The sequence below is a fragment of the Onychomys torridus genome, chromosome 21 (assembly GCF_903995425.1).
Source record: "Onychomys torridus chromosome 21, mOncTor1.1, whole genome shotgun sequence".
NCBI classification, from domain to species: Eukaryota; Metazoa; Chordata; class Mammalia; order Rodentia; family Cricetidae; genus Onychomys; species Onychomys torridus.
In genome coordinates, this window is record NC_050463.1 from 4,577,521 (window position 1) to 4,721,699 (window position 144,179).

Sequence of the window (144,179 nt, forward strand, 5' to 3'; positions counted from 1 at the left end):
CTGCACAAAGGAGTAAATGGAAGCGTGAGAAAGAGGGCTTGTAAGCATGGTGAGCCTTGTGAGCAGCAATTGAGGGAGTTGGCATTGACAAGTTAATAGACACCACAGACATATGTAAATGGAGGGGTCCCAAGTTTCTCTTCTCAGAGACAAGGAGAATGGCTCCCTTTTTAGCAAGCAGAAACTTTCTCCAAACCTTTGTGGAAATGGAGGTTTTTGTTTAAATGACTGACCTTGAGTAAGGAACTTTCTTAAAGGACCAGACATTCCATCATAGAATATAGTTTAGTTTATCCAAATAAAAAAAAAAAAAAAAAAAAAAAAAAGCTTAATGGTAGCAAATACAATGCTAGACAAATATTAATGTGAACCTGACTAGACTTTAGGAATTCATAAATCTTGGTTGTCAAATGTATCTTAATCATCAAACAAATCTTATTTTTAAATACACCGTAATTATCAAGCATATGTTACTTATCTTGATTGTCAAATATATCTTACTCACCAAACATCTTATATTCAAATAAACCTTATTTGTCAAGCATATGATACTTGGCTAAATTTTCTACCAGAAGGGTGTTAACTTGTATGGGAGTAGGCAGAGTTATCATTATATATGGTTCCACAGTGGCAGTGATTTTTTCCAAAGAATTATTTTGTTTAAAGAGGCTCCCATTGTATATATCTTCATTCTCTGCTGAAGCCCACACATGTAGTTGGAGAGCTTCTCTCCAGGTGCCACCAAGCCCCCGTGGTCCCATAACCCACATATAAAATAATCATACGGACACTTATATTATTTAAACTGCTTGGTCATTAGCTCAGGCCTACCATTGTCTAGCTCTTACTCTTATATTTAGCCCATTTCTATTAATCTATACTTTGCCATGTGGCTTGTGGCTTACCAGTACTTTACATCTTGTCATGGCCGTGGCTGGCAGTCTATCCCCTCAGCCTTCCTGTTCCCAGCCTTCTCCTCTTCCTTGTCCCGCCTACCTTATCCTTCCTGCCTGGCTACTGGCCAATCAGTACTTTATTTATTTTAACCCATCAGAGCTACACATTTGACATACAGAACATCCCACAGCACTACACAGAATTTCCCAAAGGAACTCCCATAACACAAAGTGAGAATTATTATAAATAAAAGTAAAAAAGAGCTGTAGAATTATGATCCACAATGTTGAAATGCTGAAAATTTGTCAAACAGTAGGGTTGTCATGCAGTCTAGGCAACATTATTATCCCCCTTTTCATGGGCTGTAGATGTAACCATATTGTTAAATAAGAAACACAGAACCAAATACAGAATTAATAGCCAAGAGGTCAGAGCAATAGCTAAGAGCTGAAAACCTTACCCTTCACTGCTGCTGCTGTCTTTTCTCTCCACAAGAGGCCTACTTCTGTGTATTTTTCCTTTTTGTAGACTTTCTGTTCTGCCTTCTCTTTGGTTGTAAACCCAACCACATGACCTCCTCATCACTGCCTGTCTGTACAGACCTCCAGGTCTTCTATTGTTGGTATTGAGATTAAAGGCGTGTGTCGCCATGCTGGCTGTATCTTTGAACATACAGAGATCCGCCTAGCTCTGCCTCCCAAGTGCTGGGATTAAAGGCATGCACCACCACTGCCCAGCTTCTGACCCCAAGACAACTTTATTAACATACAAATAAAATCACATTTCAATACAAATAAAATATCACCATAATGGGCTCTCTTTGCTTTAGTTCCTATACATTCTAAAGTTTGTAGATTTGTAGATCTGAATATTTTGTCCCTCTGGATCTTAACAAATATTTCAAAACTGTACAAAATGCTTTATTGCAGATAACTGAGAAAAGCCCATATTTAGTCCCTCTCTTGCCCTTTAAGGTCACAACCCCTTATTAGTGAGAGGACTTGCTGTGGAATAATCTTCTTGTACACTCTAAAGATTTGTCACTCGAATTGGTTTAATAAAATCCTGATTGGCCAGGAGCCAGGCAGGAACTATAGTTGGGGTGACCAGACTAAATCTGATGGGAAGAATGATGGAGTCAATTGCTGGCAAAAGCAAAGGAGCAAGATGAGAATGTTGTTCTGAGAAAAGTTATCAAACCACATGGCTAAACATAGATAAATCAACATTGGTTAATTTAAGAGTAAAAGTAGCTAGTAGCAAGACTGAGCCATCATCTGAGCCTTGATAAATAATATTAAGCCTCTGTTTCAGTTATTTGAGAGCAAAAGGTCAGGACAGATAATGTCTGGTTATAAGGACCAGTAATTTCTATTTAAAGGAAATTCTTACCTTCTCAAAGGATCCTCTGCTCCACATTGGGTTCCAGTTGTGGTGGTCCCTACAGGATGAGAATGTAAATCGAAGCAGATTTACTTAGTCAACTTGGAATAGACTTCAGGGAGACAATTACCAAAAGGATCATTGTCAGTGTATTCAAAACAGCACAATTTGGGAAAAGATTTCCAGGCAACAATAAATACAGTTCCAGGTGCACAATAAAGCTTAAAGTGTGATGACATAAAGATATTAACAAAGTACATGTGACCATGAGAGTGGCTTCTATACCTAAAAGGCCTAGAGTCTAGTGTGATCTGTGACCGAGAGAGCATAGAGGTCAGCAGATCATAGAGTATATGTGACATCTTCTGTCATATGCTTAGTGGACTAGGGAAAGAAGACAATGATATAATCATTCTGGAAAATATTGATGAGGTCTGCCTCTGTAGCAAAAGATGGGTGAGGTCTGCTCCACAGATACCAAAAAAAAATTCACCAGGTCATTAACAAAATCCATTTTCAGCCTTTTGGATGGAATTCAGTTATTTGACTAGTATCTCCTCCACTGAGCAGATACCCCTGGGAGATTAAGATTCCTGGTCCTGTTTCTCCTTCTCTGTGAGTACAAGGACTTCTGTGCCTCCAACATGCAGCTATTCCATTATTATCATGTGCATGTGATTCCACCTGTTATTTTCCATTTTCAGGTACAAATGAGTAGCCCTGGGAAAGTACATTACCTGAGCCAGAAATCATGTAGTGAGCCAGACTGAACCTGTCAGTCAAGTGTTCTCATGGCTTTAAAGAATCCTCAGTGGAAGGCCTGCAGGCAGGACACAGGAGGAAATTCCTCCACAGAGCAGTGGAGCACAGCAGTAAAGCAGCTGGACAGGGATTCTTCATGCCATTGCCACTGCTGCTGGCTGCTGCTTCAGCACCGTCACAGGTTCCAGACAGGGTGTCCAAAAGTGGACAGTGGACTTGGGGGCAAAGGCCAGGGTGCCATAGTCCCACGTGGACTCCAGGACAAAGACTGACACTAAGGGTCCACATTGTTTGGGTCTAAGGGGCCCCACATGTTTGCCATTTGCTCTTAGAGACAGGGTCTCATGTACAACCCATGCTGGCCCCCATCTCACAGTGGTCTCCCTGCAACAGTGTCCTCAGTTCATAGTACATTGGTGTGCCATACCTAGCTTCCTTTTATTTCATTAGTAAATGTGAGGAAAAAGTACTAGCATTCAGGCAGCGTGGAGCAGGCCTTAAATCTTAGCACTCTGCATCATAGGCAAAATTTTCTTTATGTTTTTTAGGCTAGTCTAGTCTGCAGATCAAGTTCCTGTCCAGTCAGAACTGCGGAGTGAGACCCTGATAAAGAAAATGAAATAACAGAAGCATTATGTAAAAGTAAGCATTCTCAATTTGCTTTACTTATTTTCTCTAATGATGCAGAAGTAAGAGAAAACAACTCTGTAGACTGTAACACGAATCTTAAAAGGTCTTATTAATAAAAGCAAAGCTGGTGCTAAGTATTGGGGTGAATGAGGATAGATCAGAGAATCAGAACAAGCCACAAGCAACTTGCAAATTCCACAGCTGGTCTTGTTTCCTCAGACTGAAGGCCTCTGAGTCCTCACTCGAATGGATCTCAGCTGAAGTGCTGCGGAAAGCTAAAAGCTTAAAAAAGATTCTAATTTCTGGTCCTCACACTGTATACACCTTTCTGCTTCCTGCCATCACTTCCTGGGATTAAAGGCCTGTGTCACCATGCCTGGCTCTTTCCAGTGTGGCTTTGAACTCACAGAGATCTGGATGGATTTCTGCCTCTGGAATGCTAGGGTTAAAGGGGGTGTGCTATCATTTTCTTGTCTCTGTGTCTATCTAATGGCTGTTCTGTTTTCTGACCCCAGATAAGTTTATTAGGGTGCACAATATATTGGGTGTCATAATATCACCACAGTAGACTCCTTGTCAAATAGGTAAATATATATATATATATATATATATATATATATATATATATATATATATATATACAATTTAGTCATCAAGAGTATTGAGGCTCTCTAGGAAATATTGATATAAGTAAAAAGCTCACCCTGATCCAGTAGGGTTTACTTCCCTAAATCCTGTATTTACATTGATGGGCCTTTTCTACGAAATAACAGTTTAAGAGAGTGCATATTACTGCAAATTTTTGTTCTAAATCAAACTTTCTTTTTACATAAATGAAAATCATAGCATGTTTTCTACAGCACGCCTGAGGAATTGCTAGCCCAGAAAGTGGCAGGTTTCCTTTGTCCTTTCTCAGTTCATAGCAAAACCTAATTCCCCAGGAATAGAGTCTTGCTGAGTGCAGGAATAGTTCAGGAAAAACTTTGCAGTCCAGCCCCAAGTTCTGCATCAGTGTCAATCTCTGCAGGTCTGGGGCAGTTCTGTGCCTGGAGTGGAAGCCAGGGCTGCCAATCATTGGGCCCACTCACTTCACAGCACTGTCCCTAAGGGAGCTGTTTAGATCACTCAGTCCTCAGTAGCCAGTCAGGCCCTCCAGATTGATCGACACTTCACAATGGGGAGGGCACTTCCGGTCCGCCCTGCAGCATGGTCTGTGGCTCAGTGGTTACAGGTGGATCTCCAGTTCTGTGTGCTGGGCTGTGACAGGCTGGTAGAAGTGAGAAGAGCCTGTGATCTCGGAATCCACCATGGTGAGTCAGGGGCTGCTGTCCCTCGTGGGGAGAAGCGGCGGGAGCCAGAGTGGGGTCACACCGGAGCTGTGGACATGGCCTCAGGACGAACTGTCTGGAGTGATTCCCTCTTGTCCCCTGAGGTCCCTCAACTCCTAAGCAGAAGTGGGACCTCTGAGTGATTTATCGCTGGGGTTTGTGCCTTCAAAGAGCATCAAGGAGTGAGTCTTTGTGTGGAAATATCCTAGTCGACATGCAAGGCATGGTGATTATGATGATCATGTTTTCATTTCATTCAGTAAAAACTGTGGCCATGGATGGCAGATTTGCTAACTTGCAGAACCATGGCCAGTTTAGTGTCTTCTAAAAGTTCTGCACTTGGCATTGAACATTCAGATGTAGGATCCGTCTGCAGTTAATTCTGTGCAGGGTGTAAAGTCTGTGTCATTAACACGTTTGCATGTCGATGCCATGGTAATTCATTTACCTGTGTTATTAAGGCCACACTTACTGTGATTCCTGGCCTCCTGTGGTAAAATTGACTCTATATTTACTGTGTTTTTTATTTCCAAGTTTGCTCTCATGTTCTTGGATCTTTTTATTCTTTCTCAGTGCAGTGTTTTTGTTGTTGTTGTTGTTGTTTTAAGATTTATTTATTTATTTATTAAATATACAGATCTCATTACAGATGGTTGTGAGCCACCATGTGGGTGCTGGGAATTGAACTCAGGACCTCTGGAAGAGCAGTGGGTGCTCTTAACCTCTGAGCCATCTCTCCAGCCCCTGTTGTTGTTTTTAAGATAGGTTTTCTTAGTGTAGCCCTGGCTGTCCTGGAACTCACTCTGTAGACCAGGCTGGCCTCAAACAACCAAGTGCTGGGTTTAAAGGTTTGTGGGGCTGCCACCACCCAAGTTCAGTGCAGTCTTTATTACAATTTCATTCATAGTTCGAAGTCAGATGGTGTCACTGTGTGTACTATTTATTCAGTGATGTGTTGGTCAGTTTTTCATTCATGATGACATTTTTGTTTCTCATGCAATTTAGATTGTAGCATAAATTGTTAGACTTTAATTGGGCTTTTGCTGTACCTGTAGCTCAAATTCTACTTTGTTGTAATATTGACATAATAGACCCATGGTTGTTTTCTACTCAAGGTTAGTCCAGCTCCCTGTAAGAAAACCCATCCTCCATCAGGCACAGTTCCCAGTGGGATTCCAAACTCTGCATGTGTAAATGGGCAAGGTTACACCCTTTCCTTAAAAAGACTCTTCAATTATGTTTGCATGTGTATAGTTAACAGAGTTTGCATTGCTTCAGGGGATCTTTGCATTATGAGGATTAGGAGCACCTTCTCATTCTGAAATGCTCACTCACAAACAAAATCCTTGATGCCTCAGCTCAGATGTAACTAAAATGCTTGGCTTTTTTGCTTTTCCCAGTAAACAGTTTTCTGCCCTTTGGGGCTCTTTACCTGCTCTCTCTCAAGTGTTTCCATCAAGGGACTTTGACCCACAGTCTTTTACTAGCTTGAAGAGACAGAGCTTAGAAGAGGTTTTTAGGAACTTGTCCTCACCTCCTGCATTGCAGGGAGGATTTTTAAAGCTTGAAAGAGAAGTTAGAGAGTTTTGCTGTTTTAAGAGATTTGTTGATTTCCCTTGGAACTAATTACAGGTGATTCCCAAACTAATATCTTCAGGTGACCCTAATTTTTGTCTTTCTGAGAGAAAATTAAAGGCTTTAGTTTTTAAGTTTAAGAGAGCTTTTGAGAAAGATTAAAGCTTTTTAGAGAGAATATTCCCCCCAAATTTTGTAAGAAAAGATTTTAGTTTAATAGAAAGATTTTTCCCCCCCAAAATGCCAACTTTACCTAAAACTTCTGAACTTTAAGCTTTTTGGCTTTTTATACCCCCATTTTTGCCTCAGGGAGAAATCCCTTTCTCCTGCTGCTTGGACTCAGCATTTCAGGTGTCCCCAGGTCAAAAGCTTCCACAGGAAACTTCTGCTTCCCCATAAGCTCTGAGAAGAGCTTTTCACTACCTGTAAAGCTCAAAGAAAGAGTTTTTCCAGTTTGTGTTCATAGCCCCCAAAGTTAGAAAATTGAAGAGTATCTCTGTCTAGTTGCCTTTCTTATCTTAAATTTTTTCTACACCATCTTATACTTCTAAGTTTTTACTACACTGTATTACTATATTATAAGTTGTACTTATTTTTCACTAATAGTGAAAGGGCCATTGTAAGGGAAACAAAGCTCCCCCCCCCACTAGCTCTGCTAATTGCAGATTCAGTGGAAAATACTGCACTCTGCCCCCACGCCCCATACCAGAAAAGTTAGCCCATCATGCTATGCTAACAGGATGCTTGCAGGATGACCCCTGCGGTTGCGTTTGCAAGATAAATTGCTTGAGAAGTATGCTTGCCAAATAACCCCTTGCTAGATAAGCTTGGAATTCGTTTACCTACCCAAACTCTGAGAAAGACCGCAGAGACATCTGGCATCCAGGTGTCTGCACTGGGGGTGACCCCACTCCCCTGCCCTGGTAGAACTGCCTCATAAAAGGCCTGTGAGCCTCAAACTCGGGGTCACCAGCTACTCCTCTCGCTGGTGTCCCACGAGCTCGTGTTAAAGTAAAGCTTCATTTGTGACCCGATATCGGAGTGAAGCTCTCTGTTTTGAACCCCAACCCTAACAATAGAAATTGAGGAAGGGACAGAAGTTAGAAAATTTTGACAGAAGATTATTTTGTGCAGCAGCATCGGACATCCTTCCAGTCTGTTTTCCTTTTCTCTCGAGGATAAAAGCCCTGCCCCTCTAAATATACTATAACACTGGCATGCCACTTTCCACTCTCAGGGCTGATCATATTTTCACCAAAATCTCTGTAATTAAACTGTTATTTTCCTTTGTCTTTAGTCCCTATTACTTTGTCTTTAGTCCCTATTACCTTGTCTTTAGTCCCTGTTCATTTGTCTTTAGTTCCCCCACCATTTTTGTGTTTGGTCACCCACATTTTTTCTTTCTTTACTCCCTGTTCATGGCTCCATTCTGCGGGGTGATTTCCCACCAAACCCACATCTCCTCAGAGTTTTCTTGAGTGGTAGCAGCAGGAATTATTAGATAGAAGGATTTAGATTGTGGAGATGAACACATAGAAAATGAAGGATAGACTTGAGAGGGCCTAGAACCTTTTCCAATGGGCCCCAACTGTCTCTGCCCAGAGGGATTCAAAGAAATGCCTAAGGGTAGTACAAAACACTTCTCCCCAGCACAGCCAAGTACAGATTGTTTCAGATACCTCCACACAGGCCCAGGGTCCTAATCATCCAGTCTATGCAGATCTACGGACTAAAGCCACGAGGAACCTGAAAGTGGGCTTTCACCACACGCTATGTAAAAACATCTGCCTCAGTGTGGGCGCCCACTTTCTAGAGCTGAGGAGGTTGAATGCAACACTTGGTTAAATGGTTAAATGCAGCTCCTGGTTAAATGTCCAGGCTGCAGGATGCAGGCTCATTTCTCAAGGACTGAGAAGGGGGTATAGGGAAAAGGGGATGGCTGAAGAAAGCCACCCTGACCCTGGATCCCAGAACTAGTGAAAGATGGCTGAGATACGGGAACAAAGAAAAACAGTTTGACTGAGTCAGATCAGAGCCATCTCTGCCCCTGGCCAACTGACTTGTGAAACCAACCAATCACCGAGCAGGACAGTAGAACCCTGGGCCCCATGTCAATACCTGGTTGACTCCATCTCCAAGACATCCTGTGTAAATCGCCCTGCCTGGTCAGGCAGCTACTCTCCTGGACTCTTCTTCCCAAATAAATCTCTTTCTCAAAAGAGTTTTGGGTATGAAGATCTTCATTCACTGGCATAGAGAAGATCCTTGCTGAGACATCCCCCAGTGGACAGAGAAAGTGAGAACTGAAGGGTAACACTTTTCTCCAGAGCCAGAGAAGATTGCTACACTTATGCAGGGATTTCCCCTTTTGCAGAGTGAAGCAAAGAAGCAACATCCTAGGTCAGAGAAGCAGAGATCTACTAGGAAGTCCCCTTAAGTGAGGGCTGAGCCGAGCTCAGCTTTAGCGGCTCTCCAGGAGAGGAGCAGGATTGCTATATCCTGGGTGGAGCCTATCCCCCGTAACACCAGGTATATCTTGACTTTCCTGAACAGTCAGAATACCCTTCCCTGCTAAAGCAGTTCCAGGCCTGACTTTCCTGAGCAGTCAGAAAATTTCCCTTCCAGGGTTGGGCTGCTTCTTTGCAGTTCCGCTTTCAGAGCTGTGCTAAACAGCTCCAGGTGTCTGGGACACCTTCAGGGCAGAGCTGTTGTTCTGAGCAGCTCGAGGTGTCCAGGATTCCTCGCCCTCCAGGGATGAACTGTCTGTCTCCTTGAGTTCAGTCATCAGAGCTGTCCTAAGCAGCTCAAGGTGTTGCCTGACTCCCCAGGTAGTCAGGACCCCTCTCCCCAGAGTTGTTGCCGAAATTTACTTATATTCTTGGTGCAGAAACTTGGGACCAAACCCACAGAGTTGAAACCAGTTTATTTATTGGGGGTACGGCCAGGTACCAGAGCCAATGTGGAGATCCTAACTGTTACTTAGCAGGTTAAAGTTTGAGTCATGTGCTCAGAAAAGGGTGGAGATATGCAATAAAGACAGGTCCAGATGGAAAATAAACATCTAAACAGGTTACACTGTCTTTAAAAATGCCTGTAGGAGCCAAGCGGTGGTGGTGCATGCCTTTAATCCCAGCACTCAGGAGGCAGACACAGGAAGATCTCTGTGAGTAGAAGACCAGTCTGTGCTACCAAGTGAGTTCCAGGAAATGTGCAAAGTTTTACAGAGAAACTCTGTCTAAAAAAACAAAAAAACAAAAATGGGTGCAGGCTGAAGAAAGAAATGAAAAATATAGACAGTCATAGATAAAAATAGTTTAAAATATAATAAAGTTTTTAAAGAAAGAGTAAAGTAATATGAAAAAGAATAAACCACATAAAGATAAAAAATAACCAAGGAAAGCTGGTTGGTGGTCATGCACACCTTTAATACCAGCACTAGGGAGGCAGAGGCTGGTCCATCTTTGTGAGTTTGCGGTCAACCTGGGCTATCAATGAGTTTCAGGAAAGGCACAAAGCTACACAGAGAAACCTCATCTCGAAAAACCAAAGAAGGAAAGGAAGGAAGGAAGGAAGGAAGGAAGGAAGGAAGGAAGGAAAGAAGGAAGGAAGAAGGAAGAAATAAAGAAAGGAAAGGAAAGGAAAAAGGAAAGGAAAGGAAAAGAAAGGAAAAAAAATACACAGGGAATCTGGGGCATGAATGGTCGTATGTTGTTTTTGAACATTTTGAATCCTGATGAGTGAATGACAGCTGCTGAGAGACTTGGGATTGTAACAGGGGCTGCTGAATTAAACCAGCCCAGATACTTTAGGAATGCCTTAGCTTTAAAATGGAAGTCAGAACATGTATTTTGGGGAAGAGGTTATGCTTTTTTTCCATAGGAAACAAAAGGCTGTAGTTATGTTCAAGATTGATAGAGATCAGCTTTGACTGGTTGAGCCCCTCTGAAGATCCTGTTTACAGACATAAAAAAATAAACCTAGAACAACTATAAGACAAGTGACATATTTTACCTGCTCAAACATAAAACAAAAAGTCATTTTTGGCTGGCAAGTAGACAGTGCACAGTCCATGCTTGTGTTAATGCAGATAGGTATGTTACCTTTACAAGTTTGTGTGTTTTCAGAACAAGGGCACCAGAATGGAACTAGGGACCTCTGAAGAGCTGCCAGTGCTCTTAACCACAGAGCCATCTCTCTAGCTCCATGGACTGATTTCTTGAAAATACATTTAGTCTGTGGCAAGTTTATCTCTAGAAAATCTGTAATTTCTTTATTTTTAATCCTTAGAGATGTGTTGAGGTTCCACAAGTTTTTAAGGTCCCTGATGCGTCTGCTGTTAATATCCTGTTTTAATTTGTGGTGCTCTGATAGGATGCAGGGAGTTATTTCAATTTTCTTGTATCTGTTGAGACTTACTTTGTGTCTGAATATGTGGTCAATTATGGAGAAAGTTCTGTGATGTGCCTGTTGTGGGGTACTCACCAGAGAAGGCTGGTTAGATGTGGGTTTAAGCCAATAGAAAGTCTTTATTATCTGCCTGCAAGTACACTGGGTGTTCTGGATCCCAGTGTAGCCCTGAGCCTATTTCAGGATGAGCTTTTAAGCACAAAAAGCATGTTCTGGGTTGACAAACTTCAGTTAATGAGAACAGCTAGCCAAATGCAGAAGTAGTCTAAACAGCCAGGTTAGTACATTTACTTTCATTTATTTATTTGTTAGTTTGTTTTCAAGACAGGTCTCTCTGTGTAGCTTTGGAGTCTGTCCTGGAACTCACTTTGTATAGACCAGGCTGGCCTGAAACTCACGGAGATCTACACTGGGCTCTCTGCCTCTTGAGTGTTGGGATTAAAGTTGGGTACAAATACCTCCCGGTTACTCTTTCTTTAAAAACTATATTATTATTTTTAAAGTATATTTATCTGTCACTATCTATCTGCCTGCCTCTGCCTCCCTAGTGTTGTCATTAAATGTGTGTGTCACCACAGTCTGGCAAGGGTTAGTACATTTAGAGACTTCCAATTCCTATGCAGTTTGATGGATTAGACATTATTTATTCTTCTGGCATAGGGTTTGATTCTGCAAGAATTTTCTATTCCATAGGCCAGAATCTCTTTACTGATGTTTTCCAAGAAGCCTCAGTTTCACAAACCCAGTTTTGTAATGGAAATTCCCTTGTTTCTGGCAACCAGGGGGCCTAACCATGGAGTATGCATAGAATTGTAAACTTTGTTTCTCAATAGATAAACCCCAACATCTTTCCTTTCTCTAGACATTTGTCATGGGCATCAGTGAGCAGAGGTCAAATGAATATGGATTCCAGCTCTGTACTTAGATAGGTAACACCTTCCCTGCATCTGTCCTTCTTAGTTCCCAGGTCCAGGCCTAAGGCCCTGGGTGCTGCAGATGACCCTGCGTTCACACAAAAGTGAGACTCCAGAGGAGGGAGAGAGATGAGGAGGAGAACGGCTTTGGGATCAATGAAACAGAATTTTAATGGGTCCATAGTCCAGAGACAGTCCACGTGGCAGCATCTGGGGCTTCTGCTTTCTTGACCTGGGTGTAGTGGATCCGTGGTGTAATGCCAGCTACTTCACTGTCACATTAGTGGAGAGAATTACCTTTTTGGTCTTTCCAGGTTAGTTCCAGTGTTTCTTTGTCTACCTGCTTGACCCAGACAGTATCATTGGACTGGAGAAAGGATCCACTGGTGGTGGAGTCGGAGGTCAGCTGGGTGTCTAGGCTAGTGCAGTGAATAGCCTTTATGGAGGACTGCAGTGCCTGTAATGACCTGAGAAATTAATGGTTAGACTGCTTGCAAACAGCTGGTTTCTGAGCCTAGGAAGCAGTTGAGGTGGGAGGTAAGGGTGGATAGGATTTTTACCATAATCTCACGGGGGGCAGGGCGAATCCCTCCTTATGTGGGTTGGAGCTGTCAGAATCAAAGCAAAGGAAGGAGATCTATCCATTCTTTGGTAGACTCTTTTGAGAGTTTTGTTTGTTTATTTTTTTTTAATTCATGTCCTGTTTATTTCTTTATCTGGGTGGAATTCTGAGGTCTGTATGCACAATGAAGTTTTCAGTCTGTATATGAAGCTTTGGCCATTTATTGAGAGATTTTTGTCTATGAAAGCCTGGCCATTATTGGACCCCATTCTAGGGGGAGCCCAAGTCATGAGACCAGTTCCTGAAGGAGCTTTTCAAGCTGCTACTTTGAGTTGTTATGGTCTGGTTGGGGAAACACTTTTACTGACTAGGAAGGTGTATCTATCAAAACTAGCAAGTACCGTTATCCTTCCTGGGCAGGGTGGAATTTGGTGAAGTCATTTTTCCACAGTTTTTGGGCATCTTCCCCTGTCATTTGGATTCTTTCCTGGGTCAGGACTCTCTATTTTGGATTCACTTGAGCACAAACCTGAGACATCCAGCCGAGACATCCTTTGCTAGGCTATACTGTCTAGGTATAATATACCTTGTTCTGATTCAACTCTGAAAGTTTTGTGAACCCCTCATGAGTAGCCTTTGAGGTTAGTTACCAACAGTCCAGTCAGTTGTTTTTGGGAGAATGATCCTTCCCGCTGGTGTCCTCCATCATCCTGTGGTTTTGAACTGTTCATTTTATTTTACCATGGAGTGTCAGGCAGTAAAGGGTCATGTTATGTCATCAGAATGTCATTTCCCACCCCACTCCCATTCCAAAATATTTAAGTAGCCCCACTGAATTTGTAGGCAGCTAGGTCAGAAGCCTAGCAGTGGAGGACAGCAATTTGTAGGGGAAGCCAAATACCTTCTACGACAGCCAAGATTTTTTAAAAGTCCTTTCTGCATGTGGTGAAAAGCCCTCTTTCTCTATAGATCATGCAGTGGACATGCCCAACTGTAAAAGCATACTGACTGTCCATGTGTATGGTGAAGGAATTCCCCCACCCTCTCCTGAGACATTAGGTCAGATCTATCTGTTCTGCTCTCTGCACTGAGGTATCTGATGTGGGTCTAATTTTTTCAGTTAATGGAACTGCTATAGCTCCCATGTACCCGGGTTTATCTTTCATCTCTTGACAGTCATGGATGAGCACCTTTGTCAACACAGAAGAGGGTAGCTGAAACCATGGCGTGCTGTGCTCTGAGTCTAAGATCTTGATATAACCTTAACTTGTTTGTTTTGTTTAATGAAACTAGCATTAGCCTTGATATTTGTTAGACAGATGGACCAACCTGTAGCTACAGGGTCCTATCATTTGGACAGGCACGTCACAGGTCATTTTTATGGCCCAAAAGTTTGAATTAAAGCCCTTTTTATGTTTTGTTTCATGGACAAATATGGAAAAAGTTTTGAGACATCTGGATATTCTATGGCTGCAGTGGAAATCACGGGTCTATTTAAAGTCTTAAATGGCTTTTGTTCAGTCTAGGTCCTCATTATGGGCTCAGCACCCCCTTTGTGCTGGTGTATAAAGGCCTTGACAGTCTGGAAAGTCTGGTTCCAGAGGCATCAATATCCAGCTGCACCCAGGAACTCTTGAAGATGTCTCTTAGTCTTTGAGTTGGATCTGAAGGAGGGCAGCAATGCCATTCTAGTCAGGATTCTTTTCCTCCCCTCAGCTGGTAGTTAGGATGGGTAGGCCTCTACACATGGAGACTTTCTTAGCCCACAGGTTGTTAGCCCAAGTCTGTAACCCTTGTAGTTGTTCCTCAGTGGGCCCTTTACAATTTGTTTTCTTAGGACACCTGGAGGAAGGGCAGGATTTCTACATTTAATGTCTTTAACTTCTGGGGAACCTGGTCGAAGTATGTTGCCCATTATAACCACCCTTCTGGCTCTTTCTATATGAAAGCAAAAATGGCTGAATCCGCCAGGCGGTGGTGGTGCATGCCTTTTATCCCAGCACTGGGGAGGCAGAGCCAGGCGGGTCTCTGTGAGTTTGAGGCCATCCTGGGCTACCAAGTGAATTCCAGGAAAGGGGCAAAGATACATAGAGATACCCTGTCTCGAAAAACCAAAACCGAAACCAAACAACAACAACAACAAAATGGTTGAATCCCCACTACCAATGGGAGACTAAAGAATGCATCTTTCATGTCCAGGCAGTGCACACCTGTTTCTCTGGAAGAACCAGACTCATGAGAATTAGAGGTCCTGGGTTTCTTCACATGCAGGAGAGACATATTCCAGTGTGACTGGCAGGGCACCAGGATGCCTGTCTCATCAAGCCAGGCAATGTGAGCTTCATTTTCCCTGTTTGTTTCCAGGGTCATTTGTTATTGTTGATCTTTTGATAGGTGGCAGAACTTTCAGCTAGGAGATATTCTCTGATACCAAATTATTTCAGTGCATCTGTAGTCTGTGTCTCATTATCAGAGAAGGTGAAGGTGGCTTTCTGTAGCTGGAGAGCTTCTCTCCAAGTGCCACCAAGCCCCCGCGGTCCCACAACCCACGTGTGAAATAATCACTCAGAGGCTTATATTATGTATGAAATGTATGGCCATGTCAGGCTTCTTGTTGTCTACTTCTTCTATCTTAAATTAACCCATTTCTATTAATCTATAACTTGCCACGTGGTTCGTGGCTTACCTGTACCTTGTGGAGGCTGGCATCTCTCTCTACCTCAACCTTCCACTTCCCAGAATTCTCTTCTCTGCTTGTCCTGCCTATTCTTCCTGCCTGGCTACTGACCAATCAGCATTTTAATTATCCACAGAAATATCCACAGCAGCTTTCAGTTTGTACAGATGTTCTTGTCCAAATCAGTTTTTTCTTCTACACACACAGCTTTTGGACTATCTCCAGCAACTGGGACCTAGTTTTACCTTTAATTTTTAAAACACTTTTATAATATTTTTCTAATTCTCTGCTTGAATAGGTGACAAAGGCAATCTTTATAGCTGCTGTCTTTAATCTTTCTAAAAAGTACTTAGGGAAATTTCTTAAAGTGCCCTTGGTCAGTTGTGGACAGAAGGGAATATCTGTTCTTTCCTGGCTGCGTTGCCTGGCAGCAAATCCCTTGTCCTCCCAGGGGCAGTGTTTTCACTTTTTTCAGAGAAAAGGGTGGGTTTACACATCCCTGGTTGCAAAGAGACACAAATTATGGAAGAGAAAGTAGTGGAACTTTCTCCTTTTCTTAGAGCTCAGCCCAGGAGAACTTTTCCCTTTCCCTGGAACTATTTAGTGCAGGCACAAAGTGGAGGGAATGATCATCTGAGGAAATATTTCCCCTGACCTGTGTGCAGTCTGCTTAGATGGCCGTGGGTGTTGGGGCCTTTACTAGTGACCTGGTTGCATTTGTTAGAGCTCTGGAGGGATATGTATCCTGACTTCTTGGGAAGTCAGGCTATACCTACAAATGTTACATCCCTGGAGGGAAGGGTATCTGACATGTCAGGAAGTCAGGCTGTATCTACTGTTGTGAAGAGAAGGCATCATGGATACCTACATCTTTGAGGAGAAAGGCATCTTGATTTCTCTGAAAGTCAGGGCAATACTAGATCTAGGGACCTGTGAGTTATGGTCTCCCCTCAGGATGTGGCAATCCTGCTCCTCTCTGAGAGAAAGAAAGCCTTTACAGCTGAGCTCTGCTGTGCTCCTAAGGGAGCTTTCCCAGCAGAGGTAGACATAGAAAGACATGTAGAGACATATACACAGACAGACAGACATGCAATAAAAACCACCGGGGTGGCCATCACATATTCATACACCTGAACAGACAGAGCTATCCAATGATGAATGACCTGGTTCCCAGACACTGAGTCAGCATCCACATCTGACCTCTGCTCTGTGTCTACACAGAAGGCACTTCAACAATGCTTACCCCAGAAGTGACAGAACAGGTGACTTTCTCATTTGTTTCCTTTGAGATTGGAGGTGACAGATCTCTTCTGAAGCACTACGCTGTAATTGGTCAAAGGTAGTCCTGCAGGGTTTGAACAGGAATGGACCCATAGACTCATGTTTGAAGCTTGGCCTAAGGGAAGGGACACTATTAGGAGTTGTGGTCTTGTGGAATTCATGTGGCCTTGTTGGAGGAATTGTGTTGTGTGGCTGTGGGCTTTGGGATCTCAAATGCTCAAGCTAGGCCAAGTGTGCCTCAGTCTCCTTCTGCTGCCTCCTGATCAAGATGTAGAACTCTCAGCTTCTTCTCCAGCCTTACCTCTGCCTGCTGGCTGCCATGCTTCTTCCCACGATGATCACAGATTAAAACGTTATCATTAGATATTTGTTGTTTGCCCTGCATAGTTTTAGTCTTGCCTTGGTCCAATCTTTCCCTAATTCCTTGAAATGGAAATGTATATTTTGTGTCATAGTTTTTGCGTTGATATGAATTGTGTTTACATGAGGTCATAGTCAAAAGATTTCCTTGCGTGTCAGAAGAAACTGTGGACATTCAAACAGTATTGGGACTATCACATTATACGGGGATCTTTGAAATCAGACTAAATGCATTTTGCATCATGGTATGACTGTCAGCCTGTCATGTCCTGTGTCAAAATTTTGGGGGTTGAATGAAAACCTTCAAGGTGGTATGCTGAGTTTGAGCATTTGTCTTTGATGTGTGCCTTCATGGGTGACTAACAATCACAATTGTGACTTAGAGTCACAATTGGTGACTTCTCCTTAGGAGGAGGATCCTTTAGGAAGGAATATAGTCTCACCACATTTCTTTGTTTTGTTGAAAGGGAGCAGCCCCCTTCCTTCTCAAGTAGGCATGCCATCACCAACAGTTGAGACTCCATTCTTAAATAATGTAAGGTAAAGTAGAAACTATTGCTTTTCCTTGCCAATCCATATTTCTTGTGTGATATCTTTATGTTTATATTTTTGGCAGATTGAATCAGGCATTTCTACATGGCAGGCATTTGCTCTTGTGCTGAACTTTACCCATGTCATGACATTTGAACTTTGGCATTAGTTTCATTTTTTCAGAGCAAAACTACATGCATTCATGAAATTAATAGTGATCTCCTGAATCGCTGAATTGTCACTTTGTCATATTGTCTCTACCTTTGTGTATGTTTTTACACTTTTATATTGTTTTCAAATGTGTGATCTTATCTGTTGACCTATCTGTACATTCTCCCTCTCTTTTGGTGCTTTATTGTTTGAGGTTTAGCATTTACTTTACTAATGTTCTTGAGAACTCATTGGTCTCAGACAGCAACTTAATAAAAATGCTTTGCTTCCTGGGAATTATTAGCCTTACAGTTCAATAGGGGTCACTCCAGCTTCTGATAGACAAATATAGAACTTGTGTGAATGTTTAACTCTAGGGAGAAATTTTGAGTGAGGCCTGAGTGATTTCTTTTTTGTTGTTATTAGAGATAGGGTCTCACTATGTACCTTTGCCTGTCCTGGCAAACTCTTTACGGAGCAGGCAGGCTTGGAAAACACAGGGTTTCACCTGTCTCTGCAACCTGAGGGTTGGGATTAGAGGTGTGCACCACCACACCCTTATTGAAGTAAATAATTTTGATAAAATTCTGATGAAGTATACTATATAGTGTTACTCTGTTTGCATGTCTCTCTGTATATATTCCTAGGCATTTGTCCTGTTGTGCTGTATTCTGTTCTGTGGTCACAGGAATGGAAGGTGTCATTCTCTTTTGATGTTCCCTTTTAAAATGAGTTGGTGACTGCATTTGGTATTTACTGACCCCTGTCATAGCATGTATCAAGCACACAGAATTATGTAGATATATTCCAGTGGAGTGTACATTTACAATGCAGTCAGTCTCACCATTTCTATTATGTACATCTTTGGGATACTTTAGGATGCAGTGACCTATGAGGATGTGCATGTGAACTTCACTCATGAAGAGTGGGCTTTGCTGGATCCTTCCCAGAAGAGTCTCTATAAAGATGTAATGCTGGAAACCTACTGGAACCTCACTTGTATAGGTAAGAATGTGAACTTTCTGTCAGGTTTTAACTTAAGGGAAGAAGACTTTTTTTGTATGTGGGTACTCTCCTATAATTTTGAATGTTAAAGAAGAAAGATTCTGGTGAATATATCAGGCATTGTTCTAAGGTTCATGAAAACCAGAAATTCCAATTGTTCCTAAGTTCCCATAATATATCACATATTCTGGTACTGTGTTTTAGGATACAAATGGGAAGACAAAAATATTGAAGAACATTATCAAAATTCTACAAGACTTGGAAGGTAATTTTCACATGTAAGCTGATATATATGTATGTCTGTGATAAGTACTGGATTCCTGGTTGATGGATTCATCCATCACTGATGCAATAAGTTATGGACGAATTATGCAAATAAATAAATCCAGATGTAATAAACAGAGCATAGCAAAGCAGAGCACTCCAGGGAGCTCTCAGGAAGGCATGAGACAGATCAGGAGAGCACCAATGGCACATCTTTGGGCCAGGTCTTAAATAGCCAGTGGGCATGGGCATGGTCTCAGACATCTCTGTGGGAGGATTCGCCAATGGTGGGCTTTCTGAAATGATGCCCCCTCTGCTGGAGATTGTAAACATCTGAAAATTTTGGGGGGTATATATGGGTGCAGGTTCAATTCTGTTTACTTCCTGCTATCGTGGGACCATGTGGGGACAGGGAAGTTGGAGGTGAGGTGGGCCAATGTTCAGCAGGGGTATGGCTGGAGAAGATTTGGATAGCGGCCATCCAGGAGACCTCAGGCATCTGTTCTTGAGGAGGCAGAGCATGCAGTTTGGTAGGAGCAAAAAAATAGATTATCACTGGCACTCGGAATGGGGCTAGCATTGGTAGTAGCAAGACTGCCAGAAAGAATGGAAACTGAGAAGTGTCCTGGTTGTACAAAAGACTCTAGGGTGAATGAGTAAGGCATGAGGGCAGATATGCTCTTAATCGGGACATCTTGGAAAACAAGGTTTCAGTTGCTGGGTAGGTGACCACTTGTGCCTGGAGAGGTGGTATCAGCAGTGAAATCCCTGATGTTTGGGGATATGGCATGCTAAAACTACGGTTGATGTTTTCCAGGAGTACTGGAGCCATAGCATCTGCTGTTTTTCTGGAGGTTGGAAAAACATCCATTCTATAAATGTGTCAATATGAGTTAAGAGATATGGAGCATTGTTATGAGCAGGCATGTGGCTGAAATGAACCTGGTAGTATTTGTCCAGCTGACATCCTTGGTTGGTGGTTGGCACCCTCAGAGCTGATGCAGGAGCTGGTGTATGTGGAGGTCCCCCTGTGGGTTTGGCCTTGGCCCAGGCAGGAGGAGTGAACCTACAGAATATGCTCAAAATGGCTGGGGTCAAAAATAGGCTTTGGAAACTGATATTATTTTCCATCAGAACAGACTATCTACTGGAATTGATTTACATCTTGGTGTCATAGTACAGAGTTATGGCCTTGGGTTAAGGCATGAACAGTTTTAAGTCTAAATTCACTGAACAGTGGATGTTTGGTGAGTGAAGGCAGAGAGAGTTGAACATGCCTGCAGGGTTCTGTATCCTCTCTAATGCTAACCTGTCTCTAAAAGCTGAAAACAGTCAAATCCACAAAAATTTAAGGTCCCCTTAAAATTGTTTGTAATCAATGCTTTATCAGTTTGTCAAAACTGCATTTGTTAAAGCTAACACTTTGAACCTCTGAAGTTATATCTGAAACCAGTTGATCCTGTAGCATGGAGTCTGTGAATGAGGCACACCTGTCTCTATTTTTAACAGGAAATATACTAATGAGCTACTAAGGTGCTCGTACCCTTGGGATTGAGGGTGCTGTTAAACTGGGGAATCTATTAGTACCCTGGTCCTCAAACACCATCAGATCTGAGAAGGATATGTAAATGAGCAGGAGTGAGCCAGCTTTTCAGTTACCCAGGCAGTCCCAAGTCTCTCTGTGGTCACTGGGTGACAAGTCCCAGAGGTAGCACTTGTTCAGATGCCAAGTCCAGAGGATCTGACAGATTCTCTGTGGAGTAGAAATTTGGGGAGATTGGCCTTCCTGTCATGGCAGAGTGGCACAATTGTTACCCCACTGTGCCACTTATTCATAGTCTGGACATGATCTCAGCAGCAGTAAAAGGTGTGGAGCAGCTCCAGGTGGAGGATCTTCTATGGCCATCCACCTTCTTGGAGAAGATGCAGGATGCTTCCAGGAGTTGGCATGTCTTTCATAAAAAGCTTTTATATTAAATACTATATTCTCAGATCTCTGAGAGTGTTTGAGAATGGGGGAACCAAATCTGTTACGTTTATCTAAACTAGACAAAGGTTTTTTAGGTTTAACTTTGAGGGCATATGTAAGTTAAGTCTAAACATACAGTTTACCCAATTAGTTACAGCTGACCAATGTTAGTAAAACCCAGAAAATTCAGTCTGCAGTTTTCCGTGGTGATCCTGAGATATATCAGGCAAAACCAAGTTTTATCATTGCAAACAATTTAATTTCAATATCAGTTATCAAAACCAGCATTGTTTTAAATCCTGTTTAATAAACCTTGTGTTTAGGACAGGACAGAAATTATCAACAGAAATAGATCCTAACCCAAATTAAATTAGAGAGCTCATGTCTCCTTGGTAGGGCCAGTCAAGTGGTTACCTTTACTAAAGATAGTGGTGAAGTATTTTCTTAACCTCAGTTAAAATGGTGGCTGGTAATGTTCTCTTGAACAGTTTCGAAAGGAGTCATAAGCCATCCAGATTTTGAAACAAACCCAATTAGCAAGACACATTCAGGACACATAAACTCGGGCATTCAAAACTAGTCTGAAACTTACAAGTGTGGCCACACCATTCACACATTTCCACCATACATAAAAAGTAAACAGGATCATGAACAGAAACATTTTTTTTCATGAGGCTTCTAGCAGGTCGGGCAGCCTGATACCAGGATAAAAACAGAGTAGCAGCACATGCTGCCCAGTTGAGTAAGTCAGAGCGGCAAGTGGAGAATTTTGGAAAAAGAGATTTTTAGGAGGGTGGAAAGTGTAGCAAGTGTATTGAAGGAGAACAGGTGTAAGGGTGAAGTAGGCAGGTAGAATTTTAGGGGTAGGGAGTATGGGAGGAGGGACCCCATGGGCTGCAGCAACATGGTTGTAGTGGTGGAGGTAGTGGAGGTGGTGGACATGGTTGTGGAGGTGTTGAAGGTGGTGATGGTGGTGATGGAGCTGGTGGAGCTGGTGGTGGTAGAGATAGTGGAGGTGGTGGAGATGGTGGTGGATGTGGTAGAGGTTGGTGGAGGTTGTTGTTGTTGTTGTTGGTGGTGGTGGTGGTGGTGGTGGTGGTGGTGGTAGTGGTGGTAGAGATGGTGGAGATGGTGGTCGAGGTGGTAGAGGTTGTTGGTAGTGGTGGTGGTGGAGGTTGGTGGTGGAGGTAGTGGTAGAGATGGTGGCGATGGTGGTGGAGATGGTGGAGATGGTGGTGGTGTGCTGTGGCAGCAGCAACTCTGCTGGTATGGAGGAAAGAAGGAGGGAGCAGACAGACAGACAAACAGGCTGGAGATGTTTATGCAGTAGTTCAGGGTGTGAGAGCAGACAGGAACAGAGAATGGAGGTATTGTGGGGAGAACCCTGGTGTGTAAACCAGGAAGGAGAGAGGCAGGCAGACAGACAAACAGAACTGGGGAGGGGGAGGAATGGGAGCATTAGAATCACTGTGTTTCCTAACTACACACTGGGAACAAGATGCAGAGGAACAGGGAAGAGAGAAATGGGGCAGTATGTCCGCATCCCCAATTTGAAGGAAAAAAACCCAGAGTTTCTGGAGACTGAACTTGGACTTAGCAAGTACCCATTCTCAAGCCATTTACTGAGGATGTGGTTGGCAGCGGTTACAGAAATTGTTTCTGGGAGCTGTGTGTGGGGTGGACTCTGTAGTGAAGTCTGTCTCACACAGGGGAACCCCAAGGGCAGCGACTGTCAATACCCTGAAACAGGCTGGAGTCACCTGGCACTTCAGTGGCTCAGCAGGCAGTCTGGAGGCTGGAAGAGGTCCTGCACCTCTTAAGACATTGTGGTTTGGGAATGGGAGGCTTACTGAGCTGCTCATTCAGTGTGTCAGAGATGGAGTGGGCAGAGAGTGAATGGCCTTCCACAGCCACAGTACATGGTTGTGGAAGACTACTCATCTTGGCCAGTGCACCAAAGATAAGTATTGGATCCCCTGGGTCAGTGGGTTCTTTTGTCTGCAATGCAATAAAATAAATGAAACTGAAATAATAAATCCATATTTTATAAACAGAGCAAAACAAAGCAGAGCATTCCCAGGTGTCTCTCAGGAAAGCAGGAGATAGAACACAAGAGCACCCATGGAAGATCTATGGGCTGGATCTTATTTGGCTAGGAAGCATGGTCTCAGACATCTCTGGGGGAGGAGCCATGGATGGCAGGCTTTGTACAAGGGGATGCCTGAGCAGGAGATTTCAAATAGTTTGAGAAAATGTTAATGTGACCTGAACTTTTAATAAAAAGCAACTGTATAAAAAGGCTTAGGTTAGTGATGATTATTAAATTGTCACAACACAGTGTACACCAATGTCAGGTAGCTCATCACTGTTTGGAAGCTTTCTTTTAATGACAAAACATGGAAACAATGCCATAATAGTTTCAATCATAGCCATGTGAGAGGCAAGTTGTACAACTGCCCATCTAATTACCACCATGCCTTCCAATTATATCATTGATGAGGGCATTAGTGTATGGCCAAGACCTTTTATAAGCAAAGTTTTGGTAATACACCTAGTTTTGCTCATAAACTTGTAGTGACTGAATTACCATATTTTAGTGAGAGGAGCACTTTATGAGAGACCAAGAGGTGGTCTTGGTGTAGAAACATGAATCTCTATTCCACATCTGTTTGACAAACAAAACATTTGACTATGTGAATGCAATGTGAAATCCCTTTATTTGTTATCTTCCTTTACCAGATGTCACTCTGGATACCATCCATGTGAGCATAAGGGGAATGGAAAGAAGCATTGTAATTCTGTTTCTCTCAGAACAACTGGGAGATATGTGGTAGTCCCCACTATGAGAAGACATGATGACTGTGATACAAGTTTACAATTAAATAGTTTTCCAACTTCAGTGGGAATTCATCAACAAACTCTCATTGGAGAAAAACCTTTTGAGTACCAGGAATATGGAAATTCATCTCTCTCTACTGGAACACTGTGCACATGTGGTGTGGCTCACAGTATAAGAAAATGTTATGAATGCAATCAGTGTGGTCAGACCCTCAGTTCTTCAAGTTCTCTTCAAAGATGTGAAAAAGCTCATGTGGGAAGAGAAAATGATAAATGTGAGTCATCTACTAAAGGCTTTAGTCTTGAGAGGCATCGTCAAGCACACCAAACAACCAATAATGAAGAGGCTCTCTGTGAATGTAATCAACATGATAAAGCCTTTAGATCTGATTGCTCTTTAGAAGTATACAAAAGAACTAATTTTGAAGGAAAATGCTATGAGAATGATCAAAGAATTAAAGATTTTGCATGTCACAGTCTGCATCATCAAGTACATAGAATTCGAACTAGAAAGAAATGTTATGAATGTAATCAATGTAGTAAAGCCTTTGTACAGAAGAGTGATCTACACAGACATGAAAGAGTTCGTATTGGGGAGAAACCCTATGTGTGTAAACTATGTGGTAAAGCCTTTGCACAAAAGATTAATCTTCAAAGTCATGAAACAATTCATACTGGAGAGAAACCATTTCAATGTAATCAATGTGGTAAAGCATTTTCAATGAAGAGTTATCTTCTCTACCATGAAAGAATTCATACTGGAGAGAAACCCTATGAATATAATCAATGTGGTAAATCCTTTGCACAGAAGAATAGTCTTCAAATTCATGAAATAAATCATACTGGAGAGAAACCCTATGAATATAATCAATGTGGTAAAGCCTTTGCACAGAAGATTAGTCCTTCAAAGTCAAGAAATAATCCATAATGTAGAGAAACCCTATAAATGTAAACCATGTGGAAAAGCCTGTAGAACAGGGCTGGACTAGGGAGTGAGCAAGCCAGAGCACAGAGTGACCTGATTGTGTGTTGGGGGCCTCACAGGTAGTAGCCAGAGGTGCATGACAAGATCAGATTGTTTCTAGGGTTGTTTTAGAATCCACAACCTGGCTTGAAATGGAATGCCACCATTTCAGCATGGAAGGATGGGGAGAGGCCCAGGATTTAATCCTCTTTGGGGTCTAAATGTCCTGAGATCTCATGTGGGCTAGGGCAATAGATGCAGTGGGTTGCATTGTTTATAAAGAGAGAGATATAAACACTCTGAGGCTATGGTCATGGCTTAGTTGCAGCTTTAGTGGCCTCATATAGAGAGGCTTTCTATGCCAGGGCCAGAGCTGTGCCCATGAGTCCCTGGACAAGGACACAGACAATGATGAAAGAGGTTTCCTTCTTGCTCACTGGGGGTGCACACTAAGCTGAGATTACACAAAACAGAAAAATCTCCCAGGTGGCAAAGTATGGCAAAATCCTTTCACCTCTGATATGGGAAACTGAAACAGAGAAGGAAGACAATTGTGGCCAAAGCAACTATGGGTATTGCTCCAACTGGTTATTGTCCAGTTGTGGTAAGGTTCAGGTCCAAAACTGGAGGTGTGCAATTGGTGAGGGCAGGGGGCTGACAGGATCTGAGGGTGAATCTGGACAGCTGCTGCTTTATTAAAGAAGGCTACACTTTCATACTCCACAATTGCACACAGGTGTACATTGGAATGGGAGGAAGGGGGCTTGTGTGCTGGGTTGGGGCTTGTGAGCAGGGATTAAGGGAGCTAGCAAGGACCATGAGGAGTTAATAGACACCACAGTCATGTGTTAATGGAAGGGCCACCAGTTCTTCTTGCCAGAGGTGAGGAGATTGGCTTCCTTTATAGCAACCAGACATTTTCTCCAAGCCCTTGTGGAAATGTCAGCTTTTATTTAAACGTCTGATATTGTGAAAAGGACTTTCTAAGGGAACCAGACCCTCTATTATAGAATGTTGGTTAGTTTATCTACATAGCCAATTTTTTAAAGTTAACAAAGACAGAGGTAGACAAATATTACTGTGAACTGAATAGACCTTAGGAAATTATAAAACTTGATTATCAAAAGTACATTACTTATAAAAACCTTGTTTGTCAAATACACCTTATTCATCAAGCATATGTTCCTCATCTAACTTTTCTAGCAGCTTGTGTAAACCTGTTTAGGAGTAGGCAGAGTTATCATGGTCTATGGTTTCACAGTGGTTGGAATTTTGTGCAAAAAATTACTTTGTTTAAAGATGCTCCCATTATATACAGCTTTATTCTCCTCTGAAGACCACCCAAAATTTGATGAAATAATAGAAGCATGATGTAAAAATAAGTATTATCAATTTGCTTCACTTATTCACTAATGATGCAGAAGTAAGAGAAAGCTAGTCTGTAGACTGTAACGTGAATCTTAAAAGGTCTTATTAATAAAAACAAATCTGGTGCTAACTATTGGGGTGAATGATGATAGATCAGAGACAAAACAAGTCACATCCAACCTACCTTGCCAGTTCCTCAGCTGATCAATCTTGTTTCCTCAGACTGAAGGCCTCTGAGTTCTCATGAGAATGGATCACAGCTGAACGGAAGACTAAATGCTTAAAAAAGACTCTATTCCTGGTCCTCGTGCCTTATGTACCTTTCTGCTTCTTGCCATCACTTTCTGGGATTAAAGGCCTGTGTCACCATGCCTGGCTCTTTACTGTGTGGCTTTGAACTTACAAAGGTCTGGATGCATCTCTGCCTCTGGAATGCTAGGATTAAAGGGGTGTGTGCTATCATTTTCAGGGCTCTATCTCTATCTAGTGGCTGATCTGTTTTCTGAACCCAGGTAAGTTTATTATGGTGCACAATATATTGGGAGACACAATATTACCACAGTAGACTCCTTGTCAAATAGGCAATAATATATACATATATAATGTATAATTTAGTCATCAGAGTATTGAGGCTCTCTAGGAATTATAGATATAAGTATAAAGCTCACTATGATCCAGTAGGGTTTACTTCTCTAAACCCTGCATTTACATTGATGAGCCTTTCCTACAGAATAACAGTTAAAGAGGGTGCTTATTAGTGTGTACCTTTTTTTAAATCATAATTTCTTTTTACAATAACGAAAATCATAGCACTTTTTCTACAGCACACCTGAGGTATTGCTAGGCCACAAAGTGGCAGGTTTCCTTTGTCCTTTCTCAGTTCATAGCAAAACCTAATTCCCCAGAATAGAGTCCTACTGAGTGCAAGAATAGTTCAGGGAAGACTTTGCAGTCCAGCCCCAAGTTCTGCATCAGTGTCAATCTCTGCAGGTCTGGGGCAGTTCTGTGCCTGGAGTGGAAGCCAGGGCTGTGAATCATTTTGCTCCCTCACTTAACAGCACTGTCTCTAAGGGAGCTGTTTAGATCACTCAGTCCTCAGTAGCCAGTCAGGACCTCCAGATGGACTGCCAGTCAGAATGGGGAGGGCAGTTTTGATCAGCCCCCTCATCATGGTCGTGGTTCAGTGGTTAAAGGTGGATCTCCTGTTCTGTGTGCTGGGCTGTGACTGGCTAATGGGACCCACGAGGAAAGCAGGTGAGCTCGAAATCCACCATGGTGAGTGAGGGGCCACCGTCCCATGTGGGGAGACACCACTGGAGCCAATGTGGGGTCCCCCTGGGTCAGTGGACATGGAGTCAGGATGTGGTATCCAGAGTGATTTCCTTCTGGTTCCCTGAGATCCCTGCAACTCCCAGGCAGAAGTGGGACCTCTAGATAATTTATCTCTGTGGTTTGTGCCTGCAGAGAGTATGGGGGAGTGTGAGCCTTTATGTGGAAATAACCTCGTCACCATGCAAGGAATGCTGATCATGGTGATCATTTTTTCATTTCTTTCAGTAAAAACTGGCCAAGGAAGGCAGATTTGCTAGTTTGCAGAGCTCTGGTCATGCTAGTGTCTTCTAAAAGTTCTGCACTTGGTACTGAACATTCAGGTGTAGGATCTGTCTGCAGTTGATTCTGTGCAGACTGTAAAGTCTGTGTCATTAACACATTTGCATGTCGATGCTAAGATGGTTCATTTACCTGTGTCATTAAGGCCAGACTTACTGTGATTCCTGGCCTCATGTGGTTAAATTTACTCAATATTTATTGTGTTTTTCAGTTCTAAATTTGCTCTCAAGTTCTACTGTGCTGTGGGTTGTTCTGTTTGTTAAATTTGTTGCTCTGATTGGTTAATAAATGAAACACTGATTGGCCAGTAGCCAGGCAGGAAGTATAGGCACCACAAGCAGAGAGGAGAATTCTGTGAAGTGGACGGATGAGGCACAGAGACGCTGCCAGCAACTGCCATGAGAAGATGTTAAGATACCAGTAAGCCATAAGACATGTGGCAACTTACAGATTAATAGAAATGGGTTAATTTAAGATGTAAATACAGCTAGCAAGAAGTCTGAGCCATTAGGCCAAACAGTTTAAATAATATAAGGATATGAGTGATTATTTTATAATTAGGCTGTTGGACTGCTAGGGCTTGGCAGGACTTGGAAAGAAAATTCTAGCTACACTATTGATACCTTTAGTCTTTCCCAGACAATACAGTGGTCCCTCTACCCTCCACTCCCAAGATAGGTTTTCTTTGTATAGTCCTGGCTATGCTGGAATTCACTCTGTAGACCAGGCTGTCCTCAAACACCAACTGCATAGTTTAAAGTAGTGTGCTGCCACCACCACCCAGGTCAATACAGTCTTTATTACAGTTTCATTCAGGGTTTGAAGTCAGATTGTGTCACTGTGTACACTATTTATTCAGGTGTGTGTTGATCAATTTTTCATTCATGATGACATTTTCTCATGTGATTTTTGTTTCTCATGCAATTTAGGTTGTACCATAAATTGTTAGACTTTAATTGCAATTTTCCTGTATCTGTAGCTCAAATTCCACATTGTCATAATATAATATTGATGTAATAGACACATGGTTGTTTTCTACTCAAGGTTAGCCCTGCTCCCTCCTAAGAAAACCCATCCTCCATCGGGCACAGTTCCCAGTGGGATCCCCAACTCTCCATGGTTGAATGTGCTCTGTTACACCCTTTCCTTAAAAAGACTCTTTAATTAGGTTTGCATGTATATAGAAGGAGATGGTGCCTGTGTCCTAGGCAGGTAGGCCCCATGCAGCTAGGGAACAGAGGAAGCATTCCATGACCCCAAGCAGAGACAGCTGAGTCCATCCACGTGTGTCACCAACTGACTGTAACCATTGAAGTCAGTTGTTGTCATCCGGGTCTTTCACCTTCTCTCAGTCCCCAAACACAAGATGTTGCTTGGCCCCATTTCCTCCCAATTGAGTTGGTCTGGGCTGTGATCAGACAGATTTGTGACTCTCCATGTTTGCGGGACTGAAGTCCTTTGGGTTCAATTTGTTAAAATATTGAAATCAGTGGGGTGTTGCATGGTTTTAATCCCAGCACTCGAGATGCAGCAATGGTCACCATGCAGTCCACACCAGGTACTCAATTGCTAAACAATTTCACATCCCCTTTTATTTCTTTTAAGATTCATTTTATTATTGTTATCTTTGTGAGTCCACATGAATAGTGTAGTTTGGAATCAGATGTCAGCCCGTGTGACCCAGTTCTTCCTTACTACGTTGTTGGTTCTGAGGACCACACCAGTCCATTAGCCATGGTTGCAATCACTTTTACCTGCTGAGCCATGCCATGATGAACACTGAGCTCTGATATTTTTTTGTTAATTGTTGATTTTTTTTGTTTTTTTAATCAGACTGATGAAGTTCATGCTGACCTTGAACTTCACACTTTTCTGTTTCCCCTTCTAGTTAGTGGGATGACAGGTTTTATTACCATGTGCTATTTAAGCAGAGGTCTTGTATGTGCTCAGCAATTATTCTATCCATTGACCACCATCTCATATGAAAACATTGACGTATCGAGTTTTTCATTTACAGATCTGAACTGAAAACCTGTCTCCGAAACAAACCAAAACTACAAACACAAACTTTTGTGAAAATAAATGGTGTGTGTGTGTGTGTGTGTGTGTGTGTGTGTGTGTGTTTTGAGATGGAGTCTGTCTCAGTTGCCTAGACTGGCCTAGAACTCACACCTTAGCCCTTGAATTTTGCCCCTTGGCTTTTCTTTCTAAGTATGTGGAGTACAGGGCTGGACTAGGGAGTGAGCAAGCCAGAGCACAGAGTAGCCTGTGTGTCTATCTAGAGGTGTATGACCAGATCAGAATTTTCCTAGGTTCGGATTAGAATCCAGGACCTTGCTTGAAATGGAATTCCACCAGTTCAGCATGGATGGATGGGAAGAGGCCCTGGATTGAATCCTCTTGGGGGTCGAAATGTCCTGAGATCCTATTGTGGGCTATGGCCACAGATACAGTGTGAGGCATTGTTTATGAAGAGAGAGATATACACTACTGAGGCCATGGTCATGGCTTAGTTGCAGCTTCAGTGGCCTCGTCTAGAGGGTGAGTGAGCATGCCAAGACCAGAGCTGTGTCCAGGAGTCCCTGGACAAGGATAAGGAGACTGATGAAAAAGAGGGTTCCTTCTTGCTCCCTGGTGGAGAACACTAAGCTGAGATTACACAAAACTGAAGAACCTCCCAGGTGGCAAAGTATTGCAGAGTCCTTCTCACATGGGAAACTGAACGAGAGAAGGAAGAAAGTTGTGGCTAGAGCTACTTAGGGTGTTGTTCCAATTGGTTATTGTAATGATGGTAACGAGTGTGGTGTACTTACATCTGTCTGAATAACAGGCATAGGGCGGTGAAGTCACTCAACAAAGGAGAAAGACAATAAATGGACCAGGAGCAGGATTTGAACCCATGTATCCCATGTGTACTCATAAACTTTTTAAGGCTGCATGTATTTATTAATGTAGGGGTGAGGGCATGAGTGTGTGGGAATCAGAGGACAACTTACCTGAATCCATTTTCTCCTTCAACCATGTGGTTCCCAGGGATTGGTCTCAGATTGTCGTGGTATTGTGCTCCCCACAATATTGTGCACCCTAATAAAATTATCTGGGGTCAGAGAACAGACAGCCACTAGAACAGAGCCAGAAATGGTGGCTAGAAAATGGGTCAGAGCAAGCCATAGCAGAAGTTGGGCGGTGGTGGTGCACTCCTTTAATCCCAGCACTTGGGAGGCAGAGCTAGGCGAATCTCTGAGTGTTCAAGGGCACATTATAAAGAGCCAGGAATGGTGACACATGCCTTTAATCCCAGGGAGTGATAGCAGAAAGCAGAAAGGTATATAAGGCGTGAGGACCAGGAACTAAGTTAGTTAAGCATTTGGCTGGTTAAGCTTTTAGGCTTTGAGCAGCACAGTTCAGCTGAGATCCATTCTGGATGAGGACTCAGAGGCATCCAGTCTGAGGAAACAAGACCAGCTGAGGAAAAGGCGAGGTGAGGAAACTGTGGCTTGTTCTGCTTCTCTGATCTTCCAGCATTCACCCCAATAACTGGCCTCAGGTTTGTTTTTTGTTAATAAGAACTTTTGAGATTTGTGCTTCATCAGATGGAAAAACAGGCTTGGCAGCAAGTTCTTTACCTCCAGAATCATCTCACTGGCCCTCAGTTGTATCATTTTGCATGTTTTATTTATGTGAATGTGCATGCGTGGAGGTAAAAGGTCAAAGTTGGACATCTCACAAATTGATATTATACTCCAAGTTGACTTGATGGGTTATTGGGCTTTGCAAAGCATCTCTAGACTCTAGAATTCCCCAAGATGTGCCAATGAAGACCCTAAGGACCGGGGAGGCATTCTGTCTAGGGCCAAATAGACAGAGTATTTGCTGACCTGAAGTTAAGACAGTGCCTGGTTTATTTGTGCTGTAAGTACACAGGGCCTTGAGTCATTAAAAGATAATCTGTGTTTTGATTGTGGATACCAATCACACCTCATAAATTTATGGCTGTATTGTCCACATAGTGCTTTACTTTTCCTGTTTGTCATTCTGGCCCTATATATTCCACCCCTTTTGTACATTCTTTTCCCTGAGATCAAGTTCAAATCTCTAGAAGCTGAATATGTCCTCCCTCCAGAGGCCAATCCGGATGCCAAGATTTGATGAATATCAAAACATGATCTGAAATCCCTTCAAGGGGAACAAAATAATTGTTTGAATTTTTTTCCTTCCCAACCATTTAAATGAGGTTCATTTTCAGCACCTGGGGTATTCAAACACAAGTTCTGAGTTGGGTCAGCTCCTGTCCTGAGTCTGGTACCCTGTACCAGGTTCCAGTGATGAGGTCCCTGGTTGCATCATGGCTCAGGCTGGCCACACATGAAACATCCCCCACTCCCCCAGATTACAGAACTTGTCAAAGAAGCCTTTATGCTAAAAGAGGCTTTGCAGGTGCAGCAGACTATCCTGTCCAGCTCTGTGCAGGAGGCAGAGGCCCTGAGAGGCCAAATGACAGTCTTGCTGCAGAGATTCTAGTTATTACTGTCTCTGTACAGAGAGTGATAACACGCTGGATCCAGCCTGGGCCAGGTACCTCAGGGACATGTCCCTGCTTCAGCCATCTATGACCACTGAAGTTCGGGTTTTGAGTTTAGGTGTGAGGTATGTGGTTGTGTGCTATAGATGTAGCTGATGCAAGCTCAGTGCTGTTGAGGAGACAGCTCTGCCATTCAGTCTCCATCATTCACCTCTGCAAGATAAAGCCATTGGGATCACCTTCCCCAGCCTGCAGGATGATGAGCAGGACTCCTGCACTGGCAGATCAGCCTGGGACCTTACCAGTGGTGCCCAGCCAGCCCCATCACACCATGACTCCCTACACTCTCCCTGTGATTCCCATTACTCTGCAACACTTCACATGTTACAACTTCTGACATGTCACCTACATCACAGGTCTCCACCAGGAAGTGTGAGCTCACTGTGAAAGGGAAACAACCAGTGTGGAACATGGGGTGATGGCAGGAGTGTGGCAGATGGGCTCAGGAGATAGTTTGACCTTCTGGACCCAAAACTCAGTTATGGCACTAAACATGAGTACAGTGCAATATTTAATAAATCCTGCTCCTTTTGTATCTTTTGTCTCCTGACTGCTCCACCTGCTTCCCATCTCTTCCCTTCCCCTCCCACTCTCTCCACAAGACCCAGCTCAGTCTGGCCTTATCCACTCTGGACTTCCTCAGATATCCCTGCCTCTGACTTGCTGTCCCACACAACTACAAGAAACCTTCTCCTCCACCATACTTAGGAGCAGTCATGTCTTTTTCTTTTTATTCTTAAAGATTTATTTATTTATTATGTACACAGTATTCTGCTTGCATGTGTCCCTACAAGCCAGAACAGGGCACCAGATCTCATTACAAATGGTTGTGAGCCACCATGTGGTTGCTGGGAATTGAACTCAGGACCTCTGGTAGAGAGGTTGATGTTCTTAACCACTGTGCCATCTCTCCAGCCCTTCTTTTTATTTTTCTCATTCAAGCACAACCAATGATACAGTTCAAAATTACAAAATTTACTCCATTAGTTTATATACCATGAAATTAAACATTCATTTAAGCATTAACTAAAGGATCAGGAGAAGAGATCCGAGTTTCAGTCAGATCCTGAGAAAGGACAAATTCCATAGTCTATGGCTGGCCTGGAAGTCTAAAGGTCTAGCAACCATTCGATCTTCATGGCCAACAGAAAATGCTCACTCTCCCCTTTATAAAAACTCTTTGAAAGGGACTTTATTGCCAGAGTCCAACTGTGTCGAGGTTCAGGTTTAAAATTGGAGGTGTGGAATTGGTGAGGGCAGGAGGCTGACAGGATCTGAGGGAAAATATGAACAGCTGCTGCTTTATTAAAAAAGGCTACATTTTCATACTCTACAGTTGCACACAGGAGTACATGGGAATGGGAGGAAGGAGGCTTGTGTGCTGGGTTGGGACTTGTAAGCAGGAATTGAGGGAGATAGCATGCACCATGAGGAGTTAATAGACACCACATGTGTTAATGGAAGGGCCACCAGTTCACTTTGCCAGAGATAAGGAGAATGGATCCCTTTACAGCAAGCAGGAACTTTTTCTCCAAGTCTGTGTTGAAATGTCAGTTTTGTTTAAATGTCTGATCTTGTGGAAAAGGACTTTCTCAGGGAACAGACCCTCTATTATAGAATACTGCTTAGTTCATCTAAATAGCCAATTTTTAAAGCTAGCAAAGACAGAGGTGGACAAATATTACTGTGAACTGAATAAACTTTGGAAATTTTAAATCTTGATTATCAAAAGTACATTGTTTATAAAAAAGTTTTTGTCAATACATCTTATTTATCATGCATATGTTACTCATGTAACTTTGTGTGAACCTGTTTAGGAGTAGGCAGAGTTATCATGGTACATGGTTTCACAGTGGTTGGAATTTTGTGCAAAGAATTACTTTGTGTAAAGATCTCCCATTGTATACACCTTCATCCTCCACTGAAGCCCACCCAGAATTTCTCAAAGAAAAACACATAAGGGAACTCCCATAAGATACAGTGAGAATTATTAAACATGAAAGTAAAGAGTTAGTGGAGAATTGTGATCCACAATGTTGAAATGCTGAAACTCTGTCAAGCAGCAGTAGTCCACATGTGGTCCATGCTTCTTTATGATCCCCTTTTCATGGTCTGTCCTTGGTTTAGGTCCTGTGTGTTCTAAAGTTTGTAGACCTGTAGCTCTGAATATTTTGTCCTCTGGAACTTAACAAATATTTCAATAATTGTTCAAAATGCTTTGTCTCACATAACTGAGAAAAGCCCATCTTTACTCCCATTTGCTCACGTTAAGTTCATGACTCCTTATCGTTATTTAATTATGACAAACTCATCTTTACTGTGGGAGCCCATTTTCGGGTTCCTCGTGGCTTTACCCAGCAGGTCCACATAGAGAATGATGAAGGTCACGGGCCTGAGTGCAGGTGTCTAAGATGGTCTTCACTTGGCTGTGCTGGGGGAGGAAGTCTTTTGCTCCACCTCCTTATTGTCTCTATAAATACCTGAGGCAGAGACAGTCAGGGCCTGTTGGAATAGGTTCCAGGCCCTCTCGAGGCTATCCTTTATTTTCTATCTGTTTATCTTTGCACTACAAATCCTTCTATCTAGTATTTCCTGCTGCTCACACTCAAGAAAACTCTGGGGAGCTGTGGGGTTGGTAGGTAAATGCCCCACAGAATGGTGCCATCAACAGGGACTAAAGAAGAAAAAAAGGGGGACTAAAAAAAAATGGAGACCAAAGACAAAAAAATAGGGGGGACTAAAGACAAATGAACAGGGACTAAGAAAAACGAAAATAATAGTTTTATAACAGTTTTTGGTGAAAGTGTGAGTCAGCCCTGCCGGTGGAAAGTGGCATGCCAGTGTTATGTAATTATATATATATCTCAGGGGGTTTATCCTCAAGAAAAAAGGAAAATGGACTGGAATGATGTCCAATGCTACAGCGCAAAACTCTGTCAAAATTTTCTATCTTCTATCCCTTTCTCAATTTCTATCAGTAAAAAAGTATAAGGTAAAGTGTAGTAATGTCGTGTAGGAATAAGAAAAACTTAGAAGTTTAAGATTGTGTAGAAAACAAATGAGGCAACTAGACAGAAAAACGCTTCAATTTTCTAACTTTGGGCCTATGATCGCAAACTGAGCTTATGGGGATGAAAAAGTTTTCTATGGAAGCTTTTGTCCTGGGGACAGCTGAATTGCTAAGTCCAAGTGGCAGAAAGTGATTTCCCCCTGAGGTAAAAGTGGGTGTAAAAAGCCCTGGGGAAAAAAAATCTTTCTCTTAAACTAAAAAGGTTTTCTTAAAAAAATTCATGGGGAAGAAAAATCTCTCTAAAAAGCCTTAATCTTTCTCTCTTAAAAAAACTTAATCTTTCAAAAGCTGGTAAACTTAAAAACTATAGTCTTTAACTTTCTCTCTCAGAAGGAAAAACTAAAGACTTTAACTTTCTTTCAGAAGGACAAAAATTAGAATCACTTGATATTAGCATGGGGACGACCAGTGATTAGCTCTATAAAGGAAAAGGAGCAAACCTCTTAAGACAGCAAAACCTCTCTAAATTTCTTTCAAGCTTTAAAAATCCTCCCTGCAATGCAGGAGACAGGGGCAAGTTCCTAAAAATCTCTCTTCTAAGCTCTGTCTCTTCAAGCTAGGACTACCCTGAGAGGAAGGCTTTGGAGAGTGTAGGTGAAATGCTACAGAGCCCAAAGGGCAGAAAACCTTACCTGAAAAGAGCAAAAAAGGCAAGCTTTTCAGTTACAGCCCAGCTGAGGTGTCAAGGGTTTTGTTTCTGAGTGGGTATTTCAGAAGGAAAAGGTGCTCCTTATTGCCATAGAGCAAAGATCCCCTGAAGTGATACAAACTGTTAGCATTGTATCCTCTCTTCTGAGCAAAAACCCAAAGGCAACTGGTCAGCTTCTCTGAGTTAGAGTGCATTTTTGGGATACAAGGGTTCCTGCAGTTGCAAACTTCCTGGAGCACAGAGCTGAGGCAGGAAGGTATAGGACCCAGGGGAAGATTGCTAAGGCATTAAAAGCAATTTTTCATTTTTAGCAGCCAATAAATTATCCACATAAGTCAATCACAATTAAATGCCAATGTTTAGGAATTGCCACAGGGGCAGGCAAACCAGGCTGTGTTGCTCCCATGAGAAGCATGGTTGTATTTACAGCTCTAAGATCTTGTAACAACCTCCATTTTCCTGACTTCTTGTAGAGGCCAGTTGGGATCTCAGGATTCTTGTGAAATTTTAGATATATCCAGCACCAGAATCCAATAATCTTTCAATCTCAATCCCATATAATATTATTTTTAATTTAGGCTGTTTATCATTGATAACTGTTTGTCAAAACACCTTTTCTCCTGCACTTCCAAAGCCCCCAGTTCTACATATAGGCACCATTTTGCATTTAAAATATGAAAGCAATAATAATTGAGCAATTCTATTACCAGCTTCTATTTCTACGGTCCTTTTACATATGCCAATTATAAAAGCATTAAATACAATCTCTATAGGATTTGAAGAGGTAACTCTAGGCAATACTCTTGAGTATTTTTATAAAATCTTAAAAAGAGGATCCTTCTTTATAGATCCCTGCTGTGGATATTGCTCTGTACAAATAAAATGCTGTTTGGCCAGTGGCTAGGCAGGAAGTATAGGCGGGACAAGAGAGAAGAGGATTCTGGGAAGTAAAAGGCTGGAGGAGACACCACCAGCCGCCACCATGAAAAGCAACATGTAAAGACACCGGTAAGCCACAAGCCATGTGGCAAAGTATAGATTAATAGAAATGGGTTAATTTAAGATAGAAGAAGTAGATAACAAGCAGCCTGCCACGGCCATACAGTTTATAAGCAATATAAGTTTCTGTGTGCTTTCTTGGTTGGGTCTGAGCGACTATGGGACTGGCGGGTAAGAGAGATTTATCCTGACTGGGCCAGGCAGGAAAACTCCAACTACAGATCCCAAGTAACACATTAATGTAAATCACCAATGATTAACAATGTGGACCAAACAATTTACCTGCATTTTATTTACTGGAAAAATAATTTTGTAACTTCTTTATTAGTAAGAGATTATTTTTATGGGTTTATCTTAGCAACATTATTTAATAAGCTAACAACCCAATCCATTTCAGGTGTTATATTTCTATAGCATGAAACCAAGAATTTCTAGAAAGCAACTTAAAGAGCAGAGTCAAATTTTCAGTAATGATCAACAGATAAGAGCATACCTAATATATAGTTCAAAATTATGAACTATATTTCTTTAGTTTATCAACCATGAGAATCAACCATTCATCCAAACATTTATTAAGACAATCAAGAGAACAGAACATCCTTTATGCAATGAATGATTAATATTCCTGGAAATTCAAACAGCATTGACTTAGCATTCCATGTCCTGACCGAAACCTTTTTTCACCAGAAGTTGGACCCCCTTTAAACTTTTATTTTAGCACCTGTCCCTCTCCAGGCCTCTGCTTGCCTGGCATGAGCTTTGGCATTGGCTCTGCTGGGTGCTTGGGCTCTAGTGCGGACGCCTGCCTGGGCCGCGCTCCATCGCAGCTCCACCTCCCATGGTGTGTACCTGCCTGCCTGCCTCTCCTGGCCATCTCACACGTCCACCACAGGCACATGCACTCCCATTTAAACTTCTGACTCCCATGAAGGGACTACCTAATAATGAGTTATTCTCACGAAAAGGGAAAAAAACAGAAAAACATTTCCCACGAAGGGATCCTAAATATTGAATTATTCCCACTCGGAGGGAAAAATAGACAACAAAACTTGAACCTCTGGGCTTGCTTGCTTGTTCAGCCAGCAGCAGTGAGGCCTACCTGCCGACTCCCTGCAATTCAGATGCTGCCGCTCTGTGCTGGCAGGCAGAAAGAGTTCAGAGCTCTAGTTATCCTGAAACTTCTACACTGGAAAGAGCCCTTTCTTCCTCCATTCCACTGGGAAGAGGCTTTTCTCTTTCCTACATCCTTCCTCTACAGGGCCCCAAAATCTTTAGGCCTAGTTTCAAAAATTTTCCCTTTTTACTGGGAAAATCCTTTTTACTTGATTAAAATTATTCTCCCTTTTCTAACGGGAAATTTCCTTTCCTTTCCTCTTCTCTATTGGGAAGATTTCCTTTTTTATTTTAAATCTTTAGCTGTCTTGCCGTTTCTTAACTTCGGTGCCTTCCTGCTTCAGCAGTCCAATTAACTGTGAGCTAGCTGCACCCATTTCAATTCACCCTTCCCTTCTCTTTTCTCTTTAATTTCCTGGCACCATCCTTTCCCGGGTGTCCATCAGGTCTTCCCTTCTTTCTCAGATCTCGGTGGGACCTCCATTTGTTGTGGTAGCACCCGCACTACCACCGCCCGTTTACCTTGTCCAAGTGAGGGGCTGTGGATCAGAAAAACAGAGACAAGACACACCCAATGCTATTTATTGAAAGAGGGAGGAAACCTTAAATACAGGCTTACAGCACAATGGAGGAACCCCGGAGAGCAGAAGTTCACTATTGATGTTCTACATTCTTGCATCTAAGCTGTGAGTGTTCAGGAGGGTGGAGACAGGCAGGGAATCAGTATAGGGAGGACATCTGGTCAAGGCAAGCAGGGCGGCAGTTACCCAACTTGGGAGTTCCAGGGCCCTACAACATGTCCTAATGTGAGCTTAGAGATGGCGAAAACCTCCCTTGCTAAGCTGGATTTATGAACACAGACCTCAGATCCAAAAACAGAAATGGACTAAAGACCCTACATTTAGAAGCAAAATAGCTGTCACTGTGGCATTGGGAAATGTTTCTGGGGCAGAAGGGATAAACTGAGACCAACCTGGGAACTGTCTGGGAGAAAGACTCTGAAGAAAAAAAGAAGGGACATAACCCTCCCCAGAAAATGCATGACCTGTGAAAGCCGCTAAGAGTTTGAGGCAGATTGGGGGGAAGAAAGCTCCTACCTCCAAAGGCAGCCAACAGGAACAGAGCAACCTGAGATATCTGAAGCTCTGCATCTGGTGGGGAGGAAAAAGCAAAATATGATAAAGATCTATCAGTGGGAGAAGAAAATCTCTGCAGGAGCTGTGAAAAACTCTGATGTAAGAGTTTGATTTTCACTGACTGGCTAAGGCAAACACAAGCCCCGAGGAAAGTTGTTATCAGAAATTGCCCACCTCAATGCACACTAACGAGGCAGGTACACTTCTAATTCAGGGGCCAGTGTCTAATGAAGGAGAAACACGTGTTAAAGCCAGCTGAGGAGAGAATAGAAATCTCCCAATGTGCCATAGCTGAAAATGTAAAATGCTCGTCCAAATCTCCCATTTGCAAAGCAAAAACTTTGTGCAAACATCCCGGGCAAGAATTTGTAAGCAAGTCTGGTAAAAGAGAACTAGTTGACTCAGACCCAAAAAGACCTATGGGAAATGGAGTCCATAAGCTAGCTTGCAAAAAAGGGACTGATATAAGGGAAATGCATTCTGGGAAATGTATTTCAGCTAAAGATGGCGATACTGTCCAAAAACTTTTCAGCTCAGAATGAAGTTTCTTTTCAAGGCAATGCTAGAAAGCTTACTCTTACCTCTTGAGAACTCAGATCAGACAAAAATCTACCAATAAGAGCAAACAACCCATTTTCAAATCCTTAACAAGGCAAAGCCATCCACACATTGAGTATTGTGTTAGAAGATCAGTATAGGAAATTTAAAAAGTTCTCTGGCTTGAAGGAACAGCCTGCAAAGAGTGATTCTTTTGCAATTCTAATAAGGAGACAGGGAGACAGGCATTCAAATAGGAAATGACTGCTTTATAGACTGCAAAACAAATTTCAGAAAAGCTGTCTTAAAAAAAGTTGCTTCAGGTGAAAGTTCCTTATAAGAAATCAATGATAAATATCACAGCTGCTAAAAATATCAGGAGTTAAAGCTAATGAAGTGAAAATACTAAATCCTGAAAATGCTTTTTCTCAAAGTAAGCTAATGAAGGATATGGTTCATGAAAGAACATCTATGTTCTGGCTACTTTGAATACTAACAGTTTTAGTGAAAATATAGGAACTAACAATCAAGTCAAAATGTTTCAACAAATTCAAGACGCCATTCCATAAAAGAAAGCTGCCATGCTTTGTGGGCCATATTAGAGCTCACTCTGAACTTCCTGGTCCTTTAGCTGAGGGTAATGCAGTCACTGATAAGCTAACAAAGATAGTAGCATTATCCCAACTGGAAATGGCTCAACAGTCACATGCTTTTCATCATCAAAATAGCAAAAGGTTAAGAAAGCAATTCAACTTACCAAAGAAGCAGCTCATCAAGTAGTTAAACGATATGGGATATATCCAAAATATTGTCCTGTCCCTCACTTAGGGGTAAACCATTGAGTTCTTCTTCCTAATCATCTATGGCAAATGGATGTTACTCATATTACAGAATTTGTCAAATTAAAATATGTACATGGGCCCACTGACACTTATTCAGGATTTTTAATGGCTAGTGCACAACCTGGGGAAGCTACAAAACATGTAATTATGATCTGCTTGAAGAGTTTTTCGTATATGGGTGTACCAAAAATTATTAAAACTGATAATGTTCTGGATATATAGTAGTAAGGCATTTCAACAATATTGTACCCAATAGGAAATCGTCCATAAAACAGGAATTCCTCATAATCATCAGGGACATGGTATTCTAGAAAGGGCTAACAGCAGTCGTAAGATACAACTTCAAAAATCAAAAATAGAAAAGGAAGAAATTTACCCTCAATCACTACACAATACATTAAATCCTGCTCTTTTTATTCTGAACTTTTTGAGTATGGACGTCCATGAGCAGTCTGCCGCAGATAGATTTTGGCACAGTGGCATCCAAGCGGCTTTTGCTCAAGTAAAATGGAAAGATCCCTGCTCGGGACTAAAAAAGGATCCTGATCCTATGTTAATACGGGTTCAGGATATGTTTGTGTGTTTTCACATGAGGAGAATGAAGCTCAGTGGCTACCAGAGCGTCTGGTAAGGGGTGTGGTGCTAAGGAAGGTCAGCGCCAATGACGTTCCTATAAAGGAAGCGGAATGAAAGAGGCTCCATTAGTGTTTCTGAGGTTTTGTCACTGGAAATAGAGTTCAGAGCTGTGCTGCTTTGGGCTTTACTAGCTGCTTTAGAAAAAATACTTTATATCACCTAAAAGCTGTGCAGTATTTTTTGTGATGAGCTTTACACCATCTAAATACCGTAACTTCACCCTAAGAATGAAGTGAAGTTTTTTGGTAGAACAAACCAAAAGTACTGCTGTAATAGAAATGTTTGTCTGAATTGAGGCACTTAGGGGAGCAATTATGAATTTGGGTGAAGGGACAGCCTCTAGTTAAAAAACGTTTACTGCTGACAGTGCATCTCTGTCGGTTCTGGAAGAGTGTTACAGTTCCCTAGTACAAGTATCACAACTCTATATTGACAACAGTCACTAAATCCCAGTGTTGTATAGCAAAGCTAACTATAAACTCTAAACTTTAGAAATGATGCATGTACTTCCAATCTAGTTAAGAGAATCTTTCTAATAGAGATAGTGATAATAATTAGGAGTAAGAAGTAGAAAAAGATGAAAATAAGATATGTGAGTTTATAGAAATTATTGCGTCTCGATAGATCTGTGTTAAGAAATCTTTAGGAGTTTGCTAAGCTAAATAAATGCTAATGGTATTTGACTTTCTTTAAGAATATAAGCTTTTGCCTGGCAGTGGCGGCACAGGCCATTAATTCCAGCACTCGGGAGGCAGAGCCAGGCGGATCCAAAGTGAGTTCCAGGAAAGACGCAAAGATACAAAGAGAAACCCTATCTCAAAAAACAAAACAAATGAACAAAAAAAAAAAAAAAAAAAAAAAGAATATAAGCTTGCAAGAAGTATCTAAGGTAGTTGTAAGACATGTAGTAATGAGCTTGTAAGAAGTAAAGATGCTAGCTGTAAATGTAAGTTAAAATAAGAAATAAGATGGGATGAATATAAGAAGTATATAAGAAGTAATAAAAATATATTTGCTAAAGTAGTTCTATAGTTTCCTTAAAGAGTATAAATAAGTAGATGTTAATATGTTATATGTGAGTTTGTAAAAAGCTGTAAATGTTGAGTGTGAGTTTATGCTTAAGTACATGTTATATATGAGTTTGTAAAAAAGTTTAAATATTGAGTGTGAATCTATGCTTAATGTACATGGTGAAAGAACCTGAGACACAGAAGGTAGTGCCCTAGTAGATTGCAAAGCAGGCAGTCTGAATGGTTTCAAAAGCTCCAGAAGCCACTAAGAAGCTAAGAATGGCGGACGCCAGAACCAGCACAACAAGGCATGTGCAGCTGAGATCCGTGGAAATTCAATGTAACACAGAAAAACCTGAGCTAACATCACAAATGGTGTGGTTTAGAATACTACTCTAATTAAAAAGATCTCTGGGAGAACACAAGTTGCAGAGAAACTTGTTTGAACTAAAATTGTTAAGTGCAAAAAGTTTTGGTTGTAAAATGTCTCTTCATATTTGGAAGTGAAAGCCTGATACCAGAATTTACTTTTATTGAACTTTTTAAACTTAAAATAATGAGATAAAACTACGAAAATGGATTTCTTCATATTTGGAAGGCTAGTACCAGAATTTATTATTTGAACTTTGGGACTTAAGAAATGAAATGAATAATAATGATTTTATTGCAATGGGATAATTGAGTTTACTTATAGTAATGACCTAGGAAGTGTTTTCTAGAGTTATTTGTGTTAAAAATGGAACTGTTTAAATGAAGAAATTTATTGTTTCTACCTAGAGTCAAGATGCAATTTTGTGTATGTACATAAGCTTTATTAACTGGTGATTCATGGTTTTATGAAACTGTTTATGTAAAATTGAATTACTTTATGGAACTGGTTTTATGTTACAAATGCAACTGTTTCAACAGAAAAGTTTGGGTTGTCTAATTAGGCTTGAGATTTTGCTTAAAACATTATAAATAAAAGGGAGAGTTAATATTTCTTATTCTAATTTAAAAAATTTCTGTTTGATTGGATTAATGTCATGTTAGTAAGAAATGAAAATGGGTATACTAAGAGACAACTTTTAAAGTGTAAAAAGTTTTATTAAGAAACTGCTTTTGGATGTTTTGCTAAAAGTTTTCAAAGTGTTAATGGATAGATTGAAAATATTGCATTTCAATATGGGTTTGTAGGAATTCTATGAGTTTGGGTTTTCTTCTAGGTTTGAGATTGTTTAAAAATTATAAAGAAAAGGAGAAGTTATGAGCAAATTAAGGTTGAATGTATGTTTGCAGAAATTATGTTTAACCTATTGATATTAATGCACCCTGTTTCTGTGGAGTTAAGGAAGTATTTAAGTTTGTGAATACATCAGAAGTTTTTCCTATGTTGTGTTAGCCAGAAAATTCAAATGGTTCTGTATAGAGGTTGCTTTGAGATGTAAGATTGAGACAATTGTGACTGTTTCCCATTTGCTCTTGGAGACAGGGTCTCATGTACAAACCCATGCTTGCCCACATCTCACAGTGGTCTCCCTGCAACAGTGTCCTCAGTTCATAGTACAATGGTGTGCCATACCTAGCTTCTGTTTATTTCATAATAAATGTGAGGAAAAAGTACTAGCATTCAGGCAGAGTGGTGCAGGCCTTAAATCTTAGCACTCTGTATCATAGGCAAAATTTTCTTTATGTTTTTTTAGGTTAGTCTGGTCAGCAGATCAAGTTTCTGTCCAGCCAGAACTGCAGAGTGAGACCCTGATAAAGAAAATGAAACAATAGAAGCATGATGTAAAAGTAAGCATTCTCAATTTGCTTTACTTATTTTCACTAATGATGCAGAAGTAAGAGAAAACAACTCTGTAGACTGTAACATGAATCTTAAAAGGTCTTATTAATAAAAGCAAAGCTGGTGCTAAGTATTGGGGTGAATGATGATAGATCAGAGTGTAGTATGAATCTTAAAGAGTCTTATTAATAAAATCAAACCCGAGGCCAGTTATTGGGGTGAATGCTGGAAGATCAGAGAAGCAGAACAAGCCACAGCTATCTCACCTTGCTAGTTCCTCAGGTGATTCTGTTTCCTCAGGCTGCAAGCTTCTGAATCCTCATCCCAATGGCTCTCAGCTGAACTGTGCTCGAAAGCCTGAATGCTTAACCAGCCGAATGCTTTACTCACTACATGCTTTTTTCTCCTTAGTTCCTGGTCCTCACACCTTATATACCTTTTTCTTTCTGCCCCCACTCCCTGGGGTTAAAGGCATGGGTCACCATGCTTAGCTGTTTCTAAAGAGGCCTTGAACTCAAGAGATCTGGCTAGCTCTGTCTCCCAAGTGCTGGGATTAAAGGTGTGTACCACCACCGCCCAACTTCTGTTATGGCTTACTCTTCCCATTTTCTAGCCACCATCTCTGGCTCTGTTCTAGTGGCTGTCTGTTCTCTGACCCCAGATATGTTTATTTCGGGGAACACACAATATTTTAGGGAACACAATACCCACCACATTTCCCGTTTTTGTCTAAAATTAAAAAAAGTTTATAACTAATACAAGAAAAATCATATCCAATAAGTATATACAATATACACAGTCAAGATTACATTAATGATGTCTAGTCCATTAACATTTGACAGATTCAGGTGAAAAACTCCATTATGTATAATGTCCAGTCCAGTAACATTTGATAAACTCAGACAAAAATTTTTCATTACTTATCCTATCTTTTCTTTTCATAATAGATTCAGTAGTCTACCTTTTGTCATTTTTATATCTTTTCCTTTTTCTTTTTAGAGTAGATTCAGTGATCTACCCATTTATCCTATTATTTCTTTGTCTTTTTTCTCAGGGCAGATTCAGTGATCTACCTCATATCTATTTTCTTTTTTTTCCTTTTCTCTCTTTAACAAAACCTCTGAATCTAATCTTCATGTTCAGCTTTTTTCCTGACCATTAACAATTAACAACTTGTAACCAATCATCATAAACAATGACGATATCCAAAACTCATTAAATGACCGAAAACCTCCCATCCCACTTTTTGGGGATGTGAGCGTCATCTTCTTAAAATTACTTCCATCTTTAGAGGATCCTGAAATGAAAAATTTTGGGTTAATTGTCAAGTCCTGTATCATTTGTCCCACCGCTGCATAATGAGAAAGTGCAGGGCTTGTTTCAAGTCCTTGTTCAAGTAGTCTGTCAGGCTGTATCATCTCAGCCAGTCATCTCGAAATTGTCCTGAGCCATTTGTAGTCCAGAGTCGATCTTTCCATGGTGTTAATGGCTTTACCATAGTCCATGTGGCATCATAGTCCATTGTGGAGTCCCATCATCCTTTTGAAAATTTCAAAGTCACTGTTAGGCATGATCATGGTTCCCTTCTTTTTTTTTTTTTTTTTTCCTCCTCTGTGGTTTGGAGTAATCACAGTCTGATAAATGTCTGTCACTCGGGACCATGAACATTCTTCCCTAGAAGAGAACATCTTCACAGCAATTTCTCCCCAGCATTTCTCTTGCCAACCTTTTCCAAACTGACCTTTGCCGATGCTTTCTTGTATCACACTGGTCCTGGCAATTCTTCTCTGAACAAGCAGCAGTAAATTCTTTGTCCCAGGTAGCAGCATCACCAAAGTCACCAACATGATGAGAAACAGCCAGTAACTCGAAGCATCAGCCACTGCCTCCATGGTCCTACCGACACTGTTTGTGTCTCTGCCCAGGCTGAAGCTTCTCCGTAGCTTCTCCTAGGCTGGCCTCAACTCGGGATCCTCCTGCCTCTGCCTTCTTCAGTAAATCTTACCGGCATGTGCCACCACAGCCGGCCAAGTGTACCTTGGGCTTGAGCTGAGCCCGCAAGGCCACAGGCAAGAGGCTATTTCATGAATTCATACCACGAACGTTGGGCGCCAGATGTAGTATGAATCTTAAAGAGTCTTATTAATAAAATCAAACCCGAGGCCAGTTATTGGGGTGAATGCTGGAAGATCAGAGAAGCAGAACAAGCCACAGCTATCTCACCTTGCTAGTTCCTCAGGTGATTCTGTTTCCTCAGGCTGCAAGCTTCTGAATCCTCATCCCAATGGCTCTCAGCTGAACTGTGCTCGAAAGCCTGAATGCTTAACCAGCCGAATGCTTTACTCACTACATGCTTTTTTCTCCTTAGTTCCTGGTCCTCACACCTTATATACCTTTTTCTTTCTGCCCCCACTCCCTGGGGTTAAAGGCATGGGTCACCATGCTTAGCTGTTTCTAAAGAGGCCTTGAACTCAAGAGATCTGGCTAGCTCTGTCTCCCAAGTGCTGGGATTAAAGGTGTGTACCACCACCGCCCAACTTCTGTTATGGCTTACTCTTCCCATTTTCTAGCCACCATCTCTGGCTCTGTTCTAGTGGCTGTCTGTTCTCTGACCCCAGATATGTTTATTTCGGGGAACACACAATATTTTAGGGAACACAATACCCACCACATCAGAGAAACAGAACAAGCCACAAGCAACTTGCAAATTCCACAGCTGATCTTGTTTCCTCAGACTGAAGGCCTCTGAGTCCTCACCCGAATGGATCTCAGCTGAAGTGCTGCTGAAAGCTAAAAGCTTAAAAAAGTCTCTAGTTTCTGATCCTCACACCGTATATACCTTTCTGCCTCCTGCCACCACTTCCTGGGATTAAAGGCATGTGTCACCATGCCTGGCTTTTTCCAGTGTGGCTTTGAATTCACAGAGATCTGGATGGATCTCTGCCTCTGGAATGCTAGGATTTAAAGGGTGTGTGCTATCATTTTCTTGCCTCTGTGTCTATCTAGTGGCTGTTCTGTTTTCTGACCCCAGATAAGTTTATTAGAGTGCACAATATAGTGGGGGACACAATATCACCACAGTAGACTCCTATGTCAAATAGGCAATAATATATAAGTGTATAAAATATATATATTTTAGTCATCAGAGTATTGAGGCTCTCTATGAAAAATAGATATAATTAATAAGTTCAATTTGTCCTGTAGGGTTTACTTCCCTAAATCCTGTATTTACATTGTTGGGCCTTTTCTAAAGAATAACAGTTTAAGAGAGTGCAAATTAGTGCAATTTTTTTGTTTTTTAAATTAAACTTTCTTTTTACAAAAATGAAAATCATAGCATGTTTTCTACAGTATGCCTGAGGTATTGCTAGCCCAGAAAGTGCCAGGTTTCCTTTGTCTTTTCTCAGTTTCATAGCAAAACCTAATTCCCCAGGAAAGAGTCCTGCTGAGTAAAAGTTCAGGAAAGACTTTGCAGTCCAGCCCCAAGTTCTGCAGCAAAGCCAATCTCTGCAGGTCTGGGACAGTTCTGTGTCTGGAGGGCTGCCAATCATTTTGCTCCCTCACTTCACAGCACTGTCCCTAAGGGAGCTGTTTAGATCACTCAGGCCTCAGTAGCCAGTCAGGACCTCCAGATGGACTGCCAGTCAGAATGGGGAGGGCACTTCCGGTCCGCCCTGCAGCATGGTCTGTGGCTCAGTAGTTATAGGTGGATCTCCAGTTCTGTGTGCTGGGCTGTGACAGGCTGGTAGAAGTGAGAAGAGCCTGTGATCTCGGAATCCACCATGGTGAGTCAGGGGCTGCTGTCCCTCGTGGGGAGAAGCGGCGGGAGCCAGAGTGGGGTCACACCGGAGCTGTGGACATGGCCTCAGGACGAACTGTCTGGAGTGATTCCCTCTTGTCCCCTGAGGTCCCTCAACTCCTAAGCAGAAGTGGGACCTCTGAGTGATTTATCGCTGGGGCATGTGCCTTCACAGAGCAGTGGGGAGTGTGAGTCTTTGTGTGGAAATATCCTAGTCGACATGCAAGGCATGGTGATTATGATGATCATGTTTTCATTTCATTCAGTAAAAACTGTGGCCATGGACGGCAGATTTGCTAATTTGCAGAGCTATGGCCAATTTAGTGTCTTCTAAAAGTTCTGCACTTGACACTGAACATTCAGGTGTAGGATCCATCTGCAGTTAATTCTGTGCAGGGTGTAAAGTCTGTGTCATTAACATGTTTGCATGTCGATGCCATGGTGGTTCATTTACCTGTGTTATTAAGGCCACACTTACTATGATTCCTGGCCTCCTGTGGTAAAATTAACTCTATATTTATTGTGATTTTTATTTCCAAGTTTGCTCTCATGTTCTTGGATCTTTTTATTCTTTCTCAGTGCAGTGTTTTGTTGTTGTTGTTTTTTAAGATTTATTTATTTATTATGTATACAGAAACGTGTGCCAGATCTCATTACAGATGGTTGTAAGCTACCATGTGGGTGCTGGTAATTGAACTCAAGACCTCTGGAAGAGCAGTGGGTGCTCTCAACCTCTGAGCCATCTCTCCAGCCCCTGTTATTGTTGTTTTTAAGATAGGTTTTCTTAGTGTAGCCCTGGCTGTCCTGGAACTCACTCTGTAGACAACCACCCAGTTCAGTGCAGTCTTTATTACAATTTCATTCATAGTTTGAAGTCAGATGGTGTCACTGTGTGTACTAGTTATTCAGTGATGTGTTGATCAGTTTTTCATTCATGATGACATTTTCTCATGCGATTTTTGTTTCTCATGCAATTCAGTCTGTAACATAAATTGTTAGACTTTAATTGGGCTTTTGCTGTACCTGTAGCTCAAATTCTACTTTGTTGTAATATTGACATAATAGACCCATGGTTGTTTTCTACTCAAGGTTAGTCCAACTCCCTGCTAAGGAAGCCCATCCTCCATCAGGCACAGTTCCCAGTGGGATTCCAAACTCTGCATGTGTAAATGTGCTCTGTTACACCCTTTCCTTAAAAAGATTCTTCATTTATGTTTGCATGTGTATAGAAGGAGATGGTGCCTGTGTCCTAGGCAGGCAGGCGCCATGCATCTAGGGAACAGAGGAAGCATCCCATGACCCCAAGCAGAGACAGCTGAGTCCATCCACGTGTGTCACCAACTGACTGTAACCATTGAAGTCAGTTGTTGTCATCCGGGTCTTTCACCTTCTCTCAGTCCCCAAACACAAGATGGTGCTTGGCCCCATTTCCTCCCAGTCGAGTCTGGTGTGGGCTGTGATCAGACAGATTGTGACTCTCCATGTTTGCTGGACTGAAGACTTCTGGGTTTAATTTGTTAAAATGGTTTAATCAGTGGTGGTGTTGCATGCTTTTAATCCCAGCACTTGAGATGAAGAGGCAGGCAGATCTGTGAGTTTGAGGCCTGCCTGGTCTGTTACTTAGGGAAACCCTGTCTGCAATATAAAAACAAAAACAAACAAACAAAAAGAGTTGCCTTGGTCATAGTGCATCACAAAAAGGGAAGAGCCAGCAAGATAGGTTATGTAGTAATTTGTTATATTATCTCTGTATTCTCCACACGTCCTGGGGAATCAAGTAAGCCTAAATAAAAGAGTAATGAACAGTAGAATATTATGTTTACTGGATAAAGATTTGTTACCTTTATTTATGATGCAGAGTATTACCTTAGGAGAAGGTGTTATAGTTGTTTCTGCTACATTTGTTTAATGTTGTAAGGATGTGTTACATTTGTCTACCCTGAATCTGTTTAATTATGAAGAGATGTGTTGCTGTTTCACTTTACCTGCCTAAGTCACCTGAGTAGTCTAATAAAAAGCTGAATGGCCAATACCTAGATCGAGGAGGGGTGCACAGAGCTGGTGGGCAGAGAGAATAAACAGGAGCAGAAATCTATGCTTGAGAAGAAAGACAGGGAAGGAGGAAGAAATGAGGGAATGAGAAGGAAAGAGAAAGACACACCCAGGACCAGGAGCCAGGCAGCCACCAGCCTGACATGGAGACAGCAGGAAAGATATACAGAAAGAATGAAAGGTACAAAGCCCCGAGGGAAAAGGCAGATAAAGAGAAACAGGTTAATTTGAGTTGAAAGAACTAGCCAGAGATGAACCTAAACTAGCCCACACATTCATAACTAACAATAAATCTCTATGCCATGGTTTGAGAGCTTGCTGTTGTCCCCCCCAAAACCCCTGTACATTTGATGTTTCAATGTGGGGCATGGAATTTTCACATCCTGAGAAAGCTGGGGAAAAAAAGTAAAAGGAAAAAAAAATACAGACAGAGCTCCTTTAAGAGGTTCTGCCGTACAGAAGAGCATGAAACAGCCTTTTTAACCATAAGGATTAATAGCAAACTGGGGGGCGTTTTTCCACCAACCCCTCAGCTCCCCAGAGTTTTCTTGAGTGGGAGCAGCAGGAAATATTAGATAGAAGGATTTAGATTGTGGTGATGAATACATAGAAAATACAGGATAGCCTCGAGAGGGCCTGGAACCTTTCCCAATGGGCCCCGACTGTCTCTGCCCCAGGGTATTTCTAGAGGCACCAAGGGGTGGAGCAAATGACCTCTCCCAGCACAGCCAAGTGCAGACCATCTCACACACCTGAACTCAGGCCTGTGGTCTGAATCATCCTGTCTGTGCAGATCTGCTGAATAAAGCCACAAGGAACATGAAAACGGGGTCCCACAGGTCCCCCTTTCTTAATATATAAAAGAGAACTCGTTATTAAGAGTTCACAACAATCTCCATAGCTGTTACACCTCCCAGAATGGGAGTAGAGGATGATAAAGATGGCATTTCACTTTGGGATTGGGTCCAAGGTGACTACAGCAGTCGTTAGCTGCATCAAGCTCTCTTTAAACCAAAAACTCTTAAGGCAACTACAAACTTAAAGAATCCCTTAGCTTCATCATTACCATTAACAGGTTGACATAACTATTCCTATACATAGTCACAGTTCTCTCAATCTTACAACTCAAAGGAAACTCTTAATAAAATAATTTGAATTTTCTTACTAACACAGCATAAGAAAAACGTCTGATGTATTCACATCAAACTTAAATATATCCTTAACTCCATAAAACCAGGGTGCATTAATATCAATAGGTTAAACATAATTTCTGCAAATATACATTCAACCTTAATTCGCTCATAACTCCTCCTTTTCTTTATAATTTTTAAACAATCTCAAACCTAGTTAGAAAATACCCAAACTTATATAATTCCTACAAACCCTTATTGAAAAGCAATATTCTCAATCTACCCATTAACACTTCGAAAACTTTTAGCAAAACATCCAAAAGCAGTTTCTTTCTTTCTTCCTTCCTTTCTTTTTTTTTTTTTTTGAGACAGGTTTTCTCTGTACCTCTGGAGGCTGTCCTGGACTAGCTCTGTAGACCAGGCTGGCCTCAAACTCACAAAGATCCGCCTGGCTCTGCCTCCTGAGTCCTGCGCTTACAGGCGTGCACCACCACTGCCCAGCCATTTTCTACTTCTTACTTTTAATTATTATCACTATGTCTATTAGAATGATTCTCTTAACTAGACAGAAAGTAAATACATCATTTCTAAAGTTTAGAGTTATAGTCAGCTTTGCTATACAACACTGGGATTTAAGGAGTGTTGTCATTATAGAATTGTGATACTTGTTGCTAGTGCACTGTAACATTCACAGGATAAAGCCACACTCCAAGTCGCCAGGTCTCTCAGCCTTTCTGGAACCAGCAGAGATGCACTGTCAGCGGTAAATGGTTTTTAGCTAGGGGCTATCCCGTCACCCAAATTCTTAATAGCTAGCTCCTCTAAGTGCCTCAATTGAGACAAACATTTCTATTACAGCAGTTCTTTGGTTTGTTCTACCAAAAAACTTCACTTGACTCTGAGGGTGAAATTCCCATATTTAGCTGCTGTAAAGCTCATCACAAAACTACTGCACAGCTCTTAGGTGATATAAAGTATTTTTCTAAAGGAGCTACTAAAGCCCAAAGCAGCACAGCTCTGAACTCTATTTCCTCCCTGTTTTCATTAACCAGTGACAAAACCTCAGAAACACTAATGGAACCTCTTTCATTCTGTTCCTTTATAGGAACGTCATTGGAGCTGACCTTCCTTAGCTCCACGCCCCTTACCGGGAACCACCTAGCTTCATTCTCCTCTTGTGAAAACATGCAAACATGTCCTGGACTAAATATTAACACAGGTTCAGGACCCTTCCATAATCCCAAGCAGGGATCTTTCCATTTCACTTGAGCAAAAGCTGCTTGGATGCCACTGTGCCAAAATCTATCAGTGGCAGACTGCTCATGGGACATCCATACTCAAAAAGTTCAGAACAAAAAGAGCATGATTTCTTTTTGAAGTTGTCTTTTAAGACTGCAATTAGCCCTTTCTACAATACCTGACTGAAGATTATATGGCATACCTGTTTTTTGTTTTTTTTTATTATTATTTCCTATTGGGTCCAAAATTGTTGAAATGCCTTACTACTATATATCCAGAACATTATCAGTTTTAATAATTTTTGGTACACCCATATATGAAAAACACTTCAAGCAGTGCATAATTACATGTTTTGTAGCTTCCCCAGGTTGTGCACTAGCCATTAAAAATCCTGAATAAGTGTCAGTGGTCCCAGGAACATATTTTAATTTGACAAATTCTGTAATATGAGTAACATCCATTTGCCATTGATGATTATGAAGAACACCTCGAGGGTTTACCCCTAAGTGAGGGACAGAAAGATATTTTGGACATACCCCACATCGTTTAATTATTTGACGAGCTACTTCTTTGGTAAGATTGAATTGCTTTCTTAACCTTTTACTATTTTGATGATGAAAAGCATGTGACTGTTGAGCCATTTCCACTTGGGATAATGCTAGTATCTTTGTTAGCTTATCAGTGACTGCATTACCCTCAGCTAAAGGACCAGGAAGTTCAGAGTGAGCTCTAATATGGCCCACAAAGCATGGCAGCTTTCTTTTGTGAATAGTGTCTTGATTTTGTTGAAACATTTTGACTTGATTGTTGTTAGTTCCACTATTTTCACCAAAACTGTTTCTGTTCAAAAGAGTCAAGAACACAGATGTTCTCTCATGAAACATATCCTTCATTTGCTTACTTTGAGAAAGAGCACATTCAGGATTTCGTATTTTCAATCCATTAGCTTTAAGTCCTGATATTATTAACAGTTGTGATATTTAGCATTGATTTCTTATAAGGAACTTTCAGGTGAAGCAACTCTTTTGTAAGACCACTAGATTTTTCTGAAGTTTGTTTCCAGTCTACAAAGCAGTCATTGGTTTTGTGAATCCCTGTTTCCTTTTCTTCTTATTACATTTGCAAAGGAATCACTCACTGCAGGCTGTTTGGTCACAAGGTAAAGAATTCTTAGTTTCACTAAGTTACTTCATGTCTAAGACAACATTCAGTGCATAAACTGCTTTCCCTTTTTTAAACGATTTTAAAGGGGCTTGTTTGCTCTTATAGGTAGCTGTTTGTCTGATCTGAGTTCTCAAGAGGTAAGATTAAGCTTTCTAGCATTGCTTTGAAAAGAAACTTCATTCTGAGCTGAAAAGTTTTTGGACAGTAGCACCATCTTTAGCTGAAATACTACATTTCCCAGAATTCATTTCTCTTCCTCAGCTCACTGTTAAGAGCTAGCTTATGGACTCCATTTCCCATAGTTCTTTTTGGGTCCAGGAGTCAACCTCCAGTTCTCTTTTACTGGACTTGCTTACAAATTCTTGCCCAGAAGGTTTGAACCAAGTTTTTTTGCTTTTGCCATGGCAGATTTGAGCAAGCATTTTCGATTTTCCATTATGGGACCTTGAGAGATTTCTATTCTCTCCTCAGCTGGCTTTAGCAGGTGTTGTCCTTCCTCAGACACTGGCCCCAAATCAGAACTGCACCTGCCTCCTTAGAGGCCTTGAGGCTGGCATCCCTCACAGCACCTTTCCTGGGGCTTGTGTTTGCCTTAGCCAGTCAGTGAAAAACAAACATTTACAACAGCTTGTCACAGCTCCTTCAGAGACATTTTCTCCCACTGATAGATCTTTATCATATTTTGCTTGTTCCTTTCCCCCAATGCAGAGCTTCAGATATCTCAGGCTGCTCTGCTCCTCTGCTAGCTGCCTCTGGAAGCAGGGCCTTCCTGCACCCCCCCCCCCCCCCCCCCCCACCCCCCCGCCCCAATCTTCCTCAAACTCCAGCAGCTTTGTCAGGTCATGCATTTTCTGGGGAGGAGTCTTTCCCTTTTCTGTTTCTTTAGAGAGTCAGTTCCCAGTTTGGTCTCAGTTTATCCCTTCTGCCCCAGAAACCGTTTTTCACACTAAAGTGGCGGCTTTTCCTGTTACTGAAGGTAGGGGCTTTTAGGGGCCTGTGAGGTTTGTGTTCATAAATCAAGCTTAGCAAGGGAGGTTTTTGCCATCTCTAAGCTTGCATTAGGACAGGTGTTTTGCTTCATCAGGCCTTCTCCTGGCCCAGTCCCCCAGTGGGTTGTGTTTGTCTGGGTGCTCAAGGACAGAGTTTATGCCAGAGGCAATCACCCCTCAGGGCTACACTCCCTTTCTCATGGGACTCAGTTGAAACAGAGCTTTTCTGAAAGAGAGGCTTTCTCTGACAGAAAAGAAAGCTTTTCTCCTGGTAGTCCTGTTCTGCCCTGGCTGGGTTCTTTCCCAGACAGCGTTCTGACTCAGCAGCAAAACTGCTTCAGACACAGTTTAGCTTTATAGCTTTCCCAGAAAGGTCCTTTCTCTGATGGGAAAGCTTTTCTCAGATCTCTTTTTGCAGCTGTGGACCTATCAACCTGGGACTTTAGGAAAGCGGACAACTGTGCTGTTCCCACCGACTTTAGCTTTGTTTGTTCATTAGCAATCTTCTCCTGGGTCCTGCACCTTCCTGCCTCTGTTATGCGCCCCAGGAAGTTTACAACTGCAGGAAGCCTTGTATTCCCAAAATGCACTCCAACTCAGAGAACCTGGCCAGTTTCCTTGGGTTTTTGGTCAGAAGAGAGAATACAGTGTTAACAGAGTTTGCATTACTTCAGGGGATCTTTGCATTAGGAGGATTAGGAGCACCTTCTCATTCTGAAATGCTCACTCACAAACAAAATCCTTGATGCCTCAGCTCAGATGTAACTAAAATGCTTGGCTTTTTTGCTTTTCCCAGTAAACAGTTTTCTCCCTTTGTGGCTCTTTACCTGCTCTCTTCTAAGTGTTTCCATCAAGGGACTTTGACCCACAGTCTTTTACTAGCTTGAAGAGACAGGGCTTAGAAGAGGTTTTTAGGAACTTGTCCTCACCTCCTGCATTGCAGGGAGGATTTTTAAAGCTTGAAAGAGAAGTTAGACAGTTTTGCTGTCTTAAGAGATTTGTTGATTTCCCTTGGAACTAATTACAGGTGATTCCCAAACTAATATCTTCAGGTGGTTCTAATCGTTGTCTTTCTCAGAAAATAAAGCTTTAGTTTTTAAGTTTAAGAGAGCTTTTGAGAAAGATTAAAGCTTTTTAGAGAGAATTTTTTCAACATTTTTTTCCAAGAAAAGATTTTAGTTTAAGTGAAAGATTTTTATTTCCCCCCAAAAAAGACCAACTGTACCCAAAACTTCTGAACTTTAAACTTTTTGGCTTTTTATACCCCCATTTTTGCCTCAGGGGGAAATCCCTTTCTCCTGCTGCTTGGACTTAGCATTTCAGGTGTCCCCAGGTCAAAAGCTTCCACAGGAAACTTTTGCTTCCCCATAAGCTCTGAGAAGAGCTTTTTCACTACCTGTAAAGCTCAAAGAAAGAGTTTTTCCAGTTTGTGTTCATAGCCCCCAAAGTTAGAAAATTGAAGAGTATTTCTGTCTAGTTGCCTTTCTTATCTTAAATTTTTTCTACACCATCTTATACTTCTAAGTTTTTACTACACTGTATTGCTATACTATAACTTATACTGATTTTTCACTAATAGAAATTGAGAAAGGGACAGAAGTTAGAAAATTTTGAAAAAAAGAATTTTGTGCAGCAGCATCGGACATCCTTCCTGTTTTCCTTTTCTCTCGAGGATAAACCCCCTACCCCTCATTTATATATATATATATATATATATATATATATATATATATATATATATATATATATATATATATATATATATATATTATAACACTGGCATGCCACTTTCCACTCTCAGGGCTGATCATATTTTCGCCAAAATCTCTGTAATTAAACTGTTATTTCCTTTGTCTTTAATCCCTGTTCATTTGTCTTTAGCCCCCCTCAACTTTTTTTGTGTTGAGTCACCCCCTTTTCTCCCTTTTTTAGTCCCTGTTCATGGCTCCTTTCTGCAGGGCATTTTCCCATCAACCCCAGAGTTTTCTTGAGTGGGAGCAGCAGGAAATATTAGATAGAAGGATTTAGATTGTGGAGATAAACACATAGAAAATACAGGATAGCCTGGAGAGGGCCTGGAACCTTTTCCAAGGGGCCCCCACTGTCTCTGCCCCAGGGTATTTGGAGAGATGCCAAGGGGTGGTGCTAAAGAAAGTGAGAACTGAAAGGTAACACTTTTCTCCAGAGCCAGAGAAGATTGCTACACTTATGCAGGGATTTCCCCTTTTGCAGAGTGAAGCAAAAGAAGCAAATCCTAGGTCAGAGAAGCAGAGCTCTGCTATGAAGCCCCCTTAAGAGGGCACTGAGCAGAACTCAGCTATAGCTGCTGTCCAGGAGAGGAGCAGGATTGCTATATCCTGTGTGGAGCCTATCCCCTGTCACACCAGGTATACCTTGACTTTCCTGAACAGTCAGAATACCCTTCCCTGCTAAAGCAGTTCCAGGCCTGACTTTCCTGAGCAGTCAGAAAAAATTTCCCTTCCAGGGTTGGGCTGCTTCTTTGCAGTTCGGCTTTCAGAGCTGTACTAAACAGCTCCAGGTGTCTGGGACACCTTCAGGGCAGAGCTGTTCTGAGCAGCTCGAGGTGTCCAGGATTCCACGCCCTCCAGGGCTGAACTGTCTGTCTCCTGGAGTTCAGTCATCAGGGCTGTCCTAAGCAGCTCAAGGTGTTGCCTGACTCTCCAGGTAGTCAGGACCCCTCTCCCCAGAGTTGTTGCTGAAATTTACTTATATTCTTGGTGCCGAAACTTGGGACCAAACCCACAGAGTAGAAACCAGTTTACTTATTGGGGGTGGGGCCAGGTGCCAGAGCCAATGTGGAGATCCTAACTGTCACTTAGCAGGTTCAAGTTAGACTTATGTGTTCAGGAAAGGGTGGAGATATGCAATAAAGACAGGCCCAGATGGAATAAAAAAACCTTTTATACAGGTTACACTGTCTTTAAAAATGCCTGTAGGAGCCATGCGGTGGTGGTGCGTGTCTTAAATCCAGCACTCAGGAGGCATAGACAAGCAGATCTCTGTGAGTAGAAGGCCAGTCTGGGCTACCAAGTGAGTTCCAGGAAAGGTCCAGAGTTTCACAGAGAAACTCTGTCTAAAAAAAAAAAAAAAAAAAAAAAAAAAATGGGTGCTGGTTTAAGAAAGAAATGAAAAAGTATATAGACAGTCATCGATAAAAAATAGTTTAAAATATAATAAAGTTGTCAAAGAAAGAGTAAAGTAATAAAAAAAAAAGAATAAACCACATAAAGAGAAAAAGTACACAAGGAAAGCCAGGTGGTGGTAGTGCATGCCTTTAATACCAGCACTAGGGAGGCAGAGCCTGGCCCATCTTTGTGAGTTTGAGGTCAACCTGGGCTACCAATGAGTTTCAGGAGAGGCATAAAGAAATACAGAGAAACCCCGTCTCGACAAACCAAAAAAACATGTCAGGCATTTGCTCTTGTGCTGAACTTTACCCATGTCATGACTTTTGAACTTTGGCATTGGTGACATTTTTTCAGAATAAAAATGCATGCATTGATGAAATTAATAGTGATCTGAATTGCTGAATTGTCGATGTGTAATATAGTCCCTACCTTTGTGTATGTTTTTACACTTTGTATCGTTTAAATATGTGTGATCTTATCTGTTGACCCATCTGTACATTCTCCCTCCCTTTTGGTGTTTGTTTTACTGTTTTAGGATCAGCATTTACTTTACTAATGTTCTTGAGAACTCATTGATCTCTCATACAGCAACTTAATAAAAATGCTTTTCTTCCTGGGAATTATTAGCCTTACAGTTCAATAGGGGTCACTCCAGCTTCTGATAGACAAATATAGAACTTGCGTGAATGTTTAACTCTAGGGAGAAATTTTGAGTGAGGCCTCAGTGCTTTCTGTTTTTTTTGTTAAAGACCGAGTCTCACTATGTACCTTTGGCTGTCCTGGCAAACTGTTCACAGACCAGGCAGGCTTGGAAAACACAGGTGTCTCTGCAAACTGAGGGTTGGGATTAGAGGTGTGCACCACCACACCCTTATTGTCCATCCATTCTTGAAATTAATAATGTTGATAAAATTCTGCTGAAGTATACTATATAGTGTTACTCTGTTTGCATGTCTCTCTGTGTATATTCCTAGGCATTTGTCCTGTTGTGCTGTATTCTATTCTGTGGTCACAGGAATGGAAGGTGTCATTCTCTTTTGATGTTCCCTTTTAAAATGAGCTGGTGACTGCATTTGGTATTTACTGACCCCTGTCATAGCATGTATCAAGCACACAGAATTATGTAGATATATTCCAGTGGAGTGTACATTTGAAATGCAGTCAGTCTCAACATTTCTATTATGTACGTCTATGGGATACTTTAGGATGCAGTGACCTATGAGGATGTGCATGTGAACTTCACTCATGAAGAGTGGGCTTTGCTGGATCCTTCCCAGAAGAGTCTCTACAAAGATGTAATGCTGGAAACCTACTGGAACCTCACTTGTATAGGTGAGAATGTGAACTTTCTGTCAGTTTTTAACTTAAGGAAAGAAGCCTTTCTTGGACATTGGTGCTCTCCTATAATTTTGAATGTTAAAAAAGAAAAATTCCCATGAATATATCAGGCATTGTTCTAAATAAAGTTCATGAAAGACAGAAATTTCAGTTGTTTCTAAGTTGCTGTAATGTATCACATATTCTGGTACTGTGTTTTAGGATACAAATGGGAAGACAACAATATTGAAGAACATTATCAAAATTCTACAAGACTTGGAAGGTAATTTTATTGTGTAACCTGATATATATGTATGTCTGTGGTAAGTACTGGATTCCTGGTTGCTGGATTCGTCCATCACTGATGCAGTGAGTCCGATCAAACCAAATTAATGAATCCAGATGTAATAAACAGAGCATAGCAAAGCAGAGCACTCCAGGGAGCTCTCAGGAAGGCCTGAGATAGAACAGGAGCGCACCCATGGCACATCTATGGGCCAGGTCTTAAATAGCCAGAGGGCTGGGCATGGTTCCAGGCATCTCTGTAGGAGGATTCGCCAATGTTGGCTTTCTGGAATGACGCCCCCTCTGCTGGAGATTGTGAACATCTGAAAATTTTGGGGGGTATATATGGGTGTAGGTTCAATTCTGTTAACTTCTTGCTATTGTGGGACCATGTGGGCACGGGGGAGTTGGGGGTGAGGTGGGCCAATGCTCAGCAGAGGTATGGCTGGAGAAGATTTGGATAGCTGCCATCCAGGAGACCTCAGGCATCTGTTCTTGAGGAGGCGAAGCATGCAGTTTGGTAGGAGAAAAAAATAGATTATCACTGGCCCTCCGAATGGGGCTAGCCATTGGTAGTAATCAATGCTTTATCTGTTTGTAAAAACTGCATTTGTTAAAGCTAACACTTTGAATCTTTGAAGTTATATCTGAAACCAGTTGATCCTTTACAATGAAGTCTGTGAATGAGGCACACCTGTCTGTATTTTTAACAGGACACATACTAATGAGCTATTAAGGAGCTTGTACCCTTGGGATTGAGGGTGCCGTTAAACTGGGGAATCTATTAGTACCCTGGTCCTCAAACACCATCAGATCTGAGAAGTATATGTAAATGAGCAGGAGTGAGCCAGCTTTCCAGTTTCCCAGGCAATTCCAAGTCTCTCTGTGGTCACTGGGCGACAAGTCCCAGAGGTAGCACTTGTTCAGATGCCAAGTCCAGAGGATCTAACAGATTCTCTGTGGAGTAGAAATTTGGGGAGACTGGCCTTCCTGTCTTGGCAGAGTGGCACAGTTGTTCCCCCACTGCGCCACTTATTCATAGTCTGGACACGATCTCAGCAGCAGTTAAAGGTGTGGAGCAGCTTTTCACTGTGTGACTGGCTTTGTTGCATTTGAGACAAGCCTCTAGGTGGAAGATCTTCTGTGGCAATCCATCTTCCAGGAGAAGATGAAGGATGCTTCCAGGAGTTGGCATGTCTTTCATAAAAAGCATGTCTTTCATAACCCAAATTATATTGGAGAGCTAATGTCTCTTTGGTGGGGTCAGTCTAAAGATGATGGTGAAGAATTTCTTTAACCTCAATTAAAATGGTGGCTGGTGATGTTCTCCAGAACAGTTTCAAAAGGAGTCACAAGCCATCTAGATTTTAAAACATACCCAATTATCAAGACACATTCAGGACATGTAAACTTAGGCATTCAAAACTAGTCTGAACCCTCAAGTGTGGCCACACCATTCACACATTTCCACCACACATACAAAGTAAACAGGATCATTAACTGAAACAGTTTTTTTAATAATGCTCCTAGCAGGTCGGGCAGCCTGATACCAGGATCCCAGAGCAGGCGCTGCAGCGGGAAACTGAAAAACAGAGTAGCAGCACATGCTGCCCAGTTGAGTAAGTCAGAGCGGCAAGTGGAGAATTTTGGAAAAAGAGATTTTTAGGAGAGAGGAAAGTATAACAAGTGTATTGAAGAAGAACAGGTGTAAGGGTGGAGTGGGCATGTAGAATTTTAGGGGTGGGGAGTATGGGAGGAGGGACCCCATGGGCTGCAGCAACGTGGTGGTAGTACTGGAGTTGGTAGAGATGGTGGACATGGTGGTGGAGGTGTTGAAGGTGGTGATGGTGGTGATAGATCTGGTGGAGCTGCTGGTGGTAGAGATAGTGGAGGTGGTGGTGGATGTGGTAGAGGTTGGTGGAGGTTGGTGGTGGTGGAGGTGGTGGATGTGGTAGAGGTTGGTGGAGGTTGTTGTTGTTGGTGGTGGTGGTGTGGTAGCAGCTCTGCTGGTATGGAGGAAAGAAGGAGGGAGCAAACAGACAAACAAACAGGCTGGAGACGTATATGCAGTAGTTCAGGGTTCAGGGTGTGAGAGCAGACAGGAACAGAGAGAATGGAGGTAATGTGGAGAGAATCCTGGTGTGACCAGATCATAAACCAGGAAGAAGAGAGGCAGGCAGATAAACAGAACTGGGGAGGAGGAGGAATGGGAGCATTAGAATCACAGTGTGGCCAAACTACTCGCTCGAAATAAGATGCAGAGTAACCAGGAAGAGAGAGGAAGGGGGCAGTACATTGGCATCCCCACTTTGAAGAAGAAAACCCCAGAGTTTCTGGGGAATGAACTTGGACTCAGCAAGAACCTATTTATTAACCATTTGCTGGGCATGTGATTGTGAGGGTGGGTACACAAATCACATCTGAGAGCTGTGTGTGGGGTGGACTCTGTAGTGAAGTCTCTCTCACACAGGGGAACCCCAAGAAAAGAGAATGTTGATACACTGAAACAGGCTGGAGTCACCTGGCACTGCAGTGGCTCAGCAGGCAGTCTGGAGGCTGGAAGAGGTCCTGCACCTCTTAAGACATTGTGGTTTGGGAATGGGAGGCTTACTGAGCTGCTCATTCAGTGTGTCAGAGATGGAGTGGGCAGAGAGTGAATGGCCTTCCACAGCCACAGCACATGGTTGTGGAAGACTACTCACCCTGGCCAGTGCACCAAGGATAAGTATTGGATCCCCGGTTGGTGGGTACCTATGTCACCAGTGCAATAAGCCAAATCAAACTGAATTAATATATCCAGATTTAGTAAACAAGATGCAACAACGTAGAGCACTCCCAGGTGACTCTCAGGAAAGCAGGAGGCAGATCATTAGAGCACCCATGGCAGATGTATGGTCTGGGTCTTAAATAGCTGGTGGGCATGGTCCCAGACATCACTAGGAGAGAAGCCAAGGATGTTGGGCTTTCTGCAATGGGGCTGCCTGAGCACGAGATTCCAAACAGGTTGAAAAAAATGTTAATGTGCCCTGAACTTTTAATGAAAAGCAACTGTGTAAATAGGCATGGCTTTGTGATGATTGTTAAATTGTCACAACACCATGGACACCAATGTCAGGTGGATGATCACTGTTTGTAAAGCATGTCTTTAATGACAAAACATGGAAACAATGCCATAATAGATGTCACAGTTTCTATCATATCATGTGAGAGGCATGTTGTAGAACTGCCCATCTAATTACCTCCCAATTGTCATATCATTGATGAGGGCATTAGTGTATTGCCAAGACCTTTTATAAGCAAAGTTTTGGTATTATACCTATTGTTCCTCATAAACTTGTAGTGACTGAATTACCATATTTTAGTGAGAGGAGCACTTTATGAGAGACCAAGTGATTGTCTTGGTCTAGAAACATGAATCTCTATTCCACATCTGTATGACAAACAAAACATGTGACTATGTGAATGCAATGTGAAAACCCATTATTTGTTATCTTCCTTTACCAGATATGTCATCTGTCACTCTGTATATAATCCATATATGCATAAGGGGAATGGAAAGAAGCATTGGACTTCTGTTTCTCTCAGAACAACTGGAAGATATGTGGTAGTCCCCATTATGAGAAGACTTGATGACTGTGATACAAGTTTACAATTAAATAGTTTTCCAACTTCAGTGGGAATTCATCAACAAACTCTCATTGGAGAAAAACCTTTTGAGTACCAGGAATATGGAAATTCATCTCTCTCTACTGGTTCACTGTGCACATGTGGTGTGGCTCACAGTATAAGAAAATGTTATGAATGCAATCAGTGTGGTCAGACCCTGAGTTCTTCAAGTTCTCTTCAAAGATGTGAAAAAGCTCATGTGGGAAGAGAAAATACTAAATGTGAGTCATCTACTACAGGCTTTAGGCTTGACAGGCATCTTCAAACACACCAAACAACCAATAATGAAGAGGCTCTCTGTGAATGTAATAAACATGATAAAGCCTTTAGATCTGATTGCTCTTTAGAAGTATACAAAAGAACTAATTTCGAGGGAAAATGCTATGAGTATGATCAAAGAATTAAAGCCTTTGCATGTCACAATCTTCATCATCAAGTACATAGAATTCGAACTAGAAAGAAATGCTATGAATGTAATCAATGTAGTAAAGCCTTTGTACAGAAGAGTGATCTTCACAGACATGAAAGAGTTCATACTGGAGAGAAACCCTATGTGTGTAAACTATGTGGTAAAGCCTTTGCACAAAAAACTAATCTTCTAAGTCATGAAAAAATTCATACTGGAGAGAAACCATTTGAATGTTATCAATGTGGTAAAGCATTTTTAATGAAGAGTAATCTTCTCCGCCATGAAAGAATTCATACTGGAGAGAAACCCTATGAATATAATCAATGTGGTAAAGCCTTTGCACAGAAGATTAGTCTTCAAAGTCATGAAATAATCCATTCTGGAGAGAAGCCCTATGAATGTAATCAATGTGGTAGAGCCTTTGCCACGAAGAGTTATCTTCCCACCCATGAAGGAATTCATGCTGGAGAGAAACCCTATGAGTGTAATCATTGTTGTAAAGCCTTTGCACAGAAGAGTAGTCTTCAAAGTCATGAAAGAATTCACACTGGGGAGAAACCCTATAATTGTAACCAATGTGGTAAAGGCTTTGCACACAAGGGTAGTCTTCAAAATCATGAAAGAATTCATACTGGAGAGAAACGCTATAAATGTAACCAATGTGGTAAAGGCTTTTCACAGAAGGGTAGTCTTCAAAGTCATGAAAGAATTCATACTGGAGAGAAACCCTATAAATGTAACCAATGTGGTAAAGGCTTTGCACAGAAGGGTAGTCTTCAATGTCATGAAAGAATTCATACTGGAGAGAAACCCTATAACTGTAACCAATGTGGTAAAGGCTTTGCACAGAAGGGTGGTCTTCAATGTCATGAAAGAATTCATACTGGGGAGAAGCCCTATAAATGTAACCAATGTGGTAAAGCATTTGCAAAGAAGACTAATCTTCTCAGTCATGAAAGAATTCATACTGGACAGTACCATATGGATGTAATCAATGTGGTAATATCAGATGTGAGCTGCCATGTAGGTGCTGCAAACTGAAGTCTGTTTTCTACAAGAGATACTTGCTGGAGCCCAGTTCCATAGGGGTTTAGGTCCCAAAGAAGAGATCAGGCATTAGTAGAGGAAGGAGAATGCCATGATCTGAGAGGGAAGCAGTAGAGCTGCTGCTTTACTGAAAAATGACTCCACATTTTATGCTCTATAACTGAATCTTAGTTTAGACACAAGCAGATTAAAAACAGACTTACTGATTCCAGGATAAAAGCAGCCATCAACTTCATTACCACATTTTTACTGAGTCAAATAGTGATAAATTCAGCAAGTATCTTAATGCCTTTCTGGATGTGAGCCCATTGTTTCCTTTCATAGTTGCTTTCATCCTTGGAACTAGGTCTATCCAGTTAGTAAATCATTACGTTCTCTATTTTTCGTGTAATCTTGTGTGGAAGTAGGCATAGTCATCACATTGTGTGGTTCCATGGTGGTGGGATTTTTTCAAAAATTTTGTTTAAAGAGACCTCCCTGCCTATGTATACATTCCCATCCTCCAGTTTAGCCAGCAAAAAAAAAAAAAAAAATTCCCTCAGTAAAAGGCATGAGGAAACTCTATGACATATAGTGAGAGTTATTAAAATTGAAATAAAAATGATGCTGGAGGGCTGGAGAGATGGCTCAGTGGTTAAGAGTACTGACTGTTCTTCCAGATGTCCTGAGTTTAATTCTCAGCAACCACATGGTGGCTCACAAACATCTGTAATGAGATCTGGAGCCCTCTTCTGACCTGTAATCATACATGCTGTATACAAAATAAACAAATAAATCTTTTTTAAAAATGATGCTGGATTTTTATTTCTTTTAAGATTCATTTTATTATTGTTATCTTTGTGAGTCCACATGAATAGTGTAGTTTGATATCAGATGTCAGCCTGTGTGACCCAGTTCTTCCTTTCTACCATGTTGGTTCTGAGGACCACACCAGGTCCATCAATCATGATTTCAAGCACCTTCACCTCCTGAGCCATGCCATGATGAACACTGAGCCCTGATATTTTTTTGTTAATCATTGATTTTTGTTTTTTGTTTTTTGTTTTTAAACAGGCTGATGAAGTTCAGACTGATCTTGAACTTCAGGCCTTTCTGCTTCCACCTCTAGTTGCTGGGATGACAGGTTTTACTAACATGCCCTGTTTATGCAGAGGTCTTGTATTTGTGGAGCAAGTATTCTATTCAGTGCTGCCATCTGGTATGAAAATATTGATGTATGAGTTTTTCATACACAGGTCTACACTGAGAACCTGCCCCAAAACTGCAAACGCAAACTTTTGTGAAAATAAATTGTGTGGTGTGTGTGTGTTTTGTGATGGAGTCTATGTCAGTTGCCTAGACTGGCCTACTACTCACTCTGTCCCCCTTGAATCCTGCTTCTTGGCTTGGCTTCCTAAGTACCTGGAGAACAGGGCTGGACTAGGGAGTGAGCAAGCCTGAGCACAGAGTGGCCTAATTGTGTGTCTGGAGGTTCACAGGTAGTAGCCAGAGGTGCATGACAAGATCAGAATGTTTCTAGGGTTGCTTTAAAATCCAGAACCTTGCTTGAAATGGAATGCCACCAGTTCATCATGGAAGGATGGGAAGAGGCCCAGGATTCAATTCTCTTTGGGGTCCAAATGTCCTGAGATCTCATGTGGGCTAGGGTAACAGATGCAGTGGGTTGCATTGTTTATAAAGAGAGAGATATAAACACTCTGAGGCTATGGTCATGGCTTAGTTGCAGCTTTAGTGGCCTCATATAGAGAGGCTTTCTATGCCAGGGCCAGAGCTGTGCCCATGAGTCCCTGGACAAGGACACAGACAATGATGAAAAAGAGATTTCCTTCTTGCTCACTGGGGGTGCACACTAAGCTGAGATTACACAAAACAGAAAAATCTCCCAGGTGGCAAAGTATGGCAAAATCCTTTCACCTCTGATATGGGAAACTGAAACAGAGAAGGAAGACAATCGTGGCCAAAGCAACTATGGGTATTGCTCCAACTGGTTATTGTCCAGTTGTGGTGAGGTTCAGGTCCAAAACTGGAGGTGTGCAATTGGTGAGGGCAGGGGGCTGACAGGATCTGAGGGTGAATCTGAACATCTGCTGCTTTATTAAAGAAGGCTACACTTTCATACTCCATAATTGCACACAGGTGTACATTGGAATGGGAGGAAGGGGGCTTGTGTGCTGGGTTGGGGCTTGTGAGCAGGGATTGCCGTCTAGGCCCTTCAACTTCTACTCAGTCCCCAACACAAGATGTTGCTTGGTCCCCATTTTCTCCCAATTGAGTCTGGTCTGGGCTGTAATCAGACAGCTTTGTGACTCTCCATGTTTGCTGGACTGAAGTCTTTTGGGTTGAATTTGTTAAAATGTTTAAATCAGTGGTGTTGTTTCATGGTTTTAATCCCAGCACTTGAGATGCAGAGGCAGGCAGATCTGTGAGTTTGAGGCCTGCCTGGTCTACAGAGTGAATACCTAGGACAGCTGGGACCGTTAAATAGAGAAGCGCTGTCTTTGTTTATCCGGTATTTGTTTAACTATGGAGAGATGTGTTGCTGTTTCACTTTGCCTGCCTAAGGCACCTGAGTAGTCTAATAAAAAGCTGAATGGCCAATACTTAGGCTGAAGAGGCATACACAGGGCTGGTGAGCAGAGAGCATATACAGGAGCTCAAACCCATGCTCGAGAAGAAAGAGAGGGATGGAGAAAAGAAAGAGGGAGGGAGAAAAAGAGGGACACACCCAGGACCGGGATCCAGGCAGCCACCAGCCAGACATGGACACAGCAGGAAAGATATACAGAAAGAATGAAAGGTATAATGCCCCAGGACATAAGGCAGATGAACAGAAACTGGTTAATTTAAGTTGAAAGAGCTAGCCAGAGATGAATCTAAGCTAGGCCAAGCATTCATAACTAATAAGTCTCTATGCCATGGTTTGGGAGCTTGCTGGTGTTCCCGTAAAAATGCCTGGTACATTTGGTGTTTCATGTGTGGCATGGTTTTTCCACATACATCTTGAGAAAGCTGAAAAAACAAAAAAACCCAGTAGAAAGTTTAGCATAGTTTAGTGAGAGGAGCACATTATGAGAGACCAAGTGATTCTCTTGGTGTAGAAACATGAGTCTCTATTCCACATCTGTATGACAAAAAAAAAAAAAAAAAAATTCACTATGTGAATGCAATGTGAAAACCCTTTATTTGCTATCTTCCTTTACCAGATGTGTCATCTGTCACTCTAGATACAATCCATATGAGCATAAGGGGAATGGAAAGAAGCATTGTAATTCTGTCTCTCTCAGAACAACTGGGAGATATGTGGTAGTCCCCACTATGAGAAGATTTGATGACTGTGATACAAGTTTACAATTAAATAGTTTTCCAACTTCAGTGGGAATTCATCAACAAACTCTCATTGGAGAAAAACCTTTTGAGTACCAGGAATATGGAAATTCATCTCTCTCTACTGGTTCATTGTGCACATGTGGTGTGGCTCACAGTATAAGAAAATGTTATGAATGCAATCAGTGTGGTCAGACCCTGAGTTCTTCAAGTTCTCTTCAAAGATGTGAAAAAGCTCATGTGGAAAGAGAAAATCATAAATGTGAGTTATCTACTTATGGCTTTAGGCTTTACAGGCACCTTCAAACACACCAAACAACCAGTAATGAAGAGGATCACTGTGAATGTAATCAACATGATAAAGCCTTTAGATATGATTGCTCTTTAGAAGTACACCAAGGAACTCAATTGGAAGGAAAACCCTGTGAGTATGATCAAGGTTATAAAGCCTTTGTATGTCACAGTCTTCATCATCAAGTACATAGAATTCAAACTAGAGAGAAATGCTATGAATGTAATCAATGTAGAAAAGCCTTTGTACAGATAAGTGATCTTCACAGACATGAAAGAGTTCATATTGGGGAGAAACCATGTGAATATAATTAATGTGATAAAGTCTTTGCAGAGAAGAGAAATCACAGTCTTGAATGATTTCATACAAGAGAAAAACCCTATGAGTGTAATCAATGTGGTAAAGTCCATGCATAAAAGAGTAGTCTTCAACATCATGAAATAATTCATATAGGAGAGAAACCCTATGCATGTAATCAGTGTGGTAAAACCTTTGCCACAAAGAGTTATCTTCTCACCCATGAATGAATACCTACTGGAGAGAAACCCTATGAATGTAATCAATGTGGTAAAGTATTTGCATGGAATAGTCATCTTCAAAGTCATGAAAGAATTCATACTGGAGAGAAACCCTATAAATGTGACCAATTTGGTAAAGCATTTGCAAACAAGGGTATTCTTCACAGTCATGAAAGAATGCATACTGGACAATACAATATGGAGGTAATCAATGTGGTAATATCAGATGTAAGCTGATGTGAGCTGCCATGTAGGTGCTGCAAATTGAACTCTGTTTTCTATAAGAGGCACTTGCTGGAGCCCAGTTCCATAGGGGTTCAGGTCCCAAAGAAGTGATCATGTATCAGTAGTGGAAGAAGAATGCCATGATCTGAGCTTGAAGCAATATACCTGCTGCTTCATTGAAAAATGACTCCACATTTTATGCTCTATAACTGAATCTTAGTTTAGACTCAAGCAGGTTAAAAGCAGACTTAATGATTCCAGGATAAAAGCAGCCACCAACCTCATTACCACATTTTTCCTAATGCAAAATTGATAAATTCAGCAAGTATCTTAATGCCTTTCTGGATGTGAGCCCATTGTTTCCTTTCATAGTTTTTTTTCATCCTTGGAACTAGGTTTATCCAGTAAGTAAATAATTACATTCTCTATTTTTGGTGTAATCAGGGAACACAATGGGGCTTCTAGTGTGGGAGTAGGCACAGTAATCTCATTGTGTGGTTCCATGGTGGTGGGCATTTTTCCAAGAATTTTGTTTAAAGAGACTGCCTTGCCTATGTATACATACCCATCCTGCAGTATAGCCAGAAAAAAAAAAATTTCTACAGTAAAAATCATAAGGAAACTCGATAACATATAGTGAACTATAGCAAGATTTATTAAAATTGAAATAAAAATGATGCTGGAGAATTAAGATCGGCAATGTTGAAATGGTGGAACTTTGTCAAGCAGCAATGGTCACGGTGCAGTCCATACCAGGTACTAAAGTGCTAAACAATTTCTCATCCCCTTTTATTTCTTTTAACATTCAATTTATTATTGTTACCTTTGTGAGTCCACATGAATAGTATAGTTTGAAATCAGATGTCAGCCTGTGTGACCCAGTTCTTCCTTTCTACCATGTTGGTTCTGAGGACCACACCAGGTCCATTACCCTTGGGTGCAAGCACTTTTACCTGCTGAGCCATGCCATGATGAACACTGAGCTCTGATATTTTTTTGTTAACTGTTGATTTTTTTTGTTTTTTTCTTTTTAATCAGGCTGAGGAAGTTCAGGCTAACCTTGAACTTCAGACTTTTCTGCTTGCCCCTCTATTTAGTGGGTCAACCGGTTTTATTACTATGTGCTGTTTATGCACAGGTCTTGTATGTGCTGAGCAATTATTCTATCCAATGACAGCCATCTCATATGAAAACATTGACACAGTCGAGTTTTTCATTTACAGATCTGAACTGAAAACCTGCCCCCAAAACAAACCAAAACTGTAAACACAAACTTCTGTTAAAATAAATGGTGTGTGTGTGTGTGTGTGTATTTGTGTGTGTATGTGTTTGTGTTTTGAGATGGAGTCTGTCTTAGTTGCCTAGACTGGCCTAGAACTCACACCTTAGCCCTTGAATCTTTCCCCTTGGCTTGGCTTCCTACGTGCCTGGAGAACAGGGCTGGACTAGAGAGTGAGCAAGCCAGAGCACAGAGTGGCCTGTGTGACTGGCCATGGGTGTATGACAAGACCAGAATGTTCCTAGGGTCGGATTAGAATCCAGAACCTTGCTTGAAATGGAATGCCACCAGTTCAGCATGGATGGATGGGAAGAGGCCCTGGATTGAATCCTCTTGGGGGTCGAAATATCCAGAGATTCTATTGTGGGCTATGGCCACAGATACAGTGTGAGGCATTGTTTATGAAGAGAGAGATATACACTACTGAGGCCATGGTCATGGCTTAGTTGCAGCTTCAGTGGCCTCGTCTAGAGGGTGAGTGAGCATGCCAAGACCAGAGCTGTGTCCAGGAGTCCCTGGACAAGGATAAGGAGACTGATGAAAAAGAGGGTTCCTTCTTGCTCACTGGTGGAGAACACTAAGCTGAGATTACACAAAACTGAAGAACCTCCCAGGTGGCAAAGTATCCACTTCTCACATGGGAAACTGAACCAGAGAAGGAAGACAGTTGTGGCTAGAGCTACTCAGGGTGTTGTTCCAATTGGTTATTGTAATGATGGTAACAAGTGTGGTGCACTTAGATCTGTCTGAATAACAGGCATAGGGAGGTGAAATCACTCAACAAAGGAGAAAGACAATAAATGGACCTTTAGTAGGATTTGAACACATGTATCCCATGTGTACTCATAAAGTTTTTAAGGCTGCATGTATTTATTAATGTAGGGGTGAGGGCATGCATGTGTGGGAATCAGAGGACAACTTACCTGTAGATCAGGCAAAACCAAGTTTTAACATTTCAAATAATTAAATTCAATATCAAGATTTTCAAAACCAGCATTGTTTTAATCCTGTTCAATAAACCTGATTTTAGGACAGGACAGAAAGTTATCAACAGAAAGAAATCCTAACACAAATTATACTGGAGACATAATGTCTCCTTGGTGGGGCCAGTCCAAGTGGTTACCTTACTAATGATGGGGTAACCTCAATTAAAATGGGTGGCTGGTGATATTTCTCAGAACAGTTTCGAAAAGGAGTCACAAGCCATCCAGATTTGAAACAAACCCAATTAGCAAGACACATTCAGGACACATGTAAACTCGGCATTCAAAACTAGTCTGAAACATACAAGTGTGGCCACACCATTCACACATTTCCACCATACATAAAAAGTAAACAGGATCATGAACAGAAACATTTTTTTTCATGAGGCTCCCAGCAGGTCGGGCAGCCTGATACCAGGATCCCAGAGCAGGCGCTGCAGCGGGAAACTGAAAAACAGAGTAGCAGCACATGCTGCCCAGTTGAGTAAGTCAGAGCGGCAAGTGAGAATTTTGGAAAAAGAGATTTTTAGGAGGGTGGAAAGTTAGCAAGTGTATTGAAGAGAGAACAGTGTTAAGGGTGGAGTGGGCATGTAGAATTTTAGGGGTGGGGAGTATGGGAGGAGGGACCCCATGGGCTGCAGCAAGATGGTGGTAGTAGTGGAGGTAGTGGAGGTGGTGGACATGGTGGTGGAGGTGGTGAAGGTGGTGATGGAGGTGATGGATGTCTGGTGGAGCTGCTGCTGGTGTGCGGTGGTGGTGGTAGAGATGGTGGAGGTGGTAGAGGTGGTGTGGAGTGGTGGACAGGGGTGCTGGTGCTGATGTAGAGATGGTGGTGGAGGATGGTGGAGGTTGTTTTGTTGTGGTGGTGTGGTGGAGATGGTGTAGTGATGGAGGTTGGTGGTGTGGTGGTGGGTGGATCGGCGCTGGTGGTGGGTAGATATGTGGTGAGGTTGGTTGGTGGTGTGGCAGCAGCAACTCTGCTGGATGGAGGAAAGATGGAGGAGGCAAACAGACAACAAACAGTCTGGAGACATATTGCAGTAGTTCAGGGTGTGAGAGCAGACAGGAACAGAGAATGGAGGTATTGTGGGAGAACCTGGTGTGACCGGAAGGAGAGAGGCAGGCAGACAGAAACAGAACTGAGGAGAAGAGGAATGGAGAATTAGAATCACAAGAGTATGGCCGAACTACACACTCGACAAGATGCAGAGGTAACAGGAAGAGAGAGGAAGGGGTAGTATGTCACATCCCCATTGGAGAAGAAAACCCCAGAGTTTCTGGGACTGAAATTGGACTCAGCAAGTACCCATTTAACCATTTCTGAGGATGTGGTTGGAGGGGGTGGTACACAAATCCATCTGGAGCTGTGTGTGGGGTGACTCTGTGTGAAGTCTCTCTCACACAGGGGAACCCAAGGGCATCAATGTAATACCTGAAAACAGGCTGGAGTCACCTGGCACTCAGTGGCTCAGCAGGCAGTCTGGAGGCTGGAAGAGGTCCTGCACCTCTTAAGACATTGTGGTTGGGAATGGGAGGCTTACTGAGCTGCTCATCAGTGTGCCAGGTGGAGTGGGCAGAGAGTGAATGGCCTTCCACAGCCACAGCATATGGAAGACTACTCACCATGGCCAGTGCATAAGGATAAGTATTGGATCCCGGTTGGTGCGGTCCTATGTCACCAATGCAATAAGCCAAATCAAACTGAATTAATAAACCAGATTTAATAAACAGAGCAGTGCAAAGCAGAGCACTCCCAGGTGACTCTCAGGAAAGCAGGAGGCAGATCATATGAGCACCCATGGCAGATGTATGGTCTGGGTCTTAAATAGCTGGTGGGCATGGTCCCAGACATCACTAGGGGAGGAAGCCAAGGATGTTGGGCTTTCTGCAATGGGGCTGCCTGAGCAGAGATTCCAAACAGGTTGAAAAAAATTGTTAGTGCCCTGTACTTTTAATGAAAGCAACTGTGTAAATAGGCTTAGGCTTTGTGATGATTATTAAATTGTCCAACACCATGTACACCAATGTCAGGTAGTCATCACTGTTGCAAAGCATTCCTTTAATGACAAAACATGAAACAATGCCATAATAGATGTCACAGTTTCATATCACACATGTGAGAGGCATGTTGTAAAACTGCCCTCTAATTACACAGCTCCCAATTGTCATATCATTGATGAGGGCATTAGTGTATGGCCAGACCTTTTATAAGCAAAGTTTTGAATTAACCTAGTGTTCCTCATAAACTTGTAGTGACTGAATTACCATATTTTAGTGAGAGGAGCACTTTATGAGAGACAAGGTTTTCTTTGGTGTGAGAAACATGAATCTCTATTTCACATCTGTATGCACACAAAACATTTGACTATGTGAATGCAATGTGAAAACCCTTTATTTGTTATCTTCCTTTACCAGATGTGTCATCTGTCACTCTGATACAATCCATTGAGCATAAAGGGAATGGAAAGAAGCATTGGACTTCTGTTTCTCTCAGAACAACTGGGAATATTGTGGTAGTCCCCACTATGAGAAGACTTGATGACTGTGATACAAGTTTACAATTAAATAGTTTTCCAACTTCAGTGGGAATTCATCAACAAACTCTCATTGGAGAAAAACCTTTTGAGTACCAGGAATATGGAAATTCATCTCTCTCTACTGGCACTGTGCACATGTGGTGTGGCTCACAGTAAAAGAAAATGTTATGAATGAATCAGTGTGTTCAGACCCTAGTTCTTCCAGTTTCTCAAAGATGTGAAAAAGCTATGTGGAAGAGAAAAATCTAAATGTGAGTCATCTATAAGGCTTAGGCTTGACAGGCATCATCAAACACACCAACAACAATAATGAAGAGACTCTCTGTGAATGTAATCAATGAAAAAAGCCTTTAGATTTGATTGCTCTTTAGAAGTATACAAAAGAACTAATTTCGAGGAAAATGCTATGAGTATAATCAAAGATATAAAGTTTGCATGTCACAGTCTTCATCATCAAGTACATAGAATTCAAACTAGAGAGAAATGCTTATGAATGTATCAATGTAGTAAAGCCTTTGTACAGATAGTGATGCTTCACAGACATGAAAGAGGTCATCTGGAGAGAAACCTCATTGTGTGTAAACTATGTGGTAAAGCCTTTGCACAAAATATTCTTCAAAGTCATGAAAGAATTCATACTGGAAAGAAACCATTGAATGTAAATAGTGTAAAGCATTTGAGTTGAAGAGATATCTCTCCGCCATGAAAGAATTCATATGGAGTGAAGCCCTATGAATGTAATCAATGTGGTAAAGCCTTTGCACACAAGAATAATCTTCAAATGTCATGAAAGAATTCATTACTGGAGAGAAACCCTATGGTGTAATCATGTGGTAAAGCCTTTTGCACAAAGACTAGTCTCAAAGTCATGAAATAATCCATAGCTGAGAGAAACCTATGAATGTAATCAGTGGTTAAAGCCTTTGCACAGAAGAGTATCTTCAAAGTCATAAAGAATTCATACTGGAGAGAAAACCTATGAATGTAATCAATGTGGTAAAGCCTTGCCACAGAAGAGTAGTCTTCAATTCATGAAAGAATTCATACTGGAGAGAAACCAGTATAAATGTGATGAATGTGGTAAAGCCTTTGGAAGAAGAGGTATCTTCCATCATGAAAGAATTCATACTGGAGAGAAACCCTATGAGTGTAATCAATGTGTAAAACCTTTGCACAGAAGAGTAGTCTTCAAAGTCATGTAAGAAATTCATACTGGAGAGAAAACCATATAAATGTGATCAATGTGGTAAAGGCTTTTCACAGAAGGGTAGTCTTCAAAGTGTCATGAAAGAATTCATACTGGAGAAAACCATATAAATGTGTGAATTGTGGTAAAGCCTTTGCACGAAAGGTAGTCTTCAAAGTCATGAAAGAATTCATACTGGAGAGAAACCCACCCTCTAGGCCCCCTACCCCGGGCACCAGCCATTTCGGGGAAGACCTGCCCAACTTGGCCCCAGGTTCTGGTAAAGGGCAGGACCCCCCATCCCCACCGGGAAGGTTCCCCCTCTCCAAGACCCTTTGGTGGACCCTTCAACTCCAAAACTCTGGCCCCACACCCATCTGCCGGAGACCCAGCCACTTCTGGGAGACTTTAGAAACCAGCCCCTAGCTTCCATCCTGCCCCGGAACTCCCATCTGGACCAGAGGTGAGTGCCTGGGGTTATAGTGAGAGAGGTACCCGCCTCTAGGCCCCACCTCTTGCACCAGCATCCCAGGAAACCTGCCCAACTTAGCCCCAGTTTCAGTCATTCGTTGGGCCCTGCAGGAAGGCTCCCCTTTTCCAAGACTGCAGGCAGACCTGCAATCTCCATACTGGACAGTACCATATGGATGTAATCAATGTGGTATTATTCAGATGTAAGCTTATGTGAGCTGCCATGTGGGTTCTGGAAACTGATTGTGTTTCTATAAGAGATACTTGCTGGAGCCCAGTTCCATAGGGGTTCAGTCCAAAGAAGAGATCATGGCATCAGCAGTGGAAGGAAGACTGCATTATCTGAGCTTGAAGCAGTATAGCTGCTGCTCTTATTGAAAAATGACTCCACATTTTATTCTTATAACTGAACTTAGTTTGGACTCAAGCAGGTAAAAACAACTTAATGATTCCAGCATAAAAGCAGCCACCAACCTCATTACCAGCATTTTTCCTGATGCAAAAGTGATAAATCAGCAAGTATCTTAATGCCTTTCTGGATGTGAGCCCATTGTTTCCTTTCATAGTGTTTTCTCCTTGGAACTAGGTCTATCCAGTTAGTAATTCATTACGTTCTCTATTTTTGGTGTAATCAGAGGACACAATAGGACTTCCTGTTGGGATTGGCATTGTAATCACATTGTGTGTAGTCCATGGTGTTGGGATTTTTTCCAAGAATTTTGTTTAAGCAGATGCCTTACCTATGTACTAAGTTCCCATCCTCCAGAGTAGCCAGCAAAAAAAAAAATTCCACAGTAAAAGGCATAAGGAAACTTCATAACATGTAGTCAGAATTATTAAAATGGAAATAACAATGATGCTGGAGAATTAAGATCGGCAATGTGGTAATGCTTCAACTTTGTCAAACAGCAAAGGTCACTGTGCAAACCTGACAAGTACCAAAACAGATTCTGGTGAATATATCAGGCATTGGTCTAAGGTTCATGAAAACCAGAAATTTCAATTGTTCCTAAGTTTCTGTAATATATCACTTATTCTGGTACTGTGTTTTAGGATACAAATGGGAAGACAAAAATATTGAAGAACATTATCAAAATTCTACAAGACTTGGAAGGTAATTTTCACGTGTAAGCTGATATATATATATATATATATATATATATATATATATATATATATATAAATGTCTGTGATAAGTACTGGATTCCTGGTAGCTGGATTCATCCATCACTGATACAATAAGTGATGGAGGAATCAAACCAAATTAATAAATCCAGATTTAATAAAGAGAGCATAGCAAAGCAAAGAACTCCAGGGACCTCTCTGGAAGGCCTGAGACAGAACAGGAGAGCATCTATAGCACATCTATGGGCCAGGTCTTAAATAGCCAGTGGGCATGGGCATGGTCCCAGGCAACTCTGGGGGAGGAGCTGCCAATGGTGGGCTTTCTGGAATGACGCCCCCTCTGCTGGAGATTGTAAACATCTGAAAATATTGGGTATATATGGGTGCAGGTTCAATTCTGTTTACTTCCTGCTAGCATGGGACCTTGTGGGGACAGGGGAGTTGGGGGTGAGGTGGGCCAATGCTCAGCAGGGGTATGGCTGAAGAAGCATTTGGATAGCTGCCATCCAGGAGACCTCAGGCATCTGTTCTTGAGGAGGCAGAGCATGCAGTTTGGTAGGAGAAAAAAATAGATTATCACTGGCCCTCTGAATGGGGCTAGCCATTGGTAGTAGGAAGACTGCCAGAAAGAATGGAATAGAGAATTGTCCTCATTGAACAAAACAGTCTAGGGTGAATGAGTGAGGCATGAGGGAAGATATGTCCTTAACTGGGACATCTTGGAAAACAAGATTTTAGTTGCTGGGTAGGTACCCACTTATTCCTGGAGAGGTGGTATCAGCAGTGAAATCCCTGATGCTTGGTGAGATGGCATGCTAAATCTATGGTTGATGTTTTCCAGGAGTACTGGAGCCATAGCATCTGCTGTTTTTCTGGAGGTTGGGAGAGCATCCATCCTATAAATGTGTCAATAAGAGTTAAGAGATATGGAGCTTTGTTATGAGCAGGCATGTGGCTGAAATCCACCTGGTAGTATTTGTCCAGCTGACATCCTTGGTTTGTGGATGGCACCCTCAGAGCTGTTGCAGGAGCTGGTGTATGTGGAGGTCCCCCTGCGGGCTTGGCCTTGGCCCAGGCAGGAGGAGTGAACCTACAGAATATGCTCAAAAATGGGTGGGGTCAAAATTAGGCTCTGGAAACTGATATTATTTTCCATCAGCCCATACTGTTTACAAAGTAGCAGAGCCCTTTTCCCAGGAACCTTCAGGTATGTGTAAATCTACTGGAACCAGTTTACATCTTGGTGTCATAGTACAAATCTATGGCCTTGGGTTAAGGCATGAACAGTTTTAAGTATAAATTCACTGAACGAAGGAGGATTGGTGAGTGAAGGAGGAGGGAGTTGAACATGTCTGCAGGGGTCTGTATCTTCTCTAATGTTAACCGTGTCTAAAAGCTGAAAACAGTCTAATCCAATGGAATTTAATGACCTCTGAAAACTGTTTGTAATCAGTGCTCAGTCAGTTTATCAAAACTGCATTTATCAAAGCTAAAACTTCAAATGTCAGAAATTTTATATGAAACCAGTTGATCCTGTAGCATGGAGTCTGTGAATGAGGCACACCTGTCTCTATTTTTAACAGGAAATGTACTAATGAGCTACTAAGGTATTTGCACCCTTGGCATGGAGAGTGCCATTAAACTGGGGAATCTATTAGTACCCTGGTCATCAAACACCATCAGATCTGAGAAGGATATGTAAATGAGCAGGAGTGAGCCAGCTTTCCAGTTACCCAGGCAGTCCCAAGTCTCTATCTATGTGGTCACTGGGTGACAAGTCCCAGAGGTAGCACTTGTTCAGATGCCAAGCCCAGAGGATCTGACAGATTCTCTGTGTAGTAGAAATTTGGGGAGATTGTCCTTCCTGTCTTGGCAGAGTGGCACAATTGTTACCCCACTGTGCCACTTATTCATAGTCTGGACATGATCTCAGCAGCAGTTAAAGGTGTAGAGCAGCTTTTCACTGTGTGACTGACTGGCTTTGTTACATTTGAGGCAAGCCTCCAGGTGGAGGATCTTCTGTGGCCATCCATCTTCCGGGAAAAGATGCAGGATGCTTCCAGGAGTTGGCATGTCTCTCATAAAAAGCTTTTGTGAGCTGGAGAGATGGCTTAGCCGTTAAAGGCTAGGCTCACAACCAAAAAAATAAAAAGGTTTTGTATTAAATGCCATATTCTCAGATCTCAGAGAGTGTTTGAGAATTGGGGAACCAAATCTGCTAGGTATATCTAAAGTAGACAAAGTTTTTTTAGGTTAAACTTTGAGGGCATGTTTAAGTTAAGTCTAGACATACAGTTTACCCAATTAGTTACAGCTGACCAATGTTAGTAAAAGCCAGAAGATTCAGTCTGTAGTTTTCAGTGGTGATCCTAAGATATATCAGGCAAAACCAAGTTTTAACATTTCAAATAATTAAATTTCAATATCAATTTTCAAAACCAGCATTGTTTTAAATCCTGTTCAATAAACCTTGATTTTAGGACAGGACAGAAATTATCAAACAGAAAGAAATCCTAACACAAATTATACTGGAGACATAATGTCTCCTTGGTGGGGCCAGTCCAAGTGGTTACCCTTACTAATGATGGTGGTAACCTCAATTAAAATGGTGGCTGGTGATATTCTCCAGAACAGTTTCGAAAGGAGTCACAAGCCATCCAGATTTTGAAACAAACCCAATTAGCAAGACACATTCAGGACACATAAATAAACTCAGGGCATTCAAAACTAGTCTGAAATCCACAAGTGTGGCCACACCATTCACACATTTCCACCATACATAAAAAGTAAACAGGATCATGAACAGAAACATTTTTTTTCATGAGGCTCCCAGCAGGTCGGGCAGCCTGATACCAGGATCCCAGAGCAGGCGCTGCAGCGGGAAACTGAAAAACAGAGTAGCAGCACATGCTGCCCAGTTGAGTAAGTCAGAGCGGCAAGTGAGAATTTTGGAAAAAGAGATTTTTAAGAGGGTGGAAAGTGTAGCAAGTGTATTGAAGGAGAACAGGTGTAAGGGTGGAGTGGGCATGTAGAATTTTAGGGGTGGGGAGTATGGGAGGAGGGACCCCATGGGCTGCAGCAAGATGGTGGTAGTAGTGGAGGTGGTGGACATGGTGGTGGAGGTGGTGATGGAGGTGATGGATGTGGTGGAGCTGCTGCTGGTCGTGCTGGTGGTGGTGGTAGAGATGGTGGAGGTGGTAGAGGTGGTGGTGGAAGTGGTGGACATGGTGGTGCTGGTGCTGATCGTAGAGATGGTGGTGGAGGATGGTGGAGGTTGTTGTTGTTGGTGGTGGTGGTGGTGGAGATGGTGGTGGAGGTGATGGAGGTTGGTGGTGGTGGTGGTGGTGGTGGTGGTGGTAGATATGGTGGTGGAGGTTGGTGGTGGTGGTGTGGCAGCAGCAACTCTGCTGGTATGGAGGAAAGATGGAGGGAGCAAACAGACAGACAAACAGTCTGGAGACATATTTGCAGTAGTTCAGGGTGTGAGAGCAGACAGGAACAGAGAGAATGGAGGTATTGTGGGGAGAATCCTGGTGTGACCAGGAAGGAGAGAGGCAGGCAGACAGACAAACAGAACTGAGGAGTAAGAGGAATGGGAGAATTAGAATCACAAAGAGTATGGCCGAACTACACACTGGGAACAAGATGCAGAGGAACAGGGAAGAGAGAGGAAGGGGGTAGTATGTTCACATCCCCAATGTGGAGAAGAAAACCCCAGAGTTTCTGGAGACTGAAATTGGACTCAGCAAGTACCCATTCTCAAGCCATTTACTGAGGATGTGGTTGGGAGGGGGGGTGGTACACAAATCGCATCTGGGAGCTGTGTGTGGGGTGGACTCTGTGGTGAAGTCTCTCTCACACAGGGGAACTCCAAGGGCATCAACTGTCAATACCCTGAAACAGGCTGGAGTCACCTGGCACTTCAGTGGCTCAGCAGGCAGTCTGGAGGCTGGAAGAGGTCCTGCACCTCTTAAGACATTGTGGTTTGGGAATGGGAGGCTTACTGAGCTGCTCATTCAGTGTGGCACAGGTGGAGTGGGCAGAGAGTGAATGGCCTTCCACAGCCACAGCATATGGAAGACTACTCACCATGGCCAGTGCAATAAGGTAAGTATTGGATCCCTGGTTGGTGGGTTCCTATGTCACCAATGCAATAAGCCAAATCAAACTGAATTAATAAACCCAGATTTAATAAACAGAGCAGTGCAAAGCAGAGCACTCCCAGGTGACTCTCAGGAAAGCAGGAGGCAGATCATATGAGCACCCATGGCAGATGTATGGTCTGGGTCTTAAATAGCTGGTGGGCATGGTCCCAGACATCACTAGGGGAGGAGCCAAGGATGTTGGGCTTTCTGCAATGGGGCTGCCTGAGCACGAGATTCCAAACAGGTTGAAAAAATTGTTAGTGTGCCCTGTACTTTTAATGAAAAGCAACTGTGTAAATAGGCTTAGGTTTGTGATGATTATTAAATTGTGACAACACCATGTACACCAATGTCAGGTAGTTCATCACTGTTAGCAAAGCATTCCTTTAATGACAAAACATGGAAACAATGCCATAATAGATGTCACAGTTTCAATCACAGCCATGTGAGAGGCATGTTGTAAAACTGCCCTTCTAATTACCACCATGCTTCCCAATTGTCATATCATTGATGAGGGCATTAGTGTATGGCCAGTACCTTTTATAAGCAAAGTTTTAGAATTACACCTAGTGTTCCTCATAAACTTGTAGTGACTGAATTACCATATTTTAGTGAGAGGAGCACTTTATGAGAGACTAAGAGGTTTTCTTGGTGTGGAAACATGAATCTCTATTTCACATCTGTATGGCACACAAAACATTTGACTATGTGAATGCAATGTGAAAACCCTTTATTTGTTATCTTCCTTTACAGATGTGTCATCTGTCACTCTGGATACAATCCATGTGAGCATAAGGGGAATGGAAAGAAGCATTGGACTTCTGTTTCTCTCAGAACAACTGGGAGATATGTGGTAGTCCCCACTATGAGAAGACTTGATGACTGTGATACAAGTTTACAATTAAATAGTTTTCCAACTTCAGTGGGAATTCATCAACAAACTCTCATTGGAGAAAAACCTTTTGAGTACCAGGAATATGGAAATTCATCTCTCTCTACTGGAACACTGTGCACATGTGGTGTGGCTCACAGTAAAAGAAAATATTATGAATGTAATCAGTGTGTTCAACCCCTCAGTTCTTCCAGTTTTCTTCAAAGATGTGAAAAAGCTTATGTGGGAAGAGAAAATACTAAATGTGAGTCATCTAGTAAAGGCTGTAGGCTTGACAGGCATCATCAAATACCCCATACAATCAATGATGAAGAGACTCTCTGTCAATGTAATCAATGTGAAAAAGCCTTTAGATCTGATTGTTCTTTAGAAGTATACAAAAGAACTAATTTCGAGGGAAAATGCTATGAGTATAATCAAAGATATAAAACGTTTGCATGTCACAGTCTTCAGCATCAAGTACATAGAATTCAAACTAGAGAGAAATGCTTTGAATGTTATCAATGTAGTAAAGCCTTTGTACAGATGAGTGATGTTCACAGACATGAAAGAGTTCATGCTGGAGAGAAACCCTATGTGTGTAATCTATGTGGTAAAGCCTTTGCACAAAAGATTATTCTTCAAAGTCATGAAAGAATTCATACTGGAAAGAAACCATATGAATGTAATCTATGTGGTAAAGCATTTGCAGTGAAGAGATATCTTCTCCGCCATGAAAGAATTCATAATGGAGTGAAGCCCTATGAATGTAATCAATGTGGTAAAGCCTTTGCACACAAGAATAATCTTCAAATTCATGAAAGAATTCATACTGGAGAGAAACCCTATGAGTGTAATCTATGTGGTAAAGCCTTTGCACAAAAGACTAGTCTTCAAAGTCATGAAATAATCCATACTGCAGAGAAATCCTATGAATGTAATCAATGTGGTAAAGCCTTTGCACAGAAGAGTCATCTTCAAAGTCATAAAAGAATTCATACTGGAGAGAAACCCTATGAATGTAATCAATGTGGTAAAGCCTTTGCACAGAAGAGTAGTCTTCAATGTCATGAAAGAATTCATACTGGAGAGAAACCATATAAATGTGATGAATGTGGTAAAGCCTTTGGAAGAAAGAGGTATCTTGTCCACCATGAAAGAATTCATACTGGAGAGAAACCCTATGAGTGTAATCAATGTTGTAAAACCTTTGCACAGAAGAGTAGTCTTCAAAGTCATGTAAGAATTCATACTGGAGAGAAACCATATAAATGTGATCAATGTGGTAAAGGCTTTTCACAGAAGGGTAGTCTTCAAAGTCATGAAAGAATTCATACTGGAGAAAAACCATATAAATGTGTGAATTGTGGTAAAGCCTTTGCACGGAAAGGTAGTCTTCAAAGTCATGAAAGAATTCATACTGGAGAGAAACCCACCCTCTAGGCCCCCTACCCCCGGGCACCAGCCATTCGGGGAAGACCTGCCCAACTTGGCCCCAGGTTCTGGTCAAAGGGCAGGACCCCCCATCCCCACCGGGAAGGTTCCCCCTCTCCAAGACCCTTTGGTGGACCCTTCAACCTCCAAACTCTGGCCCCACACCCATCTGCCGGAGACCCCAGCCACTTCTGGAGACTTAGAAACCAGCCCCTAGCTTCCATCCTGCCCCGGAACTCCCATCTGGACCAGAGGTGAGTGCCTGGGGTTATAGTGAGAGAGGTACCCGCCTCTAGGCCCCACCTCTTGGCACCAGCCATCCCAGGAAGACCTGCCCAACTTAGCCCCAGTTTCCAGTCATTCGTTGGGCCCTGCAGGAAGGCTCCCCTTTTCCAAGACTGCAGGCAGACCTTGCAATCTCCATACTGGACAGTACCATATGGATGTAATCAATGTGGTAATTTCAGATGTAAGCTGATGTGAGCTGCCATGTGGGTTCTGGAAACTGAGTTGTGTTTTCTATAAGAGATACTTGCTGGAGCCCAGTTCCATAGGGGTTCAGGTCCCAAAGAAGAGATCAGGCATCAGCAGTGGAAGGAGACTGTCATGATCTGAGCTTGAAGCAGTATAGCTGCTGCTTTATTGAAAAATGACTCCACATTTTATTCTTTATAACTGAATCTTAGTTTAGACTCAAGCAGGTTAAAAACATACTTAATGATTCCAGCATAAAAGCAGCCACCAACCTCATTACAGCATTTTTCCTGATGCAAAAGTGATAAATTCAGCAAGTATCTTAATGCCTTTCTGGATGTGAGCCCATTGTTTCCTTTCATAGATGCTTTCGTCCTTGGAACTAGGTCTATCCAGTTAGTAATTCATTACGTTCTCTATTTTTGGTGTAATCAGAAGGACACAATAGGACTTCCTGTGTGGGATTGGGCATTGTAATCACATTGTGTAGTGCCATGGATGTTGGGATTTTTTCCAAGAATTTTGTTTAAGCAGAATGCCTTACCTATGTATAAGTTCCCATCCTCCAGAGTAGCCAGCAAAAAAAAAAATTCCCACAGTAAAAGGCATAAGGAAACTTCATAACATGTAGTCAGAATTATTAAAATGGAAATAACAATGATGCTGGAGAATTAAGATCGGCAATGTGGTAATGCTCAAACTTTGTCAAACAGCAAAGGTCACTGTGCAAACCATGACAAGTACCAAAACCAAACCAAAACTGTAAACACCAACTTTTGTTAAAATAAACTGTATGTGTGTCTGTGTGTGTGTTTTGAGATGGAGTCTATCTCAGTTGCCTAGACTAGCCTAGAAATCACTCCTTATCCCTTGAGTCCTACCCCTTGGCTTGGCTTCCTAAGTATCTGGAGAAAAGAGCTGGACGAGGGAGTGAACAAGCCAGAGCACAGAGTGACTGACCTAACTGTGTGTCTGGAGGCTCACAGGTAGTAGCTAGAGGTGCATGACAAGATCAGAATGTTCCCAGGGCTGGATTAGAATGCAGAACCTTGGTTGAAATGGAATGCCACCAGTTCAGCATGGAAGGATGGGAAGAGGCCCAGGATTCAGTCCTCTTGGGGGTCAAAATGTCCTGAGATTCTCATATGGGCTAGGGCCACAAATACAGTGTGAGGCATTGTTTATGAAGAGAGACATATACACGACCACAGCCATGGTCATGGCTTAGTTGCAGCTTCAGTGGCCTCATATAGAGGATGAGTTAGCATGCCAGGGCCAGAGCTGAGCCCAGGAGTCCCTGGACAAGGACAAGGAGACTGATGAAAAAGAGGGTTCCTTTTTGCTCACTGGTGGAGAACACTAAGCTGAGATTACACAAAACTGAAAAACCTCCCAGGTGGCAAAGTATTGCAGAGTCCTTCTCACATGGGAAACTGAACCAGAGAAGGAAGACAATGGTGACTAGAGCAATTCTGGATTTTGCTCCAACTGGTTATTGTAACTATGGTAACAAGTGTGGTGCACTTACATCTGTCTGAATAATAGGCATAGGGAGGTGAAGTCACTCAACAAAGGAGAAAGACAATAAATGGACCAGTAGCAGGATTTGAACCCACATATCCCATGTGTACTCATAAAGTTTTTAAGACTGCACATATTTATTAATGTAGGGGTGAGGGCATGCATGTGTGGGAATCAGAGACAACTTACCTGAATCCATTTTCTCCTTCAGTCATGTGGATCCCAGGGATGGATCTCAGATGGAAAAACAGGCTTGGCAGCAAGTTCTTTACCTCCAGAATCTTCTCACTGGCCCTCAGTTGTATCATTTTGTGTGTTTTATTAGTGTGAATGTGCATGTGTGGAGGTCACAGGTCAAAGTTGGGCATCTCATAAATTGCCATTATACTCCAAGTTGACTTTATGGGTTATTGGGTATGGCAAGACATCTCTAGACTCTAGAATTCCCCGCGATGTGCAAATGGAGACCCTAAGGACTGGGGAGGCATTCTGGCATTCTATCTAGGACCAAATAGACAGAGTATATGCTGACCTGAAGTTCAGACAGTACCTGGTTTATATGTGCTGTGAGTACACAGGGCCTTGAGTCATTAAATTATAATCTGTGTTTTGATTGTGGTTACCAATCACATCCCCATAAATTCATGGCTGTATTGTCCACATAGTGCTTTACTTTTCCTGTTTGTCATTCTGGCCCTATATATTCCACCCCTTTTGTAATATGTTTTACCTGAGATCAAGTTCAAATCTCTAGAAGCTAAATATTTCCCCCCTAAAGAGTCCAATCTAGATGCCAAGATTTGATGAACATCAAAACATGAACTAGAATCCTTTCATGGGTAACCAAATAATTGTTTGAATTTTTTCCTTCCCAAATATTTAAATGAGGATCATTTTCAGCGCCTGGGATATTCAAACACAAGTTCTGAGTTGGGTCAGCTCCTGTCCTGAATCTGGTAGCCTGTACCAAGTTCCAGTGATGAGGTCCCTGGTTGCATGCTGAAATAGGGTGGTCGCTCATGAAATCCCACCCCCTCCAGATTACAGAACTTCCAAAGAAGCCTTTTTACTAAAGGCTTTGAGGTGCAGCAGGCTGTCCTGGCCAGCTCTGAGGAGGCAGAGGAGGCACTGAGAGGCCAAATGACAGTCTTGCTGCAGAGAAACTAGTTACTACTGTCTCTGTGGAGCACGGTCAGCTGATGGGACATAGAGACAGCAGTTGCTGTACAGAGGATAGCTTGCTGTATCCAGCCTGGGTCAGGTGCCTCAGAGACATGTCCCTGCTTCAGCCATCTATGACCACTTAAGTTTGGGTTTTGGTTAAGATGCAGCTGATGCAAGCCCAGGGCTGTTGAGACAGCTCAGCCATTCAGTCTCCTTCATTCACCTTTGCAAGATAAAGCCTTAGGGACCATCTTCCCCAGCCTGCAGGATGATGAGCAAGTCTCATGCACCTGGAGATCAGCCTGGAATCTTACCAATGGTGCTCTGCCAGCCACATCACACAATGACTATCAATACTTTCCCTGTGATTCCCATTACTCTGCAACACTTCACATGTTACAACTTCTGATAGGTCACCTACATCACAGGTCTCCACCAGGGAGTGTGAGTTCACTGTGAAAGTGAAACAACCAGTATGGAATATGTGGAGCTGTCAAGAATGGGGCAGATGGGCTCAGCAGAGAGTTTGACCTTCTGGACCCAAAACTCAGTTATGGCAATAAACATGAATACAGTGCAATATTTAATAAATTCTGCTTCTTTTGTGTCTTTGGCCTCCTGACTGCTCCACCTAGTTCCCATGTATTCCCTTCCCCTCCCACTCTCTCCACATGACCCAGCTCAGTCTGGCCTTGTCCACTCTGGACTCCCTCAGATATCCCTGCCTGTGACTTGCTGTCCCACACAACTACAATAAACTTTTCCCCCACCATACTTAGGAGCAGTCATATCCTGTTCTTTTTATTCTTTTTCTCATTCAAACAGACCCATTGATACAGTTCAGAATTATGAAATTTGCCTCATTAGTTTATATACCATGAAATTAAGCATTCATTGAAGCATTAACTAAAGGATCAGGAGAAGGGATCTGAGTTTCAGTCAGATCCTGAGAAAGGACAAGTCCCTAAGGTTCATGGCTGGCCTGGAAGTCTAAAGGTCTAGAAACCATTCTGTCTTTGTGGCCAAGATGTGTCTAACAGAAAATGCTATATCTCCCCTTCATAAAAACTCTTTGCCTGGGACTTTATTATTAGAGTCTAGCTCTGTCAAGGTTCAGGTCCAAAACTGGAGGTGTGGATTTTTTGGGGCAGGAGGCTGACTAGATCTGAGAGTGAATATGAACAGCTGCAACTTTATTAAAGCAAAAAAGAGAAACTAGGGACTCATCATTCCACTCTACATTCTATTCTTTCCATTGATTTATATATTTTAAATTTTTTATCGGTGGATTCTGCTGGAGTATCCACTGCAGATAAACACTGGAGGGCTCCTGTTGCAAATCACCCTCTGGATGGATGGAAGGCTCTTTCTACTGACACTTGGAGGGGACCGGACCTGGTGTTGGTGTGGACCCAGAGTTCTACTTATGTCTTTCCTCAAGACAATGAGATTCCTCATTGGGTTTCTGAGTGCTGTGTGTGCCCTGTGGCTGCAGCTTAAACCCAACATGGCAGAGATCTATTGGGACTTTGTGAAAAACTCTCCCCTTCCAAAGACAATGGGGATTGAAAGCTCAATAGGGCCAGCTTTGGCAAGCATTAACATAAGCCTAGGAATTGCAGCCATGATGTTGGATTCTCCAGAAGGTCATGTATGGCAACTGGTTTTTTAGGTATGTATGAGAACGTATCACCCAGACACTTTGGAGATTAAGGATAACACTGAAGATGACTGACCTCCATTTATTAACAGTAGCTTGCCAGCTAAGCATTTTCATTTTCACAATCCTATTCAAGATGGAGTAGTGCCTACTTCTCAGGAGTGGCTCTGTGCAACATTTTTTTGCCTCCTGAAATTCATTTAGCCCCCTTTGAAGATACATTAAAATTTGTAAGCCTGAATGTAGCTATTATGAGACCATTAGTTCTGCATCTTGTGAAATGCCTGTTTATACTTTATGGTTCCTAGTTGCTCTTTTGCAGAGCTGCCAGCTTAAGTCATGCTGGGATCAAGAAAAATGGGCCTTTGGTGGTTCGTGTTCCTGGAGTTGTGTCCATGCCAGTGGATGCCCACACACTCCAGAAGAGATTTTGACATCATTGCTGCCTTTGTTGCTGTTAATAGCAGTGAAGACCAGTGCTACTACTGTTTCTGGGATTGCCATTTATTAATTGGTACAGCTAGCACAGTGGAGACTCTGGCAGCAAAAGTAGCTACCACAGTTAGTGTATAGCTATTTTAAATCAAACTTTCTTTTTACACAAATGAAAATCATAGCACATTTTCTACAGCACACCTGAGGTATTGCTAGGCCACAAAGTGGTAGGTTTCCTTTGTCCTTTCTCAGTTTCATAGCAAAACCTAATTCCCCAGAATAGAGTCCTACTGAGTGCAGGAATAGTTCAGAGAAGACTTTGCAGTCCAGCCCCAAGTTCTGCAGCAATGTCAATCTCTGCAGGTCTGGGGCAGTTCTGTGCCTGGGGTGGAAGTCAGGGCTGCCAATCATTGGGCTCCCTCTCTTCACAGCACTCTGTCCCTAAGGAAGCTGTTTAGATCTCTCAGGCCTCAGTAGCCAATCAGAACCTCCAGATTGATGGCCAGTCAGAATGGGGAGGCCACTTCCGGTCCACCCTGCCTCAAGGTCTGTTGCACAGTGGTTAAAGGTATTTCTCCTTTTCTGTGTGCTGGGCTGTGACTGGCTGCTGGGAGCCACAGGGAGAGAGGGTGAGCTCAGAATCCGCCATGGTGAGTGAGGGGTCACCATCACTCATGGGGAGAATCCACAGGAGCCAGTGTAGGGTCCCCCCCGGGGGGAGGGCTGTGGACATACCTTCAGTACGCAGTGTCCCAAGTGATTCCCCTTGGTCCCCTGAGGTCCCTGCAACTCCCAGGCAGAAGTGGGACCTCACAGTGATTTACACCTGCGCTTTGTGCAGGCACAAAGCATGGGGGAGTGTGAGCCTTTGTGCGGAAATAGCAGTGTCATCATGCAAGGCATCATGGTGATCTCTTTTATTATTATTATTATATTTCAGTAAAAACTGTGGCCAGGAAAGGCAGATTGGCTAACTTGAAGAGCCCTGGTCACTTTAGTGTCTTCTAAAAGTTCTGCACTTGGCAATGAACATTCAGGTGTAGGATCTGTTTGCAGTTAATTCTGTGCAGGGTGTAAAGTCTGTGTCATTAACACATTTGCATGTAGATGCTAGGGTGGTTCATTTCCCTATGTCATTAAGACCAGACTTACTATGATTCCTGGCCTCATGTGGTAAAATTGACTCTATACTTACTGTGTTTTTTATTTCTAAGTTTGCTCTCAAGTTCTGTTGATCTCTTTATTCTTTCCCAGACAGTACAGTGTTCCCCACACACACCCTCACCCCCAAGATAGGTTTCCTCTGTGTAGTGCTGGCTGTGCTGGAACTCACTCTGTAGACCAGTCTGGACTCAAAAAAAACCAAGTACTTCATATAAAGGCGTGTACCGCCACCACCGCCCAGTTCAGTGCAGTCTTTATTGCCGTTTCATTCAAAGTTTGAAGTCAGATGGTGTCACTGTGTGTACTAGTTATTCAGAGATGTGTTGATCAATTTTTCATTCATGATGACATTTTTTTCTCATGCAATTTAGTTTGTAGCATAAATTGCAAGACTTTAATTGGACTTTTGCTGTATCTGTAGCTCAAATTCCTCAGTGTCATAACATAATATTGACATAATAGACACATGGCGGCTTTCTACTCAAGGTTAGTCCTGCTTTCTGCCAAAGAAATCCATCCTCCATCAGGCACAGTTTCCAGTGGGATCCCCAACTCTCCATGGTTAAATGTGCACTGTTACACCCTTTCCTTAAAAAGACTCTTTAGGGCTGGAGAGATGGCTCAGTGGTTAAGAGCACCGACTGCTCTTCCAGAGGACCTGAGTTCAATACCCAGCAACCATCTGTAATGGTGGCTCACAACCATCTGTAATGAGATCTGGTGTACTTGCCTGGCATGCAGGAATACAAGCAGGCAGAACACTATATACATAATAAATAAATATTCTTTGAAAAAAAAAAAAAAAAGACTCGATTAGGTTCGCATGTATATAGAAGAGATGGTGCCTGTGACATTGGCAGCTAGGGAACAGAGGAAAGCATTCCATGACCCCAACCAGAGACAGCTGAGTCCATCCACATGTTTCACCAACTGACTGTAACCATTGAAGTCAGTTGTTGTCATCCAGGTCTTTCACCTTCTCTCAGTCCCCAAACACAAGATGTTGCTTGGCCCCATTTCCTCCCAGTTGAGTTGGTCTGGGCTGTGATCAGACAGATTGTGACTCTCCATGTTTGCTGGACTGAAGTCTTTTGGGTTTAATTTGTTAAAATGTTTAAATCAGTGGTAGTATTGCATGCTTTTAATGCCAGCACTTGAGATGCAGAGGCAGGCAGATCTGTGCGTTTGAGTCCTGCCTGGTCTACAGAGTGAGTTCCTAGGACAGCCAGGACTGTTACATAGACAGAACCTGTGTAGAAAAACAAAAACAAAAACAAAGAAACACAGTTGCCTTGGTCATAGTGCCTCACAGCAAGGGAAGAGTCAGTAAGATAGGTTATGTAGTAATTTGTTATATTATCTCTGTATTCTCCACACGTCCTGGGGAATCAAGGAAGTTAAATGAAAGAGTAATGTGCTGTGGAGTATTATGTTAACTCTATAAAGATTTGTTACCTTTATTTATGATGCAGAGTATTATCTTATGTGAAAGTGTTATATTTGTTTATCCTGCATTGGTTTAATTATGAAGAGATGTGTTGCTGTTTCACTTTGCCTGCCTAAGGCACCTGAGTAGTCTAATAAAAAGCTGAATGGCCAATAGCTAGGTCGAGGAGGGGTGCACAGAGCTGGTGGGCAGAGAGAATAAACAGGAGCAGAAATCTATGCTCAAGAAGAAAGAAGAAGGAAGAAATGAGAGAGTGAGGGAGAAAGAGAGGAACACACCCAGGACCAGGAGCCAGGCAGCCACAAGCCTGACATGGAGACAGCAGGAAAGATATACAGAAAAAAAATGAAAATTACAGAGCCCCGAGGCAAAAGGCAGATAAAGAGGAACAGGTAAATTTAATTTGAAGAGATAGCCAGAGATGAACCTAAGCTAGGCCAAGCATTCATAACTTATAATAAGTCTCTATTCCATGTTTTGGGAGCTTGCTGTTGTCCCCCTAAAAATGTCTGGTACATTTGGTGTTTCAATGTGGGGCATGGATTTTCCACATACATCCTGAGAAAGCTGGAGAAAAAAAAAGTAAAAAGAAAACAGTAAAAAAAAAAAAAAAAAATGGTTACAACTCCTTTAAGAGGTTCTGCCCTACAGAAGAGCATTAAACAGCCCTTTTCACCATAAGTAGAAATAGCAAGCTATGTAAAAAACGCCTGCCACAATGTTGCCAACCACTTTCTAGAGCTGGAGAGGTTGAATGCAACACCCACTTAAATGCAGTTCCTGGTTAAATAAATGGCCAGGCTGCAGGCTGCAGGCTCACTTCTCACGGACTGCGAAGGGGGTATTGGGAAAAGGGGATGGCTAAAGAAAACCACCCTGACCCTGAAGCCAAGAACTAGGGAAAGATGGCTGAGATCCGGGCAGAAAGAAAAACAGTTTGGCTCAGTCTGATCAGAGTCATTTTTGCCCCTGGCCAACTGACTTGTGAATCCAACCAATCACAGAGCAGGACAGTAGAACCCTGGACCCCAAATCAATGCCTGGTTGACTTTACCCCAAAGACTTCCTGTGAAAACAACCCTGCCTGGTCAGTTAGAAATAGGCTGATCTCTTTACCTTCATATAGGCAGCTACTCTCCTGGACTCCTCCTTCCCAAATAAATCTTTGTCAAAAGGGTTTTGGGTTTGAAGATCTTCATTCACTGGCATAGAGAAGATCCTTGCTGAGATGTCTCTCAGTGGACAAAATGAGGGAGAGCTGAGAGAGCAGAGCAAGGAAGAGCTGAAGAGAAGATCTTTGCTGATTCATTCCTCATTGGACAGAGAAAGTGAGAACTGAAAAAGTAACAATTTTCTCAGGAGCCAGAGAAGATTACTACATTTCTGCAGGGAATTCCGTTTTTGCAGAGTGAAGCAAAAGAAGTACCATCTTAGGCTAGAGAAGCAGAGCTCTGCTAGGAAGCCACCTTAAGTAGGGACTGAGCAAAGCATAGCTTTAGTGATCCTCCACAAGAGAAGCAGGATTGCTATATCCTGCATGGAGCCTATCCCCGTCACACCAGGTATACCTTGACTTTCCCTAACAGTCAGAATACCCTTCCCTGCTGAAGCAGTTCCAGGCCTGACTTTCCTGAGAAGTCAGAAAAATTTCCCTTCCAGGGTTGGGCTGCTTCTTTGCAGTTCCAGCTTTCAGAGCTGTGCTAAACAGCTCCAGGTGTCTGGGACACCTTCGGGGCAGAGCTGTTGTTCTGAGCAGCTGGAGGTGTCCAGGATTCCTCACCCTCCAGGGCTGAACTGTCTGTCTCCTTGAGTTCAGTCATCAGAGCTGTCCTAAGCAGCTCAAGGTGTTGCCTGACTCCCCAGAGTTGTTGCAACAAATTTACTTACATTGTTGGTGCCAAAACCCAGGACCAAACCCACAGAGTTGCAACCAATTTACTTATAAGGGGTGGGGCCAGGTGGAGATCCTAATTGTCACTTAGCAGGTTAAAGTTTGACTCATGTGGTCAGAAAAGCCTGGAGATACACAATAAGGACAGGTCCAGAAGGGAAAAACAAAAAAAACAAAAACAAAAAAACAAAAAACAAAAAACAAAAACCCTTAAACTGGTCCACTGTCGTTAAAAATGTGTGTAGGAGCTGGACAGTGGTAGCCTACACCTTTAATTTCAGCACTCGGGAGACAGAGACAGATGGATCTTCATGATTTCAAGGCCAGCCTGGGCTACACAGTGAGATCCAGGAAAGTTGCAACACTGCACAAGGAAACCCTGTCTCATACCCACCCCCCAAAAAAGGTTGTAGGTTTAAGAAAGAAATGAAAAAATGTATAGTCAATGATAAAAAATAGTTTAAAAATGATATTTTAAAAGAAAGAATAAAATAATATAAAAAAGAATAAACCACATAAAGATTAAAAAAAATACACAAGGAAAATCAGGCATTAGTCATGCATACCTTTAATCCCAGTACTCGGGAGGCAGAGCCAGGCAGATCTTTGTGAGTTCGAGGCCAGCCTGGGCTACCAAGTGAGTTCAAGGAAAGGTGCAAAGCTACACAGAGATACCCTGTCTCGAACAAACAACAGAAAAAAACACAAGGAATCTGGGCATGTGTGGTGGTATGTTGTCTTTGAACATTTTGAATCCTGATGAGCGAATGACGGATGCTGTGAGACTTGGGATTGTAAGAGAGGCTGCTGAATTAAAACAGCTCAGATACTTTAGCTTTAAAAAAGAAGTCAGAATATGTATTTTGTTGGGGAAGAGCCTATGGAAACAAAAGGCTGTAGTTATATTCAAGATTGACTGAGATCAGGTTTGACTGGTTGACACCATCTGAAAATCTTGTCTACAGACATAAAAAAATAAACCTAGAAAAACTATAAGACAAGTGACATATTTTACATGCTCAAACATAAAACAAAAAGTTATTTTTGGCTGGCAAGTGGACAGTGCACAGTCCATGTTTATGTTAATGCAGATATGTATGTTACCTTTAAAAGTTTGTGTTTTCAGAACAAGGGCACCAGAATGGAACTCAGGACCTCTGGAAGAGCTGCCAGTGTCTTAACCACTGAGCCATCTCTCTAGCTCCATGGACTGATTTCTTGAAAAAACATTTAGTCTTTGGCAAGATTATCTCTAGAATGTCTGTAATTTCTTTATTTTTAATCCTTAGAGATGTGTTGAGGGTCAACGAGTTTGTAAGGTCTCTCTCTAATGCTTCTGCTGTTGTTGATGTCCTGTTTTAATCTGTGGTGGTCTAATAGGATTCAGGGAGTTATTTCAATTTTCTTGTATCTGTTGAGACTTACTTTGTGTCTGAGAATGTGGTCAATTATGGAGAAAGTTCTGTGAGGTGCCTGTTGTGAGGTATTCACCAGAGAAAGCTGGTTAGACATGGGTTTAAGCCAATAGAAAGTCTTTATTATCTGCCTGCAAGTACACTGGTGTTCCAGATGCAAGTATAGCCCTAAGTCTTTTTCAGGATGAGCTTTTAAGCACAAAAAGCATGTTCTGGGTTGACAAACTTCAGTTAACAAGAACTGCTAGCCAAATGCAGAAGTAGTCTAAAAAAAATCAAGGTTAGTACATTTACTTTCATTTATTTATTTGTTAGTTTGTTTTCAAGACATGGTCTCTCTGTGTTGCTTTGGAGTCTGTCCTGGAACTCACTTTGTAGACCAGGCTGGTCTCAAACTCACAAAGACCCAAAGGGCCCTGCCTCCCAAGTGCTGGGATTAAAGGCATAAGCCACCACTGCCTGGCTACTCTTTGTTTACAAACTCTATTATTATTTTTAAACTATTTTTATCTATGACTGTCTATCTGCCTGCCTCTGCCTCCCTAGTGCTGGGATTAAATTTGTGTGTCACCACAGTCTGGCAAGGGTTAGTACATTTAGAGACTTCCTATACGTATGCAGTTTCATGAATTAGACATTATTTATTCCTGTGGCACAGTGTCTGAATCTGCAAGGATTTTATATTCCATAGGCCAGAATGTTTTTAATGTTGTTTTCCAAGAAGCCTCAGTTTCACAAACCCAGTTCTTATAATGGAAACCCCACTGTTTCTGGCAACCAGGAAGCCTAACCCTGGAAGGCATAGAATTGTAAACTGTATTTTGCTCAATAGATTAAACCCCAACATCTTTTTTTCCCTCTAGATATTTAACATGGGCATCAGTGAGCAGAGGTCAAAATGAATATGGTTTTCTGCTCTGTACTTATATTAGGTAATACCTTCCCTGTATCTTTCCTTCTTAGATCCCAGGTCCAGGCCTAAGGGCAGTGGGGGTTGCAGATGACCCTGTGAACATACAAAAGTCAGACTCCAGACAAGTTAGAGGGATGGGGAGTAGAATGGCTTTGGGATCAATTAAATGGAATTTTAATGAGTACATCGTCCAGAGACAGTCCACATGGCAGCATCTGTGACTACCTGAGACCCTAAGTCAAATATATCAGTTCTGCTCTCTCCTGAGGTACCCCATGTGGGTCCTAATTTTTTCAGTTAATAAAACTGCTATAGCTCCCATGTACCTGGTTTTATCTTTCATCTCTTGACAGACATGGATGAGCACCTTTGTCAACACAGAAGAGGGTAGCCGCAACCATGTCATGCTGTGCTGTGAGTCTAAGATCTTGATATAAACTTAACTTGTGTGTTTTGTTTCATGAAACTAGCATTAGCCTTGATTTTTGTTAGACAGATGGATCAAATGTCACTATAGGGTCCTACCATTTGGACAGGCACATCACAGGACATTTCTATGGCCCCAAATTTGAGTTAAAGCCCCTTTTCTCTTGTGTTTCATGGAAAAACATGGAAAAGTTTTGAGACATCTTGAAATTCTGTGGCTGGAGTGGAAATCATAGCTCTTTTTAAAGTCTTAAATGGCTTTTGTTCAGTCTAGGTCCTCATTATGGGCTCAGGACCCCCTTTGTGCTGGTGTATAAAGGCCTTGACAGTCTGGAAGGTCTGGTTCCAGAGGCATCAATATCCAGCTGCACCCAGGGACTCTTGAAGATGTCTCTTAGTCTTTGAGTTGGATCTGAAGGAGGGCAGCAATGCCATTCTAGTCAGGACTCTTTTCCTCCCCTCTGCTGGTAGTTAGAATGGGTAGGCCTCTACACATGGAGACTTTCTTAGCCCACAGGTTGTTAGCCCAAGTCTGTAACCCTTGTAGTTGTTCCTCAGTGTGCCCTTTACAATTTGTTTTCTTAGGACATCTGGAGGAAGGGCAGGATTTCTACATTTAATGTCTTTAACTCCTGGGGAACCTGGTCCAGGTGTGTTGCCCATTATAGTCCCCCACTGTGTCTCTCCATTTAAAAGCAAAGAGGGTTGAATCCACACTGTCAATGGGAGGCTAAAAATGCATCTTTCATGTCCAGACAGTGCACACCTGTTTCTCTGGAAGAACCAGACTCATGAGAATTAGAGGTCCGGGGTTTCTTCCCAGGCAGGAGAGGCATATTCCAGGGTGCCTGGCAGAGCACCAGGATGCCTGTCTCTCAAGCCAGGCAATGTGAGCTTCATTTTCCCTGTTTGTTTCCAGGGTCATTTGTTATTGTTGATCTTTTGATTGGAGACAGAACTTTCAGCTAGGAGATATTCTCTGATACCAATTTTTTTCAGTGTATCTGTAGTCTGTGTCTCATGATCAGAGAAGATGTAGGTGGCTTTCAGTTTGTGCAGAAGTTCTTGTCCCAATCAGTTTTTTCTTCTAAACACCTTTTGAACTGTCTTCAGCAACTGGGTTCTACCTAATACCATGTGTGACTGGGTGACAAAGGAAATCTTTAGCTGCTGTCTTTAATCTTTCTAAAATGTACTTACTGAAACTTCTTTCTTTCTTTTTTTAATTCTTTAATTTTTTTAAATCTCCATTATTGTAGTAACATTGGTTATAAAGGCTCTTAAGGGCAGTTTTCTCTGTACAGAGTCAGAAGAGGAGATCCACAGCTAGGTAGGATGACTTTATTTAACTCTTTTTTTAAAAATATATTTATTTATTAAATTTTTTTCATTTTACATACCAAACCCAGTTCCTCCTCCCCTTCTCCACCTCTAACCTCCCTCCCACTCTACCCCCATCCACTCCTCAGGGTAGGCCTCCTATGGTAGTCAACAAAGTCTGGCATACCAAGTTGAAGGAGACCCTAGCCCCTCCCCATTGTATGAAGGCTGAACAAGGTATCCCACCACAGGGAATGGGCTCCAAAAAGCCAGTTCATGCACCTGGGACAAGTCCTGGTCCTCCTGCCAGGGTCCCACAAACAGATCAAGCCTCACAACTGTCACCCACATTCAGCAGGCCTACTTTGGTCCCATGCATGTTGGCGAGCTATCAGTTCAGAGTCAGTGAGCACCAGTCAGCTGTCTCTGTGGGTTTCCCCTTCATGATCTTGACCCCCTCTTCTTCTTTTTTTTTTTTTTTGAATGCCATTTATTGAAGTAGGGAGGAGGTCTTAAATACAGGCCTACAGCATAATGGGAGAACCCTGGAGAGCAGAAGTTCACTTCTGATTTTTTTGTTGTTGTTTTGTTTGTTTGTTTGTTTGTTTGTTTGTTTTTTGGAGCTGAGGATCGAACCCCGGGCCTTGTGCTTGCTGGGCAAGCACTCTACCACTGAGCTAAATCCCAAACCCCATTTCTGATGTTTTACAATCTTGCATCTAAGCTATTAACTCCCAATATACTGGATACACAGACAAGGAGCTTCCCTTAAGCATTCAGGATGGTGGAAACTCACAGGGAATTAGCATAGGGAGGATATCAAAGTCAAGGTCAGCAAGCAAGGCAACAGTTACCCAAAACAGGGGCCAGGGCCTACAGGTACCCCCTTTTACTAAAAAAAGAGCTTCTGACTTAGGTTGCGTGGGAAATCAGCAGGTCTCCTTACCTGTCATGAAGATACCTTTCCAAGCCACACAGGTTTTCTGGCTTAGGTTGGTGAGCGCCCCCCAGACATTACCCATCTCTGAATGCTCACTATCATACAGGCTCAATTTGTGAGAGCTACAGAGTTAACTGTTGCCAAAGATCTCTAAGTGGCGCTGAGCTTGCAATCTGTGTGTTTGACACAGAAAAGACCAACAGAAGTCCTAACCCACCCATAGCTAATAGGCAAAGGCAACTGAGCCATTCCCTTCTTTAATGAGCCTTACTGCAAATTGGAGTCCTTGTAAGATGGAATCCCAGGAGCAAATGGAACTTCAGTTTGTAAATTTATAACTTTCAAAGCCAATTGAAATGTATAAAACTATTGATTTAAACTTGTCATGCCCAATAGAATGAAAGATTAACAAACTGTGGTAGCTATTTTTGCTGCCAGGGTCTCCACTGTGCTAGCTGTAGTAACCAATTATGAAATGGCAATCCCAGAAACAGTAGTAGTGGTGATCGTCACTATTATAACAGCAACAACGGCAGCAGCGATGTCAAATTCTCTTCTGGAGTGTGTGGGTATCCATTGGCATGGACACAACTCCAGGAAAACTAACCACCAAAGCCCATTATTCTTGATCCCAGCATGACTTAAACTGGCAGCTCTGCAATAGAACAACTAAGAACCATAAAGGAAAAACAGGCAGGTCACAAGGAGCAGAACTAATGGTCTCCTACATTCAGACTCACAAATTTAAAGGTATCTTCAAAGGGGTCTAAATGAATTTCAGGAGGCCAAAAATGTTGCTCAGAGACACTCCTGAGAAGTAGGTACTGCTCCAGCTTGAATAGGATTGTGAGAATGAAAGTGCTTAGCTGTCATGCTACTGTTAATAAATGGAGGTCAGTGATCTTCAGTGTTATCCTTAATCTCCTAGGTGTCTGGGTGACATGTTCTCAAACATACTTGAAAAAGCAGTTACCATACATTACCTTCTGGACAATCCAACTGCTTGGCTGCAGTTCCTAGGCTATGTCAATGCTTGCCAAAGCTGGCCCTATTGGGCTTTCAATGCCCATTGTCATTGGAAGGGGAGCGTTTTCCACAAAGGCCCAATAGGTCTCTGCCATGTTGGGCTTCAGCTGCAGCCACAGGGTGCACTTGGCCCTCAGAAACCCAATTAGGAATTTCATTGTCCTTAATAGTGTAAGGTTTCATTGCAGGTTGCTCAGTAATTGAGGAAAACCAAATCTTATTATAAGCAACAGTCTTCCTAGGGTTTTCCATGACATGTATATAGCTTTATGGTTCTGTGGGTTTTCAGTCTGATTGTTCTTTGCTTTCTATCTAGAATCCACTTAGGAATGAGTACATACTATGTTTTTCCTTCTGGGTTTGGGTTACCTCACTCAGGATGATTTTTTTCTAGTTCCATTCATTTGCCTGAAATTTCATGCTGTCATTGTTTTTCTCTGCCGAGTAGTATTCCATTGTGTATATGTGCCACATTCTCTTAATCCATTCTTCAGTTGATGGGCCTCTAGGTTGTTTCCAGGTTTTTGCTATTTCAAATAATACTGCTGTGAACATAGTTGAGCATGTATCTTTGTGGTATGGTTGAGCATTCCTTGGGTATATGCCCAAGAGTTGTATGGCTGGGTCCTGAGCTAGTTCGATTCCAAATTTTCTGAGAAACCACCATACTGACTTCCACAGTGGTTGTACAAGTTTGCATTCCCACCAACAGTGGAGTAGTATTCCCTTTGCTCCGCATCCTCTCCAACATTGACTTTCATTAGTGTTTTTGATCATAGCCATTCTGACAGGTGTAAGGTGGTATCTCAGAGTCGTTTTGATTTGCGTTTTCTGATGATTAAGGATGTTGAGAATTTCTTTAAATGTCTTTCAGCCATTTGTGATTCTTGTTTTGTGAATTCTCTGTTTAGCTCTTTAGCCCATTTTTTAATTGGATTGTTCATTATTTTGATGTCTAATTTCTTGAGTTCTTTATATACTGTGGAGATCAATCCTCTGTCAGATGTGGGGTTGGTGAAGATCTTTACCCAATCTGTAGATTGTCTTTTTGTCTTATTGACCATATCTTTTGCCCTGTAAAAGCTTCTCAGTTTCAAGAGGTCCCATTTACTAATTGTTGTGCTCAGTGTTTGTGCTGTTGGTGTTATATTTAGGAAGTGATCTCTGGTGCCAATGCATTCAAGAGTACTTCCTACTTTCTCTTCTGTTAAGTTTAGAGTAACAGGATTTATGTTGAGGTCTTTGATTCACTTGGACTTGAGTTTTGTGCACGGTGACAGATATGAATCTATTTGTAATCTTTTACATATTGACATCCAGTTCTGCCAGCACTATTTGTTGAAGATACTTTCTTTTTTACATTGTATAGTTCTGGCTTCTTTGTCAAAAATCAGGCTTTCATATGTTTTGTTTTGTTTTATTTTTTTGTTTGTCAAGACAGGCTTTCTCTGTGTAGCTTTGTGCCTTTCCTGGTATCACTCTGTAGACCAGGCTGGCTTCGAACTCACAGAGTTCCACCTGGCTCTGCCTCCCAAGTGCTGGGATTAAAGGCATGCACCACCAACCCCTGGCCAGGTGTTCATATGTGTGTGGGTTAATGTCAGGGTTTTCAATTCGATTCCATTGGTCCGTATGTCAGTTTGTATACCAGTACCAGGCTGTTTTTAATTCTATAGCTCTATAGTATAGCTTGAGGTCAGGGATGATGATGCCTCCAGAGGTTGCTTTATCATACAGCATACTTTTAGCTATCCTGGGTCTTTTGTTTTTCCATATGTAGTTGAGTATTGTTCTTTCCAAATTTGTGAAGAATTGTGTTGGGGATTGCACTGAATCTGTAGATTGCTTTTGGTAAGATTGCCATTTTTACTATGTTAATCCTACCTTTCCATGAGCATGGGATATCCTTCCATTTTCTGATATCTTCTTCAATTTCTTTGTTTAGAGATTTAAAGTTCTTATCAAAAAGGTCCTTCACTTGTTTAGTTAGTGTTATCCCAAGGTATTTTATATTATTTGTGGCTATTGTAAAGGGTGATGTTTCTCTGACTTCTTTCCCAGCACTTTTATCATTTGTGTATAGGAGGGCTACTCATTTTTTTTTAGTTGATCTTGTATCCTGCCACTTTACTGAAGGAGTTTATCAGCTATAGGAGTTCCCTGGTAGAATTTTTGGGGTCACTTATATATACTATCATATCATCTGCAAATAGTGGAAGTTTGACCTCTTCCTTTCCAATTTTTATCCCTTTGATCTCTTTTTGTTGTCTTATTGCTCTAGCTAGAACTTCTAGTACTATATTGAATAAATATAGGGAGAGTGGACAGCCTTGTCTTGTTCCTGATTTAGGGGTATCAGTTTGAGTTTCTCTCCATTTAATTTGATAGTGGCTGTTGGCTTGCTGTAAATTGACTTTATTATGTTTAGGAATGTTCCTTATATTCCTGATCTCTCTAAGACCTTTATCATGAAGGGGTGTTGGATTTTGTCAAAGGCTTTTTCAGCATCTAATGAGATGATCATGTGGTTTTTTTCTTTCAGTTTGTTTATATAGTGTATTACATTTTCATATGTGGAACCATCCTTGCATCCCTGGGATGAAACCTACTTGGTCATGATGGATAAGTTTTTTGATGTATTCTTGGATTCAGTTTGCCAATATTTTGTTGAGTATTTTTGCATCAATGTTCATGGGGGAGATAGGTCTGTAATACTCTTTCTTTGTTGCATCTTTATTTGGTTTGGGTATCAGGGCAATTGTAGCTTCATAGAAAGAGTTTGGTAGTGTTCCTTCTGTTTCTATTGTGTGAAACAATTTGAAGAGTTTTGGTATTAGTTTTTCTTTGAAAGTTGGTAGAATTCTGTACCGAAACCATCTGGTCCTGAGCTTTTTTTGGTTGGGAGACTTTTGATGACAGTTTCTATTTCTTTAGGGGTTATTGGTCTATTTAAATGGTTTCTCTGGTCTTGATTTAATATCACTTTGGTATGTGATATCTATCCAGAAAATTGTCCATTTCTTCCAGATTTTCCAATTTTGTGGAGTACAGGTTTTTGAAGTATGACCTGATGACTCTTTGGATTTCCTCATTGTCTGTTGTTATGTCTCCCTTATCATTTCTGGTTTTGTCAATTTGGGTGCTCTCTCTTTGCCTTTTGGTTAATTTGGCTAGGGGTTTGTCTATCTTGTTGATTTTTTCAAAGAACCAACTCTTTGTTTCATTGATTTTTTTTTTTTTTGTATTGTTCTCTTGGTTTCTATTTTGTTGATTTCAGCCCTCAATTTGATTATTTCCTGGTGTCTATTTCTCCAGGTGAGTTTGTTTCTTTTTGTTCTAGAGCTTTCAGTTGTGCTGTTAATTCATTGGTATGAGATTTCTCCATCTTCTTTATGTGTGCATTCAGAGACATGAATTTTCCTCTTAGTACTGCTTTCATAGTGTCCCTTAAGTTTGGATATGTTGTACTTTCATTTTCAATGAATTCTAGGAAATCTTTAGTTTCTTTCTTTCTTTCTTCCTTGACCCGTTGATGTTTCAGGTGAGCATTATTCAGTTTCCATGAGATTGTAGGCTTTCTATACTTTTTGTTGTTGTTGGAGTCTAAGTTTAAGGCATGGTGGTCCGATAAGATACAGGAGGTTATTCCAATGTTTTTGTATATGTTGAGATTTGTTTTGTGACCAAGCATGTGGTCAATTTTTGAGAAGGTTCCATGGGGTGCTGAGAAGAAGGTATATCCTTTTGTGTTAGGATGGAATGTTCTGTAGATATCTATTAAGTCATAACATCTGTTAGGTCCTTTATTTCTTTGTTGAGTTTCAGTCTGGTAGATCTGTCTTTTGGTGGAAGTAGTGTGTTGAAATCTCCCACTACTAATGTGTGGGGTTTGATGTGCATTTTAAGCTTTAGTAATGTTTCTTTTATGATTGTGGGTGCCTTTGTATTTGGGGCATAAATGTTCAGGATCATGACTTCATCTTGGTGTATTTTTCCACTGATAAATATATAATGTCCGTCCTGATCTCTTTCGATTGATTTTAGTTTGAAGTCTATTTTATGAGATATTAAGATAGCTACACAAGCTTGTTTCTTAGGTCCAATTGCTTGGAAAGCATTTTCCAAGCCCTTTACTCAGAGGTAGTGTCTGTCTTTGAAGTTAGGTGTGTTTCCTGTATGCAGCAGAAGGATGGATCCTGTTTTCTTATCCATTCTGTTAGTCTGTGTCTTTTTAAAGGTGAGTTGAGATCATTGATAATGATGGATATTAATGACCAGTGATTCTAAGTTCCTGTTATTTTTGTGGTCGTATTGTGTTGTTCTTCTTTGGTGTTTGTTGGTATGGAATTATCTATTGCCTGTGTTTTCATAGGTATGTTTAGCTTCTTTAGGTTGGATTTTTCCTTCTAGTGCTTTCTGTCGGGCTGGGTTTGTGGACAGGTATTGTTTAAATCTGGTTTTATCATGGACTATTTTTCTTTTGGAGCTGAGGATCGAACCCAGGGCCTTGAGCTTGCTAGGCAAGTGCTCTACCACTGAGCTAAATCCCCAACCCTCATGGAATATTTTGTTTATTCTGTCTATGGTGATTGAGAGTTTTGCTGGGTATAATAGTCTGGGTTGGCATCTGTGGTCTCTTAGTGTCTGCATAACATTTGTCCATGACCTTCTAGCTTTTATAGTCTCCATTTAGAAGTCTGGTGTTATTCTGATGGGTTTGCTTTATTATGTTACTTGGTCTTTTTCCTTTGTGGCTCTTAATATTTTTTCATTGTTCTGGATGTTTAGAGTTTTGATTATTATGTGGCAAGAGGACTTTTTTTTTTTTTTTGATCCAGCTTATTTGGTGTTCTGTAAGCTTCTTGTATCTTCATATGTATTTCTTTCTTTAGGATAGGAAAGTTTTCTTCTATGATTTTGTTGAATATGTTCTGTGCCTTTGAGTTGGTATTCTCCTTCTTTTATCCCTATTATTCTTAGGTTTCATTTTTTCATGGTGTCCCAAATTTCTTGGATGTTTTGTGTTACGAATTTTTTGTCTTTAGTGTTTTCTTTGACTGATACATCTATTTTCTCTATTGTGTCTTCATTGTCCAAGATTCTCTGTTCCATCTCTTGCATTTGGTTGGTTATGCTTATTTCTGTAGTTCCTGTTCGGTTTAGTCAGGATTTCTATTTCCACCATTCCCTCAGTTTGTGTTTTCTTTATTGTCTCGATTTCATTTTTCAGATCTTGGATTGTTTCCTTCCTCTGTTTAATTACTTTTTCTTGGCTTTCTTTGATTTCTTCCAATTTTTTGTTTGTTTTTTCTTCCATTTCCTTAAGGAAATTTTTTATTTCCTCTCTAAGGGAGTTTTTTACTTCCTCTTTAATGGAGTTTTTTATTTCCTCTTTAAGGGAGTGTTTCATTTCCTCTTCAAGGGCCTCTATCATCTTCTTAAAGTCATTTTTAGGGTTGATTTCTTCTGTTTCTTCTGCCTTGGTATGTTCAGGTCTTGTAGGTGTAGAGTCACTAGGTTGTGATATTGTCATGTAGGTTTTCATGTTGTTGCCTGTGTTTTTGCACTGGCGTCTACTCATCTCTTCCTCTGTTCAGTGCAGGCAGAGTCTGTGTCTGAAGGTGCCTCGGTTGTTCTAATCATTAGTCTTGGTTCATTAGGATTTCTTTCTTTCTTTCTTTTTTTTTTTTTTTTTTTAAATAATTTAATTTTGACAAACCCTTGTGTCGAGGGCTGACTTTCAATAGATCGCAGCGAGGGAGCTGCTCTGCTACGTACGAAACCCCGACCCAGAAGCAGGTCGTCTACGAATGGTTTAGCGCCAGGTTCCACACGAACGTGCGTTCGACGTGACGGGCGAGAGGGCGGCCCCCTTTCCGGCCGCGCCCCGTTTCCCGGGACGAATGGCTCTCCGCACCGGACCCCGGTCCCGACGCACGGCGGGGGACCCGCGCCGCGCGCCCTCGGGGGGTTCGCGCGGACGGACCGCCGGCGGGGACGGACGGGGAGCCGGCTATCCGGGGCCAACCGAGGCTCCTTCGGCGCTGCCGTATCGTTCCGCCTGGGCGGGATTCTGACTTAGAGGCGTTCAGTCATAATCCCACAGATGGTAGCTTCGCCCCATTGGCTCTTTCTTTCTTAAATTGGTGCTGTTGGTCCCTGTTTCTTTGGGATCAGCTTAATCAAATCAGTGTTAGTGGGTTCTGTCTCTGGGAGCAGTTGTTCCCAGTTGGTGTAGGGTGTTCTTATGGTTTCAGTGCTTGTTAGGTTCATAGGAGTTGTTTTGTTTGTTTGTTTGTTTTTTGCTTTTTGTTTTTTTGTGTTTTTTTTTTTGGGGGGGTTTTGTTTTTTGGGTTTTTTTTGTGGGTGAGAGTAGGGAAAGGTAGCTGTCTGGTCGCTGTGACTCCAATGGGTAGGACCTAGGACCTGATCTGCCAGTCTGGAGATGGGAGCTTCCCTGTTCTCAGTTGATGAAGTATATATTTACAAATCTGGTGATCTGGTTCGGTGGCTGGGTGGAGCCTTCTTTTATTACAATTGCTGCCTCCACTTTGCTACTCCATCTTCCTGCCTCTGAGCCTCCTGCCCTCCCTGCCTGCCTGCTTTCATGAAATTTCTTAAAGTGCCCTTGGTCAGTGTTGGACAGAAGGGAATATCTGTTCTTTCCTGGCTGTGTTGCCTGGCAGCAATTCCCTTGTCCACCCAGGGGCAGTGTTTTCACTTTTTTCAGAGGAAAGGGTGGGTTTTACACATCCCTGGTTGAAAAGAGACACAAATTATGGAAGAGAAAGTAGTGGAACTTTCTCCTTTTCTTAGAGCTCAGCCCAGGAGAACTTTTCCCTTTCCCTGGAACTGCTTAGACCAGGCACAAAGTGGAGGGAATGCTCATCTGAGGAACTATTTCCTCTGAGCGGTGTGCATTCTGCTTAGGTGGCGGTGGGTGGGTGTTGGGGCCTGGACTAGTGGCCTGGCTGCATTTGTTAGAGCTCTGGAGGGAAATGTATCCTGACTTGTTGGGAAGTCAGGCTATATCTGCAAGTGTTACATGCCTGGAGGGAAGGGTATCTGACATGTCAGGAAGTCAGGCTGTATCTACAGTTGTGAAGGGAAGGCGTTGTGGATACCTACAGCTGTGAGGAGAAAGGTATTCTGATTTGTCTGAAAGTCAGGCTAATACTGGAGCTGGGGACCTGTGAGGTATGGTCTCCCCTCAGGATGTGGCAATCCTGCTCCTCTCTGAGAGCAAGCCTTTACAGCTGAGCTCTGCTCTGCCCCTAAGGGAGCTTTCCCAGCAGAGGTGTTTGTTTCTTCTCCTCTGCAGAGCTAAGGTAATCTGCTTCTTCTTAGCTCCTGCCCACATGTTCCTTCTTGTGCTTCCCTCTGCTAAAGGGGAACCCCTGCTGCAATGCAGCAATCTGCCCTGACTCCTGTGAAAAGTGATTACCTCTGCTGCATTCCCAAGGGAGTTTCCCTCAGAGGTAAGGTGCTAAAGGAGCTTCCCAGCAGAGACTCTGCTCCTCTCCAGTGAAGGATCTTCACCCTAAACTCCTTCAAGAAAGAGATGTGTTGGAAGGAGGAGTCCAGGAGAGTGGCTGCCTCTGCCAGGGTGGAGAAGGACAGCTGATCCCTGACCAGGCCGAGGGTATATAGGGCTTCTTAGGGGCGGAGTTTTTCCAGGGAGATTTTCAGGGAGGGAATTGGTCAGATTTTGATCCCCTTGAGCCTGGACAAGCTCAGATTGGCTAGATTTTGTGCTCAGGATTGGTTGGTTTTGTGTTCAGTTGGTCAGGGTCATATTTGGCTCTGGTTTCTAAGCCAAAGTGTGTGTTTCTTTCACTGGCCCTTTGTAGCCTTTGGCTCTAGTTTCAGGACCAGGGTCTGTTTCCTTTACTACCTCTGGTGCCAAAGGAAAAACGTGTTTCTTTGGTTCTGGTTTCAGGGCCAAATTGTTTCTTTCGCTGGCTCTTATTTAGGGTCAGGGTGGGTTTTTATCACTGTCTCTGGTTTCAGGGCCAGGGTGGGTTTCTTTTGCTGGTCCTTTTAACCTAGAGTAGTCCCTCCCATTTCCTCACAGGGACCAGCACTGAACATGAGCAGGAATCAAGCACAATACAAGCTAGTGCTTCTGCTCCTGGAGTGGGACAGGTGGTGGCTATTTCTTTCACCTCTGGGTGACAAAGGAATTCAGGTACCCAACAGGATGAAGCACATGTCTCTTCCTGTGTTGAGGAGGGTTTCACACCAGAGAAAACCTCTGGTCAATAAATTTTCATTAGGTGTTCAGTGTTTGCCCTGCATATTTTAGGCTTGCCTTGGTTCAATGTTTCCTTAATTCCTTGAAAGGGAAATGTATATTTTGTGCCATTGTGTTTGGGTTGATATGATTCATGATTTGTTATTTCATGAGGTCATAGTCAACAGACTTCCTTGCATATCAGAAGAAACTGTGGACATTCAAACAGTATTGGTTCTATCACATAATATGGGGATCTTTGAAATCAGACTACATGCATTTGCATCATGATTTGACTGTGAGCCTGTCATGACCTGTGTCAAAATGTTGAGGGTTGAATGAAAAACCTTCCAGGTGGTGTGCTGAGTTTGAGCATTTGTCTTTGGTGTGAGCCTTCATTGGTGACTAACATTCACAATTGTGACTTAGAGTCACAATTGGTGACTTCTGCTTGGTAGGAGGAGCCTTTCTGGAGGAATATAGTCTCACCACATTTCTTTGTTTTGTTGAAAGTGAGCAGCCCCCTTCCTTCTCAGGGAGGCATGACATCACCAGCAGATGTGCCTCCATTTTTTTTTTTTTTTTTTTTTTTTTTTTTGAGACAGCTTTTTCTGCAGTTTCTCTGTAGCTTTGGAGGCTGCCCTGGAACTCGCTTTGTAGACCAAGCTGGCTTTGAACTCACAGAGATCCACCTGCCTCCTCCTCCTGAGTGCTGGTACTGCAGGCATATGCCACCACTGCCCGGTGAGACTCCATTCTTAAAAAATGTAAGGTAAAGTAGAAGCAATTGCTTTTACTTGCCAATCTATATATCTTACCTGATTTTTTTATGTTTATATATTTGGCAGATTGAATCAGGTTTTTGTACTTGTCAGGCATTTGCTCTAGTGCTGAACTTTACCCATGTCATGACTTTTGAACTTTGACATTTGATGTTTTTTTTCAAAGTAGAATGCATTCATTCATGAAATTAATAGTGATCTCCTGAATCGCTGAATTGTCAATGTGTAATATTGTCCCTACCTTTGTGTATGTTTTTACACTTTCATATTGTTTTCACATGTGTGATCTTATCTGTTGACCCATCTGTACATTCTCCCTCCCTTTTGGTGTTTGTTTTACTGTTTTAGGATCAGCATTTACTTTACTAATGTTCTTGAGAACTCATTAATCTGTCAGACAGAAACTTAATAAAAACGCTTTATTTCCTGGGAATTATTAGCCTTACAGTTTCATAGGGGTCACTCCAGCTTCTGATAGACTAATATAGAACTTGAGTGAATGTTTAACTCTAGGGAGAAATTTTGAGTGAGGCCTGAGTGCTTTCTGCTTTTTTTTTTTTTTTTTTTTTGTTAGAGTCAGGGTGTTGCTATGTACCTTTGGCTGTCCTAGCAATCTCTACCTAGACCAAGCAGGCTTGGAAATCACAAAATTCACTTGTCTCTACCTCCTGAGGTTTGAGATTAGAGGAATGCACCACCCTACCCTTATTGCCTATCCTTTCTTCATGGTAATAATTTTGATAAAATTTGCTGATGTATACTAAATAGTGTTACTCTGTTTCCATGTCTCTATGTATATATTCCTAGGCATTTCTCCTGCTGTGCTGAATTCTCTTTAATGGACACAGAAATGGAAGGTGTCATTTTCTTTTTCTGTTTCCTTTTAATTTTAGAAATTTTTTATTTCTATTGGGTATGACAATTTAAATCAATACTTGTATACATTTCGATTGACTTTGAAAGTTATAAATTTACAAACTCAAGTTCCATTTGCTTTTGGGATACCATCTTAAAAGGACTCCAATTTGTACTAAGGCTCATTAAGGAAGGGATTGGCTCAGTTGCCTTTAGCCTACTGGCTATGGGTGGGTTAGGACTTCTGTTGGTCTTTTCTGTGTCAAACACACAGATTGCAAGCCCAACGCCACTTTGAGATCTTTGGCAACAGTTAACTCTGCAGCTCACACATGATTGAGCTTGTATGATAATGAGTATTCAGAGAAGGGTAATACCTGAGGGGTGCTCACCAACCTAAGACAGAGCGTCTGTGTGGCCTGGGCAGGTGTCTCCATGACCAGTAAGGTGACCTGCTGTCGTCTTATACAATCTATGTCAGAAGCTCATTTTTTAGTAAAATGGGGATACCTGTAGGTTCCTGGCCCCCGTTTTGGGTAACTGTTGCCTTGCTTGCTGACCTTGATCTTGATATTCTACCTATGCTAATTCCCTGCAGAGTTCCACCCTCCTGAATGCTTAAGGGAAGTTCCTTGTCTGTGTATCATACACATTGGGCATTAACAGCTTAGATGCAAGATTGTAAAACATTGGAAGCGAACTTCTGCCCTCTGGTGTTCTCCCATTGTGCTGTAAGCCTGTATTTAAGATCTCCCTCCTTCAATAAACAACACTGTGATGTGCTAAAACAGGAAGCAGTGATGGTGTCATGGGCCTATTGAGAATGCTGGACTAAAGTCTACCAAATTGTGCAAACAGGAAAATTGTATGCTATGTGAATTATCTGTCAATAAAGATCTTGTGAAAAAAACAAAACAAAATAAAAAATAAAATGAGTTGGGGACTGCATTTGATATTTACTGTCCCATGTTATAAAATGTACCAAGCACACAGAATTATGTAAATATATTCTCAGTGCAGTATAGATTTACAATGCAGTCAGTCTCACCATTTCTATTATGTACGGATATGAAATACTTTAGAATGCAGTGACTTATAAGTATGTTTATGTGAATGTCACTCATGAAGAGTGGGCTTTGCTGGAGTCTTCCCAGAAGAGTCTCTACAAAAATTGATGCTGGAAACCTACTGGAACCTCACTTGTATAGGTGAGAATGTGAGCTTTCTGTCAGTTTTTAACTTAAGGGAAGAAGCCTTTCTTGGACATTGGTGCTCTCCTATAATTTTGTATGTTAAAGAATAAAAAAATCTAGTGAATACATCAGGCATTGTTTAAGGTCCATGAAAGACAGTAATTTTTCCTAATTTCCAGTAATATATCACATTTTCTGGTACTGTGTTTTAGGGTACAAATGGGAAGACCACAATATTGAGGAAGATTATCAAAATTCTCCAGGACATGGAAGGTAATTTTCATGTGCAAGCTGATATATATGTATGTCTGTGATAAGTATCAGATCCCTGGTTGCTGGATTCCTGTTTCACTGATGCAATAAATCAAATCCAACCAAATTAATAAATCCATATTTAATAAACTGAGCATAGCAAAGCAGAGCACTCCAGGGGCTCTCAGGAGGGCTTGAGACAGAACAGGAGAGCACCTATGGCAGATCTATGGGCCAGGACTTATACAGCCAGTAGGTCTGAGCATGGTCCCAGGCATCTCTGTGGGAGGAGTCACCAATGGTGGGCTTTCTGGAATGAGGCCCCCTCAGCTAGAGATTCTAAACATCCCAACATTTTTTTGGGTACATATGGGTGCAGGTTCAAGTCTGGCTACTTCCATCTAGGATGGGACCATGTGGGGAGGAGAGAGTTGGGAGTCAGATGGGTCCATGCTCAGCAGGGGTATGGGTTGAGAAGCATTTGGATAGCTGCCATCCTGGAGACCTCAAGCATCTGTTCTTAAAGGGGGAGAATGCAGGTTGCTAGGAGAAAAAACATAACTTATTATCATTGCCCTTATGAACATGAATAGCCATTGGTAGTAGGAAGACTGCCAGAAAGAATGGAACTGAGAAGTGTCCTGGTTTTACAAAAAAGTCAGGGGTGAATGAGTGAGGCATGAGGCAGATGTGCCCTTAATTGGGACATCTTGGAAAACTAGGTTTCAGTTGCTGGGTAGGTGCCCACTTGTGCCTGGATTGGTGGTACCAGCACTGAAGTCCCAGGAACTTGGGGAAATGGCATGCCAAATCTAGGGATGATGCTTTCCAGGAGTACTGGAGCCATAGCATCTGCTGTTTTTCTGGAGGTTGGGTGAGCATCCATCCTGTGAATGTGTCATAAGAATTAAGAGATATGGAGCCTTTTTGAGGCAAGCCTCCAGGTGGAAGATCTTCTGTAGCCATCCATCTTTTTGGAGAAGATACAGGATGCTTCCAGGAGTTGGCATGTCTCTCATAAAAAGTTTTTATACTACATGCCATATTTTCAGATCTCTGAGAGTGTTTGAGAATGGGGGAACCAAATCTCTTAGGTATATCTAAACTAGACAAATTTTGTTTAGGATTAATTTGAGGGCAAATATGTAACTTAAATATGGACATACAGTTTACCTATTAGTTACAGCTTACCAATGTTGTAAAAGCAAGAAGATTCAGTCTGTAGTTCTCAGCGGAGATCCTATGATATATCAGATTAAACCAAGTTTTAACATTGCAAACAATTTATATTTCAATATCAATGATCAAAACCAGCATTGTTTTAAATCCTGTTTAATAAACCTTGTTTTTAGGACAGGACAGAAATTATCAAAAAGAAATACATCCTATGCCAAATATGTTGGAGAGCTAATGCCTCCTTGGTGGGGCCAGTCCAAGTGGTTACCCTCACTAAAGATGGTGGTGAAGTATTTCTTTAAACTCAATTAAAATGCTGGATGGTGATGTTCTCCAGAAAGTTTCAATCTGGAATCTCAAGCATTACAGATTTTAAAATATACTCAATTAGCAAGACACATTTAGGACACGTAAACTCAGGCATTCAAAACTTGTCAGAACACACATGTGTGGACATACCATTCACACATTTCCACCACACATAAAGAGTAAACAGGATCATTAACAGAAATGATTCTTTTAAATGAGGCTCCCAGCAGGTCGGGCAGCCTGATACCAGGATCCCAGAGCAGGCGCTGCAGAGGGAAACAGAAAAACAGAGTAGCAGCACATGCTGCCCAGTTGAGTAAGTCACAGCGGCAAGTGAGAATTTTGGAAAAAGAGATTTTTTAGGAGAGATAAGGTATAGCCGAGTGTATTGAAGGAGAACAGGTGTAAGTGTGGAGTGGGCAGGTAGAATTTTAGGGGAGAATGGGCAGAGAGACACCCCTGGGCTACAGCGAGGTGGTGGCAGTGGTGGTAGAGATGGTGGTGGATGTGGCAGAGTTGGTGGAGGTGGTGGAAGTGGTCTTGGTGGCAGAGGTGGCAGTGGAGGTGTTGGAGGTAGAGGTGGTGCTGCCTATGGTGGAGGTGGTGGTGGTGGTGGTAGTGGAGGTTAGTGGTGTCGGAGTTGGTGTTAGACTTGGAGGTGGTGGTGGTGGTTGCGATGACAGAGGTTTTGGTGGTGGTGGTGGTGATGGTGGAGGTGGTGTTGGTGGTGGAGGTGGTGGTGATGGTGGAGGTGGAGGTAGAAGTAGAGGTGGTGGTGGTGGTGGTGATGGTAGTGGAGGTTTGTGGTGTTGCTGTTGGTGTTAGAGTTGGAGGTGGTGGTGGAGGTGTTGGGGGTGGCAGTGGGGGTGACGGAAGTTGTATGGGGTAGAGGTGGTGGAGGTGGTGGTGTGGCAGCAGCTCTGGTGGGAGGGAGCAAAGGTGGAGGGAGCAATGAGACAGACAAACAGGCTGGAGATATTTATGCAGTAGTGCAGGATGTGAGAGCAGACAGGAACAGAGAGAATGGATGTATTGTGGAGAGAATCCTGGTGTGACCAGATCATATACCAGGAAGGAGACAGGCAGGCAGACAGACAAACAGAACTGAGGAGCGAGAGGAATGGGAGCATTAGAATCACAGTGAGGCCAGACTACTCGCTGGGAACAAGATGCAGACAGATAAAGAGTAATAGGGAAGAGAGAGGAATGGAGGAAGTATGATACAGCCCCAATTTGAAGGAGATAACCCCAGAGTTTCTGGAGACTGAACTTGGACTCAGCAAGTACCCATTCTCAAGCCATTTGCTGAGGATGGGGTTGGGAGCAGTTACAGAAATTGCATTTGGGAGCTGTGTGTGTGTGTGTGGTGGATTCTGTGGTGAAGTCTCTCACACAGGGGAACTCCAAGGGCATCAACTGTCAATACCCTGAAACAGGCTGGAGTCACCTGGCACTGCAGTGGCTCAGCAGGCAGTCTGGAGGCTGGAAGAGGTCCTGCACCTCTTAAGACATTGTGGTTTGGGAATGGGAGGCTTACTGAGCTGCTCATTCAGTGTGGCAGAGGTGGAGTGGGCAGAGAGTGAATGGCCTTCCACAGCCACAGCACATGGTTGTGGAAGACTACTCACCCTGGCCAGTGCACTAAAGGTAATTTTGGATCCCTGGTTGGTGGGTTCCTATGTCACCAGTGCAATAAGCCAAATCAAACTGAATTAATAAATCCAGATTTAATAAACAGGGCAGCGCAAAGCAGAGCACTCCCATGTGACTCTCAGGAAAGCAGGAGGCAGATCATATGAGCACCCATGGCAGATGTATGGTCTGGGTCTTAAATAGCTGGTGGGCATGGTCCCAGATATCACTGGGGGAGAAGCCAAGGATGTTGGGCTTTCTGCAATGGGGCTGCCTGAGCAGGAGATTTCAAACAAGTTGAAAAATGTTAATGTGCCCTGAACTTTTAATGAAAAGCAACTGTGTAAATAGGCATGGCTTTGTGACGATTATTACATTGTCAAAACACCATGGACACCAATGTCAGGTGTCTGCTCACTGTTTGCAAAGCACTCCTTTAAGGACAAGGAAATAATGCCATAGTAGATGTCACAGTTTCTATCATAGCCATGTGAGAGGCATGTTGTAGAACTGCCCATCCATTACCATCATGCCTCCCAATTGTCATAACATTGATGAGGGCATCAGTGTATGGCCAAGACCTTTTATATTCAGAGCTTGCCACACCAACACTTGACTGACAGGTTCAGTCTAGCTCACTGTATGATTTGTGGCTCTGGTGAACTACTTTCCCGGGACTACTCATTTCTACCTGACCTTGGAAAAGAGCAGGTGGAGTCACATGCTAATGTAACTATGGATTGTATGGGATGTTGGCACAGAGGACCTTGTACACAGAGAAGTACTAACAGAACCAGAAAGTTAGTCATACATGGCTGTTTGCTCATTGGAGGAGACACAAATCAATTACTAAATTCCATCCAGAAGACTGAGAGTGGATTTTGTTAATGGCCTGGTGACCTGTTTGCTATCTGTGGAGCAGACCTCACCAATGTTCTGCAGAAGGATTATCCCAGAGTCTTCCCCGTAGTCCACTAAGCATATGAGGGGAGACGTCACATGGACTCTATGGTCTGTAACCTCTGTGCTTTCTTGGTCAGAGATCACACTGCACTCAAGGCCTTTTTGCTATGGAACCCACTCTCATGGTCATATGTACTTTGTAAAGGAGTGTCTTTTTCATCGCACCATAAGCTTTATTGTGCACCTGGAATTGGACTGATTGTTGCCTAGAAACCTTTTCCCAAATTGCACTGTTTTAAATATGGTGACAGCGATCTACCTGTTAATAGTTTCCCTGAAGTCTGATCCCAGTTGACGAAGTCAGTCTGCACTGGGTTTTCACTCTCCTCATCAGGGACCCCCACAAGCCGTGCCCTATGTGGGGCACATGACACATAGGTAAGGTAAAGTGTGGGGCGTTTACCAAGCAACCCCACATCTCCCCAGAGTTTTCTTGAGTGTGAGCAGCAGGAAATACTAGATAGAAGGATTTGTAGTGTGGAGATAAACAGGCAAAAAATACAGGATAGCCTGGAGAGGGCCTGGAACTTATTCCAACAGGCCCTGACTGTGGCTGCCTCAGAGTATTTATAGAGACAATAAGATAGTGGAGCAAAAGACCTCCTCCCCCAGCACAGCCAAGTGCAGACCATCTCAGACACCTGCACTCAGGCCCATGGCCCTAATCATTCTCTATGTGGACCTGCTGGGTAAAGCCACAAGGAACCCGAAAACGGGGTCCCACAGGTCCCCCTCTCTTAATATTTAAAAAATAACTCGTTATTAATAGCTTACAGCAATCTCCATAGCTGTTACACCTCCCAGTATAGGAGTAGAGGATGATATAGATGGCATTTCTTTTTTAAATTAGGTCAAAGGTGACTACAGCAGTCTGAGCTGTCTCAAGCCCTTTCTAAACCAAAAACTTAATGCAACCACAGAATCCCTTAGCTTCATCATTACCATTAACCGGTTAACACAAATATTTGCTATACATAGCCACAATTCTCTCAATCTTACATCTCAAAGCAAACTCTATACAAAACCATTTGAATTTCCTTGCTAACACAACATAGGGAAAACTTCTGATGTATTCACAATCTTAAATAATTCCTTAACTCCACAAAACCAGGGTGCATTAATATCAATAGGTTAAACATAATTTCTGCAAACATATATTCAACCTTAATTCGCTCATAACTCCTCCTTTTCTTTATAATTTTGTTGTTGTTGTTGTTGTTGTTGTTTTTTCTTCGAGACAGGATTTCCCTATGTAACTTTGTGTCTTTCCTGGAACTGTCTTGGTAGACCAGGCTGGCCTCAAACTCACAGAGATCTGCCTGGTCTGCCTCCCGAGTGCTGGGATTATAGGCGTGTGCCACCACCTCCTGGCTCTTTATAATTTTTAAACAATCTCAAACCTAGAAGAGAACCCAAACTCATACAATTCCTACAAACCCATATTGAAAAGCAATATTTTCAATCTAACCATTAACACTTTGAAAACTTTTAGCAAAACATCCAAAAGCAGTTTCTTAAACTCTTTATACTTGAAAAGTAGTCTCTTAGTATACCCATTTGCATTTCTTACTAACATGACATTAATCCACTCGAACAAAAAATATTTTTTTAAATTAGAGTAAGGAATATTAATTCTCCCTTTTATTTATAATTTTTAAAGCAAAATCTCAAGCCTAGTTAGAAAACCCAAACTTTTCTGTTTAAATAGTTCCATTTGTAACACAAAACCAGTTCCATAAAGTAATTCAATTTTACATAAACAGTTTCATAAAACAATTCATGAATCACCAGTTTATAAAGCTTATGTGCATACACAAAACTGCATTTTGACTCTAGGTAGAAATAATAAACTTCTTCATTTAAACAGTTCCATTTTTAACACAAATACCTCTAGAAAACAGTTCCAAGGTCATTACTATAAGTAAACTCAATTATCCCATGGCAATGAAATCATTATTGTTCACTTCATTTCTTAAGTCCCAAAATTCAAATAATAAATTCTGGTACTAGCCTTCCAAATATGAAGAAATCCATAACCAAAATCTTTTTGTAGTTTTATCTCATTATTTTAAGTTAAAAAAACTTCAATAAAAGTAAATTCTGTTATCAGGCTTTCACTTCCAAATATGAAGAGACATTTTACAACCAAAACTTTTTGCAGTTAACAATTTTAGTTCAAACAAGTTTCTCTGCAACTTGTGTTCTCCCAGAGATCTTTTTAATTAGAGTAGTATTCTAAACCACACCATTTTTGATGTTAGCTCAGGTTTTTCTGTGTTACATTGAATTTCCACGGATCTCAGCTGCGCATGCCTTGTTGTGCTGGTTCTGGAGTCTGCCATTCTTAGCTTCTTAGTGGCTTCTGGAGCTTTTGAAACCATTCAGACTGCCTGCTTTGCAATCTACTAGGGCACTACCTTCTGTGTCTCAGGTTCTTTCACCATGTACATTAAGCATAGATTCACACTCAATATTTAAACTTTTTCACAAACTCACATATAACATGTACTTAAGCATAAACTCACACTCAACATTTACAGCTTTTTACAAACTCACATATAACATAGTAACATCTACTTATTTATACTCTTTAAGGCAACTATAGAACTACTTTAGCAAATATATTTTTATTACTTCTTATATACTTCTTATATTCATCCCATCACATAGGTATTGCTATATATAGTCACAACTCTCTCAGTCTTACATCTCAAAGCAAACTCTACACAGAACATTTTGAATTTTCTTGCTAACACAACATTGGAAAAACTTCTGATGTGTTCACAAACTTAAATATTTCCTAAACTCCACAAAACCAGGGTGCATTAATATCAATAGGTTAAACATAATTTCTGCAAACATACATTCAACCTTATTTCGCTCATAACTCCTCCTTTTCTTTATAATTTTTAAACAATCTCAAACCTAGAAGAAAACCCAAACTCATACAATTCCTACAAACCCATACTGTAAAGCAATATTTTCAATCTAACCATTAACTCTTATATAATATTAGAGGGACCAGCCTCAGTAGTATACATCCCAGTGGCTCAGGAGAGAGAACTACTAACGGCGAGGACTTTTTTCAGGAAATAGAATCTCAGCACACGGAGTTCCATTGTCCACTTGCTTTAATTCCTCTGGCATAACATCCTATACACACAGCTTCAGTTCTGTTCTTGTGCCTAGCTCCTTTCTTCCCTGATTTCTCTCTATACTTAACTGCTGCTCCCTCTAAATTCTATCTTAATTCTCTCTTCTTAATTCTGCCTCACCTAGGGCCTTTTTAGCTTGTTCTTACCCAGCTAGTACTTTCCCATCCAACTCTTCCTCATCTTCCATCTCGTTCCTCTAGTACTCTCTTCTAGCCCTTCAATCTAGTTCTTCCCCATCTCAGTTTGTTCCTCTCAAGTTCTCACCCACCTAGTTCTTCCATTCTCTTTTCTCTCTTCTCCATCCCATGCCCTGGAAGTCCCGGTATAAGAAGGGAGGGTCCGAACTAAATTGTGTAAAGCTATTACTTAATGTCCACCTGACCTAGGCGGTGTCCGCTTCTGGAATTTACCTTAAGTCAAGAGACTTGTATGTGGGCTGCTATCACTGTTAGTCCTTGGAAGTTGAGCACCCACCTGGGTGGTGCTTCTTGTAGTCCTTGAAAGTGACTAAGGGAGGTATGATTCCAGAGAAAGCCTTTCCTGAGGCTGTTCTCCAAATTCCTGGAATGTGTATGTCCAGAGAGTGATCAGTCCACACTGTTAGCCCTTCTTAGGGAAAAGTCAATTGGGAAAACTATGAAGGCACACATGACTTTCATAACAGAATAAAGTTGATATATAACAGCCAAGTAACATCAAAAACTTCTTGGGATTTGGCTTCCTCTGGAGGAATTCCCTGATCCCTCCAGGTAGTGACTTTGCCATAACAAGCTGAGTTCTTATGATATATTCCTGTGGCCCTCAGCAATTAACACTTTGAAAACTTCTAGCAAAACATCCAAAAGCAGTTTCTTAATAAACTCTTTACACTTTAAAAGCAGTCTCTTAGTATATCCCATTTGCATTTCTTACTAACATGACATTAATCCACTCAAACAGAAAAATTTTTAATTAGAATAAGGAATATTAATTCTCCCTTTTCTTTATAATTTTTAAAGCAAGATCTCAAGCACAGATCTAACGAGACGCAATAATTTCTACAAACTCACATATCTTATTTTCATCTTTTTCTACTCCTTACTCTTAATTATTATCACTGTCTCTATTAGAAAGATTCTCTTAACTAGATTGGAAGTACATACATCATTTCTAAAGTTTGGAGTTTATAGTCAGCTTTGCTATACAATACTGGGATTTAGTGAGTGTTGTCATTATAGAGTTGTGATACTTGTTGCTAGGGAACTGTAACATTCTCTGCACTAAGCCACACCTCAAAGTTGTCGAGTTCTCTCAACCTTTCTGGAACCATCAGAGATGCACTGTCAGCAGTAAACAATTTTAGGCTAGAGGCTGTCCCTTCACTCAAATTTATAATAGCTCCCCTAAGTGCCTCAATTCAGACAAACGTTTCTACTGCAGCAGTACTTTTGGTTTGTTCTACCAAAAAACTTCACTTCACTCTGAGGGTGAAGTTACTGCATTTAGATGCTGTAAAGCTCTTCGCAAAATACTGCACAGCTATTAGTTGATACAAAGAATTTTTCTAAAGGAGCTAATAAAGCCAAAAGCAGCACAGCTCTGAACTCTATTTCCAGTGACAAAACCTCAGAAACACTAATGGAGCCACTTTCATTCTGCTTCCTTTATAGGAACGTCATTGGCGCTGACCTTCCTTAGCACCACGCCCCTTACCAGACGCTCCGGTAGCCACTGAGCTTCATTCTCCTCATGTGAAAACACACAAACATATCCTGAACCCAAATTAACAAGACAGAATAACTTCTACAAACTCACATATCTTATTTTCATTTTTGTAGAAGTTATTCTGTCTTTTAGATCTGTGTTAAGAAATCTTTCGGGGTTTGCTAGGTTAAATATATGCTAATGGTATCCCTTTATAAGTTTGTAAAATAGATCTATAGAATTCCTTTGAGAATATAAGCTTGTAAGAAGTATCTAAGGTAGTCTTAAGACATGTAGTAATGAGCTTGTAAGAAGTAAAGATGCTTGTTGTAAATGTAAGTTAAAATAAGAAATAAGATGAGCTGATTATAAGAAGTATATAAGTAGTAATAAAATATATTTGCTAAAATTGTTCTATAATTTCTTAAGGAGTATAAATAAGTAGATGTTACTATGTTATATGTGAGTTTGTAAAAAGCTGTAAATGTTGAGTGTGAGTTTATGCTTAAGTACATGTTATATGTGAGTTTGTGAAAAAGTTTAAATATTGAGTGTGAATCTATGCTTAATGTACATGGTGAAAGAACCTGAGACACAGAAGGTAGTGCCCTAGTAGATTGCAAAGCAGGCAGTCTGAATGGTTTCAAAAGCTCCAGAAGCCACTAAGAAGCTAAGAATGGCAGACGCCAGAACCAGCACAACAAGGCATGCGCAGCTGAGATCCGTGGAAATTCAATGTAACACAGAAAAACCTGAGCTAACATCACAAATGGTGTGGTTTAGAATACTACTCTAATTAAAAAAGATCTCTGGGAGAACACAAGTTGCAGAGAAACTTGTTTGAACTAAAATTGTTAACTGCAAAAAGTTTTGGTTGTAAAATGTCTCTTCATATTTGGAAGTGAAAGCCTGATAACAGAATTTACTTTTATTGAAGTTTTTTTAACTTAAAATAATGAGATAAAACTACAAAAAGATTTTGGTTATGGATTTCTTCATATTTGGAAGGCTAGTACCAGAATTTATTATTTGAATTTTGGGACTTAAGAAATGAAGTGAACAATAATGATTTCATTGCCATGGGATAATTGAGTTTACTTATAGTAATGACCTTGGAACTGTTTTCTAGAGGTATTTGTGTTAAAAATGGAACTGTTTAAATGAAGAAGTTTATTATTTCTACCTAGAGTCAAAATGCAGTTTTGTGTATGCACATAAGCTTTATAAACTGGTGATTCATGAATTGTTTTATGAAACTGTTTATGTAAAATTGAATTACTTTATGGAACTGGTTTTGTGTTACAAATGGAACTATTTAAACAGAAAAGTTTGGGTTTTCTAACTAGGCTTGAGATTTTGCTTTAAAAATTATAAATAAAAGGGAGAATTAATATTCCTTACTCTAATTTAAAAAAATATTTTTTGTTCGAGTGGATTAATGTCATGTTAGTAAGAAATGCAAATGGGTATACTAAGAGACTACTTTTCAAGTATAAAGAGTTTAAGAAACTGCTTTTGGATGTTTTGCTAAAAGTTTTCAAAGTGTTAATGGTTAGATTGAAAATATTGCTTTTCAATATGGGTTTGTAGGAATTGTATGAGTTTGGGTTCTCTTCTAGGTTTGAGATTGTTTAAAAATTATAAAGAGCCAGGAGGTGGTGGCACACGCCTATAATCCCAGCACTCGGGAGGCAGACCAGGCAGATCTCTGTGAGTTTGAGGCCAGCCTGGTCTACCAAGACAGTTCCAGGAAAGACACAAAGTTACATAGGGAAATCCTGTCTCGAAGAAAAACAACAACAACAACAACAACAACAAAATTATAAAGAAAAGGAGGAGTTATGAGCGAATTAAGGTTGAATATATGTTTGCAGAAATTATGTTTAACCTATTGATATTAATGCACCCTGGTTTTGTGGAGTTAAGGAATTATTTAAGATTGTGAATACATCAGAAGTTTTCCCTATGTTGTGTTAGCAAGGAAATTCAAATGGTTTTGTATAGAGTTTGCTTTGAGATGTAAGATTGAGAGAATTGTGGCTATGTATAGCAAATATTTGTGTTAACCGGTTAACGGTAATGATGAAGCTAAGGGATTCTGCGGTTGCATTAAGTTTTTGGTTTAGAAAGGGCTTGAGACAGCTCAGACTGCTGTAGTCACCTTTGACCTAATTTAAAAAAGAAATGCCATCTATATCATCCTCTACTCCTATACTGGGAGGTGTAACAGCTATGGAGATTGCTGTAAGCTATTAATAACGAGTTATTTTTTAAATATTAAGAGAGGGGACCTGTGGGACCCCGTTTTCGGGTTCCTTGTGGCTTTACCCAGCAGGTCCACATAGAGAATGATTAGGGCCATGGGCCTGAGTGCAGGTGTCTGAGATGGTCTTGCACTTGGCTGTGCTGGGGGAGGAGGTCTTTTGCTCCACTATCTTATTGTCTCTATAAATACTCTGAGGCAGCCACAGTCAGGGCCTGTTGGAATAAGTTCCAGGCCCTCTCCAGGCTATCCTGTATTTTTTGCCTGTTTATCTCCACACTACAAATCCTTCTATCTAGTATTTCCTGCTGCTCACACTCAAGAAAACTCTGGGGAGATGTGGGGTTGCTTGGTAAACGCCCCACACTTTACCTTACCTTATGTGTCATGTGCCCCACATAGGGCACGGCTTGTGGGGGTCCCTGATGAGGAGAGTGAAAACCCAGTGCAGACTGACTTCGTCAACTGGGATCAGACTTCAGGGAAACTATTAACAGGTAGATCGCTGTCACCATATTTAAAACAGTGCAATTTGGGAAAAGGTTTCTAGGCAACAATCAGTCCAATTCCAGGTGCACAATAAAGCTTATGGTGCGATGAAAAAGACACTCCTTTACAAAGTACATATGACCATGAGAGTGGGTTCCATAGCAAAAAGGCCTTGAGTGCAGTGTGATCTCTGACCAAGAAAGCACAGAGGTTACAGACCATAGAGTCCATGTGACGTCTCCCCTCATATGCTTAGTGGACTACGGGGAAGACTCTGGGATAATCCTTCTGCAGAACATTGGTGAGGTCTGCTCCACAGATAGCAAACAGGTCACCAGGCCATTAACAAAATCCACTCTCAGTCTTCTGGATGGAATTTAGTAATTGATTTGTGTCTCCTCCAATGAGCAAACAGCCATGTATGATTAACTTCCTGGTTCTGTTAGTACTTCTCTGTGTACAAGGTCCTCTGTGCCAACATCCCATACAATCCATAGTTACATTAGCATGTGACTCCACCTGCTCTTTTCCAAGGTCAGGTAGAAATGAGTAGTCCCGGGAAAGTAGTTCACCAGAGACACAAATCATACAGTGAGCTAGACTGAACCTGTCAGTCAAGTGTTGGTGTGGCAAGCTCTGAATATAAAAGGTCTTGGCCGTACACTGATGCCCTCATCAATGTTATGACAATTGGGAGGCATGATGGTAATGGATGGGCAGTTCTACAACATGCCTCTCACATGGCTATGATAGAAACTGTGACATCTACTATGGCATTATTTCCTTGTCCTTAAAGGAGTGCTTTGCAAACAGTGAGCAGACACCTGACATTGGTGTCCATGGTGTTTTGACAATGTAATAATCGTCACAAAGCCATGCCTATTTACACAGTTGCTTTTCATTAAAAGTTCAGGGCACATTAACATTTTTCAACTTGTTTGAAATCTCCTGCTCAGGCAGCCCCATTGCAGAAAGCCCAACATCCTTGGCTTCTCCCCCAGTGATATCTGGGACCATGCCCACCAGCTATTTAAGACCCAGACCATACATCTGCCATGGGTGCTCATATGATCTGCCTCCTGCTTTCCTGAGAGTCACATGGGAGTGCTCTGCTTTGCGCTGCCCTGTTTATTAAATCTGGATTTATTAATTCAGTTTGATTTGGCTTATTGCACTGGTGACATAGGAACCCACCAACCAGGGATCCAAAATTACCTTTAGTGCACTGGCCAGGGTGAGTAGTCTTCCACAACCATGTGCTGTGGCTGTGGAAGGCCATTCACTCTCTGCCCACTCCACCTCTGCCACACTGAATGAGCAGCTCAGTAAGCCTCCCATTCCCAAACCACAATGTCTTAAGAGGTGCAGGACCTCTTCCAGCCTCCAGACTGCCTGCTGAGCCACTGCAGTGCCAGGTGACTCCAGCCTGTTTCAGGGTATTGACAGTTGATGCCCTTGGAGTTCCCCTGTGTGAGAGACTTCACCACAGAATCCACCACACACACACACACAGCTCCCAAATGCAATTTCTGTAACTGCTCCCAACCCCATCCTCAGCAAATGGCTTGAGAATGGGTACTTGCTGAGTCCAAGTTCAGTCTCCAGAAACTCTGGGGTTATCTCCTTCAAATTGGGGCTGTATCATACTTCCTCCATTCCTCTCTCTTCCCTATTACTCTTTATCTGTCTGCATCTTGTTCCCAGCGAGTAGTCTGGCCTCACTGTGATTCTAATGCTCCCATTCCTCTCGCTCCTCAGTTCTGTTTGTCTGTCTGCCTGCCTGTCTCCTTCCTGGTATATGATCTGGTCACACCAGGATTCTCTCCACAATACATCCATTCTCTCTGTTCCTGTCTGCTCTCACATCCTGCACTACTGCATAAATATCTCCAGCCTGTTTGTCTGTCTCATTGCTCCCTCCACCTTTGCTCCCTCCCACCAGAGCTGCTGCCACACCACCACCTCCACCACCTCTACCCCATACAACTTCCGTCACCCCCACTGCCACCCCCAACACCTCCACCACCACCTCCAACTCTAACACCAACAGCAACACCACAAACCTCCACTACCATCACCACCACCACCACCACCACCTCTACTTCTACCTCCACCTCCACCATCACCACCACCTCCACCACCAACACCACCTCCACCATCACCACCACCACCACCAAAACCTCTGTCATCGCAACCACCACCACCACCTCCAAGTCTAACACCAACTCCGACACCACTAACCTCCACTACCACCACCACCACCACCTCCACCATAGGCAGCACCACCTCTACCTCCAACACCTCCACTGCCACCTCTGCCACCAAGACCACTTCCACCACCTCCACCAACTCTGCCACATCCACCACCATCTCTACCACCACTGCCACCACCTCGCTGTAGCCCAGGGGTGTCTCTCTGCCCATTCTCCCCTAAAATTCTACCTGCCCACTCCACACTTACACCTGTTCTCCTTCAATACACTCGGCTATACCTTATCTCTCCTAAAAAATCTCTTTTTCCAAAATTCTCACTTGCCGCTCTGACTTACTCAACTGGGCAGCATGTGCTGCTACTCTGTTTTTCTGTTTCCCTCTGCAGCGCCTGCTCTGGGATCCGGGTATCAGGCTGCCCGACCTGCTAGGAGCCTCATTTAAAAGAATCATTTCTGTTAATGATCCTGTTTACTCTTTATGTGTGGTGGAAATGTGTGAATGGTATGTCCACACATGTGTGTTCTGACAAGTTTTGAATGCCTGAGTTTACGCGTCCTAAATGTGTCTTGCTAATTGAGTATATTTTAAAATCTGTAATGCTTGAGATTCCAGATTGAAACTTTCTGGAGAACATCACCATCCAGCATTTTAATTGAGTTTAAAGAAATACTTCACCACCATCTTTAGTGAGGGTAACCACTTGGACTGGCCCCACCAAGGAGGCATTAGCTCTCCAACATATTTGGCATAGGATGTATTTCTTTTTGATAATTTCTGTCCTGTCCTAAAAACAAGGCTTATTAAACAGGATTTAAAACAATGCTGGTTTTGATCATTGATATTGAAATATAAATTGTTTGCAATGTTAAAACTTGGTTTAATCTGATATATCATAGGATCTCCGCTGAGAACTACAGACTGAATCTTCTTGCTTTTACAACATTGGTAAGCTGTAACTAATAGGTAAACTGTATGTCCATATTTAAGTTACATATTTGCCCTCAAATTAATCCTAAACAAAATTTGTCTAGTTTAGATATACCTAAGAGATTTGGTTCCCCCATTCTCAAACACTCTCAGAGATCTGAAAATATGGCATGTAGTATAAAAACTTTTTATGAGAGACATGCCAACTCCTGGAAGCATCCTGTATCTTCTCCAAAAAGATGGATGGCTACAGAAGATCTTCCACCTGGAGGCTTGCCTCAAAAAGGCTCCATATCTCTTAATTCTTATGACACATTCACAGGATGGATGCTCACCCAACCTCCAGAAAAACAGCAGATGCTATGGCTCCAGTACTCCTGGAAAGCATCATCCCTAGATTTGGCATGCCATTTCCCCAAGTTCCTGGGACTTCAGTGCTGGTACCACCAATCCAGGCACAAGTGGGCACCTACCCAGCAACTGAAACCTAGTTTTCCAAGATGTCCCAATTAAGGGCATATCTGCCTCATGCCTCACGCATTCACCCCTGACTCTTTTGTAAAACCAGGACAATTCTCAGTTCCATTCTTTCTAGAAGTCATCCTACTACCAATGGCTATTCATGTTCATAGGCCAGTGATAATAAGCTATGTTTTTTTTTCCCTAGTAACCTGCACTCTCCCCCTTTAAAAACATATGCCTGAGATCTCCAGGATGGCAGCTATCCAAATGCTTCTCCACCCATAACCCTGCTGAGCATGGACCCATCTGACTCCCAACTCTCCCTCCGCACATGGTCTGGAGGCATCATCATCCCTGACCTCAAGATCTACTATAGAGATACAGAATTAAAAACAGCCTGGTACTGGTATAAAAACTGACATACGGACCAATGGAATCGAATTGAAAACCCTGACATTAACCCACACACATATGAACACCTGGCTGGGCAGTGGTGGCGCATACCTTTAATCCCAGGACTCGGGAGGCAGAGCCAGGCGGAACTCTGAGTTTGAGGCCAGCCTGGTCTACAGAGTGATATCCAGGAAAGGCACAAAGCTACACAGAGAAACCCTGTCTCAACAAACAAAACAAAACATATGAAAGCCTGATTTTTGAAAAAGAAGCCAAAACTATACAATGTAAAAAAGAAAGTATCTTCAACAAATAGTGCTGGCAGAACTGGATGTCAATATGTAAAAGATTACAAATAGATCCATATCTGTCACTGTGCACAAAACTCAAGTCCAAGTGAATCAAAGACCTCAACATAAATCCTGTTACTCTAAACTTAACAGAAGAGAAAGTAGGAAGTACTCTTGAACGTTTTGGCACCAGAGATCACTTCCTAAATATAACACCAACAGCACAAACACTGAGCACAACAATTAGTAAATGGGACCTCTTGAAACTGAGAAGCTTTTACAGGGCAAAAGATATGGTCAATAAGACAAAAAGACAATCTACAGATTGGGAAAAGATCTTCACCAACCCCACATCTGACAGAGGATTGATCTCCACAGTATATAAAGAACTCAAGAAATTAGACATCAAAATAATGAACAATCCAATTTTAAAAATGGGCTAAAGAGATAAACAGAGAATTCACAAAACAAGAATCACAAATGGCTGAAAGACATTTAAAGAAATTCTCAACATCCTTAATCATCAGAAAACGCAAATCAAAACGACTCTGAGATACCACCTTACACCTGTCAGAATGGCTATGATCAAAAACACTAATGACAGTCAATGTTGGAGAGGATGCAGAGCAAAGGGAACACTCCTCCACTGTTGGTGGGAATGCAAACTTATACAACCACTGTGGAAGTCAGTATGGCGGTTTCTCAGAAAATTTGGAATCGAACTAGCTCAGGACCCAGCCATACTACTCTTGGGCATATACCCAAGGAGTGCTCAACCATACCACAAAGATACATGCTCAACTATGTTCATAGCAGTATTATTTGAAACAGCAAAAACCTGGAAACAACCTAGAGGCCCATCAACTGAATAATGGATTAAGAGAATGTGGCACATATACACAATGGAATACTACTCAGCAGAGAAAAACAATGACAGCATGAAATTTCAGGCAAATGGATGGAACTAGAAAAAAATCATCCTGAGTGAGGTAACCCAAACCCAGAAGGACAAACATGGTATGTACTCACTCATAAGTGGATTCTAGGTAGGAAGCAAAGAACAATCAGACTGAAAACCCACATAACCATAAAGCTATATACATGGCATGGAAAACCCTAGGAAGACTGTTGCTTATAATAAGATTTGGTTTTCCTCAATTACTGAGCACTGCAATGAAACCTTACACTATTAAGGACAATGAAATTCCTAATTGGGTTTCTGAGGGCCAAGTGCACCCTGTGGCTGCAGCTGAAGCCCAACATGGCAGAGACCTATTGGGCCTTTGTGGAAAACGCTCCCCTTCCAATGACAATGGGCATTGAAAGCCCAATAGGGCCAGCTTTGGCAAGCATTGACATAGCCTAGGAACTGCAGCCAAGCAGTTGGATTGTCCAGAAGGCAATGTATGGTAACTGCTTTTTCAAGTATGTTTGAGAACATGTCATCCAGACACCTAGGAGATTAAGGATAACACTAAAGATCACTGACCTCCATTTATTAACAGTAGCATGACAGCTAAGCACTTTCATTCTCACAATCCTATTCAAGCTGGAGCAGTACCTACTTCTCAGGAGTGTCTCTGGGCAACATATTTTGGCCTCCTGAGATTCATTTAGAGCCCTTTGAAGATACCTTTAAATTTGTAGCCATTAGGAGACCATTAGTTCTGCTCCTTGTGAGCTACCTGTTTCTCCTTTATGGTTCTTAGTTGTTCTATTGCAGAGCTGCCAGTTTAAGTCGTACTGGGATCAAGAATAATGGGCCTTAGTGGTTAGTGTTCCTGGAGTTGTGTCCATGCCAATGGATACCCACACACTCCAGAAGAGAATTTGACATCGCTGCTGCCGTTGTTGCTGTTATAATAGTGACAATCACCACTACTACTGTTTCTGGGATTGCCATTTCATAATTGGTTACTGCAGCTAGCACAGTGGAGACCCTGGCAGCAAAAATAGCTACCACAGTTTGTTAATCTTTCATTCTATTGGGCATGACAAGTTTAAATCAATAGTTTTATACATTTCAATTGGCTTTGAAAGTTATAAATTTACAAACTGAAGTTCCATTTGCTCCTGGGATTCCATCTTACAAGGACTCCAATTTGCAGTAAGGCTCATTAAAGAAGGGAATGGCTCAGTTGCCTTTAGCCTATTAGCTAAGGGTGGGTTAGGACTTCTTTTGGTCTTTTCTGTATCATACACACAGATTGCAAGCCCAGCGCCACTTAAAGATCTCTGGCAACAGTTAACTCTGTAGCTCTCACAAATTGAGCCTGTATGATAATGAGTATTCAGAGATAGGTAATGTCTAGGGGGCGCTCACCAACCTAAGCCAGAAAACTTGTGTGGCTTGGAAAGGTATCTCCATGACAGGTAAGGAGACCTGCTGACTTCCCACGCAACCTAAGTCAGAAGCTCATTTTTTAGTAAAAGGGGGTACCTGTAGGCCCTGGCCCCTGTTTTGGGTAACTGTTGCCTTGCTTTCTGACATTGACTTTGATATCCTCCCTATGTTAATTCCCTGTGAGATTCCACCATCCTGAATGCTTAAGGGAAGCTCCTTGTCTGTGTATCCAGCATATTGGGAGTTAATAGTTTAGATGCAAGATTGTAAAACATCAGTAATGGGGTTTGGGATTTAGCTCAGTGGCAGAGTGCTTGCCTAGCAAGCACAAGGCCCGGGGTTCAATCCTCAGCTCCAAAAAACAAACAAACAAACAAAACAAAAAAAAAAAAAAATCAGAAGTGGACTTCTGCCCTCTAGGGTTCTCCCATTGTGCTGTAAGCCTGTATTTAAGACCTCCTCCCTACTTCAAAAAAAAAGAAAAGAAAAGAAAAAGAAGAGGGGGTCAAGATCATGAAGGGGAAACCCACAGAGACAGCTGACTGGTGCTAGTTGGAGCTCACTGACTCTGGACTGACAGCTTGGGAACCTGGATGGGACCAAACTAGGTCTGCTGAATGTGGGTGACCGTTATGTGGCTTGATCTGTTTGTGGGACCCTGACAGGAGGACCAGGACTTGTCCCAGGTGCATGAACTGGCTTTTTGGAGCCCATTCCCTGTGGTGGGATACCTTGTTCAGCCTTCATACAATGGGGAGGGGCTAGGGTCTCCTTCAACTTGGTATGCCAGACTTTGTTGACTACCATAGGAGGCCTACCCTGAGGAGTGGATGGGGGTAGAGTGGGAGGGAGGTTAGAGGTGGAGAAGGGGAGGAGGAACTGGGTTTGGTATGTAAAATGAAAAAAATTTAATAAATAAATATATTTTTAAAAAAAGAGTTAAATAAAGTCATCCTACCTAGCTGTGGATCTCCTCTTCTGACTCTGTACAGAGAAAACTGCCCTTAAGAGCCTTTGTAACAAATGTTACTACAATAAAGGAGATCTCAGAATTTAAAAAAAAAAAAAGAAATTTCATTAAGTACATTTTAGAAAGATTAAAGACAGCAGCTAAAGATTTCCTTTGTCACCCAGTCACACATGGTATTAGGTAGAACCCAGTTGCTGAAGACAGTTCAAAAGGTGTTTAGAAGAAAAAACTGATTGGGACAAGAACTTCTGCACAAACTGAAAGCCACCTACATCTTCTCTGATCATGAGACACAGACTACAGATACACTGAAAAAAATTGGTATCAGAGAATATCTCCTAGCTGAAAGTTCTGTCTCCAATCAAAAGATCAACAATAACAAATGACCCTGGAAACAAACAGGGAAAATGAAGCTCACATTGCCTGGCTTGATGAGACAGGCGTCCTGGTGCCCTGCCAGTCACCCTGGAATATGCCTCTCCTGCCTGGGAAGAATCCCAGAACCTCTAATTCTCATGAGTCTGGTTCTTCCAGAGAAACAGGTGTGCACTGTCTGGACATGAAAGATGCATTTTTAGCCTCCCATTGGCAGTGTGGATTCAACCCTCTTTGCTTTTAAATGGACAGATCCTGCGGGGGGTTATAATGGGCAACACAGTTGGACCAGGTTCCCCAGGAGTTAGAGACATTAAATGTAGAAATCCTGCCCTTCCTCCAGATGTCCTAAGAAAACAAATTGTAAAGGGCCCACTGAGGAACAACTACAAGGGTTACAGTCTTGGGCTAACAACCTGTGGGCTAAGAAAGTCTCCATGTGTAGAGGCCTACCCATCCTAACTACCAGCAGAGGGGAGGAAAAGAGTCCTGACTAGAATGGCATTGCTGCCCTCCTTCAGATCCAACTCAAAGACTAAAAGACATCTTCAAGAGTCCCTGGGTGCAGCTGGATATTGATGCCTCTGGAACCAGACTTTCCAGACTGTCAAGGCCTTTATACACCAGCACAAAGGGGGTGCTGAGCCCATAATGAGGACCTAGACTGAACAAAAGCCATTTAAGACTTTAAAAAGAGCTATGATTTCCACTCCAGCCACAGAATTTCAAGATGTCTCAAAACTTCTCCCATGTTTTTCCATGAAACACAAGAGAAAAGGGGCTTTAACTCAAATTTGGGGCCATAGAAATGTCCTGTGATGTGCCTGTCTAAATGATAGGACCCTGTAGCTACAGGTTGGTCCATCTGTCTGACAAAAATCAAGGCTAATGCTAGTTTCATGAAACAAAACACACAAGTTAAGTTTATATCAAGATCTTATACTCACAGCACAGCATGACATGGTTGCAGCTACCCTCTTCTGTGTTGACAAAGGTGCTCATCCATGTCTGTCAAGAGATGAAAGATGAAACCAGGTACATGGGAGCTATAGCAGTTCCATTAACTGAAAAAATTAGACCCACATTGGGTACCTCAGCCCAGAGAGCAGAACTGATAGATCTGTTCTAGGGTCTGAGGTGGGGAAAAGGAAATTCCTCCACCATACACATGAACAGTCAGAATGCTTTTACTATTGCGTATGTTCACAGCATGATCTATAGAGAAAGAGGGCTTTTCACCACATGCAGAAAGGACTTTAAAAAAATCTTGGCTTTCCCAGAAGTATTTAGCTTCCCCTATAGATTGATGTCCTCCACTGCTGGGCTACTGTCCAAGCTGCCAACAAACCAGTGGGGCTACTTAATATTCTGAAATGGGGGGGGGGGGTGGGAAATGACATTCTGGTGACATAACATGACCCTTTACTGCCTGACACTCCATGGTAAAATAAAATGAACAGTTCAAAACCACAGGATGATGGAGGACACCAGCAGGAAGGATCATTCTCCCCAAAACAACTGACTGGACTGTTGGTAACTAACCTCAAAGGCTACTCATGAGGGGTTCACCAGACTTTCAGAGTTGAATCACAACAAGGTATATTATACCTAGACAGTACAGCCTAGCAAGGGATGCCTGAGTCAGATGCCAGGTTTGTGCTCAAGTGAATCCAAAACAGAGAGTCCTGACCCAGCAAAGAAGACAAATGACAGAAGAAGATGCCCAAGAACTCTGGAAAAATGACTTCACCAAGATCTGTTCTGCCCAGGAAGGATAACAGTACTTGCTAGTTTTGATAGATACACCTTCCTGGTCAGTAAAAGTGTTTCCCCAACCAGACCATAACAACTCAAAGTAGCAGCTTGAAAAGCTCCTTCAGGAACTGGTCTCATGACTTGGGCTCCCCCTAGAATGGGGTCCAACAATGGCCTGGCTTTCATAGACAAAAATCTCTCAATAAACAGCCAAAGCTTCATATATAGACTGCAAACTTCATTGTTCATACAGATCTCAGAGTTCCAGCCAGATAAAGAAATAAATAGGACATGAATTTTAGAAAGAAAGAAAGAAAGAAAACTCTCAAAAGAGTCTACCAAAGAATGGATAGATCTCCTTCCTTTGCTTTGATTCTGACAACTGCAACCCACATAAGGAAGGATTTTATCCACCCCCCTTTGAGATTAAGTTTGAAACCCTACCCACCCTTACCTCCCACCTCAACTGCTTCCTAGGCTCAGAAACCAACTGTTCGCAAACAGTCTAACCATTAATTTCTCAGGTCATTACAGGCACTGCAGTCCTCCATAAAGGCTATTCACTGGACTAGCCAAGACACCCAGCTGACCTCCAACTCCACCACCAGTGGATCCTTTTTCCAGTCCAGTGATACTGTCTGGGTCAAGCAAGTAGACAAAGAAACACTGGAACTAACCTGGGCTAGAGCCCTGGGTTCGATCCTCAGCTAAAAAAAGAGAAAAAGAAAAAAGACAAAAATAAAAAGAACTAACCTGGAAAGACACAAAAAGGTGATTCTCTCCACTAATATGGCAGTGAAGAAAGCTGGCATTACACCATGGATCCACCACACCCAGGTCAAGAAAGCAGAAGCCCCAGATGCTGCCACGTGGACTCTCTCTGGACGATGGACCCTTTAAAATTCCATTTCATGGATCCCAAAGCCGTTCTCCTCCCCATCCCTCTCCCTCCTCTGGAGTCTCACTTTTGTGTGAATGCAGGGTCATCTGCAGCACCCAGGGCCTTAGGCCTGGACCTGGGAATTAAGAAGGACAGATGCAGGGAAGGTGTTACCTATCTAAGTACAGAGCTGGAACCCATATTCATTTGACCTCTGCTCACTGATGCCCATGACAAATGTCTAGAGAAAGGAAAGATGTTGGGGTTTATCTATTGAGAAAGAAATGCAGTTTCCAATTCTATGCATACCCCATGGTTAGGCCCTCTGGTTGCCAGAAACAAGGGGTTTCCATTACAAAACTGGGTTTGTGAAACTGAGGCTTAGAAAACATCAGTAAAAAGATTCTGGCCTATGGAATAGAACATCAGAGCCTATGCCAGGAATAAATAATGTCTAATCCATCAAACTGCATAGGAATAGGAAGTCTCTAAATGTACTAACCCTTGCCAGGCTGTGGTGACACACACATTTAATGACAACACTAGGGAGGCAGAGACAGGCAGATAGACAGTCACAGACAAATATACTTTAAAAATAATAATAAAGTTTTTAAAGAAAGAGTAGCCAGGCGGTGTTTGCACCCAGCTTTAATCCCAGCACTCGGGAGGCAGAGCCCTGTGGATCTCTGTGAGTTTCAGGCCAGCCTGGTCTACAAAGTGAGATCCAGGATAGACTCCAAAGCTACACAGAGAAACCTCATCTTGAAAACAAACTATCAAATAAATAAACAAAAGTAAATGCACTAACCTTGCTTTTAGACTACTTCTGCATTTGGCTAGCAGTTCTTGTTAACTGAAATTTGTCAACCCAGAACATGGTTTTTGTGCTTAAAAGCTTATCCTGAAAAAGGCTCAAGGCTACACTGGAATCCAAAACACCCAGTGTACTTGCAGGCAGATAATAAAGACTTTCTATTGGCTTAAACCCACATCTAACCAGCCTTCTATGGTGAATACCCCAAAACAGGCACCTCACAGAACTTTCTCCATAAGTGACCACATACTCAGACACAAAGTAAGTCTCAACAGATACAAGAAAATTGAAATAACTCCCTGCATGCTATCAGACCACCACAGATTAAAGCAGGTTATTAACAGCAGAAGCACCAGAGACCTTACAAACTGGTTAAATCTCAACACATCTCTAAGGATTAAAAATAAAGAAATTACAGACTTTCTAGAGATAACCTTGCCACAGACTAAATGTTTTTTGTTTTTTGTTTTTTTTTTTTTTTTCAAGAAATCAGTCCATGGAGCTAGAGAGATGGCTCAGTGGTTAAGAGCACTGGCAGCTCTTCCAGAGGTCCTGAGTTCCATTCTGGTGCCCTTGTTCTGAAAACACACAAACTTTTAAAGGTAACATACATATCTGCATTAACACAAGCATGGACTGTGCACTGTCCACTTGCCAGCCCAAAATGACTTTTTGTTTTATGTTGGAGCATGTAAAATATGTCATCTGTCTTATAGTTGTTCTAGGTTTATTTTTATGTCTGTAAACACGATTTTCAGAGGGGCTCAACCAGTCAAAGCTGATCTCCATCAATCTTGAATATTACTACAGCTTTTTGTTTCCCATGGAAACAAAGCACAACCTCTTCCCCAAGAAAATACATTTTCTGACTTCCATTTTAAAGCTAAGCCATTCCTAAAGTATCTGGGCTGGTTTAATTCAGCAGCCCCTCTTACAATCCCAAATCTTTCAGCAGCAGTCATTCGCTCATCAGCATTCAAAAAGTTCAAAAACAACATACTAGCATACATGCCCCAGATTCCTTGTTTATTTTTTCTTTTCTTTTCTTTCTTTTTTAATATATATATGTGTATGTGTGTGTGTGTGTGTGTGTGTGTGTGTGTGTGTGTGTGTGTGTTTGGTTTTTCCAGACATGGACTCTCTGTGTAGCTTTTGAGTCTGTAAAGGATCTTGGTTTGTACCCCAGGCTGGCCTCAAACTAACAAAGCTCCGACTGGCTCTGCCTCCAGAGATTTTTTGGTTTTTCAAGACAGGGTTTCTCTGTATAGATTCGCACCTTTAATGGAACTCATTGGTAGCCAAAGCTGGCCTCAAACTCACAAAGATCGCCCTGGCTTTGCCTCCCAGGTGCTGGTATTAAAGGCATGTGCCACCACCTGGCTTTCCTTGTGTATTTTTTATCTTTGTGTGGTTTATTCTTTTTTATATTACTTTACTCTTTCTTTAAAATATTTATTATATTTTAAACTATTTTTATCTATGACTGTCCATATACTTTTCATTTCTTTCTTAAGCCTGCACCCATTTTTTTGGTTGTTTGAGACAGACTTTCTCTGTGTAGCTTTGCGCCTTTCCTGGAACTCACTCTGTAGCTGAGTCTGGCCTTGAACTCACAGAGATCCTTCTGTCTCTGCCTCCCTAGTGCTGGTATTAAAGGTGTGCACCACCACCACCCACCTCCTACATACATTATTTTTGTGCCAAAGCTGAGGACTAAACCCAGAGCCTTGTGCTTGCTAGGCAAGCACTCTACCAGTGAGCGAAATCCCCAACCCCCCAAGGCACATTTTTAAAGACACTGTAACCAGTTTAAAGGTTCTCTCTTTTTTTTTTTTCCATCTGGACCTGTGTTTATTGCATTTCCACCCTTTTCTGACCACATGAGTCAACTTTAACCAGCTAAGTGATAGTTAGGATCTCCACATGGGCTCTGGCACCTGGCCCCTCTCCCTATAAGGAAATTGGTTGCAACTCTGTGGTTTGTCCTGGGTTTTGGCACCAACAATGTAAGTAAATTTGTTGCAACAACTCTAGGGAAAGGTGTCCTGACTACCTGGGGAGACAGGCAACACCTTGAGCTGCTTAGGACAGCTCTGATGGCTGAACTGCAAGGAGACAGTTCAGCCATGCAGGGCGACGAGGTATCCCAGACACCAGCAGCTTCTCAGAACAGCTCTGCCCTGAAGGTGTTCCTGACACCCAGAGCTATTTAGCATAGCTCTGAAACTAGAAATGCTAAGAAGCAACTCAACCCTGGAAGGGAAATTTTTCTGACTTCTCAGGAAAGTCAGGCCTGGAACTGCTTCAGCGGGAAAGGGTCTTCTGACTGTTTGGGAAAGTCAAGGCATACCTGGTGTGACTGGTGGTAGGCTTCAAGCAGGATATAGCAATCCTTTGCTCAGCTCCCACTAAGGGGCTTCCTAGCAGAGCACTGCTTCTCTGGCCTAAGATGCTGCTTCTTTTGCTTCACTCTGCAAAAAATGGAATTCCCTGCAGAAATGTAGTAATCTCTGGTTCCCAAGAAAAGTGTTACTTTTTCAGCTCTCTCTTGCTCTGTCCACTGAGTGATGTCTCAGCAAGGATCTTCTCTATGCCAGTGAATGAAGATCTTCATACCCAAAACTCTTTTAAGAGAGTTATTTCTTTGGGAAGGAGGAGTCCAGGAGTGTAGCTACCTCTACCAAGGTGGAGAGATCAGCCTACTATTAACTGACAAGGCAAGGTGGTTTTCACAGGAGCTCTGTGTATCCCTCTTCAGCCTAAGTATTGGCCATTCAGATTTTTATTAGACCACTCAGGTGCCTTAGGCAGGCAAAGTGAAACAGTATCACATCTCTTCATAATTAAACAGATACAGGATAAACAAATGTAACACATCCTTACATCATTAAACAAATGCAGCAGAAACAAATATAACACCTTCACATAAGATAATATTCTGCATCATAAACAAATGTAACAAATCTTTATCCAGTAAACATAATACTCCACAGCACATTACTATTTCATTTAGCCTTACTTGATTCCCCAGGACATGTAGAGAATACAGAGATAATATAACAAATTACTACATAACCTATCTTCCTGACTCTTCCCTTGCTGTGAGGCACTATGACCAAGGCAACTTTTTGTTTGTTTGTTTTTGTTTTTGTTTTTCTACACAGTGTTTGTCTATGTAACAGTCCTGGCTGTCCTAGAAACTCACTCTGTAGACCAGGCAGGCCTCAAACTCACAGATCTGCCTGCCTCTGCATCTCAGGTGCTGGCATTAAAAGCATGCAACACTACTGTTAGTTATTTGGCGGCACTCTTACCCTGGGAGAAAACGTCCAGAAACACGACAAATCCACTAACAAGAGTTTTTTTATTAAAATAGGAAAGAAACAGACAGACATGAACAGGCCTGTGTAAACACACATGGTCAAGGGAAAGAGTGACGCCAGGGAACATGCCACTAGGGATACATGCTTACATACACACATGGACCTATGTGGCTACTTCCCACAGGTGCAGCGATCACATGGCTGTGCCACTTGCTTTACGCAACCATGGAAAACCACAGGGTCCTAGTCACACCGAGACGTTTTAACCCAGAAATGGCTATTTTGACCCAGAAATAACCAGGCAGAAGTGTCTAGGTCCACCAGGCATGCCCAACCATGGGGGCATGTTGTGAATTCATATCAACTACCACTGATTTAAACATTTTAACAAATTAAACCCAAAAGACTTCAGTCCAGCAAACATGGAGAGTCACAAATCTGTCTGATCACAGCCCAGAACAACTCAATTGGGAGGAAATGGGGCCAAGCAACATCTTGTGTTTGGGGACTGAGAGAAGGTGAAAGACCTGGATGACAACAACTGACTTCAATGGTTACAGTCAGTTGGTGACACACGTGGATGGACTCAGCTGTCTCTGCTTGGGGTCATGGAATGCTTCCTCTGTTCCCTAGCTGCATGGGGCCTACCTGCCATCTCCTTCTATATACATGCAAACCTAATTAAAGAGTCTTTTTAAGGAAAGGGTGTAACAGAGCACATTCAACCATGGAGAGTTGGGGATCCCACTGGGAACTGTGCCTGATGGAGGATGGGTTTCTTTGGCAGAAAGCAGGGCTAACCTTGAGTAGAAAACAACCATGTGTCTACTATATCAATATTATATTATGACAATGTGGAATTTGAGCTACAGATACAGCAAAAGTCCAATTAAAGTCTAACAATTTATGCTAAAAACTAAATTGCATGAGAAACAAAAATGTCATCATGAATGAAAAATTGATCAACACATCACTGAATAACTAGTACACACAGTGACACCATCTGACTTCAAACTTTGAATGAAACTGCAATGAAGTCTGTATTGAGCTGGGTGATGGTTGTGACACACGCCTTTATACAAAGCACTTGGTTGTTTGAGGCCAGCCTGGTCTACAGAGTGAGTTCCAGCACAGCCAGGACTACAAAGAGAAAACCTACCTCGGGGTGGGGGGCAGGGACCACTGTACTGTCTGGGAAAGAACAAAGAGATCAACAGAACTTGAGAGCAAACTTAGAAATAAAAAACACAATAACTATAGAGTCAATTTTGCCACATGAGGCCAGGAATCACAGGAAGTCTGGCCTTAATGACACAAGTAAATAAATCACCCTGGCATCTACAAGCAAATATGTTAATGACACAGACATTATGCCCTGCACAGAATTAACTGCAGACAGATCCTACACCTGAATGTTCAGTGCCAAGTGCACAACTTTTAGAAGACACTAGAGTGACCAGGGCTCTGCAAGTTAGCAAATCTGTCTTCCCTGGTCAGAGTTTTTACTGAAAAAAATGAAAAAATGATCACCATGCCTTGCATGTTCACTAGGCTATTTCTGCACAAAGGCTCACACTCCCCCATGCTCTGTGCAGGCACAAAACACAGCTCTAAATCACTGAGAGTTCCCACTTCTGCCTGGGAGCTGCAGGGACCTGAGGGGACCAAAGGGAATCACTCCAGATACCATGTCCTGAAGCCATGTCCACAGCCCTGGGGGGACCCCATACTGGCTCCCACAGCTTGGCTCCTCACTCACCATGGTGGAATCCGTGCTTACCTGCTCTCCTCTTGGCTCCCAGCAGCCAGTCACAGCCCAGGACACTGAACAGGAGATCCACCTTTAACCACTGGGCATACCGGAAGTGTCCTCCCCTGCAGTGGGTAGCCATTCCAGCCTTGGCCTGGAAGTTCCTACCCCTTTTGAGGCTTTGAATAGTCATGCCTACAAGGTGGGGCTGAGAGAGGATGCTGAAGACCCAGGATCCAAAGAAGAGGCTTCTCTTGGTGCCCGGATCCTGGATACTGGAGGTAGACCAAGCAGAGTTCCCCAGAGAAAACCGCCGGACTGCGCCCTACCTTTACCAGACCCTACAACCTACCTATTCCTTCATTTGTAATTTATGCCACAAAATAAACCTCCCTTTTAACTACATGGAATGGCCTTAATAATTTCACCAATATTCTCCATTCTGACTGAGAGAATATCTGGAGGTCCTGACTGGCTACTGACCACTAAGCAATCTAAAGAGCTCCCTTAGGGACAGTGCTGTGAAGTCAGGGAGCCCAATGATTGGTAGCCCTGGCTTCCACCCCAGGCACAGAACTTCCCCAGACCTGAGAGATTGTCATTGCAGCAGAACTTGGGGATGGACTGCAAAGTCTTCCCTGAACTATTCCTGCACTCAGTAGGACTCTATTCTGGGGAAATGGGTTTTGCTATGAAAAAAAGGACAAAGGAAACCTGCCACTTTCTGGGCTAGCAATACCTCAGGCATACTGTAGAAAACATGCTATGATTTTCATTTTTGTAAAAAGAATGTTAGATTTTTTAAAAAGCTATAATACTAATAAGCACTCTCTTAAACTGTTATCCTGTAGGAAAGGCCCTCCAATGTAAATACAGGGTTTAGAGGAGTAAAACCTGCAGAATCAGAGTGAGCTTTTTACTTATATCTACATTTACAGTGAGAATCAATACTTTGATGACTAAATTATATATATATATATATATATATATATATATATATATATATATATATATATATGTTATTGCCCATTTGACATAGGAGTCTACTGTGGTGAGATTGTGCCCCTCAATATATTGTGCACCCTAATAAACTTATCTGGGGTCAGAAAACACAACAGCCACTAGATAGACATAGAGGCCAGAAAATGATAGCACACACCCCTTTAATCCTAGCATTCCAGAGGCAGAGATCCATCCAGATCTCTGTGAGTTCAAAGCCACAACAGAAAGAGCCAGGCATGGTGACACAGGCCTTTAATCCCAGGAAGTGATGGCAGGAAGCAGAAAGGTATATAAGGCATGAGGACCAGGAATAGAGTCTCTTTTAAGCTTTTAGCTTTCAGCAGCAGTTCAGCTGAGGTCCATTCGAGTGAGGTATCAGAAGCTTTCAGTAAGAGGAGACAAGATCAGCTAAGGAATTGGCAAGGTGAGGTTGGATGTGGCTTGCTCTGTATCTCTGATCTATCAGCATTCACCCCAATACTTACTTAGCACAGGCTTTGTTTTTATTGATAAGACCTTTAAAGATTCATGTTACACCAGGCAGTGGTGGCACACGCCTGTAATCCCAGCACTTGGGAGGCAGAGGCAGGTGGATTTCTGTGAGTTTGAGGCCAGCCTGGTCTACAGAGCTAGTCCAGGACAGGCTCCAAAGCTATAGAGAAACCCTATCTCGAAAAATAAAAAATTAAAAAAAGAAGAATAAGAATAAGAATAATAATAAGAAGAAGATTCATGTTACAGTCTACAGATTTGTTTTCTCTTACTTCTGCATCATTAGTGAAAATAAGTAAAGCAAATTGAGGATACTTCCTTTTACATCATGTTTCTATTGTTCCATTTCCTTTATCAGGGTCTCTCTCGGCAGCCCTGGCTGGAGAGGAACTCACCATGCAGACAAGACTTGCTGAAAAATCATAGATCAGTTTGCCTCTGCTGTAGAGTTCTAAGATTAAGAGCCTGAACCACCTTGCCTGATTTCTAGTAATTCCTCACAGTTACTAATGAAATAAACAGAAGCTCGGATGGCACACAATTGTACTATGAACTGAGGACACTGTTTCAGGGAGACCACTGTGAGATGGAGGCAAGCATGGGTTATACATGAGCAAATGGCAAATATGTGGGGCCCCTTACACACAATTTGGACCCTTAGTGTTGGTCTTTGTCCTAGAGGGCACATGGGACTATGAAAGCCTGGCCTTTGCCCATGTTTTCACAGTCCACTTTTGGACACCCAGTCTGGAACCTGTGACGGTGCTGAAGCAGCAGCCAGCAGCAGTGGCGATGGCATGAAGAATCCCTGTCCAGCTGCTTTACTGCTGTGCTCCACTGCTCTGTGGAGGAATTTCATCCTGTGTCCTGCCTGCATGCCTTCCTCTGAGGATTCTTTAAAGACACACTAATGTTTACTTGGCAGGTTCAGTCTAGCTCACTGTATGATTTGTGGCTCTGGTGATCTACTTTCCCGGGGCTAATCATTTTTACCTGACCTTGTAAAAGAGCAGGTGGAGTCACATGCTAATGTCATTATGGAATGTATGGGATGTTTCAGGCACAGAGGTCCTTTTACGCGGAGAAGCACTAACAGAACCAGGAAGTTAATCGTACATGGGTGTTTGCTCATTGGAGGAGATACAAATCAATTACTAAATTCCATCCAGAAGACTGAGAGTGGATTTTGTTAATGGCCTGGTGACCTGTTTGCTATCTGTGGAGCAGACCTCACCAATGTTCTGCAGAAGGATTATCCCAGAGTCTTCCCCCTAGTCCCCTAAGCATTTGAGGGGAGACGTCACATGGACCCTATGGCCTGTGACCTCTGCAGAGATCACACTGGACTCAAGGCCTTTTTGCTATGGAACCCACACTCATGGTCACATGTACTTTGTAAAGGAGTCTCAATGTCATCACACCTTAGCTTTATTGTGCACCTGGAATTGGACTGATTGTTGCCTAGAAACCTTTTCCCAATATGCACTGTTTTAAATATGGTGACAGTGATCTACCTGGTAAAAGTCTTCCTGAAGTCTGATCCAGGTTGACAAAGTCAGTCTGCACTGGGTTTTCACCCTCATCATCAGGGACCCCGACAAGTGGTCCCCATGTGGGGCACATGATCCATAGGGAAGGTAAAGAAGAGTTCATCATAAATAGAAATAATGATAGGGGGTCATGACCTTAAAGTGATAGAGTGGGACTAAATATGGGCTCTTCTCAGTTATATGAGACAAAGTATTTTGAACAATTATTGAAATATTTGTTAAGTTCCAGAGGAACAAAATATTCAGAGCTACAGGTCTACAAACTTTAGAACACACAGGACCTTAAGCAATGACAGACCCTGAAAAAGGAGATCATAAAGAAGCATGGACCACATGTGGATCACTGCTGCTTGACTGAGTTCCAGCTTTCAACATTGTGGATCACAATTCTCCACTAACTCTTTACCTTCAAGTTTAATAATTCTCACTGTGTATAATGGGAGTTCCCTTATGCCTTTTCCTTTGGGAAATTCTGGGTGGGATTCATTGGAGAATGAAGGTGTATACAATGGGAGCATCTTTACACAAAATAATTCTTTGGAAAAAAATTCCAACCACTGTGAAACCATGTACCATGATAACTCTGCCTACTCCTAAACAGGTTCACACAAGCAGCTAGAAAAGTTAGACAAGGAACATATGCTATGGATATCGCTCTGTGTAAATAAAGTTCTGATTGGCCAGTGGCCAGGCAGGAAGTATAGGTGGGACAAAGAGAATTCGGGGAAGTAGAAGGCTGGGGAGACACCGCCAGCTGCCGCCATGAAAAGCAACATGTAAAGACACTGGTAAGCTACAAGCCATGTGGCAAAGTATAGACTAACAGAAATGGGTTAATTTAAGATAGAAGAAGTAGATAACAAGAAGCCTGCCTTGGCCATACAGTTTCTAAACAATGTAAGTTTCTGTGTGCTTTCTTGGTTGGGTCTGAGCGACTGTGGGACTGGTGGGTAAGAGAGATTTGTCCTGACTGGGCCAGGCAGGAAAACTCTAACTACAAACATATGCTTGATAAATAAGGTTTATTTGACAAATAAGGTTTAAAAAATAATGTACTTTTGATAAAGATTTATAATTTCCTAAGGTCTATTCAGTTCAAAGTAATATTTGTCTAACTCTGTCTTTGCTAACTTTAAAAATTGGCTATTTAGATGAACTAAGCTATATACTATAATAGAGGGTCTGGTTCCCAGAAAAGTCCTTTTCCTAAGATCAGCCATTTAAACAAAAGCTGACATTTCACAAGGGCTTGGAGAAAGTTCCTGCTTGCTGTAAAGGAAGCCATTCTCCTTATCTCTGGGAAGAAGAACTAGCTGCCCTTCCCCTAACACATGACTGTGGTGTCTATTAACCTCATGGTCCATGATAGCTCCCTCAGTCCCTGCTCACAGACCACAACCCAGCCCATAATCCCCCTTCCTCCCATTCCCATTTACTCCTTAGTGCAATTGTAGAGTATGAAAGTGTAGCCTTCTTTAATAAAGCAGCAGGTATTAAGATTCACCATCAGATCCTGTCAGCCTCCTGCCCTCACCAACTCCACACCTCCAGTTTTGGACCTGAAGCTCAACAAAGCTGGACTCTGCAAACAAAATCCCAAAGAGTTTTTTATGAAGGGGAGAGATAGCATTTTCTGATGGACACATCTTGGCCATGAAGACAGAATGGTGTCCAGACCTTTAGACTTCCAGGCCAGACAAGAACAGACTTGTTTTTCTCAGTCTGACTGAACCTCAGATCCCTTCTGATCCTTTAGTTAATGCTTCAATGAATGCTTAATTTCATGGTATATGGACTAATGGAGCAAATTTCATAATTTTGAACTCTATCATTGGGTGTGCTTGAATGAGAAAAAGAATGAAAAGAAAAGGACATGACTGCTCCTAAATATGGTGGGGGGAAAGTTTATTGTAGATGTGTGGGAGAGCAAGTCACAGGCAGGGATATCTGAGGGAGTCCAGAGTGGACAAGACCAGACTGAGCTGGGTCATGTGGAGAGAGTGGGAAGGGAAGGGAAGGGAAGAGATGGGAACCAGGTGGAACAGTCAGGAGGCCAAAGATACAAAAGGAGCAGGATTTATTAAATATTGCACTGTACTCTTGTTTATTGCCATAACTGAGTTTTGGGTCCAGAAGGTCAAACACTCTCCTGAGCCCATCTGCCACATTCCTGCCATCACCCCATGTTCCACACTGGTTGTTTCCCTTTCACAGTGAGCTCACACTCCCTGGAGGAGACCTGTGATGTAGGTGACATGTCAGAAGTTGTAACATGTGAAGTGTTGCAGAGTAATGGGAATCACAGGGAGAGTGTAGGGAGTCATGGTGTGATGGGGCTGACTGAGCACCACTGGTAAGGTCCCAGGCTGATCTGCCAGTGCAGGAGTCCTGCTCATCATCCTGTAGGCTGGGGAAGGTGATCCCAATGGCTTTATCTTGCAGAGGTGAATGATGGAGACTGAATGGCAGAGCTGTCTCCTCAACAGCACTGAGCTTGCATCAGCTACATCTATAGCAAACACAAGCACACACCTCTGCACCTAAATCAAAACCCAAACTTCAGTGGTCATAGATGGCTGAAGCAGGGACATGTCCCTGAGGCACCTGACCTAGGCTGGATCTAGCGAGTTATCCCTCTCTGTACAGAGACAATTTTCTCAATGTCCCATCACCTAACCATGCTCAATAGAGCCTTTAGTAAACAGATTCTCTGCAGCAAGACTGTCATTTGGCCTCTCAGTGCTGTTGCTGCCTCCTCCTCCTTAGAGCTGGCCAGGATAGCCGGCTGCACCTGCAAAGCCTCCTTTAGCATAAAGGCTTCTTTGGAAGTTCTGTAATCTGGAGGGGGGAGTGGATTTCATGAGCGGCCACCCTGTTCCAGCAGACCTCATGACTGGAACTTGGTACAGGCTACCAGATTCAGGACAGGAGCTGACCCAACTCAGAACTTGTGTTTGAATACCCCAGGTGCTGAAAATGTTCCTCATTTAAATGTTTGGGAAGGAAAAAATTCAAACAATTATTTGGTTACCCTTGAAGGGATTCCAGATCATGTTTTGATGTTCATCAAATCTTGGCATCTAGATTGGCCTCTGCAGAGGGGGAAATATTCAGCTTCTAGAGATTTGAACTTGATCTCAGGTAAAACATATTACAAAAGAAGTGGATATATAGGGCCAGAGTGACAAATAGGAAACCTAAAGCAATATATGGACAATACAGCCATGAATTTATGGGGATGTGATCTGTAACCACAATTAAAAACACAGATTATCTTTTAATGACTCAAGGCCCTGAGTACTCACAGCACAAATGAACCAGGCACTGTCTGAACTTCAGGTCAGCAAATACTGTCTAGTTGGCCCTAGATAGAATGCCACAATACCTCCCGTCTTTAGGGTCT

General features: G+C 42.1%; 2 protein-coding genes and 1 long non-coding RNA gene across 3 annotated transcripts; all 3 read left to right on the plus strand.

Annotated features, from left to right (window-relative positions):
* Nucleotides 1-4,881: 4,881 nt before the first annotated feature.
* LOC118571750 lies at nucleotides 4,882-18,727 on the plus strand. Its single transcript, XR_004943392.1, has 3 exons — nucleotides 4,882-4,982; nucleotides 18,336-18,462; nucleotides 18,667-18,727. It is a non-coding gene; the product is annotated as an uncharacterized LOC118571750 (long non-coding RNA).
* A 28,782-nt stretch (nucleotides 18,728-47,509) lies between these two features.
* Nucleotides 47,510-64,606, plus strand: LOC118571748 (gastrula zinc finger protein XlCGF57.1-like). Its single transcript, XM_036171000.1, has 4 exons — nucleotides 47,510-47,603; nucleotides 58,546-58,672; nucleotides 58,880-58,940; nucleotides 62,447-64,606. Exons 1-4 carry the CDS (start codon nucleotides 47,601-47,603, stop codon nucleotides 64,056-64,058), a joined length of 1,803 nt encoding a protein of 600 aa, XP_036026893.1. The 5' UTR covers nucleotides 47,510-47,600; the 3' UTR covers nucleotides 64,059-64,606.
* Nucleotides 64,607-79,412: 14,806 nt separating this feature from the next.
* LOC118571749 (zinc finger protein OZF-like) lies at nucleotides 79,413-82,536 on the plus strand. The gene is made up of 2 exons (XM_036171001.1): nucleotides 79,413-80,111; nucleotides 80,903-82,536. Exons 1-2 carry the CDS (start codon nucleotides 79,996-79,998, stop codon nucleotides 82,461-82,463), a joined length of 1,677 nt encoding a protein of 558 aa, XP_036026894.1. The 5' UTR covers nucleotides 79,413-79,995; the 3' UTR covers nucleotides 82,464-82,536.
* The last annotated feature ends 61,643 nt before the right edge of the window (nucleotides 82,537-144,179 follow it).

What these genes read in the sequence shown, in the direction of transcription:
- LOC118571748 (XM_036171000.1), top strand. An exon ending in CTGGAACCTCACTTGTATAG is followed by an intron (nt 58,673 to 58,879) that starts GTGAGAATGTGA and finishes ACTGTGTTTTAG; the next exon opens with GATACAAATGGGAAGACAAC. An exon ending in AATTCTACAAGACTTGGAAG is followed by an intron (nt 58,941 to 62,446) that starts GTAATTTTATTG and finishes TTCCTTTACCAG; the next exon opens with ATATGTCATCTGTCACTCTG.
- LOC118571749 (XM_036171001.1), top strand. Translation starts at nt 79,996, where the DNA reads ATGGGAGGCTTACTGAGCTGCTCATTCAGTGTGGCACAGGTGGAGTGG. An exon ending in ACCATGGCCAGTGCAATAAG is followed by an intron (nt 80,112 to 80,902) that starts GTAAGTATTGGA and finishes CTTCCTTTACAG; the next exon opens with ATGTGTCATCTGTCACTCTG.